Source organism: Mytilus galloprovincialis, chromosome 6, assembly GCF_965363235.1.
Source record: "Mytilus galloprovincialis chromosome 6, xbMytGall1.hap1.1, whole genome shotgun sequence".
Classification (NCBI taxonomy): Eukaryota; Metazoa; Mollusca; class Bivalvia; order Mytilida; family Mytilidae; genus Mytilus; species Mytilus galloprovincialis.
The window spans coordinates 41025291-41153030 of NC_134843.1; the positions used below are offsets into that span (position 1 = coordinate 41025291).

At 32.0% G+C, this 127740-nt stretch overlaps 4 protein-coding genes across 8 annotated transcripts; 2 read left to right on the forward strand and 2 right to left on the reverse strand.

Moving 5' to 3' along the window:
• Nucleotides 1-15586: 15586 nt before the first annotated feature.
• On the reverse strand, nt 15587-23102 carry LOC143079581 (uncharacterized). The gene is made up of 4 exons (XM_076254990.1): nt 22986-23102; nt 22240-22687; nt 20165-20291; nt 15587-16580 (listed from the first exon to the last, which is right to left on the reverse strand). Exons 2-4 carry the CDS (start codon nt 22548-22550, stop codon nt 16041-16043), a joined length of 978 nt encoding a protein of 325 aa, XP_076111105.1. The 5' UTR covers nt 22551-22687; nt 22986-23102; the 3' UTR covers nt 15587-16040.
• An 8411-nt stretch (nt 23103-31513) lies between these two features.
• LOC143079582 (protein AAR2 homolog) lies at nt 31514-38261 on the forward strand. Its single transcript, XM_076254991.1, has 5 exons — nt 31514-31622; nt 33153-33322; nt 34549-34649; nt 35869-35968; nt 37489-38261. The coding sequence occupies exons 2-5, from the start codon at nt 33156-33158 to the stop codon at nt 38240-38242; spliced, it is 1122 nt and encodes a 373-aa protein (XP_076111106.1). The 5' UTR covers nt 31514-31622; nt 33153-33155; the 3' UTR covers nt 38243-38261.
• Nucleotides 38262-44808: 6547 nt separating this feature from the next.
• On the reverse strand, nt 44809-85819 carry LOC143079585 (E3 ubiquitin-protein ligase CBL-B-like). 5 transcript variants are annotated; one of them, XM_076255001.1, is made up of 13 exons: nt 85271-85819; nt 76256-76402; nt 72766-72897; nt 69988-70125; nt 68394-68613; nt 65379-65516; nt 60504-60640; nt 60105-60119; nt 58508-58602; nt 57559-57573; nt 54572-54733; nt 52710-52797; nt 44809-50843 (listed from the first exon to the last, which is right to left on the reverse strand). In XM_076255001.1, exons 1-13 carry the CDS (start codon nt 85792-85794, stop codon nt 50618-50620), a joined length of 2037 nt encoding a protein of 678 aa, XP_076111116.1. In that variant the 5' UTR covers nt 85795-85819; the 3' UTR covers nt 44809-50617. The 5 variants fall into 5 exon arrangements, with proteins under 5 accessions (XP_076111116.1, XP_076111113.1, XP_076111114.1 ...); XM_076254998.1 differs by having other exon boundaries at nt 52710-52818; XM_076254999.1 differs by lacking the exon at nt 60105-60119 and having other exon boundaries at nt 52710-52818.
• Nucleotides 85820-97091: 11272 nt separating this feature from the next.
• On the forward strand, nt 97092-120307 carry LOC143079587 (TBC1 domain family member 23-like). Its single transcript, XM_076255003.1, has 17 exons — nt 97092-97131; nt 99521-99629; nt 100028-100133; nt 100738-100945; nt 101561-101684; nt 102768-102892; nt 103305-103351; nt 103799-103902; nt 104816-104944; nt 105168-105263; nt 106087-106162; nt 106455-106592; nt 111743-111876; nt 115142-115260; nt 116915-116994; nt 118107-118236; nt 118824-120307. Exons 1-17 carry the CDS (start codon nt 97103-97105, stop codon nt 119098-119100), a joined length of 2031 nt encoding a protein of 676 aa, XP_076111118.1. The 5' UTR covers nt 97092-97102; the 3' UTR covers nt 119101-120307.
• Nucleotides 120308-127740: the final 7433 nt, after the last annotated feature.

The window sequence follows — 127740 nt, forward strand, 5'->3', positions numbered from 1 at the left end:
ATCGACTCCAATCTTACTTGAGTGTCAATTGAAACTGTCGATAGAACTATGCTGAACACGCCAGAAAAACATTATTATAAAGGCACTGGCTACGGTTACATGGAAATGTAACAATAATAAAAATATTATTGTTACATTGGAGACTAATTGCCGGAATGCAAAGTTGGGTGAGGAACCGATTAATTACGAATGTAACAATAATTACTGAGGCTACGGTTACATTACGTTATTGTTACATGAAAAACAGCAATGTACGCTAGATTTATTAAACTTAAATCTTCTGTAGTTGTTTTGCTTAATTCTTTCATATGTACTAAACAATACTTGTAATTCGATAAATAATAAATATTATTATTCAACAATCAAATGGTGTATAACCTGAATATATTTACGTATAAATGGTTTTGATGTTCTTAATGATACTACTCAAGATTATGAGTGTCAAAGGCGAAACATATACTAAGTAGTTCAATGGTTTCACTTTTTAAAAGTATTTAACTGCACACCTACTCTTATTACTGTCATTATACTTTAAACCATTTTGTTAGGGTGAAAAACTTTAAAAAATGGGATGCGTTTTAAACCGGCGAAACTTAAACAAAATCAAGACATAAATTTCATACAGCTATACAACTTGACCCAAATTGATACATCAAAAGCAAAGTTTGCTAACTGTAACTTAAATACTAAGAACTTCTGTATGTACACGTAACCTTAGAGGACGTAATTTTGTTCATCAAAAATGTGTCGGACTTTAAAAACCACTTACTTGATTTGTAGAAAGTGTCAGTGTAAATAAAAAATTACAGTAAATAAATTGTATGTAATAAATGTATGTATTGTAAATATAAAATAAATGTCTTCATTTTTATTATTTAGTACATATTACTAGTCCCATCGTACAGCTGTTTTTCATGTATAACAATAGCGCTATGTAACCGTAGCCTCAATAATTATTGTTACATTCGTAATTAAACAGATCCTTACCCAACCATGCATTCCGGCATTTAGTCTCCAATGTAACAATAATATTTTTATTATTGTTACATTTCCATGTAACCGTAGCCAGTGCCTATTATAAATGGCTATTCGTAACATCTATTAGATCGTATTGCTTTTGTCGTAGAGATAGTAATGGTGTGCTGCAGTATGTCCCTCTTCATGTTGACTGAGGCCTTACTTAGCTCATCTTTGTGACTTAAGATATGTTTATGAAAACTGTCGGAGGTATTTTTTAGTTTGTTTTTAAGTTTTGTTGTCTTGCTACAACTATCCCCTGTGTGTAAGGAGAGGTAAATCGCTCACAGATATATCCTTAATATGCCTTGCCCAAACAAGAGGTGTTTGCTGTTGGTCCTTATTGTGTATCCTTAATATTGTTTTGATATAAATCAGTCCAGTGATTTTCTGTTGTTTGCTATGGTATGTAGTGATGGTTTACTTTTACAAAATTGTAATTTGGATGGAGTGTTGTCTGATTGGCAATCATAAGGCCAAATCTCCTTATACTAGTACCTATTAACCACCATTTTGATAAAGATGAGACTTACTGAAATCCAATTTAACCCATTTAGAGCGGTAAAAGTCGTTGAAACACCAATTACCGATATGAATTCACTTCCACAGTTCAGTTGCAAGGATATTTACAAGATGAAACCGCTGAAGTTGGTCTCGTTATCTCTCTTACAAGTTACAGAAACTTCTGGTTTGCAAGCCTTGTAATGTTGTCAAACTGAAGTTTACAACACAACATTTTTCTGTATTCATATGCACACAAGCTAATGGAAAGAACTAGTCTGATCAATCGCAAGCTCTTTTTACATGAAAGCATGAAAACTGCAAACTGTATGAAATAGTTTTAAATTCGCAGGAAAGTCCATGGGACACAGATTATGCCCCCGCTTGCCCATCATATAAAGGGTCACAACTGATGAACTGTATGAAGTGACGATATCCAAAATTGTCCTAGATCAGAGTTTTGTGGTAATAAGTATTGTGTATAAGTATCATAACATTTGGCTGAGGCAAACTAAAGGTAGAGAACAGAAACAAAAATCAGCAATTTTTCTATATGTATCTCTAAACGGTTGAAGTGACCCCACCAAAATTCAAACTTGATCTGTAATTTGTGGTAATAAGCATTGTGTTAATGTTTCATAACAAATGGCTGGACAAACTACAGTTTGAGAATGAAAAAACTTTTGAACATAGATAGACGTTAGTAAAACGTGATGCACCCTCAGCTACAACTGGGGCTTAAATAAAATATACTTCATATTGTAACAGATAAGAGCTATCTTAACTCTGCTTCCTACTTCTGTTGAAGAAACGTGTTTTTTCCAGAATAAAAATTTGTGCTGTTTGCTAATGTAACACTAATGGCTCTATTGAACCTATGTAACTCATGCATCTAGGTCCAGAATAGAATATTAATCATAACAAACTTTCTTTGATATATATTGCTTATTATTTTTTGGTTGACAACTTCTTGTCTTCTACTGTTTTAGCCATAACCACAACATCTGACAATTTCATCTTTGCTGACCTATAAGCTGATCTTGTTTTGCTATCATGTTTTCTTCTAAAGTTCCTATCTATAATAATCACAATAACACTAACCAGGTGCTCCGCAGGGCGCAGCTTTATACGACCGCAGAGGTCGAACCCTGAACAGTTGGGGCAAGTATGGACAAAACATTCAAGCGTGATACTGTTATGATATTGTAATTATTATGTTTATTTATGTTGGCCTAATTTGTGTTGTATGGCCTGATAGTTGTTTACCAAATAATCTTATAATTGTGCAGTTTAGGAAACACTGGAACAATCACAGAATGATTGGAACTTTCTAGAATGATCCTTATAAAAGATGCGTAATTTAAACTTCTACGTTATTCCAGAAACTTCCGTTGTAACTTTCCAGGATTTTCCACAATGTTCCATTATAGAGTGTTCTAGAATTTTCCATGACAACACTATATATACAGACACTAAAGTTAAACTCTCATAATTAAACTTGGACATAGACATTGATAGACATTAGTATTCACAGCATTTGGATTGACACTTTTATTCTACAAACAACATCATACTGGATTGTGACATTAGTAGTGAACGTAATATTCAAATTGGATTCCGAAAGATTTCCGGATACAGATAAAGATAACAGATTGGACTCATATTTTGACAGTTAAGTTAACAGTAATATTTGTGTAATACCTTTTGTAAACATTTGTATAATAAATCTTGTTAATTTTTATAATTGATTTGTGTCTTTTGTTGGCTACAATTTAAAGGCGATTTCTGGCCGTAACAATACAGCTCTGAATTTGGATTGTGATCAAATTTTTGACATTATATGTTTTTTTTTTACACAAAACAAATGTCAAGATTTTACAAATCAATTAAAGATTTCTTCAAACTTTTTAAATCTAAAATTAAATAGTTGACACAGCATAGGTTTCTGACACAGAATGAATGTGGTCTAATGAACTTAAAAGTTTGTTTTTTTTTGCCTTTGAGCAATTCACTATGCTGTTGAATATTAATCCTCTCAAAAAAATGTTTGAAGAAATTTTCTTTTTATTTATGAAATCTGAAATGAGAAAAATTTAAACCCCCCCCCCTTTTTTTCACATCCCCGTTTCCCTTTTTCCAAAACTGATATCAATTCAAATTTCTAATGGAGTTTGCAACAATAACTACTCTTTTAAATACATCATAAGATATTAAAATGTAAAATAAAGTGCTTGTTATCACTGAATGGTAAAGATTGGTTGGTAGTAAAAGTGAATATACATTGTTTATTGTATAAAACAATAAAAAAAACTTCATCAGCAACATTTTATATTGGCAAATTTCCAATGAAGTTATTTACATAAACAAGGGGGGAATCTACGTCATCACGCAGGGTGTCGGCGATTGAAATTGGACCACCATGTTGTCGCTTCAAGGTAAGAATTTGACTTGTTATGCCAGTTATATGAGGGTTATGATTATACAAAATAGTCCACCAAAGACTATATAAAGTAGGAAAATAAATGAGCCATCGCTCAATATTATTGGTTATCTCAATTTTGCAAACACTTCGATACCAGTTTTAAGAATTGGGTCAACATGCAGGATATCGGCAAAATTTTTCATAACAACATCTTGATTATCAAGAACCGCCTACTTTATCAACAAATGAACATGTCCGAATTCTTTATTGTACTCGGGAAAATACTTGTTACTCACAAATATCCGTCATTATGGTCGAAAAACGTCTTATTTTTAAAAAATTGAAAAAGGATGTCGGCAACACATCGAAATTCGAAGGATGTCGGGGACACACTAATATATACTATTTTTAACACATATGTTATTCAACATGTGACTAGATCTAATTTAAAACTAATGGTCATGACAAGCCGTAAATCAAATTTAAACTTGTGCAGGCGGAAACGATCGCGAATACAATCTGATGTTGAACAGCCGACCAGATCGCCCACTAAATCGCCACCCGTAAAAAAGTCAAAACCATGCAAGTCCTCATTTGTCATCAAAATAAAAACGCCTGGCAAAAATGTTAAGTTTACCCAATGCCAATAACTGAAGAAATTTCAACAAAACCGCCAGTAGACTTGCGCAAATGTCACGTTAGAGGACCAACAGGGCCATGCATACGATTGTTTGCAGATCAACTTCAAAACGACATGTTACATGAAATGGAACATGAAATAAAGGATCCCCCAAAAAATGACAAACTGCAAGAATTGATAGCACTTGCTCCTGCAGTTCTTCCGTATTCTAATGTGTGGTTGAACAACGTGTAGTTATATAAGATTGTTTTTTTAATCTGGTGTCTGGGATGACTTTGCATAATTGTCTGGGTGGAATGCCTTTACCAGCATAGTTTCCCATGAGATCTGTTTGTACTGTAGAGACATGAAAGTTCGATCGATTAAAAAGCCAAATTAACTACGGTATCATATGCAAGTAAAAATGTAACGAAACGCACGTCTGGCGTATAAAATTTTAAACCTGATACTTTTTGTTAGCTATTATTAATGTATTTCTCTGTCCTATGTTTTCTCCCATTTTTTTTTAATGTAATCCTGTCAGGTAATATTGTCATTTTAATGTTAAATTTATTATTGCCATTAAAGTGGAAGGTTTGGCATGTCAGGTAATATTGTCATTTTAATGTTAAATTTATTATTGCCATTAAAGTGGAAGGTTTGGCATGTCACAAAACCCGGTTCAATTCACCATTTTTTTCTTCTTAAAATGTCCTGTACCAAGTCAGGAAAATTGCCATTGTTATATAATAGTTCGTTTCTGTGTTTGTTACATTTTAATGTTGTATTTCTGTTGTGTCGTAGTTTTCCTCTTATATATTTGATGCGTTTCCCTAAGTTATAATTTGTAACCCGGATTTGTTTTTATTTCTCTATTTATGAATTTCGAACTGCGGTATACTACTGTTGCCTTTACTAAACACCCAGTAGATGTAGGGCCAGATGAAATGTCAAATATATATATATATATATATATATATATAGTATAAAATAAACTCATCATAGATACCAGGACTAAATTTTATATATACGCCAGACGCGCGTTTCGTCTACAAAAGACTCATCAGTGACGCTCGAATCCAAAAATGTTATAAAAAAGTCAAATAAAGTACGAAGTTGAAGAGCATTGAGATCCAAAATTTCTAAAAGTGTTGCCAAATACAGCTAAGGTAATCTATGCTTGAGGTAGAAAAGCCTAAAGTATTTCAAAAAATTCTAAATTTTGTAAACAGTTAATTTATAAATAAAAAAGACTTGGTCCAATAATTGACCCCTGTGGGACCCCTGGCTTAACTGAAACGAAATCAGACTTTCACCTTCTAAAACTTTTTCTCTCTCGATTATTTACAAAAATTGAATCCTGAAATTGAGTGCATGAAATGGAAGCAAGCAAGGAACACTAATCCTGTTTTTTTTCGTATCTTTATTATGGTTGATATAATCAAAGGACACTTACATTGTTAATATATTAGTGTGTTCCCGACATCCTTCGATATTCGATGTGTTGCCGACATCCTTTTTCAATTTTTTAAAAATAAGACGTTTTTCGACCATAATGACGGATATTTGTGAGTAACAAGTATTTTCCCGAGTACAATTAAGAATTCGGACATGTTCATTTGTTGATAAAGTAGGCGGTTCTTGATAATCAAGATGTTGTTATGAAAAATTTTGCCGATATCCTGCATGTTGACCCAATTCTTAAAACTGGTATCGAAGTGTTTGCAAAATTGAGATAACCAATAATATTGAGCGATGGCTCATTTATTTTCCTACTTTATATAGTCTTTGGTGGACTATTTTGTATAATCATAACCCTCATATAACTGGCATAATAAGTCAAATTCTTACCTTGAAGCGACAAAATGGTGGTCCAATTTCAATCGCCGACACCCTGCGTGATGACGTAGATTCCCCCCCTTGATAAAGTTATTGGCAAATAAAAATAGAAAATGACATCATAGTCATGTCTGGCAAATGTCCAACATACATTATCTAAAAACATTTTAGATAAGATAAGGAAAAAAAGCTTCATCAGCAACATTTTATATTGGCAAATTTCCAATGAAGTTATTTACATAAAGTTATTGGCAAATAAAAATAGAAAATGACATCATAGTCATGTCTGGTAAATTTCCAACATATATTATCAACTACTATTCTATACAAAGAAAGATAACTCCAATTGAAAATTAATTGCTATTGCACAATATTGTGCAATTAGATATTTCTTGCTATTGTGCAATACTGTGCAATTGAAAATTTCTTGCTATTGCACAATACTTGATATGGAATCCTGATTTGGACCAACTTGAAAACTGGGCCCATAATCAAAAATCAAAGTACATATTTAGATAAAGCATATCAAATAAGCCCAAAAATTTAATTTTTGTTAAAATCAAACTTAGTTTAATTTTGGACCCTTTGGACGTTAATGTAAACCAATTTGAAAACGGGACCAAAAATTAAGAATCTACATACACAGTTAGATTTGGCATATCAAAGAACCCCAATTATTCAATTTTTGATGAAATCAAACAAAGTTTAATTTTGGACCCCGATTTGGACCAACTTGAAAACTGGGCCAATAATAAAAAATCTAAGTACATTTTTAGATTCAGCATATCAAAGAACCCCAAGGATTCAATTTTTGTTAAAATCAAACTAAGTTTAATTTTGGACCCTTTGGACCTTAACGTAGACCAATTTGAAAACGGGACCAAAAATTAAGAATCTACATATACAGTTAGATTCGGCATATCAAAGAACCCCAATTATTCAATTTTTGATTAAATCAAACAAAGTTTAAATCTGGACCCTTTGGGCCCTTTATTCCTAAACTGTTGGGACCAAAACTCCCAAAATCAAACCAAACCTTCCTTTTATGGTCATAAACCTTGTGTTTAAATTTCATAGATTTCTATTTACTTATACTAAAGTTATGGTGCGAAAACCAAAAAAAATGCTTATTTGGGTCCCTTTTTGGCCCCTAATTCCTAAACTGTTGGGACCTAAACTCCCAAAATCAATACCAACCTTTCTTTTGTGGTCATAAACATTGTGTTTAAATTTCATTGATTTCTATTTACTTAAACTTAAGTTATTGTGCGAAAACCAAGAATAATGCTTATTTGGGCCCTTTTTTGGCCCCTAATTCCTAAACTGTTGGAACCAAAACTCCCAAAATCAATCCGAACCTTTCTTTTGTGGTCATAAACCTTATGTCAAAATTTCATAGATTTCTATTTACTTAAACTAAAGTTATAGTGCGAAAACCAAGAAAATGCTTATTTGGGCCCTTTTTGGCCCCTAATTCCTAAAATATTGGGACTAAAACTCCCAAAATCAATCCCAACCTTCCTTTTGTGGTCATAAACCTTGTGTTAAAATTTCATAGATTTCTATTCACTTTTACTAAAGTTAGAGTGCGAAAACTAAAAGTATTCGGACGACGACGCCAACGTGATAGCAATATACGACGAAAATTTTTTCAAATTTTGGGTTCGTATAAAAATTGGCAAATAACCTAATAAATTAGGTCATTAGGGTTGAAATTGTTTCACATTTTCATGTCAGGTTTCTTTTTTCTTTCATCAATGAAGACAGCTGACCTTTAATTGCCTATTTCTTAGTCATTGGAACTCTCCTCGATAGTTGTCTGCTTTGCAATCATACCAAATCTCTTATTTTTTTAATTGTATCACACTAGAGTCAATGAGCAGAATTTGTAACGTGCTGAGTCGTTAAGCTGAATTTTTATCATGCTTGTTGATAAGGTAGAAAGACACATTTTTCAGACTGAAAGCCATCAAGGCCTTGAAAATGATCCATGCATAACAGAAAGGCAGAAAACATCAATTTCCATAGTCTCGTTTCATACCCATGACTTCTATCACACAGGCATTTAATACCAGACCATGATGCTATTTCTTTGCTTTTTAAAACAGGAATAAGAGTAAGCTATATTTATAAAAATTTTAATACCAGATCTCTGGAACAACAAGTTTTGACTTGTAATGCTGTGGTATATCAATATCACAGTTATCAAGTTATGCCACAATTCTGAACACCTTTCAATGATTCAACATATGTATGGTTTTAGCTATGAAGTTATGAATACAAATATTACAGAAGAAATAATAAACTTGTTCATATATAACAACACACAGATAAGATTAACTAATACTTCAACAGATTTGTAAGTCATTTAATGACCAAGATACATGTATGTAGGCCTTATGATAGATCACTTTGTCTGATGTCTGTAAATTAAGCATGAAATTCTAAACTTTCAGGAAAGGGATAAAAATAAGCATACGATTATAATGAAAATGTCATGAAAAAATTAATACGATAGTCTTTCTTTTCATATCCAACATAGTTTGGTACAATGTAGGTCAAAATCATAATGATAACAAAAGAATTCCTGAATTACACTTGAGTATTATTAATCATATGGTTCGACATCAAACACAGAAATTCTATCATAAGGCTTACAGTTACATAAACATGCTATTTATCATTTATAACTTTTGTTTATATAATTTTGTAGGAAGTCTTAAAATACTACAACTCAGGTCGATTGTCATTTTAATCACAGTGTGAGATAGTGCAGCGTAGGCAAATTTTCTAATGAGCCTTTTGGTCCCCTGTAGAGAAGAAATTCCAATTTCCTCTCAAGACTTTCATACAATATCATTGAAAAATGATTTCAGGATTTCATTCAATTTCTTAACAAATTATGAGGTACAATTTGAGTTAGCTGCATGAGGTTGATTATAAATGACAAAATTCACCTGAGTTATAATATTGTTAAGTAACACATGCATACATATCCTACATCAATTTTTAAACTATGATTATAAAATGACAGTTAAAAATGATACAGTAGGAACGAGATCATAATTATACATGGAAATGAATGCCATTTTGTGTAGTTATGAATGTTCTGAAGTTAACATGGTCTGAGATCAACTATTCAACTTGGCAGGGATGAAAGATGACAAAAATTGATGAATAATTCCAGATGAAAATATTTTGGCAAAACTTAAATTTGGACAAAAAGCAGTGATGTTAAAACCTATATTAACCTGAACATCAAAAGAAAATTCTATCAGAAACATTGGCTTATGACAGCAAGGTTTATGATGGAGAGCCAATTTTAGAGAACAAATAGAACATTTGTAGGATTAGAAATCTATCAACCTAGTATATATTAGCCCTATAAACTGGTTTAATAAAAATAACTCTGAACCAGGTGCTCCGCAGGGCGCAGCTTTATACGACCGCAGAGGTCGAACCCTGAACAGTTGGGGCAAGTATGGACAAAACATTCAAGCATGATACAGCTCTGAAGTTGGATTGTGATCAAATTTTTGACATTACATGGGTTTTTTTTACACAAAACAAATGCCAAAATTTTACAAATCAATTAAAGATTTCTTCTTCAAACTTTTTAAATCTAAAATTAAATAGTTGACACAGCATAGGTTTCTGACACAGAATGAATGTGGTCTAATGAACTTAAAAGGTTTTTTTTGCCTTTGAGCAATTCACTATGCTGTTGAATATTAATCCTCTCAAAAAAATGTTTGAAGAAATTTTCTTTTTATTTATGAAATCTGAAATGAGAAAAATTTAACCCCCCCCCCTTTTTTTTCACATCCCCGTTTCCCTTTTTCAAAACTGATATCAATTCAAATTTCTAATGGAGATTGCAACAATAACTACTCATTTTAATACATCATAAAATATTAAGATGTAAAAAAACTGCTTGTTATCACTGAATGGTAAAGATTATTTAAATTTATCAGTTGGTAGTAAAAAGTGTATATACATTGTATATTGTATATAACAAAGATTTAAGTTGATTCTGGACAAAGAAAGATAACTCCAATTAAAAAAAATTCTTGCTATTGCACAATATTGTGCAATAGGATATTTCTTGCTTACTATTCTGGACAAAGAAAGATAACTCTAATTAAAAAAAATTTTGCTATTTCACAATATTTTGCAATTAGATATTTCTTGCCATTGCACAATACTGTGCAATTGAAAAGACTTGCTATTGCACAATACTTAATATAATAATTTTAGATCCTGATTTGGACCAACTTGAAAACTGGGCCCATAATCAAAAATATAAGTACATGTTCAGATTCAGCATATCAAAGAGGCCCAAGAATTCAATTTTTGTTAAAATCAAACTTAGTTTAATTTTGGACCCTTTGGACTTTAATGTAGAATTTGAAATTTGAAAACAGGACCAAAAATGAAGAATCTACATACACAGTTAGATTTGGCATATCAAAGAACCCCAAGGATTCAATTTTTGATGAAATCAAACAAAGTTTAATTTTGGACCCTTTGGACCTTAATGTAGACCAATTTGAAAACTGGACCAAAAAACTTCAATAATCAAGAATCTAAGTACATTTTTAGATTCAACATATCAAAGAACCCAACCGATTCATTTTTTGTCAAAATCAAACTAAGTTTAATTTTCAACCCTTTGGACCTTAATGTAGACCAATTTGAAAACGGGACCAAAAGTTGAGAATCTACATATACAGTTAGATTCGGCATATCAAAGAACCCCAATTATTCAATTTTGATGAAATCAAACAAAGTTTAATTTTGGACCCTTTGGGCCCCTTTTTCCTAAACTATTGGGACCAAAACTCCCAAAATCAATACCAACCTTCCTTTTATGGTCATAAGCCTTGTGTTTAAATTTCATAGATTTGTATTTACTTATACTAACGTTATGGTGCGAAAACCAAGAAAAATGCTTATTTGGGTCCCTTTTTGGCCCCTAATTCCTAAACTGTTGGGTCCTAAACTCCCAAAATCAATACCAACCTTCCTTTTGTGGTCATAAACATTGTGTTTAAATTTCATAGATTTCTATTTACTTAAACTAAAGTTATTGTGCGAAAACCAAGAAAAATGCTTATTTGGGCCCTTTATTGGCCCCTTATTCCTAAACTATTGAAACCAAAACTCCCAAAATCAATCCCAATCTTTCTTTTGTGGTCATAAACCTTGTGTCAAAATTTCATAGATTTCTATTAACTTAAACTAAAGTTATGGTGCGAAAACCAAGAAAATGCTTATTTGGGCCCTTTTTGGCCCCTAATTCCTAAAATGTTGGGACCAAAACTTCCAAAATCAATACCAACCTTCCTTTTATGGTCATAAACCTTGTGTTAAAATTTCATAGATTTCTATTCACTTTTACTAAAGTTAGAGTGCGAAAACTAAAAGTAATCGGACGCAGGACGACGACGACGACGACGACGCCAACGTGATAGCAATATACGACGAAAATTTTTTCAAAATTTGCAGTCGTATAAAAAGGTTGAGGACATGTTCCTTTTTGAATCCTACATTTATGACAAGAGACAATTTCTCAATTTTTATGCTTGATTTTAAAGAAGATTCCTGACCAAGAAACTACCTCGAAATTTCTTTGTTTTTTTAAAATGGTGGTTTCCAGTCTTCAATCACCTCATTATAATTAAATCCCCCCCCCCCCCCCCAAAAAAAAATTCTGATTTTTTTTCTTCAAATTTATATTCTGCGCAAATGAGTTTCAAATTAAACATGAAAAATATATTCCACAAGCACTATTTTTTTATAGAGCAAATTAACAAATACAGATGAATTCTAATGGTTTTGTTCGTGCAACAGTAGAAATAGTTTGAATAATGAAATGAGAATTAAATGTTTACATGTACGCTTATCCCAACAAATAACCGATTTATTACAATCTTATCAACAGCATTATAAATGTAATAACTGAAAACCAGTTTCTCTAACAAAAAACATAAAAACAGTAAAATTGACTGGCTGACTTAGGAATTATTTACTTCTATAAAATTTGCATTTAAAACTTCTTAAGTAGCCATTTGCAATTTCACTCATTAAATGAGTAGGTCAAGTCAAGGTAATTTACTGCCATGTTGTATTCAATTGTTCATTTAAAGTCTGCATCATTGCATAACACAGGAATTTGATAAAAATCCAGAAAGCTAACATCTTAAAAAGAAAAATTGCCCTTTCAACTTAAAAGCAACATGTGACCGTAATAATTTTATATTACTGAAATTTTTGAACAAGATAAATACTACTGCAGGACTAGATAATAGTCTTTTAAACATTAATCAAAACCAGCACAATAAAAAAAAAAGATTTTGTAACACGTAAAAATCTTTTATAATTTTGCAGATACCATTATTGAAAACCCTTGTTGCTCAAACCCTTGTTTTTTTTATAAATAATTGATTTTTTTTTAAATGTTTGAACACTTCAATTACCTTGACTTGACCTCGATATATAAAATGTGTCACACAACTGTTACATTCTCTCCAATAATCCACATTAAGTAAGAATGTGTCTACATAGTCCTTTGATCTAGCATTAAAAATGAAGTAGCGCCATCAAGAAATTTACAAAATACTTATAATAAATTCAAATGTAACAAAACTTTGGTAGGCTATCATCTGAATTCAAATTCTGACCAATTTAGAGAAAGAACAAAAATGCACTTTTAAGCTTGCTAAAATACCACAAAGAATTTTCAAATACATGTACCAGTACTCAATTGATTAAAGGGACATCGCCCAGCCCTGCCAAACCATACCAATTGTGTATTACATGTATGTACAATTTTAGTGTTCGAGGGAGTGTTGAAAATCAAAATGTATACAATCATGGTGGCTTAAATTTTAAATTCGTTACATTTGTTAAATACAAGAATTTTTTTGAACTTCAAGTGGAACCACTTCTACCATGTGAGCCCTGTTTTGACCACTGAAAGTCATAAAAATAACAATACACTATTTATCAATTCATTCATGTTTTCTCTGAATTAATGCTTAAAAGCAACCTGAAAAATAAATCTAGTTAAAGCTAAAATATTTATATTGCACCAAGTAAAAGGTTTACCATGCAAACCATCTTCCTGGACGTGTGAATATTTACAATTAATGGACAAATCATGTGATATGTTGCTGACTGAACTTTCAGAGGTCATCTGGGATAATTCATAAAATATACTTTGGAATTCAATACACAAATTAATTTGGCAGCTATTCCAGACTGCACATTTATCACAATTAATAATATATATTAATAATAAAAGAAAAACAAAAAACACAAGTAAAACAATTATCAATAGATGACAGAAGAGACTACAGAATGCTTTGATTGATTGACGGTTGATTAATGTCCAGTGGCAAATATATCATGCTTGTTCAGTACAACATAATGCTTTGAAGTTTAAAATGAATTTAACCAGATTTTTATCTTAAAAAAAAAAAAAAAAAATTTTAATTTCTCCCCAGACAATTGTAATCATATTTTATTTATAGGTAAAACATTAAAATTCCTTTTCAATCATTTTTTTTGGAATATTGTAGTTGTGAAATACTTCAATTTACACAGCATTGAAAGGCTTTAAATAAGGATTAAACAATTCTGATAGGTTATGATTTTTTGTTAATTAGAAAATTGAAAGTCACCCTTAATTTATTCCTGTTTGTATAAAATTTACTGATCAATTAAAAAAAAAAGGATACAGCAACAAAGTTTGAAAAGTTAACATTAAATACTGATTGCAGTTACATTTCAAAAAATCCAATAAAAGCATGACGGCAGAATATGAAATGAAAATGTTGTCCAATAGCACATTAATGTAGTCAATTTTGTGATCCATTGATCTTTTCAAAAGTACATGTAAAATGTTTTAAAAAGTTCTGAGTAAGATAATCTTTTCCACAACAGATTGTACAAGGTGGTTGAAAGCTATTTCAAAATAAACATGACATCTATAGAGTGCCAACAAATGGCAGTTGTTTCTGAAAGTCTGACCAATTAGTAAATTCAATTGATATGCCAAAATACGGCAAGATGGGATCAAATGAAAAGTAGCTTCCAACAACACATACATTTTGGAGGAAGGAACTCCAACAATGCACTTTGGTACCAGTAAATTAAATTGTCCATGTTGTACATAAATCTCCAGCAATTTAAATTGAATTCATTAAAAAAATTACATGTTTAAATTAAAAAACTTTCAAAACTTATACATGTACTTTGTCAAAAATTCTACTGTATCTAATCATTCTGCAAATACAACATGCAGAAGTCATTCCATCAGGGAACAATAAACATTCAAACAACACTTAACTACTTCATTTTGTGTCACTTCTCTTCGATACAGCAGAACTACAATTATATCCATCAATTCCATGTTTAGAAAATTCATACTTTCAAAAAGATTACTTTGAACCTGATTGTACATTTCCGGTTATTTTAGAGTTATAAATTTATTTATAAACTGAAATATTTCACAGAAATATAGATAGTTAACTTTTTAAAAACATTTACAATTGTTTTTATGTCAAGAAATGAAAAATAGAACCACCTTCTTATATATGTCCATTTGTTTAAACGTTAAAATTCTGTTGAGTTTAAAATAAGATCATCAATAAACCGCTTTGAATTTAGTTTTGAAAGTTAAATTCTGAATCTCTGTTAAATTTAATTAGGCATAAGTCATGGAAATTTGTAAATTATATAATAAAACAATAAATTAAATTTTAGATAAAACATAATTTCCGTCATTTTGGTCTACACTCAATTTTTCTGTGCAAGTAAAATTTCTTTATTATATACAAAATAATTCATTCATTAATGTCTACGAACTTAATAAAACATCCAGAACTGATGGATCTATCACAATTTGCACTTTATATGCTGTGGAACTATACAAATGTCGATGAATTCACTCATCATAATATAAAACCACAAGTAAAATCGACAAAAAAAACAAAATTAAAACCAATTTATCCATTAAATCAAAGAAAAAACAAACAGTGATTTCATAAATTAAGAAATAAAATATAATGTTTAATGTACTTCACCATTAGTCCCTGCTACCAGTAAACTAGTACGGTATTTGTCACAAATGTACTATTAACTGTCCGAGCACTTTCTTGTTTACATTTCATACCTATCACATATATATTTAAAAAGTAAATTTTTGCCCTAAAACTTGTCATATGAAGTACATGTACATGTAATATGCAAAAATATGCTGGTAATTAAATACAGTAATTTATTCAGGCTGCATCTTTTAGTCATTTTCAAACAGGTTTTAATCTTTTTCCAATGTAAGTAGCACTAAAATTACATATGGCATAAACAATCATTTTTCCTCCCATTTAAGCATTATTCATTTTAATGTTTAGAGTATTTCCTGGTGCGATTAAAATAAGCTCTCACATATATATGTGTCATTATGATTTCCCCACAATATATTGTGATTTTCCCTATAGCACAGATACAACCAAAGAAACATGTTCATTTCCATTAAGCAAAAAATAAAACAATGAAGAAAAAAATATAAATACTCTGATATAAATAAAAATATCGTCTGGCCAATCAGTAATGAAATGAACACATTTTTATTTATTACTAGTGAACCTTTGGTGCTTGATTGAATTTACTATGAGATGGCCCTGATCCTTTACCCCAAGAAAACTGCTCTGTGCTTTTGCTCTGGAAATTTTTGAACCCTTGATTTGAGCTGCCTTGTTTGGACTTTCCCTGATTGAGATTTGAGGTATGCTTCCCTTTATTTTGATGAGATTTATTTGATTTTTTCTCCTGAGATTTCTCCGGGCTTTGATCAGGTGATTTGCTGCTTCCGTCTGAAGATGAACCGCTGTCTTCCGACAAGCTCGATGAGGGTTGTTCATCAGACTTCTCATTGGCTTTCCCTGCAATGCTGTTCACTTGATTCATAAACTGCTGTCTGACCTCGTTGACGTGCTCGGGAGAATGCCTCACCCCATTGACTTGCTGTTCCGATGGCAATTTACGACGACTATTGCGGTGGCGGTGGTTGTTGTAGTAATTATGCTGTTGGAAACTATTGAAACCATTATAGACTAGATTATGGTTGCTGTTGTATGGACGGGATGCAAGAGATGATCGTGTGGTAACAATATTCACCTACAATGTAGAAAACATGGCTGTCAAATTATTTATTTCAAAGACCAAAAGACACATTTGAAAATATTCAAATCCAACTTGGCGAGCACAGAACTGACTAAGTGATGGTCCTCTCTTTAAATTACATAAATAATTGCAACATTTAGAGAGTGACTAATTTGTTCTAAAAGCAAAAATAAACTCAGCGTTCCACAGGGAATCAAAACACTGAGTTACCCCCAGTCAGTGTTCTCCCCAGGCGGTACCGCGACGCTATATTTTTTCACCGTGATGCTATAATAATTCCTGCGACGCTATAATTATTTTGAAGATGCTATTTTACTTGTCCTCAATTTTGAACTTTCATCTATTATCGATTATGATCATAAAAATTATATCACCTTTAATTGTAATCCCTTTAAGTGGACACTAAAGGCAATTAAGAGATTAAATAGCTAGGTGTTAATTGCCCTCAGAGTGATAACTGTTTGGATGCGAATATCCCAAGCTGACACTTGTGACATGACTAATACCACGTGTCTTCAATCACCAATTTCGACATGGAAAATTGCAATCACAAAACAATTCGAAATCTACGTTTTGTATTACGAAATTTCAAAGATTGAAACGATTTTTATTTTTTTTAAAAAGGTTATTAATTTGTGCATCTCTACAACAAGAGGCTGTCACAACGACAGCAAACTGGATTTATTAATATTTATTTGTGTCCTGGCAATATCACAAGAACCATTACTGATGAATGGTGAAAGTGAAAATTGTCAACATCAAATTTGACCTCCATTTTGTCATCAGTATCAACATATAAAAATTTGAAAAGCTTAGATTGAATGGTTCATGAGTAAATGTAACAACGTGAATGGAAACGCCATTTTACAATCTTTCAAGAACCATAACTCCTGAACGGTAAAAGTCAAAATCATCATTATTGAACTTGACCTCTATTTTGCCATCAGTAACAACATATAAAAATTTCAAAAGCTTTGGTTGAATGGTTCATGAGAAAATGCACGGACACGACTGGAAACACCATTTTTCAATCTTTCAAGAACATATAACTCCTGAACGGTAAAAGTCAAAATCGTCTTTATTGAACTTGACCTCTATTTTGTCATCAGTAACAACATATTAAAATTTGGGAAGCTTTGGTAGAACAGTTCATGCGTAAATGCATGGACACGACTGGAAACTCCATTTTTCAATCTTTCAAGAACCATAACTCCTGAACGGTAAAAGTCAAAATCGTTATTATTAAACTTGACCTCCATTTTGTCATCAGTAACAACATATAAAAATTTCAAAAGCTTTGGTTGAATGGTTCATGAGAAAATGCATGGACACGACTGGAAACACCATTTTTCAATCTTTCAAGAACCATAACTCCTGAACGGTAAAAGTCAAAATCGTCTTTATTGAACTTGACCTCTATTTTGTCATAAGTAACAACATATAAAAATTTCAAAAGCTTTGGTTGAATGGTTCATGAGAAAATGCATGGACACGACTGGAAACACCATTTTTCAATCTTTCAAGAACCATAACTCCTGAACGGTAAAAGTCAAAATCGTCTTTATTGAACTTGACCTCTATTTTGTCATAAGTAACAACATATTAAAATTTGGGAAGCTTTGGTAGAACAGTTCATGCGTAAATGCACGGACAAAATGAAACTCCATTTTTTTAATCTTTCAAGAACCATAACTCCTGAACGGTAAAAGTCAAAATCGTCATTATTAAACATGACCTCCATTTTGTCATCAGTAACAACATATTAAAATTTGGGAAGCTTTAGTAGAACAGTTCATGCGTAAATGCACGGACACGACTGGAAACTTCATTTTTCAATCTTTCAAGAACCATAACTCCTGAACGGTAAAAGTCAAAATCGCCATTATTGAACTTGACCTTTATTTAGTTGTCAGTAACAACATATTAAAATTTTAAAAGCTTTGATTGAACGGTTCATGAGTTAATGCACGGACAACATTTGATTGCCGCCCGCCCGACGTACATCCCCAAATCAATAACCGACATTTTTGTCACAAAAATCCGGTTAAAAATTACTTTCTGTCTCTTCCGGTAAAACGAGAGCGAGAATTTTGGTTTAGAGCTAAACTAAGTTTAATACTTCTTTAAAAAGTTATCATAATTGGCTTAAGTTTATGTTTAATCCATTTAATGCATTAAAAGCGTCTTATTCATGCACAATCTTTTGTCAAACAATGTTTATTCTCGGACTCATTTTCGTAAATTTTTCTACGGCCGCCATTGCACATTTTTGTGTAAACTGCAGATCGGAACCGGACAAGATATGACAAAAATCTGCATTTTCACGATAATGACAACAGATGGCCATGGACAGTAGACAGAAAAAATATACCAAGAGAAAACTACGCATTAACAGACTATTTGTTAGATAACTTTGTTAAAAATACATATCATTTTGATGTAAAGATAAGAAACAACTTGGACTAATTCATTGAGTGCCATGAAACAATGAATTTCATAAACATGATAAAAAAAAGTTTTTAAATTGATTTTTTTTTTTGCTACTTTTGCTACTTTATCTTTACTTGATATAATATAAAAAATAGTTAATTTTGTGTACTAGATATTTAGTTTTGTATATAAACAGGTTGATCTATAATGAACCATTCATTCATTTGACTTATTGTTGGGTAACTGAAACCACATATTTATTTTTATTTGGCACAAGAGGAAAAAATAATTCTGTAACTATAAATGAATAAAGAAAACATAAACTGAAACAACTGTTTTTGTGGTTATAGTTTAATTGTATTCTCAGTTATGAATTGAACAATCTAAACTAAAACATATAAAGGAAATAGAGTATCAATGCGACGCAACAAACGACATTAAAAAAAATACAGTTATTTTTTTTACGCAAAATGTGATGCTATCCAAAATTTCTGGGGAGAACACTGCCAGTGTATCCCAAATTGTGTCTGATTGACAAAATGTCAGACAAAAATCATTCAGCCAGATAGAACTTTTAAAAAATTTTGGTTGAATATATAGTAAAGTTCAAATTTATTTTTCGATCAGACAAAACCTAAAATAGAATGTATACATTTTTAGTGGCCATGGCGCTCATTTTTTGGGGGGAAAACCAGTGATACATGTATGTTAATTTGCACAGTCATGATGGTGCTATTTGAAATTTTTTTTTAGAACATTAACTTTAGCCAATGCCTCAAATGATGGTCAATGTCATTAAGCATGATGATACAACAGACAAAAGACCATTCCTCAATAATTTGTAATTGCTAAGTTCTGGATCCAAAAATTAACCTTGACGAGGAACTCATGATCAGTAGCCAAGACTTCTAAATTTGGGACTTTTATAAAAACAAAAAAATATTGTAGAAGGTTGGACCAATGACACAGGTTTTGTTCAGTTTTAACTACATGTATATAAACTCATCATAGATACCAGGACTAAATTTTGTATATACGCCAGACGCGCGTTTCTTCTACAAAAGACTCATCAGTGACGCTCGAATCCCAAAAAGTTAAAAATGCCAAATAAAGTACAAAGTTAAAGAGCATTGAGGACCAAAATTTACCTGATTGTTATATCTATCCTTCTCTTTCTGTAGATATTCATCTATGTCAACAGTATGCGCTCTGTTTTCAAGATTTCCATCTTTAGATGTTGCAAGAGTACACACTGGTCTGTTTGCCTCGCCAAATCTTTGAAGTAAAAATAATAAATACCTTTTTTTGTTTTGTTTATAGGACAGTACATGTACATGTACATTTCTGATAATGTAATTAATTAGTTATAATGAGGTATAAATTCAGCTATTGATCGAAAATATTTCACTGCTTCATATTTCCATGTAAGGAATGATGGAACAGGCTGCTGTAATAATAATGCTTTTTATATCTATTTCATTAAAGAATAGCAAATATTTTCATTGATTGTCATTTGTAACCATTTCAATGTCAAGCCTTCATTGCTCCCTACTTAGAGTTTAAGTCAAGAATGACCACAAGCTGTGATGTCCGAATTAGGGTTCCCACTTAGTTGTCTTGCTATTTTGATAATTGCATAGATCTTTAAAATCGGTTTGGGTTTTTTTACTGTCAAATTCAGAAGTTATAATGAACAAGTATCCATGATTTGCACCATCAACTAACAGGAGTTTTACACTGAAGAAAAGATTTAAAGAGCAATGCAAATATTTACAAATTTACTTTTTTTTAATGAATTTAGATAACTAATTTCATAGTACATGTAATATACCATGATACTATGAGACATATGCATTCATCTTTTGATCGTGAATGAAAATAGGATGTACAAAAATGAATGTATCAATTTGATTGTAAACTATAAAATGAATAATGAATTACGATATGAAATTTCTTCAAATATTATAAACTTCAATGCAGGTAATATTTAGTAATTTAAGGAATGATTGTAATATTTTTTCTGTCTATGAAGAAATAACATAAAAAATTTGGTTCACACTGAATAATGCGCGTAGCGGGTTATTTAACAGTGTGCACAACATTTTTTGTTATTTCGTATAGACAGACAAAATATTACAGTCATTTCTTATAATTTAATTCTAAATTCCATTTTAAACCGTAGAAAACCATGAAAATATGTTGATGACGTCACGGTCACATGACTAAATTATGTCTATGGGCTCATAACAAAATAATGTCAGCCAATCAGAAGACGTGTTACATCCAAAATTAAATTATTCAATTTTAAACTTGGTAAAGTTATTTAATATTTTTGTTTTATTCTGCATCAAATAAGTTGAAGATTTATGTCTTATTAAATAGGTGGATGCAGTAAGTAAGTCAATACAAGACATGTGTTTCGAATTCTTTGTTACTGAATTAAAAATTTATTTTTCAATCTTATTTTTCAATAGCATTTGCTAAAACGTTAACGTAATCATGGTAATCAAATAGTGCAATCAGTCGTCTTTTTTGATCAAGAGTTCTCCTGTCAGGTGTGTTAGTGATCTTTAACCAGAAATTACTCAGGGTTTGAAAACTGTAATCAGCAGCTCAGAACCATTTGAATTATAATACAAGCCTAGGGGTTAATTGATTATAATTGCTCACAAAAATGGTGGTGGCTAGAGAAACAAAAACAAATTTTGAAAATAACAGGTATCACTTGAAGATGGCAGGATCTTTGGTTGGTGACACCATCATTAAACAGGTCATGGAGATTCCTGATGACTTCGCTGTCAAAGAGTATCACATGTCTCACCACAAGTGAAATAAAACTACTAATGAATGTTTTCATAGCCGCTGATCAGAAAAAAATCTTTTTATAAGGTTTCCACAGCATCTTCTGTGAAAGTTGCATAAAAATTAACCGGGTAAACCCTTACCATGCAGTGAGTCCCGGACCATAATATTAGTCTATCCTAAATTAAAATACTGTTATTTGGCTTAAATGGCTCTCCATACTTTTATTATTCAACATTATGACATTAAATTTAAATTAAAGAGACAAACAAAAGAGAGAGAACAGTAATCATTTTCTGGATGGACCACATACACAGACAGACAAGGGTAATATTAATACATGTACCCTCTTCAGCTAGAAGCAGAGAACATAAACACATTTTCCTTCTATCAATAAAATACAAAACAGGTTTTTTTTTACCTGCAAGAGACATCTGAAGGGTCAACCCATAGTGTCAGTTCACAAAACAACTTGAGATCTTTGTATTCGAGACCAGATTTGTGTACAGCACTCTCCATTACTGGATCATTTGGTTCTTCTGGGTTGATTCTTATACATCTATAAGCTTGTCCTTTAGCTGGAAAATCTTGATACCAGTGGTTCTTAAACTTCTCTACCAGCACTGCTGAAAGACTACTTGAGAAGGATTCCATTTTCTCATTTGGGATGCTACCGCACTGCCGTACTAAACGTGATAAAAACACCACTGCTGCTGCAATTTCGTCCCTCATTTTTAATGTTCTTCACTTTAACACTTAAAAAAATCTTCATCAAGTTGTAACTCCGCTTTTTCCACAACAGAATCTGTCAGATCCTGTCAACACTTTCTAAGCCTCGGTTTCGGTTTGTTATTGTCTTCTTTGTTCGCCTGGAAGTCATTAAAACCTTATTATAAAATTTATCAAAACAACATAGTCTGATGGATTGTTTACAGTTAATGATATGTACAACAAATTGAAAAGATCTAAATCTGTATTAACTGAGGAAGAAATAGGAATTTATCATAAATTATTATTTCCTTATTTTCGATGATTCACGAACAACACCAACGCGAAGTTCACAACATTCCAGAACAATCTTTGAAATATTTTGATAACTAAAAACACTAGTCTGAATATTGGTTTCAACTTAATACTATGGATGGCTGTATAAACATATCAACATACCCAATAAAGTACTCTTGAAAATAATATCTTGTTTACTGTAAATACTTGACCAGATCCACCATTAAAGCGCAATGCCAGAATGCGGTCATCCAATCAACAACTGTTTCCGTCGACGAGTTGCTACGAAATACATAACGTCATTTCGCGGGAAATATAACACGTGTCAATGTTTACAAATAAGGGGACCATAACATAGGATTTTGGGTATAGTCGGTATAGACGTGCGGCTGCTGCTGAGATTAATACAGTCTTGTGGAAATGTCAACCCATAAATATATATAAATTTATATCAAAACCCATTCATATTCAAATAAAAAAAAAGATATATGTCTCTGTGAGTGACCGTGATAGCATGATCTATACATCTTCAATGACCAATAAGCAGTTCATTACTCTACTGATCTAACCGACGTCAATCGATCTAAAGGATAAGACAACATAAATTATATACAGATATCTAACTGGAAGATGAAATTATTGCCGGGCCCATTGACAATTCACTTGCGCGATATGATTTAACGTAGCGGTTGCTTAAAAAAAAGAAGCCATGCATGCATAATTCCAGCGCTGGTCTGTGCTCACGGCCAGTATAGCCTACCTTCATAATTAAAGGAAGAAGCCACTCTGACTTCCAGAATATTTAAAAAAAAAAATATGCTACATCTATTCTAAGCAACTGCATTATAGATAAGTTGAGCTGGTTAAGTCGGATCATGCTATATCACAATATTCCTAATACTACTTGTGTAAAATACGGAGCAGTCTCAACCGACCAGCGCCTACATTCCCACTCATGCCTTCATTATAACATTTTGTTTTATTTCTAAGCTCTATTTATGGGCATTATGCTTTCTGGTCTGTGCTGCGTCCGTTCGTTCGTTCGTTCGTTCATCTGTCCCGCTTCAGGTTAAAGTTTTTGGTCGAGGTAGTATTTGATGAATTTGAAGTCGAATCAACTTGAAACTTAGTACACATGTTCCCTATGATATGATCTTTATAATTTTAATGCCAAATTAGAGTGTTTGCCTCAATTTTACGGTCAATGGCAGATCTGACAGATTTCAATTACGAGGGACACCAATCTAATCAATATATAGATCTCTGACTTATGTTATACTCATATCGTAATTTGTCCTGACTTTTGTATAATTGTGTGGTCGTTTTATTACAAGGGCGGACGCAGTATTTTAAGTTAATTGGCAAAAAGTGACATTTTTGTTTAGGTAAAATTATCGAAATATTCTTTAAGTTAAGCTGAGGACAACCCATACTTTGCAAATTTTACGGGGGAGGTGCACGCCCGCCACCTTCCCTCCCCGCCTGAATCCACACAATTAGTTCATTATCCTTGTTCAGTTTCAAGCCTTGAAATGGTATGCTGAACTGACTTTGGGGAATTCAATCAAAAGATTTACTGAAAAAGGTACAGATATATAGTAGTATCAGCTTAGCGAACTTTTAGTGACCACAAATATTATTTTGGTTATATTGTCTTGCTTAAAATATGATATGGTGTGTCAATTAATGTCACAAAACCATTAAACGCACACGAAGAAAACAAACGCAAAGGAATAACGCTTTTAAATTATTGCTGTTCTTATTCATAAAGTTTACATGGAGAGAGAAAAAAACTCACCTCTCTGCAAGTTCAAGACCTGTCACTGGTTTGAGATGAGTCCGTGAAAACCTTTTCTAGATATCGAATAAGCATCATATATAAACAAGAACGTATGATTGCCAATGAGACAACTCTCTATACAGGAGACCATATGACACAGAAATTAGCAGCTATAGGTCACCGTACGTTTTTTAACAATGGGCAAAGCCCATACCTTGAAATCACAAATGTAAAACAATTCAAACGATAAAACTAATGGCCCAATTAATGTACAAAAATGAAGGAAAAACAAATACGTAAAAAATTACACATGCAGCAACAAACGACAACCATTGAATTACAGGCTCCTGATTTGGGATAGGCACATACACACATTTCCATTTCCATTTGACTATATTGAATTCCTCTTGCAACACTTTATGTTTCTGGGAGATTACAATAATGAATTTGAACTTAACTTTGACACATAATGTGGCGGGGTTAAACATTTTATCGAAATCCCAACCCTCCCTGTACCTGGGGCAGTGGTGTTACAGAACTCCAAAACGCACTATAAATGTTGACATGCATAGCTGCCGAGTATTAAATAATAAATATAGTTAGCAAAAGAAAAATCCTGGGAAAAGGATAACTAATATATTATGTCACAGAAAAATTACTGTAATAACTTGCCCTACAATCTCGATGTAAAGTAATGTTATAATAGGGTTTCGTTTTCTTGCGTTTACCCTCTGAGTCCTTATTTGTGCACAGAAATCAGTAAATTGTGACATTGCTTTTAATTCTGGAACTATATGTATCTAGCACAATTTCAAGTTGCCCCAATACATTTATGGAACTCCATAATTATTTCAGGACATCTGCATATTTCGAATTATAGAATAATAGAGGTTTTGTAATATTTCAGAATATCCTGAAATGGAATGATGGAGGTTCTGAAATATTTCAGGAGGTATAATAATGGATTGTTAAGGTCCTGAAATAAAGCAATTCTAAACAATTATTTGTGTACGTTCTGAAATCGTCTATTTAAACATCGAAAATATCAAACAGTTTTACGAAATTAAAACCAAGCGTTTCACCAAATTTTAACTGTCGAATTACATCCTGGTTTTACTACCGATTTTTATTAAGCGAATCGTTCGTGAAGTATAATTAATATTCTTAATCTTTTATGATATTTCTTATTTGATTGATATTTTAAAAATTGTAAGATAATCTCTTTTGTAATCTCTTTCACATTTGATCAGAGAACAGACAAACAAGTTTTATGGGGGAAACCTGTACATGTATAAAAATATTTTTGAGGTCTGACAAAGGGTTTGAATAATGCTATATAAATTCTTCGTCTTTCCTTAGTAGTTCTAAGAAGTCTTTTTTTCATTCAAGTATCTTGAATTTTTTTTAAATCGTATATACAACTTGCTAATTTTAGAAAAGTGGACCTCTTTTTCTTAGTATACAAATCTTTTCTATCATAAATAATCTTATACGAATTATACGAATTTCATTATTATCCTCATTTATATGATATGTGTAATTAAAATCAATGTAATTTACAATATATCAGTCATTTCAAAATAAAGTACAAATTCGGAATCTGAACTTTTCCAAAAAAAAAAGTTAAAATAAATGCAAATTAATTTAAAAAACCAATAGCATATTGATTTGTTAATATTTTTTCAAAATATGCAATCTTACCAACACCTGAGAAAATTTTATCTTAAAATTGTGTGCCAGCTTGTGTCAGATTTTGTCCATCCTGTTACTTTTTTTAACTGATAGCAAAAGTGATAATAGAAAAGAAAATATCCAATGAAAAGTGTGGCTCACATTTGCATAGCAGTGTTCATTTGAAATCACATTTACATTTATCATTTATGTAGATTACCCAAAAAAAATCTGCATATAGTCAGTATGTTCAGGAAAATCATCACATTTCTTATTTTTCAAACACTCTTAAAAAAATATTGTGGAGACAGTGGCATTGAAAATTTACTATTATGTCCCTTTTCAATTATACTAACTGGAAACTTAGTCAATAGATCAGTTATGTTGATTGTAAAAATTATTTTACACATTTTTTTCGGGTAACAGGAACGAACAAAGGCAGTAACAGGGAGGACAAAGTGGTAACAGTAGAGACAAAACATAATTTGGGTCACGAAAATCAATAACAAAAAACTAGATTTTGAATTTCATAGGGATACGAACGGGAGATATAAGTATCTAAACATTATACACGAACCATTTATACGTGTATCAACCCTGTCCGGGTCAAACAAACAAAACAAAACAAAAACAAATGAAAAATTGGTATTGGTGTTTTTTGTTTTTTTCGCTAAGTATGAAGTAAGATTTGATTGCCGCAAGTCGTAAAAATCAGTACATAAGATGACATGCCTTTCTGTGAACTACCGCTTTTAAGACCAAGTTCAGCATGTTGGTTCTTATTTATTTATCATATTCTCTTCCTGAATATGCCTTTAAGTGTCCACTGGAGGCTAACCAATCACCAGAACAACCACCCATCGTTCCGTCTTAGAGAAGGTTGATAATATAGGCGTAAAAAGCAAAACTAATTTCATATGTTTAAAAACATGAGGACAATTTATAGAACACAACAATACAACTGAACGAGAATTCAAATTATTTTTTTCTTATTGTCAATGATTCTGATATACATGTATCTAGTTTCTGACACATTTTAACACTGAAGGCTTGTCATTCTTGGATTTTTGGATCATCTCCATAAGTTCACGAAGAGGTTCTGATTTTATTTGGATTCGGAATGAAAGCCAATATTATGGAAGTTGTAGCAGCGTCTCTCAATGATTTTGGCAAAGAAAAGCACGGAGGCGTCCAAAAAAAAGGGGGGTATGTCATTATAAAAATTATAAAAATTAATAATACACACAGATTTGCCGCTGGTATTTATATTTGGAATGGCAAATATATCAATGACCTGCAACTTTAAAAAGGCAATAAATCAATGGGTATAGAAATTCTTATATCAATTAATGGGTCGACCCATACGTACATGATGTGCACCTACTGTAGACTAAAATTGGTGTTCTAATATTTGTATCTCCTAATATCATCTCATTTAAGTATGATAGTGGTAGCTGTGAAATATATATGTGACGGAGAAGGGATTTTCACATTGTTATTTTATGAATAGGGCAGGGGAGTTCAAACCACAACCGGAGTTATAATATACCCACATTTATATGTTGTGCACCCCCCTTTTTTTTAATAAAAGACATTCTTTTGTGTCATGAGTGTTGCTGTCGTCTCGCAAGGTCTGTATCTCTATTTGCCTGTAACGAGAAAGTATCATGTCTCTAAGAAACCAGTACAAAAGTTGGCAAAATATGATAATGATAGTTTTACAACCCAAGCAGAACAAAATAACACATCAAGGAACAAAATGAACCAAATTAGGTTCAGCTACTAAAGAAAACATTTAAGTACAAATCGCAAAGGGTAAAGCATTCAAAGAGTATTGAAAAGAAACAATGCGTCTTCTATATGACACGCTTGAATAATAGCTGTACAGTAATATCGGCAACTGAATTCTAAATAATAGTTGCACAATTAATAATTTTGTCCATCCTGTTACCAGTCAAGGTAGCACTTGACTTGTTCTAGAAATACCTCAATACAAATGTACATTTTATGAATTAATATACCGTACGGTAATAAATATGTGTAACAATTTATTTGCGATAATGTAAGAGGCATTTTGAGTTTTCTTACAAAGTATGTCTATCCTGTTACCATTTTTGTCCCTCCTGTTACCACTGTCTTTGTAACAGGAAGGACAGTAACAGGATGGAAAAATTAGTACATAACTTAAATTGGTTTTATAATAGTCGCTCCCTAATAATTGATGTAGTGTTTTTATACTTCCGGCCCATGCCTAAGTTACGGTAACAAGCGTTTCATTAGTCTTATCAACTGGTAACATTAAAGACATTATAAAAAGGTACGCATACATCAATACCTACCGATCTTTTGATTCTGATGACCAAAATCTTTCCACATAAAAAATTTCACCATGTCGTTACGTCCTGTATCCACGCCTACGACGTCACCATAAAAAACCGCCGTTATTTGAGGGAGAAACTAGTTTTATTCCGTAAACAAATAAATAGTAACAGGAAGGACAAATATTGATGAACAGACATTCCAGTGACTATGGAATAAAAGTTGTCATGATTTGAAACATGGAAAGTTATTTATTTTTAATTATGATGTTACTAAATAAAGAAAAATCATTCTGTTTACCTTTAAATGCAGTTTTATGTACAGATAATTTGAATGCAAATGTTATTTATCAAAAATGAACGCATGGAAATTGGCGAATTTTCATACTTCAACGAATATAAAAAAAATATGAAACTTTTTGCACACTAATATTTGCATGTACTATCTTGCACAATATGTAAACTCTTATGTTAAATTGAAAAAATATGTCAAACTTACAAATAAGCAGACAATAGACAATAACCGAAAAATGTACATTTTTTTGAAATGACTGATATAGTGTTTGTGGCCCGTAATCGGAAATCATGGCTGAACTCTTTTAAAATTTATTTTACAACCTTTTAGTTCCTCATAATGTTTATGCATTTTGAATATAATGAATTTAGTTTCGATAGCAATGTCTCTATCCAGGGTTTCCTTTAGAAACAATAAACTTTAAACTTTTTACTTTTTGTACAACTTGATCACTCCCTTAATTTCAAGTTGGTCTGGGGCGATTTGACATGTGGGGCGAGTTGTCTTCTTTCATGTACGTTGCTTTTTATGGGAGGGTCTAAAACGCGGAAGTGGAAAACGCGGAAGTGAAAAATTGGTGTATTATAACTAATATCTCTGGAACCGCTTAAGCTAAATCAATAAATAAAAGTGATTCTGAAAGCTATTATAATAGGCTATAAGATTAAATTAAAAAAAAAAATATTTGAAAATGCTTTTTTACCGAAAAGTTGACCGGAAGTGTTTCTTAGTGTGACTCTGACAACACATTTTTGAACATTGAAACTTATATTCACGAAAAAGCATATAACCCGGTCAAAGTCTGTAAATTGATTCTTAAAGACATTTAAATGACAAATAATATGATATAAAGAAAAAAATAAATATATTACTATAAAAGGGCAAAAAGTTGACCGGAAGTCACCCTGGTATATAAATGATGAAGTCAAATTTTCAACTTTGAACTAAAATTCCAAAAAAAATAAAAATCCCGGTCAAAGTCTGTAAATTGATTCTTAAAGACATTTAAATGACAAATAATATGATATAAAGAAAAAAATCTTCTTCGATTACACTTAGTTCAAGTTTTTTTTTCGATTTAGGAGTTGAAAATTCGGTTGATATCTTAGGCGTTTTATTAGGTTTTATGCTACCATTCGTTGAAGGTGTTGTCATCAATTTTTGCTTCAAGGGAGTATTTATAGAAAATTGTGAATCTGGCGCAGGTTCGAATTCAATTCCATAATCATTTGCTCTTGGGTGACTTCCGGTCAACTTTTTGCCCTTTTATAGTAATATATTTATTTTTGTCTTTATATACTATGATGCGAGCGAAAAAAACTAATTATTAATCAATTAATATAATTCATACTTTAATAATGCAATCAAACATAAATAAATTAAAATAATTAATAATCATTACCTTATATGATATAGTGTATAAGGTTGATTAAAAAATCTTTATATACAATTTAATATTTAGGAATAGATTCAAAAGCATTAAACAGACTGTCAGTTAAGACTTTACTATCTTATTTTAATATTTTCCTCATTAATTTTATTACATATTATTTAGATATTTGATATTTATTTTTTTTTTAATAATTTCTAGCTTTAGTTCAGTCCCATTTCAGTATTTTTACGCAAATTTTAGTTTGAAGTTTTTTACTTATTCTTTTACACACAAGATAGGGTTCTGGGCAACATTTTTTTCTTCTATTTGAGGTATGCATTTATATATTTCTATATCATATTAATTGTCAATGAATTGTCTTTCTGAATAATTTTCAGGATTTTGACCAGTCTTTTTATATTTATGTGAATTTTAGTATCAAAGTGTAAATTTCCCTTCATCATTTGTATATAAGGGTGACTTCCGGTCAACATTTTTACCATTTATAGTAATGTCAATATATTTTTCTTTATATCATATTTATTGTTATTGAATTGTCTTTAAGAATCATGTTCTGGATTTTGACCGGGCTTTTTATATTTTTGTGAATTTTAGTTCAAAGATGAAAATTTCACTTCAATATTGGTATACCAGGGTGACTTCCGGTCAACTTTTTGCCCTTTTATAGTAATATATTTATTTTTTTCTTTATATCATATTATTTGTCATTTAAATGTCTTTAAGAATCAATTTACAGACTTTGACCGGGATTTTTATTTTTTTTGGAATTTTAATTCAAAGTTGAAAATTTGACTTCATCATTTATATACCAGGGTGACTTCCGGTCAACTTTTTGCCCTTTTATAGTAATATATTTATTTTTTTCTTTATATCATATTATTTGTCATTTAAATGTCTTTAAGAATCAATTTACAGACTTTGACCGGGTTATATGCTTTTTCGTGAATATAAGTTTTACTGTTCAAAAATGTGTTGTCAGAGTCACACTAAGAAACACTTCCGGTCAACTTTTCGGTAAAAAAGCATATTCAAATATTTTTTTTTTTAATTTAATCTTATAGCCCATTGTAATAGCTTTCAGAATCACTTTTATTTATTGATTTATCTTAAGCGGTTCCAGAGATATTAATTATAATACACCAATTTTTCACTTCCGCGTTTTCCACTTCCGCGTTTTAGACCCTCCCGCTTTTTATTTTCAAATTCCCTGTAGGTACTTAGTGATATTACAATGATTCTGTGTAGGAATAATCTGACCACAACCTCAACATTGGGAAAACGAATTTTAGCCTTTTAGACGTTCCCTCTAAATTCTAAGCTTTGATGTTGTATTTTTAAAAATGTAAGAAATAGTAAGCAAAGTTCTCATAAGTCGAAGGACAGATAAAAACTATGAAAAGAGAGAAAAAAAAAGACGTATATAAATTAACACTCTCCCAAACATGAATGTATATGAAAACATTTAACTCATAAACCTATTTATTTTCACATCCTTTCTGATTATATTTTTTTGTATTTATGGTTATTCATTTTTCATAGCTTCCGAATCCATAGGGACCGGGTCTCATTCAAATTTGGGGTGGGGGGGGGGGGGGGGGTTCTGATTCCAGGTCCCGATTACTGTTCTGTCAGATTTCTGAATCGCGCTTAAAATATCATGCTATGTAGGTAAGAATCGGATTCTCATTTTTTTGTAATTTTCCATGTCCCCCAAGAACTCATTTCACGTTTTCACTGCACAATAATTTGACTTTCACGTGTCACGTTTACAAAAAACTGGCAATCTGGTGTCACACGGGGGTCTCATTGAGGGGTTCAAATCCCGGATCCCGCTTACTGTTTTTTCAGATTCCCATATCCCGCTTAAACTATATACGTACCCAATTCTCATTTTTTTGTCATTTCCCGCTAGACCTCAATTCCCGTTTTCACGACACAATAATTTGACTTTCACGTGTCACGCTTACAAAAAAATCGGCAATCCCACGTCACGCTTAGACCCCAATGAGACCCACTCACGCTTAGAGTAACTTAGACCCTAATGGGACCCACTCCAAAAGATCATGTAATTATCATGATTATAGACATTATCCTATTTGGGCACCTAGGAATATTGGCAATTGACCACAAAATTATACACATTATGATGAATGTTGGTCTTAATGAGGGCAGGAATGCCCTTTAACCGTCGGGCATATAATTGGTTGAAATCCTATCGTGATTTGTCAAAATATTCTCATCATGCTTCATCAAAATATCCCCATCATGATTCGTAAATGGTCTCAAATATTTAACCGTTACCGTAATTGTAGGAAAGAATTTAATGTGATTGGTCAAAATCAGTAAATTTCTTTTTAATCATTGTAAAAAATGTACTTTTTATCGTCATGCACCAAAATTTAATGATAACATCAGGTAGCAAGATTTTTACCCTTATTCATCATGAAAGTATCCCCAATACGAAGCCCATTATTTGAAAAAAGAAGAAGAAAGATTTTGTAAATATATTAGACTATCAACTTCCTTTACAATTCCCTTTGTATAATTTTCTGGTGTTGGACATCATTTCCTTTAGCATGTTACGTATATAATTATATCACAATTTTATGTACCGGTAATTGTTTGTGATATGATGATGTTGTGCAATGGTGCACAGATAGCTATAAAATGTTTACACTAACTTCAGTTGTTTTTTCATGGCATGAAAACTATGGATATACTCTTTATTTGGAATTATATCCAGAAAAGATCTTCATATTAAGGCTAAGCTATTATGACCTATTGGTCAGATTCAAATTTACACACAAAAGAGGATTAGGGTTATAATTTGGATGAAGGGCTAATTTATCAACTTTTTTTTTTTAAATTACAGATCATGGATCAAGACACAGCTCAAACCTTGTTCAAAGAAGGTGCTATTTTTGTATTTCTTGATGTACCAGTTGGAACAGAATTTGGTATTGATTATAATTCATGGAATGTCGGACCAGAGTTCAGAGGAGTTAAAATGATTCCTGCAGGTCTTCATTTTGTTTATTATAGGTATCTTACTTACATTGATTTAAATTATTGTCACTTATATTGAAAAAAGTACTAGATTAAATACTGTGGATTCATTAATTTTCTTGGGTGCCGATTTTCGTGGTTTGAAGAAAACGTGCATAGTCTCGGATATTTATTTTCGTGGTTTTGGCAAAGTCTGCATTCATTCCTTTAGAAAATATGTAATCTGTTGAATATTTATGGTTCCCCATCACTCAGGAAATCCAAGAAAATTAGTATCCAACGAATATTAATGAAACCACAGTATAATTTGTTCTCAGAGTCTAGACAAAACAATTATCAAAGTCCACACTCCACAGACACATGGTTCCTGTATGTTGAGAATGACAGATCAAAATTACATGTTATGGTCTTATGTATTTTTTTATTCAGCAGTCTCTGTAGATACTAAGTAATTTTCAACACAAGATAAATTCAGGTTAATTTCTTCACTAAAAGAAATCAAGCCTTGACTTCATCATTGCTATGCTAGAGGGTCTTAATGGGGTAATATTTTCTGTATTAAAAATTTTAAGGCATATTTTTCTTTTCTTTGAAAATAATGCTTATTGTGTTAGATTATCAGGAATATTGTTGTTGTTGTTGTTATTGGTTTTGGTAGGCGACTTACTTATGTAGTAATTGCGCCTTAATTTCATATAACATAAGTATTATGTATATATACTTTCAGTCCTTAATTTATTTTTAGTATTACGGTTTGGCGAGTTATTATATCAAACTTTGGCGAACATGGTTGACTGAATTACTCAGAAATATATATATATGTTGAGAGACCAAAAAAAAACAACACATAACAGAAGATACATGTAATAGGGAAATGAAAAAAAAGCAAATGATAGTCCCTAATGAGATGCATTATTTATTGATAGGTATCATAAAATTGTATAGAAATGTTATCTGACTGATTATTCACCTTTGTGTCGTCTGTGATATACTTATATAATATCAGGAATATGATTTTACCAGTAATCTGTAATTATATGATTTTTTCCCTGTTATTCGTTCATTTTTAAAATCCAAGGGTGGTGCAAATATTTCATGGGTGGAAGATCAATAGCCTTAAATAGCATTGTCACTTTTATAATTCTAAATGATATAACTTCACAGAACGACGGCCCTTGAAATATGGCAATAGGGCCAAACATTCAATTTATCATTATACATTACGTTTTTAAGATATTTATTAAGATGTATTTACATTTCAGCGCCTGTAATAAGGAAGGTCAAACAGCACCTAGAACTGGATTTTTCTATAACTTCAGAAAGAAAGAAATTGTTGTTCGCAAATGGAACAGATTGTTAGAAGGTAACCTTATTTTTATCAAGTCAAAGTGTCAGAATTAATACAGTTTAATTAGGTTTAATTTCTAAAGAATATTCAGTGACTCGGCTGGTTTGTCCTGGTACACTTGTTCAATTTAGGCAGGTTCCTGGTTTTATTAGGTTTTGGTTCAGATGGGTTTTCCTGTATTAAAATTAAATGAGGTCTGAAGGAAGTACCATCTATCTAGATATTTTGGAATGTGCCTGATGTTTGTTTTGTTCATTATGGGTAAAATTGCTAAAATTTCTCATTGGGAAAAATTCCCTTAGATAGTAATAGTCTTGGAAATCACTTAAAATAGCGAAATTAACTTTTTTTTTTCTTGAGCAAATCACTCACAATAGCTGATAGGAAATTTGCTCAGTTGTACAGTACCTAATAAATACCTGACAACCAGCAGCAGTGATGACACTATCTGTTTAGATGAGCTACCGGAAGAACTATGGGACAGACATGTGTTTGTACACTCAATATACAACATTTTTAGTTAAGACATTAACAACACAGAGTTGATACACAAACAATTTTAATTTACTTTCATTTTTATGTTGACAATCTATTTATACATTTTCTATTTATACTTTCACTTTCACTTCCTCTTTCATAACAACTATTATACTATGACGTCGTCATAAGACAACCCGATTGTATACTTAAATATGTTCAAATGTATTATTTGTATCCTGATGACGGTGCCCTAGGCACCGAAACATGTCGATCAATAAATTTTATGCAGCAGTCCCTCAAGTGTTGTTGTTATAAGACTTTCTACAATACCTAATAAAGTTTTTTAAGTGTTAAAGTAAAAGTGTTTGTGAGGTCACTCTGATTTAATGTTAAAGTCCTCAACATTTTTTATGATTAAAAACACAGGTGCAAGGATTATTATATAGGTTTAATATCTATACTATTAAACGAGAAGACCTCATTTTGTGTGTCACTTCTCTTCCTTCCACAATAAATTAATCATCATGCCTCTGTGTCCTATAGGTACCATGCATAGTTGTATTTGTCATCCATTCTTATGATTATTCAGATTCAGTTATTTTGGGAGAAAAACAGAAAAAAAGGCGTCCAGATATTGTTTCCGTCATCAGACTGACTTTTAGTCATAGATAGATCATTGGTTGCATTAAAATCTAAAAATGAGAAATCAGTTTGTTGTATCTGTACCAGTAAATCAAAATGCCTTGTGTTACAGATATTGATCCAGATATTGATGTTAGAGGAGACATGCTTCAGAAATTTCATGACAATAAAGAGGAAATGGACAGATACTTAGGAGCTTATCCTTATGAAAAGTAAGGGAAACTTTAAAATCTAACTTTTATGATACTATATATGGATTCATTATTATTAGTGGGATAACAATTCTTGTGGATTTCGTGGGTAGAGGTGAATCACAAAATTAAATGGTTAACAAGGTTCATATTTTTTGTAATAAGGTACATGTATACGTATTATGCAGCCTTTTCCAAACTACACATAAGAACACCATTCTATGAAAGGAAAAGCTACTAATTGTTCCTCATGTTGGCAGTTGCTTGTAAAAATGCATCAAAGAGCTCACACCTGACCTTAAGATCAAGGCTTTAATACAAAGACTTTTTAGCTCACCTGGCCCAAAGGGCCAAGTGAGCTTTTCCCATCACTTTGCGTCTGTCATCTGTTGTCAGTCACCCGTCATCGTAAACTTTTACAAAAATTTTCTCCTCTGAATCTACTGGGCCAAATTAAACCAAACTTGGCCACAATCATCATTGGGGTATCTGGTTTAAAAAATGTGTGGCGTGAACTGGCCATCCAACCAAGATGGCCGCCATGGCTAAAAATAGTACATAGGGTAGACATGTAGATTTTGGCTTATATCTCTGAAACCAAAGCATTTAGAGCAAATCTGAAAGAGGGTAGAATTGTTTATCAGGTCAAGATCTATCTGCCCTGAAATTTTCAGATGAATCGGACAACCCTTTGTTGGGTTGCTGCCCCTGAATTGGTAATTTTAAGGAAATTTTGCTGTTTTTGGTTACTATCTTGAATATTATTATAGATAAAGATAAACTGTAAACAGCAATAATGTTCAGCATAGTAAGATTTACAAAAAAGTCAACATGAACGAAATGGTCAATCGACCCCCTAAGGCGTTATTGTCCTTAATAGTCAATTTTTAACAATTTTCATAAAATTTGTAAATTTTTACTAACATTTTCCACTGAAACTACTGGGGCAAGTTCTTTATAGATAGAGATAATTGTAAGCAGCAAGAATGTTCAGTAAAGTAAGATGTACAAACACATCACCATCACCAAAACACAATTTTTTCATGAATCCATCTGCTTCCTTTGTTTAATATTCACATAGACCAAGGTGAGCGACACAGGCTCTTTAGAGCCTCTAGTTATTTATTGTCATGTTCTGATGTTTCTGTTGAGTGTTCATTAAAACTAGATGCCAAATGTCATTGTATAACAAGTACTAAAGTTTTTACACAATATAAAAATGTGAAGTATGATTTGCTGTAACCTTTTTCCATGTCTTTTTATACAAACATTCTTTTCAGCCTGGTATTATGAACAGAAGAATGCTTTTACATCTTTTTCTTTTGGTAAACAACAAATTGATTAGGAAAGAAGGTTGCTATTTCAGATATAAAAAATTACATATTTTATCAGAAAAGGAGAAAAAGTGCAAGGGTTGGTCAAGAAACTGCAATAAAATCTTTTAGTGCTCCTGATAAAGTTAGGGTTAGTTGGAAGGGAGGAAACATATATATTGACCTTGTGAATCAATAACTGAATAATCTATTATTTCTATTTTTTAGTTACAAAAAATGGGTTTCTCTGTCCAGCTGCATGAGCGAGTCTTTAGTGGAAAAACTTCAACCAGAAAATGGGAAAATCTTAAGTGTTTCAGAATTTATATCAGAAAGTAGTGACACTGCAAGCCGTAAAAAAGCAAATGATAATCAGCCAGATAAGTCATTTACAGAACCAACATCTGCAAGAGAAGCAGAATCACAACTACCACAAATGAAGGTACAGCCAGGAACATTTATCAGGTTTACAGAATTACCCAAGAAGAGGTACCCCGAGGGGAGTACTCCAGCAGAAATTACAAAATGTAGCATGGATTCAACTTACATATTAGAAACTCTTTTAAAAGAAAATTTAAATTCCATTGAAAAAGATTTACTTGGAGAAGTTCAATTTTCGTTTATCTGCTTTTTGATTGGACAAGTCTTTGATGGATTTGACCAATGGAAAAAATTGGTACATTTGCTGTGTAGCAGTGAATTTGCATTAAGTAATCACACACAACTCTTTTTAGATTTTGTTGGTGTACTTTATTTTCAAGTTCATGAAATCCCCGAAGATTTCTTTGTTGATATTGTATCACAGAGTAATTTTCTGACGACAACTTTACAAGAATTCTTTTCTAATGTGGAATGTAGTTCTGCTGATCAGAGCCTGAAGAGAAAATGCAGAAAATTCAAAGAACATTTGACCAGTAAATTTAGATGGGACTTTGATTCTGAGCCAGATGAATATGCACCAGTTGTTGTTGATACAAACTAATAAATCTTATCAGTAAAAATATAGTGTTTGAATGTTTATGGGATACTAGTATACTTAGGAAACACCATAGTAATGATATACATGTAGATAAACAGGAATAAATGACCCATTAGCTTTTATTAATAACCTGTTGAAATCTGTTCATAGACACCGTATGGTGACAAGATTATGGCAGTCGTTATCAAATAGTCTGTTTCTGTGTATGTTGGCATTTGTTTTTGTTGCAGTTCACTTTTTCTGTTGCATACCTGCCAACTGTCACTATTTGCGGGGTATTACCCCCATGGAGGCTCCCAAATTGAAATTTTGAAAGAGCAATTTTGTCCACAATTTAAACAAAACAATTAATTTTACAATGACATGAGGCTTATAAAAGTATTAAGAAGCCAAAAAAACACAACATTGAAATGTATTTGCATGCCCCCTTGAAGGTTTTTTAGGGCTGTGACAGCCATCTTGCACGCAAAACCCCCATGGGCATTTTGAAAAGTTGGCAGGTATGCTGTTGTTCTGTTCTTTTCCTTTTATATTTAATTTTAGTTTGTAACCCAGATTTGTTTTCAATTAGGGCTATTCCAGAAAAAAATGTATGGGGGGGTTGGAAGGTACATTGTATTAATAATACATGGGTGATGGGTATCAGAGCAACTTTTCACACTATAATGCACTGTAATTCTCATTTACAATTGTCTGGGTGGCGGGTGCTGACAAAAACTGCCTTCCAACCCCAACCCCAACAACCCCCCCATACAATTTTTTCTGGAATAGCCCTTAATGGATTAATGACTATTGAACAGTTGTATACTACTGATGTCTCAAACTCTTAGTCTTCACATAGTAATACATCATAAATTTAACTGTAATAATTTTAAAACATTTACCATACATTTAAAACAAACAAAACAAAATTAACTGAGAATTGCACTTTTCTTTGTTTAAAATATTGGTATTTATGAAGTGGAATTTTTCTTTATGTAGAGAATTAGTCGAAACATTTCTTTAATTTCATAATTTGGTTTCAGTTGACAACCCCATGTCCTCTATATCTTGAGAACCGTTTTGATTTCAAAGTTTATACTTGAGACGTCATGTATATAAACCAACACAAAAGGGTGTGTCATAATTTATTTACAATTGAAAGGATTTCTAATATCTGACAAAAACAGTATTAATTTATTGTGAAGCCTGCAACAAAACTTGCAGTTACGGATGAAAGTCAGTAATGAGACACAGGAATTAATATTCGGCAGAGATGTAAACTATATTGCTTTATATTTCAGAAGATAGGCAGACACCTTGTTTCTAAATCTCTGTTTGTCATATGTGCAATGAGCGTGACCTCTTTTTCAAGACTCAGCAACTGCTTGTAAATTGTTTTTAGCTTTTCATACGACCGCAAAAAGTTTTTGGGATCATATAATGGTATGATGTCATCCTCTGCGTCTTCTTCAGAAGACACATTTGGTTTCCAGACAATAACTTTAGTTTAAGTGAATGGATCTCTATGATTTTTTTCAAGAAGGTTCAATACCACTAAAGGAAGGTTGGGGATGATGGTCCCAACCGTTTAGGAATTTAGGGGCCTAATAGGGGCCCAAAACAAGCATTTTTCTAGTTTCAGGATAATAACTTGTGTATTAGTATTTTGATTGCTCTGAAATTGTACAACAATGTTAAATACCACAAGTAGAAGGTTTGGGATTCATTTGGGGGTTATGGTGCCAACAGTTTAGGAAATAAGGACGTTTCTGGACAATAACTGGTGTGTAAGTGTATTGATCATCCAAATTCAGAAAGTATCAAGCTTGAATATTGTGTCAAAATTTGCCCCAACTGTTCAGGTTTCATCCTCTGTGGTCCTATCAGGCTGCGCTCAGCGAAGCATTTTATTTGTCATGTAAATTTATCACTAAATATGATCAGTAACAGGAAAACTATATGTGGTATCTGTGTTCCTTGCAACATCTACATGTCCATAAGACAGGATTCAACTGACCTAAACATTATTTATTGAATTTGGGATAAAGGTTAAAAGTTACATTGTAAGTATATAAAAAAGAAGATGTGGTATGATTGCCAATGAGACAACTATCCACAAAAGACCAAAATGACAGACATTAACAACTATAGGTCACCGTACGGCCTTCAACAATGAGCAAAGCCCATACCGCATAGTCAGCTATAAAAGGCCCGATAGCCAATGTAAAACAATTCAAATGAGAAAACTAACGGCCTTTTTTATGTAAAAAAATGAAGGTCTGTTTCTCAGATACTGTGAGTAATGGTCAACTATATGTAGTGGATGAAATCCCAGTAATGTCAGTCTGGCAGTTTTCATCTCACAGCGACCTCATTTTTAGCTCACCTGGCCCGAAGGGCCAAGTGAGCTTTTCCCATCACTTTGCGTCCGTCGTCGTCCGTCGTCGTTAACTTTTACAAAAATCTTCTCCTCTGAAACTGCTGGGCCAAATTAAACCAAACTTGGCCACAATCATCATTGGGGTATCTAGTTTAAAAAATGTGTGGCGTGACCCGGCCAACCAACCAAGATGGCCGCCATGGCTAAAAATAGAACATAGGGGTGAAATGCAGTTTTTGGCTTATAACTCAAAAACCAAAGCATTTAGAGCAAATCTGACATGGGGTAAAATTGTTTATCGGGTCAAGATCTATCTGCCCTGAAATTTTCAGATAAATCAGACAACCTGTTGTTGGGTTGCTGCCCCAAAATTGGTCATTTTAAGGAAATTTCACCGTTTTTATACGACCGCAAAATTTGAAAAAATTTTCGTCGTATATTGCTATCACGTTGGCGTCGGCGTCGTCGTCCGTCGTCCGAATACTTTTAGTTTTCGCACTCTAACTTTAGTAAAAGTGAATGGAAATCTATGAAATTTTAACACAAGGTTTATGACCACAAAAGGAAGGTTGGTATTGATTTTGGGAGTTTTGGTCCCAACATTTTAGGAATAAGGGGCCAAAAAGGGCCCAAATAAGCATTTTCTTGGTTTTCGCACTATAACTTTAGTTTAAGTGAATAGAAATCTATGAAATTTTGACACAAGGTTTATGACCACAAAAGAACGGTTGGGATTGATTTTGGGAGTTTTGGTTTCAACAGTTTAGGAATTAGGGGCCAAAAAAGGGCCCAAATAAGCATTATTCTTGGTTTTCGCACAATAACTTTAGTTTAAGTAAATAAAAATCAATGAAATTTAAACACAATGTTAATGACTACAAAAGGAAGGTTGGTATTGATTTTGGGAGTTTAGGTCCCAACATTTTAGGAATTAGGGGCCAAAAAGGGCCCAAATAAGCATTTTCTTGGTTTTCGCACTATAACTTTAGTTTAAGTTAATAGAAATCTATGAAATTTTGACACAAGGTTTATGACCACAAAAGAACAGTTGGGATTGATTTTGGGAGTTTTGGTTTCAACAGTTTAGGAATTAGGGGCCAAAAAAAAGGCCCAAATAAGCATTATTCTTGGTTTTCGCACAATAACTTTAGTTTAAGTAAATAGAAATCAACGAAATTTTAACACAATGTTAATGACTACAAAAGGAAGGTTGGTATTGATTTTGGGAGTTTAGGTCCCAACAGTTTAAGAATTAGGGGCCAAAAAGGGACCCAAATAAGCATTTTTCTTGGTTTTCGCACCATAACGTTAGTATAAGTAAATAGAAATCTATGAAATTTAAACACAAGGTTTATGACCATAAAAGGAAGGTTGGTATTGATTTTGGGAGTTTTGGTCCCAACAGAATAAGGGGCCCAAAGGGTCCAAAATTAAACTTTGTTTGATTTCATCAAAATTGAATAATTGGGGTTCTTTGATATGCCGAATCTAACTGTCATGACTGTGTATGTAGATTCTTAACTTTTGGTCCCGTTTTCAAATTGGTCTACATTAAGGTCCAAAGGGTCCAAAATTAAACTTAGTTTGATTTTGACAAAAAATGAATCAGTTAGGTTCTTTGATATGCTGAATCTAAAAATGTACTTAGATTCTTGATTATTGGCCCAGTTTTCAAGTTGGTCCAAATTGGGGTCCAAAATTAAACTTTGTTTGATTTCATCAAAAATTGAATAAATTGGGTTCTTTGATATACCAAATCTAACTGTGTATGTAGATTCTTCATTTTTGGTCCTGTTTTCAAATTGGTCTACACTAAAGTCCAAAGGGTCCAAAATTAAACTTAGTCTGATTTTAACAAAAATTGAAATCTTGGGGTTCTTTGATATGCTGAATCCAAAAATGTACTTAGATTTTTTATTATGGGCCCAGTTTTCAAGTTGGTCCAAATCAGGATCTAAAATTATTATATTAAGTATTGTGCAATAGCAAGTCTTTTCAATTGCACAGTATTGCGCAATGGCAAGAAATATCTAATTGCACAATATTGTGAAATAGCAAATTTTTTTTTAATTAGAGTTATCTTTCTTTGTCCAGAATAGTAAGCAAGAAATATCTAATTGCAAAATATTGTGCAATAGCAAGATTTTTTTTTTAATTGGAGTTATCTTTCTTTGTCCAGAATCAACTTAAATCTTTGTTATATACAATATACAATGTATATTCACTTTTTACTACCAACTGATAAATTAAAATAATCTTTACCATTCAGTGATAACAAGCAGTTTTTTTACATCTTAATATTTTATGATGTATTTAAATGAGTAGTTATTGTTGCAAACTCCATTAGAAATTTTAATTGAGATTAGTTTTGGAATAAGGGAAAGGGGGATGTGATTAAAAAAATTGGGTTCAATTTTTCTCATTTGAAATTTCATAAATAAAAAAGAAATTCTTCAAACATTTTTTTGAGAGGATTAATATTCAACAGCATAGTGAATTGCTCTAAGAGAAAACAAAAATTTTAAGTTCATTAGAACACATTCATTCTGTGTCAGAAACCAATGCTGTGTCAACTATTTAATCACAATCCAAATTTAGAGCTGAATCCAGCTTGAATGTTGTGTCCATACTTGCCCCAACCGTTCAGGGTTCAACCTCTGCGGTCGTATAAAGCTACGCCCTGCGGAGCATCTGGTTGGTTATTATCTCGAATATAATTATAGATAGAGATAAACTGTAAATAGCAATAATGTTCAGCAAAGTAAGATCTACAAAAAAGTCAACATGACCAAAATGGTCAGTTGACCCCTTAAGGAGTTATTGCCCTTTATATTCATTTTTTGTCAATTTTTCGTGAAGTTTTGTTATCTTGTACAAAAATCTTCTCTGAAACTACTGAGACAAATTTAACCAAACTTGTCCACAATCATCATTAGGGTATCTAGTTTAAAAAATGTGTGGCGTGACCCGGCCAACCAACCAAGATGGCTGCCACAGCTAAAAATAGAACATAGGGGTAAAATGCAGTTTTTGGCTTATGACTCAAAAACCAAAGCATTTAGAGCTAATCTGATATGGAATAAAATTGATTATCAGTTCAAGATCTATCTGCCCTGAAATTTCAGATGAATCCGACAACCTGTTGTTGGGTTGCTGCCCCTGAATTGGTAACTTTAAGGAAATTTTGCTGTTTTTGGTTATTATCTTGAATATTATTATAGATAGAGATAAACTGTAAACAGCAATAATGTTGGGCAAAGTAAGATTTACAAATAAGTCAACATGATTGAAATGGTCAGTTAACCCCTTTAGGAGTTATTGCCCTTTATAGTCATTTTTTAACCATTTTTCGTAAATCTTATTTATCTTTTACAAAAATCTTCTCCTCTGAAACTACTGGGCCAAGTTCATTATAAATAGAGATAATTGTAAGCAGTAAGAATGTTCAGTAAAGTAAGATGTACAAACACATCACCATCACAAAAACACAATTTTGTCATGAATCCATCTGCGTCCTTTGTTTAATATTCACATAGACCAAGGTGAGCGACACGGGCTCTTTAGAGCCTCTAGTTATGGTTTATTGGACAAAAAATGTTGGATAATGTTTTTATGTTGTGGTCAGTTTTTCCAAGCAATAGGTCAACTATGTTTTGTGTATGGATTGGAATGATAGGTATAAAAAAGATGTGGTATGATTGCCAATGAGACAACTCTCAACAAGAGACCAATGACACAGAAATTAACAACTATAGGTCACTGTAAGGCCTTCAACAATGAGCAAAGGTTTGCTGTATGTGTAGCTGGTATTATTTGTCCTTGACCTCATTGATTCATTGGAATTGGTGAATGTTATGGTCTGTTTATCAAGTACCATTTGGTGTATGAAATAGTTGTATGGTTATGGTACACATGTCTGTCTGACAGAATTGATCTTACCTTCACCTCCATTATCATTGTTAAGTTTATGAGATACTTTTAGTAAAACATATCTTTTTAAGACTTTCAGCAAAAATCAATGCTCAGTAAAGCCGGCTAGACATTTCAGCGTGTACACTCATTATGATTGTGGATTCCTAAACTCTGACAAAAACAGTAAACTTAACCAATACAACACTTGGTTCATGCTCATACATAAAAATCAGACATTGCTCCTCCAATTGTTCTTCTTCAACCCTTGATTCAGCAAACTAAAACTAAACACATGTAGTATTAATATATTTTATTTTTAAGATATAATGGCATGACCTAGAAATAAGGTCATACTTTTCATGATTTAATATATTAACAAAATGTATCACATGTAGCATAAAGATTAAAGAATGGCTGAAATTATGGACAAAAAAGGTTGACTTTAAGACAAAGTCTGAACTTCAGAAATAAATGACAATATATATAATATGATATTACATCATAAAATAAATTACGATAAATAATCAATGATAAAAAAGCAACATTTGAAAACAATGTTATTTGAGAAAAAGATGTAGAATACTGACAGTTTAATATACATTTGAATGGTAAGGGCTTTTATTGCTGTTGGGAGGGTTTTTTTAAGAAATAAGTTATTTTTTTATATCCTGAAGCAAAATAGCAAAGGCCCTTGGCGTCCTGTAGATATTTGTTGATTAATGTATACATGTTTTAAAAGATTATGTGGGACTGGGAGTTTACAATAAATTATATCTTACGATTAATGTATGTCATTAAGATGGACCAATTGAAACAAAATAGAGAGATGATAACAAAATATAATAGGACAACAAACTTTTCAGTTGAATGCTGTAACAGTCTTTTGTATAAAAAGATGTGGAATTCTTGCAAATAAGACAATTATCCACCATAGTACATAGGATGTGAATGTAAGCAACTACATGTCACTATACAGAATCAATATGCTTATGTTTAATGCTAGCATCTTTTTTTAATAAAGTCTGAAGAAAACGTTTTTTTAAATTTATGTTAATTTTAGTGAGTTATGTCCCTTCAATATGCTCTCTAAAGACTTCACAATATATTGAATCTGAAACAATAAAAGGACTAACAATGATATCTACAATATTAAACATAAAAACTTAAAAAGCACCAAATACAGTAAAGTCTTTAACAATATTTACTATCATTGATGTGTCCTGTCAGTCATGTCGTATGTTAGGCCAAATAATTATGACGTTTGGCAAGGCTATTTTAAATTTTTCTGGGACGCCTTCCTACGACGTCATAACGCTGAAGCAATTTTTTTACGCCTGGACTTTTTTTTAGCAAATTTTGACAAGATATTATCATTGCCGGCTAGAAAATTTTAGGTAGTTACAAACTCCTACCTTTTCTGTGCTTATTGATGCAAAATGTTTCCAGAAATATAAAAAAAAAAAATGATAAAATAAGAAACTATTCCATTTGAGGTGGGCAAATATTCATTTAGTTTTTTAATATGATTCCCAGAACTACTAAAATTTGCACTCAAAGTCCAGACGTAAAAAATGGCTTCAGCGTTATGATGACGTAAGAAGGCGTCCCAGAAAAAAATTAAAATAGCCTTGCCTGACGTCATAATTATTTGGACTAGTTGTATGTCTAATCAATATACTATATCAACATTCAAACTACTTGTTATACCAAATGCTACTTTCTATTACAAACCTTGCCGTCAAGGAGATAATAAAGTCATTTTCAAAATAGTTATTAGAGACGAGTTAGCACTATACATTTGTACTATTAAATCTGAACTACTAACCACCAGTGTCATAGATGTTTTAATAGCAGACAGGCATTGCAATATTGAGGTTAACAAAGTCTTCAATATCGGAGGAAAAAATAGATAATTTCAGTGAGAAAGTATTACTGCTATCTGAATTTTTAAAGAAATGTATATTCTTTTTGCAATATCATGTAATAAAAAAAAAAATAATTGAAACTATTTTGTCAAATTGGTTTTAAGTCTGAAATTTTCAAATACATTGTGTAAAATGAGGAGTTGCCAGGCAAAATTGTTTAATGCATTGCCTACAAAAAGCCAGGCAGGTTGCAAAATATAAAGTAGCAAATATCCTTGACAAATCTCAAAATCTTTGACATACACCATTACAAACACACACACTAATAAGAATTTTATACCCAATCACAGATCTCGGGAAATCTCCACATTAACATTTATGCAGCATATTAAATGCTTAAAAAAAACTCTGTCATATTCAAAGTACAACTTTTATATAATAAAACAAGAAAAATCAGCACTAGTAATTTGTTATAAATTATATTTCACAATTTACAGCATTTACATATTTACAGCATATGAGAAGCATTCAAAATGCAATAAAGAAGTTTATGACTATATGCAAGCATATCTGCTCATCAACTGTGGCAGACAGGCAGAGGACTATTTCTACAGAAAAAAAAAATTAAACAAGTATTCATAACTTCATATACTATGCAACCTCGTGAGCATGATTGCGGTCTTTCAAGAATTTTTAATAGGTTAATTCATAACATGCAAGACAAATAATTGAAATTAGATTATAGTCAACAACTTTTTGATCAAAATAATTTGTATTCTGTGCTTTCGCCCATAATCAAGATGGTGGACCAATATTTTTAATTTAACCAAAATTCAGGTAAAAATTTCTTGAATTTGTTTTAAATCTAAGGTTTTGAATAGGAAAGACAGTTAAGTCCTTCAATAAAATATAGTTTTTCCATATTTTTTCCAACTCTTGTTTTGGCAAAGATTATCTGAGTATTTTTACTAATCATGTGCACAATTACGGTCCAGATACATTAGCATTTCTCTTCAGCCTCTATCAACAATAACACGGTAAAAATACTTATGGCACTAGCTGTCACACTTATAAATAAGTAGATAATAAGCGAGTCCAGAAAGTGTATTCGAACATCGGACGAATATTGTCCTACTAATGTCAACCTTAAATGTTTATCTGGTATATTCTGAAACAAATATATTCATCAAAAGGTCACACTTTGGATTTCATAAGAAAGTACAAATGGAAAATCATAACATAATTATCAATATACAATTACATGTACCATACATTATCATCATATTTAATACTTATTATGAAACTTGAGGTTGAGCAAACAATAATCGACCAATCAAATGCTCCTGATGAATTTAACTTTCGTGCTGTATGTATATTTCAAAACAGGTAGCTGTTCAGTATTTATCATCAAGGTCAATAGACTTTGCATTTTGTATTTAATGAAGGTCGTAAAAGGGGTATCTGCAAGGAAGAAATAAAATTGCCATTTCACGATGAACAAACAATTAAAAATTTCTTGCACGTTGATATTTTTACTGATTTCACAAAACACAGTGAATAGCAAACCCTTTACCACCCTCTTTAATTTAAGCTGTGAAGCTATCAAAGTTTACAATTCTATGATGTTAATATTTGAGATTCAATGTCCATACTCTTTCATTAAACTTAAGATGATAATCCCTTTCAGATCACATGGTCATAAGGGTTCAACCATTAATTATTTCTTGAGAGCATTTTTTTTTACGCCAAGTAGTAGAAAAGATAAAAAAAAAATTATGGTTGTGCCTGATGAAGGTTATAAATATTAAACCTTTATACTGAACATATTTAAATATACTCTTTGTAAAATGAAAAACTTTTAAAAATATATAGCTTAATAAAGTTTTACATTTGAATACCATGGCAAGAATACTACATTCCTGACTGACCATTTAATTGAGCCAGTAGCCTTATAATTCCCTCAACATAATCAATCATGTTTCATTGAAATAAGAATACTGTCATATAGTATTTTATCAATACTGTCTGGCATTTTGTATATGCAACATAAAATAATAATTCAATATAAATAATTAATTATGAATGAATTGATTCCTGTTCACAGTATAAAAATAAGGTGAAAAGGTACTACATGTATTGCCAATGAGGCTACTTTTCATCAGAGTTAAAAAGATGTGGATATACTGGTAAGTAGCCTTCAAACACCAGAAAAAAAAACCATACTATATACTCAGACATAAAAGACTGAAGACTAAACAGCCTATTTCAGTTTCCATCTAGATCATTATAAAAACTAATTTAAGTATTCTTGACAAATATCCAAAAACAAAAATATTTTATTGTCTGTCATGGTTTTCTAGGAGTCAGAAACACACTTATGTTACTTTTCAACACCAAGTTAGGGGAGACAATTTGGATTTTCTTACTGAGACCCTAAGAGCTACAGTATTTTGTTTAAAAGTTTGCCAGCATCAATAGAAGATACACATTCAGTCAACAGAATAAATCTGGTATACATGTATCTGATCAATTGCAACTATTAAATTAACATACAAAAAAAACCAGTTAAACAAATATGCAATGAACAATCATATTCATAGTTATTCATGAAAATTGTTTTATGAGCATTGTCTTTCAAAATGAAACTGTCTGACACATAGATATAATAATTAGGTTATAACAAAATAGGGGGAACTGTGAAATACTGAAAATGAAAGTGAATCGATACAATTTTTTTTTAAATATTGGAATTTTAACAAAATATTACATAACAGGACATAAACCAATAGAATTATGCAATTATAATAATCATGTACTGGTAACTACCACAAAAATCCTTCCCAAATAGGGACACACAGTTCACATGTCATTGACATAGACAAATAAATCTGATTTCTGCCAGCAGATTTTAAGATAACAAGGTAGCGGGAAGTCCAGATAATCATGTCGTCTGCTGTTGGTATGTTACAATTTTGACTTTTTCTTTATCCCACATTGTCTCTTTTTAAATTTAAAATGCCTACCTCTTCTTGATGTTGTAAAAATAAACTTTTTTCATATTGGATGTATGCTCTTAAAAAATGTATTTGTTATTTATATTTACAGGGAAAAATGCGAAAATAAATTATCAAACCAAGATTTAAATCTGCTAGTACCACAGTTATTGGCCCTGAATAAGATTTAAAGGAATAATATAGGAGCAGATACAGAAAGTAGATGTCTGATGGGCTTACATATTTTAAGCCATCACTGGCAAGCTGCTAACCAAATATGAAGTCATTCTGCATTGGAAAAATATACGACTAAAAATATTTGTTGCACAAAAAGACTGACAGACAGATATTTTAGAACAAAGCCCCACTCCTACATTTGGGAGAAAAAAAAAACTATAAAGTTCACATGTACATACTGATTTTCAACTTTTTAACAATTACCTACTAGCAAGTTAAGGAGAATATATTGAATAATTCAATCAGTGAAGATTTCAATTTCTTAAAACTTTCTGAATATTTTTTTTTGATTTTCTATATACACAGCAAGCAAGACAAAAAAAATTATCAAATAAATAATAAATCTATATATGAGGGGCTGATGAAAGAGAAGTTTAATTTATTGCACTGATATTAGGAAGATTGCCTCCCTATGAGACTAAAATCTGTGGTAAAATATGCCCACTTTAAAAAGTTAATAATGACCTGGAAAATGTGCCTAGAATTCAACAAAAAATTGCTAAAGAAACTTTTTATTCATCCTGTGAAAAAAAAGAAAAAATTCTTCATCACATTAAAAATACAATCCCCTTCAGTGATGTATATAGTTAGCACTATTAAGGCATGAGTATCTCAATTAGAAATTTTGCAAAATATTTGAGAAAACATGTTGATTGATTTAAGCGCCACATTTGGGCTATTTTGTGGCAGCTATTTTGTGGCGGCTATTTTGTGGCAGCCAGTTTGTATTGGTGGAGGAAAACCTTTTGAAGAACACTAGTGTATACATCTCAGAGAACACCCCATAAACATTTATAACCAGCTATGAACTGTATCTTTTGTTCATCTATACAGATGTTTATCACATGTAATAAACTGATCAAAATATTTTCAAATAATGAAAAATATAGGTATCTGAACTCTGTTGTTGAAACTATTTGATTGAAAAACAAATATATGGAAAAAACAAAACAAAAAGTCTCTGTGACAAATCATAATTGTATAAACAGTAGAAATTAAATATGGGGTGTTAATTTCTAACAAATGTCTCCAAAATGTCTTCTGCCATTCGTAAATTATTTCTGGCTACTCTTAGTGCATCAACTACTCGTAACCGGTCATAACCTTTCTGTACTAAATGGTCCACTGAGTTTTCATCAACACTATTTTCTTTATTACTATCACAATTTTCTTTTAATCGTTCTCTGCTATCACGATTTCGTACAGGTAAAGGTATATCTGAATTATCTCCCTTTCTGGAAAAACAAAAAAATACATTATTAGCAACTGTTTGACATTAATAAGAAAGTAAACAAACATAAGGAGTTGTGATGATGTTGCCAATGAGATGACTATCCTTAGTTTAAATAAGGCTGATTTTTATAGTTTGTTTTTATGGTGTGTTTTTAGCCTGTAATTCAGTGGTTGTTGTTTGTTACTGTTGATCATATATTTTTTTCTTGTTTATTATGTTTCTACATAAACTAGATAGTTAGTTTTCTCATTTGAATTGTTTTACATTTGTCATTTGGGGCCTTTTATAGCTTGCTGTGTGGTATGAGTTTTGCTCATTGTTGAAGGCATTGTTGTTGGTGTCCAATGGTTGTTAACCTTCTCATGATGGAGTGTTGTCTATTTGGCAATCATACTTCATCTTATTTTTTATATCTCCAAATAACAAGAATGTGTCCATAGTACACATATGCCCCATCAACACTATAATTTTCTATGTTCAGTGGACCGTGAAAATGGGGTTAAATCTCTAATTTGGCATTAAAATTAGAAAGATCATATCATAGGAAACATGTGTAGCAAGTTTTAAGTTGATTTGACTTCAACTTCATCAAAAAATACCTCAACAAAAACAAACTTTAACCTGAAGCGGGACAAACAGACTAAAATAATGCCCAAAAATGCGGCATAAAAAATGAACCATAGACATATTTACACTTGTATGCAAATTTGTCCGCCAATACGTAAAATCACACAGGTTCCCGTAAACTTTGACATCATAATTTAAAATATTTGACGTCACAATTTAAAAGTGATTGTTGCTTGACGTCAAAAGGTGATTCGGAGTCGATCTAAGGTCATTCGGAGGCAAGATACAGCTAAATACCAAAAGTATAAATACGTTTATTCTCTGCAAGGATGGTTGGTTATTTTTTTTTTTGCATTGTATATGGTCAATGTGCTGATATTTTCATCTTGCAATAGTAGCTTGTTGAAGATAAATGTATGGCTGTTTATGGCAAATTAAATGCATTTCACATAGAAAATATGATAATGTGATATTAAATTTTATTATAATTCACGTTTAAATGCCATATTTTGATTGGCTAATATGAGGGTGTTAACTTACTCTATGACATGGCTGTGCGGGTGACAATTTTTTTGAATGTCACCCTCTCGTCCAGACCAATCAAAAATTGATAATTTAAAGGACAATGAATTGAATTTAAATGAAGCTATTAAAGACAATGCTTAGGTTCTACGTTTTAGCTCAGATTCTATTATTTGACTGTCAAAATAAAAAAATAAAACATTTTGCTTCGCTTCTGCTGATTTTTCTAATACCCGCAACGTTGTTATGTAAGTGACATCATAGAAAGTACATTAAATAAAATTCATCTATATAAGATAATAATGATAGGGCATTCAGTTTAATAAATTATATAACACATAAATTTGTAGCTGAGAGGGTGATAGAGCAGATTGGTACCCCTCGAAAAAGCATCGTCAACCTTGGTTTCACCGCAGTTGATAATGTTTTCTAGGGGTAACAAACTGCTCTATCACCCTCTCAGCTATGTGTTATTTATATAAAGCCTTGTTTTGTACAAGACTGACATGTGTAGTCAGATTTTCAATGTGCTAATTCACATGGTAACAGTCTGCTAGAAAGGCATGTCATCCTACCGGTTTATATTATTAAAACTTGGAATCAACCTGTCGTTGGTCTTTCTCCTAAATTTCAAAATTGTTCTAAAATAAAAGATGTAAACTATAAGAATTCTTGTCTGTCAGCCTAAAATTCAGGAAAAAGAAATGGATTACTAAAATTTTTCAAAGTTGCAGGACCACATCAAAGAAAGCAAACAAGACAAAAATACTTGACTTACTTATATGGATCTCCTGGTAGATTTTTCCTGGGTGCAGGTAATGGTGGAAGGTCGTAATCAGTTGGTACCCTGTGTACTGGTGTTTTACCTGTGAGGGAGAAAATAGTCCCTGTAAATAACAAAGAAGGAAGGCATAAGCAAAGCAGATATAAGCAAAAAAGCATTGCATGTAAGCATGTTATTCAAATTAATTGTATGTCAAATAGAAAAGAATAATTTGTGCATTCAGATGCAAGCATCATATAAGGGAAGTAATTTTGGTAAAAGCATATCAAGCAGACAATAAATACTAATTTCATTTAACTTCCATTTCAATATTTTGGATGAACACGAATGCGGCCACTTTCGTTTTACACGGAAACCGTCTAAAATTGAACTAAAATGCTGGAATTGTGAAGATTTCAGTAATCTAGCATGAATTAATGGTGCTAGTCCTCAATATATGTGCATTGTATTGTCAAAAAGAGCCCATACTTATGTAACAGAACCTTTCTACTATCCAATAAATGACTAAAAGTTTACATTTTAACAATTTTGTAAAACTGCTATATTTTGGGGCCAAAAAGGGGTCTTACTGAACCTACTCCTTTTAACAACTTGCCAACATATATCAAAGTCTATATTGTGACATTCTAATTTGAAACCTGCCCTTAACCAGAGAAGCATCCAAACACACTCATTCTACATTTCTCAAGATTTTACTCAATATATTGTAAAGTGAAGAAAGTGTATATCGTGAATGGCATAAGCATAAGCATGATAGAAAAAAAACGGAATTAAGCTGTTTGTGTAGAATTATAGTTCAATACATATCTGATATTTTTTGTTGCTTCTTAAAAGAACTTGCAACTACTTGCAACTGTGTCATTTAGACAAAATAACACAAGAATAACACAGATTGGAAAGTTCCTTTACAATACCAATACAATTACTCCAAATTAACACCAGTATATAACAAATTTACTCATTATTCATATCAATTTAAAGGTACCAATTTTTACAATTTTAGAAATTTTGATTTTATATCATTTTGCAGTTATCAAAAAATGCCTTTGAATAAGGGGGGATTAAAAAAGGTGTTTCCTTTTTTTCTGTGTGTAACAATTTTTTATCAGATATTACTTAAAACATTCATTTTGTAATTATTTGAACAAGAATACTTTTCATGGTGGATGGTGGATTTAAGTATTAAAAGTTTATCAGAGTTCACATATGATTGATAACAACTGATCACTGCATTATTTATAGGAACTTTTTAGAAAAAAAAGCTAACAAATGCATTAAATGTTCACCATTTTAATCTAAAATCAAGCAAAAGTTGAAGTAAAATATGCTGATGTTGCAGGTTAAGGGGGTAGACCTTGGTTCAGGGAGATAACTCTTTAAATCAGTTAAGGGTTCGAAAAGTCAAACTCAATGTATTTTAAGCATTTACCTGAAACAGATTGAAAATAATCTATGTAACCTAGAAGCTTAGAATATATTTTTGAAAATGGTTGACACAAACATACTGATGATTTTAAGAGTTATTTCCCTTAACCTAGGTCTACCTCCTTAAATGCTGTAAAATATTGCATACTATCTTGACAATCTTTATGTCAGTCTTATATTAACAAAGAAAAGCATATCAAAACATGTAAACAACCAGTAGATGCAGCAGTGTTAGAACTTTTAATGCATTTTCTTCTAGTTAGGGAGTTAAAACATCAAACTTTAAAAAGAAGTGCCTTTGATATATACAATAATTTGAACTTTATTCAAAAAAAAAATTCAAAAGGTTAATGAATTTTGTATCAAACTCATAAATGAATTTGTTTTCAAGTTTCTGTTTTAGGCCATTTGATAACTTTGAAACAGCTTACCTCCCTTTGGCACTGAATATTCATCTGGCTGTGATTCGTCCATCATTGTGCTGTCTGTATCAGGCTGAGACAGATATAAACAATTATTTGCTGTGTTTGGATGTGAGGATGATGATGATGAGGATGCTGGGACATCGTAACGTAATTCAGCGTAAGATATTCCTGAAAACAGAATATAAAATTCTTTCATTTTTTCTTCTTGTAAAATTTATCAAAATTGTATTGATTAGTTAAACAAATGATTCTTTCTATGACCTTGCAATTACAAAACCATTTCCATGCTTGATTACTTGCAGGTATAACTTCTTTTTATCATCAAGATACATGTATTCTTTTATGTTAAAAGCACTATCATTCAACAATCACCTTCAAACATTATTATTATGGATGAGCAAGCATTTTGATTTTATACAGAGTTGACCCCAGTTGACTAAGATTCATTTATTTTCTTGGGTACATATTTTCATATATTATAAACTAATTGAATTTTGGTGGTTTGAACAAAGTTTCATATAAGCCTGAAAATTTTAACTTCATTGAACATTAAAATTTGTGGTTTTTCTCTCCCAAAATCCATGAAAATTGGTACCCAACCAATAATAATGAATCGATAGTACTAAAAAAATTTGATAAACATGTATTACCACTTGTCACCATGTGCTTCCCAAAGCTAAAAAAACATATTATGTGTAACTGATCTTCATTTACAACAAGTCTGATTAGAATTTAAGAAAAAGCCTTTTAAAGAATCAAACTGCAGTTGAACATCATAAGCTTCAGATTTGAAAATATTTTATCCAAAAAATAAAATATTCAGACTTTCGAATCAGATATCACATATCTTGTTTTAACTTATCAAAACAAATGAGAGTAACAATTCAATATTTTACCTGTTATTTTTTCTATATAACTGAGGATGACTTATGTTTTTTCAAACATGTCTTAAACAGACAAACCACAGTGAAAATATGACGATAATGTCCCAAAAAAGTTTTAAACAGGAACTCCTGTTGAGTAATTAAGAGTCATGAAGAAAAGCAAGATTCCTGTTTCGTAGTTAAAGAGTAGACAAAATGCAAGACCCTTGTTTTGTAACTAAATGTCATGAAGAAAGACAAGACTCCAGTTTTGCAGCTTAGTCAGAAAGAAAAGCAATAATCCTGTTATGTAGCTAAGAAACAGGAAGAAAAGCAAGAATCCTGTTTTGAAGCTAATAGTCATGAAAAGAAGCAAGACTCCTATTTTGCAGCAAGTACAAAAACATCTACAAATAAATTATATATTTTCTGACATTACTTTATTTAAAGTATATCGATTCAATCCTGCAATTTAACGTTTATGTTTTGTACTTCCCAGTTATGTTGATGCCATTGTATGTATGTATGTATGTACGAAGATCCCTCTGTGAACGGAGCACCCCTCGATTGCTGCGAGGGTACAGTGGAATCCATGTACACTCCCTATCAGGATTAATGGAGATGTGTCACTAACTTATATACAAGCCACCACCAGGACAATCCCCAACCCAACACAGAGGGAGTGTTAGAAGACACAGGGAAGTCTGTTATTATGGTGGAGGAAACCGAAGAACTCGGAGAAAACCACCGGGCTTCTCGGCGGGAACAGACAAACCGAAGACCGGCGAAGAGATATCTATAGATTGATCTCCAGGTCAAAGTCGGGGACCACTTTGACCTACCGAGGCCCCAAAGTACCCATTCTAGTTTATTCTATGGTCTAGGTACCAGAGATGTGTGTGGGAGGGTGAAAATCACCCTACTAATAGTACTGAAATTCATCCGCCCCGAGCCAGGATCGAACCCGGGACTTTCAGCACTGTAGCCATCGGTCTTAACCACTAGGCCACGAACCCACATTATTTTGGAAAGTAATTGATAATGCTTTTTGGACCTAATTCATTTACAATCCAAGTGCAATACTGCAGGACAAAATTTGTCCAGTTAACAAACAAGATTGCTCCACGTTGTATTACCAATGTCATTTCAACTGATCGGGCGGAGCTTACGTTTTAATTTGCATAAGGACAGTCTATTTGAAGATGTGTGTGATTAGGATGATTACCGTTATAATTATTTCTGATTTCTAATCACCTATCAGTACCATCAAAGGAATTTACAAAAGAATAACTGGACACTTCATTGATGAGTTTATCCTAAAACACCTATCTATAGATTGAATGGTTTATTATGAGCGAAACAGTTAAACTCCGCCCAGTCAAGTGAAATAAATTGAGTAATAATTATAAGCAAAATCCCCACTCTGTCATCATTGTTGAGTTGCTGAATAAATACAGTCATTCTTTTCTTCAGTATTGGAGAAATGTTTGACAAAATATTTTAAGTTCATTCAACATGTTTTTGAATATTCAAAGTACTGGCAAACAGGAAATAGATGTGTTACAGATTTGAACAAGAATGTGTCCATAGTACAAGGATGCCCCATTTGCACTATTGTTTTCTATGTTCAGTGAAACCTGAACTTTGGGTCAAAACTCTAATTTGACATTAACATTTGAAAGATCATATCATAGAGAATATGCGTACTAAGTTTCATGTTGATTGAACTTCAACTTCATCAAAAACTACATTGACCAAAAACTTTAACCTGAAGAGGACGGACAAACCCATCACTGTTGACCAAATATGTAGTAAATCTGTTCTGTAGTTTCTGAGAAAAGTGTGATGAAAATATTTTTTGGACTAACAGACAGAAGAACTGAAGGGCAAGGTGAATTCAATATAACCCATACATTTAGAGTGGGGGCATAACATCCTTAAATATCATTTTGTTCCCCTTTATTTGTACAGTAATTTGATGTAATTGCACAATAATATTAATATCAAACCGAAACATTAGCTAGAAAGAAGTATTTAGCCTTCAAAAAAGATATTTTTCAAATGAAAAACAGTTAGCTGTGAAACCAAGTCCAAATCGGTAACAGTTCAGAAAAAGAGCCAGTACATTACCTGTTGGCCTTGGCCCTGCAAAATTCAGTGGTTTTCAAATTAGTTTTGTGAAACAAAATGAAACTGCGAATGATGTGAAGGTCAAGAATTTACATTGGCATTTTCTCAAATTTCTTATTTTTCATTCAAACTCAAAAATTGTTGTCTAACTTTCTTGCAACTTGTCATTCTAATATGAATTTAACTAGATCTGTTTAAATATTTAAGTCAACATCCCTAATGTACCTCAAGGTGAGATGTATAAAACATCTGTGCAGTTTGACCATACACTTTATTTGAAGGACAGATGACCATAGAATAAAGGTGCAATTTAATATTTGCAAAAAAAAATAATTTCAGAGCACATTTCTTGTGAATTTTTTTTTTTATTTATTAAACTTAAGAGGAAGGGAGGATTTTAGGGTTTGCAAAATGGCAGAAAATAGAATCTTCCATTTCCCTAAAAAGATGTAATATTCCCCGTTGTGCTACTTTTTTAAAATGGTGAATTTTTCTTTTTCTGAGAATCCTTTTGTTTGTCAACACTCAGACCTAAATTAACAAAGGACTTTTATTAACTTTTAGGAATTTTGGTCCTCAATGCTCTTCAACTTCGTACTTTATTTAACCTTTTTAACTTTTTTGGATTCGAGTGTCACTGATGAGTCTTTTGTAGACAAAACGCGCGTCTGGCGTATTTATTAAATTTAGTCCTGGTATCTATGATGAGTTTATTTACAGATAAATCTGATGGTTATATATCTAACAATATAACCATCAGATCACTATTTGGGTCGGACATAGTAAGAACCCTTTGAAGACAATTTCTCATGATTGAAGGTCAAAAGGTCCCATTTTGGCACCTCTGAATCACCGTATTCAGCCATGTATAGTATGCAGTTGTGTTTAATATGCAACCCTTTTCATCCCTCCAGAATCAATTACGGTATTAACTGTCTAAATAACTTACCTGACCCGTCAGGATCTGTACATACTGTTTTATTGGTAGGTTGAGGTATAATATTTTTATCTTCAGAAGGTGGTGTAGGAGGCAGCTGTCTCCGACTAAAAAAAAGAAAATTCATCTAATGAAATTTTCATTTCAATGAAAATAGACATCTTTTCTTGTAACATTTTAATCATATTTATAAAATCTATATTAAAATATAATTATAGAATAACTTATAGAAGAATTCAAATGGAGAAAAATATTCACCAAGTGACCGATCAACGCGTAGCCCAGGAGTTAATTATCAGTGTTGTTTGGTCACAAATTGAATACTTTTAACATATTTGAATTTTTTTATTAGTTTTTTTTTTATTACATTGACATAAAGTTTTTATTGTGAAATTGATGTAGAAAATGCAAGGAACTGTATATTTTTTTACACATTCAGAACTTATTTGATCCAACATTGCCAATGTCTTGACAAAGATATCTGATGAGTGAAATAATCACATTTATTTCACATGTGAAATTATTGGTTTTTCTTTCCCTGCGAAATCAATGTAATTCATTGCAACCAATGTAATAAACCCATATTTTCTCAATATTATAAACATGATAAACCTCACAGAATTTTCTAAATCTACAGCAGTTTTCAAATATCTTCGCCCTCACCTTAGTTTCTATGAACATGGAAATACTTAAACCAACAAAATCAAATTATCAAATCATCTTGTAATGAATAACTAGCAAACAGCTTCTAAAAGCAAGAAATATGACATTAACATTTTAAGAACTTTAAGAATAATACAGAGATATGTCTGAACATTATGAACTAATCACTAACTTGAACGGACAGCTCACCTAGGTATGTGTGCACGAGTTACACCACAGGTGCCACATGTGGAGCAGAATCTGCTTACCCTTTTGGATCATATAAGATCATCCCATTGTTGATGGGGTTCATTTTGCTCAGTCTTTAGTTTTCTATGTTGTTTTTTGTGTACTGCTGTTTATGTTTGTGTTTTGATCTTTTTATGCCCCACCTACGATAGTAGAGGGGCATTATGTTTTCTGGTCTGTGCCTCCGTTCGTCCGTCTATGCATCCGTTCACTTCAGGTTAAAGTTTTTGGTCAAGGTAGTTTTTGAAGAAATTGAAGTCTAATCAACTTGAAACTTAGTACACCTGTTCCCTATGATATGATCTTTCTAATTTTAATTCCAAATTAAAGTTTTGACCCTAATTTCACGGTCCACTGAACATAGAAAATGATAGTGTGAGTGGGGCATCCGTGTACTTGGGACACATTCTTGTTTTCTTTTTTGCCATGGCGTTGTCAGTTCATTTTTCAACTGATGTGTTTGATTATATCCTTTTGGTATCTTTTGTACCTCTCTCCAACATAGTAAAAAGAATACCATTCTTGAATTCTATCGTAGGTGGGGCATAATAAATCATTTGTACACCTTTTTTGTACCTTAATAAAGAGTGAATTGCAGGACAAAAATAATATGCAAAAGAAAAAATTCCTAGAATGAAGAATTCAGCCTACAAAAAAACTTGAGATGAGAAAGCAAGTCCAGACTGCTAACAGTTCAGAAAAAGAGACAGTACATTACCTGAGTGGCTCAGGCCTGGAATATAATATATTCAGTAGTTTTACTTTTGTTTCAAGGTATGAACAGTGAAATAACCCAGCCTTTTTATTTTTATTTTGACACATTGAATTATGCAAAACCATTTTCAAAATCAATTAATTTGCATTAATCATTGTCTATTTCCATTCTCAATTCTCATTAATCATGGTCTATTTCCATTCTCAATTCTCATTAATTATTGACTGCTTCCATTCTCAATTCTCATTAATTATCATCCCTTTCCATTCTCAATTATCATTCTCCTCCATTCTTAAATCTCATTAATATTGTCTGCTGCCTATTCTCATTAATCATTACTATTTCATTTGTGACCTCTAGCCACTATTTTGAACCCATGCACAATTATATCACCAACATTACCATGGTGGTCTGGGTGATGATGTTGGTGAAGTTGCAGGTGATGGAACTGGTGATGAACGTCTGGGTGGCACTGGTGGTGGGGGTGGGGGTAAGTCTCTCTTCCCTACTCCAGGAGAATCAAAAGGTGATGATCTCATCTGAAATGTAAGAAGAAATGATAAATAAAATGTGTTATGTGTAGAATATAATTTAAGGCCAAGATATCATTTCCTGCATTCAGATAAATTTGGCTCAGGTTCAATTCAAACGCAATGTGTTTTTCCAATGGAGAGTTTGTTTATGTGTTCTGTTCCATGGGTAAAAAGGTATACATTTGTTCTTTAAAACGACAAAACACCTGTTATTGGCCCATTACAAACTAAACTACCCGTTCTAATGTAACACCATGAAATTCTAAAGTTTGAATTCAACATTATAAATTTCAGTAAGTTGTAATATTGTAAAATTGTAGTTTTCAAATACTTTAAACAGTAAAATGTCTGCAGAACCTGTATTTTTTATATTTTCATATCTGAACAGAAATGATAGAGGAAAGACAATTAAATTATGCTTGTAAATTATCTACATTAAATTGACTTTGGTTGATAAAAATTATTTTTAAAATTATGAGGTGATCTTCAAACTTCAAATATGAGCTTTCTCAACAAAAAATAAAAAATGCATGCACAAGTATAATATATCTGATGAAGATATGATCATCCTGCATTTAATATGACACAATTATCAAAGTGTCTAGTGTTTTACAAATTGTTATTTCCTGTCACCTGAAGCATGTGAAAATCTGTCAGAGTTGGTTAACAGTTTAAAAAAGATTTTGTTGATATTCTGAAATAAAAATGTTAATCCTGCATTTCAAAATGCTCAGTAATTATGTGGTAGAAAATCAAATTTGGACTTAATAGTATTAATAGTATTATTTACATTATCACTATAGTACATTATTTACAATATACATATATATTTCTGTAATACTAAAGAAATGATATGTATGTGAAATAATCTTATTTTGTTTTTCAAAGATTAAATTATTTTTCTTTATGTAAAAATAAGATGTTTTTAATAATAAACTGCTACCGTTTTGTAATGCCTTTTTGTTTATTTATCATGGTCTTTTTAAATTAAAACTGCTGGACTGAATTTGTATTGCAAGTTAAACTTAAATGTTATGCTGTATTCTTCAACACAACCTTTTGTCAGCTTTATTATATGTTCTGACATTACTGTTTGCACATCTAAAATAACACTAGTAGCTGTTTATTGTCAATGACCTAAATTTGTCTTTTTCATTTTTAGCCATGGCGTTGTCAGTTTGTTTTAGATTTATGAGTTTGACTGTCCCTTTGGTATCTTTCGTCCCTCTTTTAAGCCTTGCTTGATGAAAAAACATATTTTTGTAGATAGATTTTGTTTATTGATGTATATTTCCACCAAATATCTAAAGATATATACCAATGCAATGGAATGCAATTTCAGATGGGTCTTCCTAATTTGGGTGGAGAACCCGGTATGGTTTATGTTTCACAGAACCCTCCCCCTCCCTCAACAATAGAATGAGGAAAAGAAACAAATCTAATCTCAAAACATTTCATCGTTTCCTTACTTGTATAAATGTCATTGATTAAAATAAAAGTTTTTCTGCATTTGAAAGTTTAATCTGTGTTTAGTCTGTGTTAAACTGTGCTTTAATATAGCAAAAAAATGTCTAGCAAATCTATAAAAGAAATTATGCAAAACTGAACTAATAGTTTCTTTATACTCATGACCTTATACAAGTCATGTACATACATACTTGTATAAAGTAAAAAATACTTCTCGCAGAACATAGCTAAGTAGATGTCCCAGTCATGCTTGTTACCATATACATTTTAAGGAAATCTTTGAACTATACAAATGCTAGGTTTATATTAAATAACTTTGGGCCATTTGAATTTTTTGCAATATGAAAAGAATGCTTGTTTCTATAAATATGTTTTATGGGTTTTCTATATGAATAATTATTTTTTGCCTTGTTATGGAAAATGATATAAAGGAAAATTATATCATTTGTTGAAATTCTACGAAAAATGCTTCCTAAACATGGTACAAATGCCCCTATAAATATTAGTTCCAATTCATTACAAAAGAAATTTACCAGGCATATATCTATAATCTAGCAAAGCTCTCTCTGTAAGTCCTGAATAATACCGTTTTTTTAAAAGTTATCAATAAAAGCAGTTTCTGAAGAAATTGAAATTTTGAATGAGTTACTAGACAGAACAAGACTTGGATAGAATGAAAATATTAATAAAATACAAAAACATTCAAAAGAAAATTTGACTGAGTGAAGGAAATGTTTCATAGAAAAAAGGTCAGAAAGGTCAAAAGTTCAGAAGAATAGACATTTTTCATGCAGCTGATTATGTTAAAAAAAAATGCACAAAATAGTCTTAAAAGATAATCAACTACCACCATTCATAAGTTCTGCTTTCTTAAATATTTTGGCCAATGATGTATTTATATAGGAATTATGAAATTAACTTGAACTTTTTTTAACAGTTAAAACTTATCCTCAGTTCATTGAAGTTATTTTAAGAAGTTGAAAATTATTTTTAGTAGTACATGTATAGGTAAGCAATTTAAGATTATTAATTATACACTACTGTATCATGTGGATTTTGCCATTTCCAATACTGTGGATTTGCCTATTTTCGTTTATACCAATTTTCGTGGATTTATCTATTTTCGTTTATACCAATTTTCAAGGATTTATCTATTTTCGTTTATACCAATTTTCGTGGATTTATCTATTTTTGTTTATACCAATTTTCGGGGATTTATCTATTTTCGTTTTACCAATAATCGTGGATTTATCTATTTTCGTTTATACCAATTTTCGTGGATTTATCTATTTTCGTTTATACCAATTTTCGTGGATTTATCTATTTTCGTTTATACCAATTTTCATGGATTTATCTATTTTCATTTATACCAATTTTCGTGGATTTATCTATTTTCGATTATACCAATTTTTAGGGATTCATCTACTGTAAATTCAGAAATTATTGCATACATTTATTATTGCGATTTTGTCATTTTAGACTTAAATGCGATTTTAATTTTTACTATTTTGAGAAAAATCCTGTTAAATTCATATAAATTATTTCACAATGCGAGTTTAAATTATTGCGTTTACAACTCAGTCGCATTTTTCGTAATAATAAAAACCTATTATTTCTGAATTTACAGTATTTTCGTTTATACCAATTTTTGTGGAATTAGAATTTTTTATCCCTGGATATTTGATATCATGGTATATATAACAAACAAGCCTCTAGAACATTTGGACTTTGTTGACCATTGAAATTCATGGTTTATCTATACCCATAAAATCCATTAAAATTGATGGTATCACACAAATTATAACGTATCCACAGTAGGTCAATGTAGGATAAGATTCCAGAGTGGTCCAAATTTTTTAAATAGTCCCACATTTAAACATCCCATTTTTTTATTTAAAAAAACTACACATGAAATAACTTTTGAAAAACAATTGAAGCTTTTATTTCTTTTTTTCTTAAAAAATCCGATGTAAAATTTAAATGTGCATAAGAGGTCCACTGTCTGTAGTAAGCAGGCGGAAATGGCAAAACCCACTTGAGATGTAGTGTAATACGTGATTATAAATCTGGATTATTCTGGATTATTCTGGATTATTCTAGATTATTCTTGATTATTCTGTACATGCATTATGAGCATCAGTGCAATACAAACCCCAAGTGTAGGGTTAAACCCTCCACTAGCATTTGTAGGGCTTAAACCAGAGGCCTGTGGACTATTAGTCCCTGAACCAGCACCAGACAATACTGGACTACTTGCGACAGGGGCCTGTGCACTACTCGTTGCTAGGTGGTCCTGCAAACAAACACCTAGTTTATTGACTTTCTAATGAACGACCTTTTCTAACATAAATATTTATTCAAGAACTTAAGGATACACATAATGTTATAAGGAAAGATCTGTATGAATTTATATTCACTAGTAAATAAACTTATCATAGAAACCAGGATATAAAATTGGATGCACATTTAACCTTCAAAAGACTCATCAGTGACGTTGGAGTCAAAAAATGTTGAAAAGGTCAAATAATGTTCTTAGTTGAAGAGCATTGATCATGATGACCTGCATTTCACAAACTTGAAATAATTTGTTTGCAAGATTAAGTTGTTGATAAAAATTGGGGAAGTGGAACTGACTGTATGATATGTATAACACTAAAAAAGCTGAATATAAAATAATCAAATAAGAAATATAGAAGATATATATATGTCATCTGCTTAAGGTACATCAAAGCACAGGGATAAAAATCCGAGAGATATATTCATTTTCTTATCAAAGAACCACTTAGAAAGCCTCATACGCTTCAAGAATGCACTTTATTAAGAGCCAAACTGAGGTCTACCGTACATATTTTATGGGAGGGTTATGGACTGATTAGGTGAACTCCCCTTTATATGCAGATGGAATACAAAATGTGAGAATTTCTACAACAAAACAATCAACACAATTTTACAAACAAAATTATGATAAAAGCTACAAAGTACAACACAAAATGTTACATATGCAAACCAAAGTTCAGTGCCATGCTTATAATTTTTTTTAACTCACACTATTAAGACATACAATTATATTTATCAGTGATCTCCAACTAATTTAATAAAAGGCGCCCACGCTAGTAAAAAAAAGTTTTGTTACTAAACAAATAGCAGGTGTAGTCATAGTCTCAGCAATAATATTAGCGTCATCACTGCAAACTGCTACCTGTAATTTTCATTCTTGTTATTACTCAATGCTATTTTTACACTCAATTTAATGCATTTACAATATATGTAATCTTACATCATCATCATCGTCGTCATGGGTGACTATCATCATGTGTGACCGCTTCTGTGGATGTGGATTAAATGGATCAACGATCACCTGCTCTGTACCTTTGATTTCGCACCTGCAGAAGGGACATCCCTGACCATCAGAGTCCTGAAATAACAAGCATAGTAATTAATGTAATGTTAACAAAGCATAGTAATTAATGTAATGTTCACAAAGAATAGTAATTAATGTAATGTTAACAAAGCATAGTAATTAATGTAATGTTAACAAAGCATTGTAATTAATGTATTGTTAACAAAGCATAGTTATTAATGTATTGTTAACAAAGCATAGTAATTAATGTAATGTTAACAAAGCATAGTAATTAATGTAATGTTAACAAAGCATAGTTATTAATGTATTGTTAACAAAGCATAGTAATTAATGTAATGTTAACAAAGCATAGTTATTAATGTATTGTTAACAAAGCATAGTTATTAATGTATTGTTAACAAAGGATAGTAATTAATGCAATGTTAACAAAGCATAGTAATTTATGTAATGTTAACAAAGCATAGTTATTAATGTATTGTTAACAAAGCATAGTAATTAATGTATTGTTAACACAGCATAGTTATTAATGTATTGTATTGCATAGTCTTGAAATAACAACAAATCATATTAATCAATGTATGGTATATATTGCAGTCTTATAAATGACAACAAATTATATTCTATTTGAAGAGTCTCAAAATAACAAATGAATGATATTTGTATTGCAGATTCTCGAAATAGAAACAAATTATTTTTGTATTGCAGATTCTTGAAATAACAATAAATCATATTAGTTGCTGTAATGAAACATAATTTTCTTTACCATGTTTACGATGTAAACATTATAATTTTGAAACATGGTCTATTGAAAATTGTTTGCTAATTTTGTTGTTGATTGGCAAAAGAAAAGAATGCAAACAAAATTCCCATGAATAATAACGTATCCACAATAAATTTTAGTAAAAAATAACAGTGAGAAAACAAAGGGAGATAGGTACAGATGTTAAGTTGTATTCCAATTCCAAGCAAACTGCAGGAAATGATTATATCTTAATTACAGAAAACAGTCAGTCTGTCTATACATAATAAGGAAACAAATCAAACAAGAGAAATTCACACGTGAAATTACAAGAAATTTTATGAAATGATCAAATTTGAAAATTGCCTATTGTTGAAGACTGTGTAGCGTGTTGATTTGTTAAACCCCTACGAAATGAGTTTCTTGAAATTTTAATGTTATCGAAATTATAGAACCCTGGAATGCATATATACTCAACTAAGTATTGCATGCACGTTTTCTATATTTAATAAACAACTATAACATATTATTGACAGGTATAACAAGAGGTCTGGTAGTGTAGGTTACTGCATATGAGAAAATATAGACGAATTAGAGTCTGGGAAGTCAAAAATTCAATATCCTTACATTTTTATTTTAATTTAGATGATATAAAGGATTTTTTTCGAAAAAAATCTTCCCATTCTCCTCTTTTAGAATAAGACTTAGCCATTAAAGTAAATAAAACATGTTCTTTTATTTTTTTAATTTGGAGTTTCATATGACTTGAATGTCTTTTATTTTTTTAATTTGGAGTTTCATATGACTTGAATGTCTTTTATTTTTTTAATTTGGAGTTTCATATGACTTGAATGTCTTTTATTTTTTTAATTTGGAGTTTCATATGACTTGAATGTCTTTCAGTTTTTTCGTCATTTGGTTGCTGTCTCATCTAGGTGTATTTTTCCTTTCCTATCCTGTTTAAAATCTCATGAAATTTTTATAGTGCTTCTCCACATTGAAATCTATTCAATTGTTTTAAACTCAAACTTTAAAAAAAAACAAGGGAATGTATAAAACCGATTTGAAGTCATACATATCATGCAAATTTATATGTAACTTAATGGCAACATTGTTAACCGGAATCAAATTGGTAAAGAGTTTCAGAACTATCTACCCAATTTATGTTCAGAATTTTGCAACAGTAGACTAAAACCACTGTCTGTAAACCATCTGACGTTCATCAAGTTATATCCTTCAACATTACAGTTTGATTCAAAGAACCTTTCGACAGAGCTAACCTCCCTCTTATTCCTAAACGTAACAGTTTATTTTATAGAACTTTTCAATGGAGCTTCCCTCCCCTGAAATTCTTAATCCTTAAAGACAAAGAGAACCCGAAGACAAATACACAGAAACCAATGTAAATGTAGGCCATACGCTAAATATAGCTGACCTTCTATTTAAAGTATACGAGAAACAGATATGTCACGAAAAACACACAATACACCATAAATGATTGTCATCATATACAATTTTGTACATAATACAAAACAATTGTTTACATAATACAAAGTGGACTTGTTTTACCCTACAATTTAAATGCTGGGTTTCCTGAGTGTCAATAAAAATTAAAGGTCACATTTTACTTCCTCGTTTATCTTATCAAGGTTTACAAATGTATTACATAAGTGGATATCAAAAGGCTTTTAAATACATAATGAAAATTAAATAACTTTATTTATGCATGCTTTGTGTGTGTATATTTCATTAGAATGAGATGAAAACCTTATAGTCATTCCATGTACCAAACACACTTGACCTACTAGTACAATGTATCTAAGAAACAGACCCAATCACAAAACACTTAAGGCGATCACTTATCCATGAAGTAGCATTGTAAACTAAGAAAAAACTAATCAGGACCATTTTTTTCAGTATTCATTTTGGTATCTTAACTAGTTTTTTAAGCAGTCCCTAAACCATGAAAATGAGGTCAAGGACAAAGGACATAAGACAGACATCACCTTTTAACACAAGGCATCTATTCCTTTTATGAATCATCAAGGTTTTCTACTTTTTGAAATATAAAACTTTGACACTTCCACCGACAGATTAGCATCCCTTTGTTTCACTTTCAGTAACTTAAGTCGCAGGTGAAACAAAATTATCTGATACAATCACCTCTATTCTTAATAACTTCTGTGACCTACCTGCCATTGTGTTAAGCACGGCGTACATAATAAATGACCACATGGTTCAATCTTAATGTCTTTGTCATTTTCTGCACAAATTTTACACAACTGAAACGTTGATCCCATTTCACAGTAAAGTTCGTACTGCTCCTGGGTAACTTTTATATGATCCTCCTGTGAGTCCTGAACTAAATAACTTAAGTCGGGGTTTATGCTTCTGCCATCTGGATATTTAAAACTAAAACAAAGCAAATTATGAAATTACATTAATGATATAATTGGGACTGTGTCTAATATAAAGAATGGAATTAACAGTATTTGGTATAAAAGACATATATATTTCCTACTTTTTTCTTCTTCCAAATTTAGTATAGATTGATGTGTATTGTAGCAGTCTGGCATACATTATAAGTTATATGGTTCGCTACTGACCCCATACGGATCCATAGAGGGTTAGTAAAATCCATAGGGGGTGAGGCCTGAGGCCGAGTCCCCTATGAATTTTATTCACCCTCTATGGATCCGTAGGGGGTCAGTAGTTAACCGTATAACGAATTTATCGGACGCTGGACTTTTTCTGCGGCGTTTTGTTGAAAAATAAACAATGAAACACAACAACATTAATAGATGACGTCGCCATTAATGCGTCATGAACCCCATATGAAACTTACTAACCCCATACGGTCTCATAGGGGGTCACCACGTGACGGCATTTAACCAATCACAATGTGATAATTCATCTGTGGTCCGATAAATAAATTTAAATACTTTCAATATGGCAGACAGTCACTTCTTTATGATTTAGAGTACCTTTTTCAAATAAATGACAGACACATTTTAGTATGTTCCATTTTATCACCCTGTGATTTTTTATGTTCGTCTTTGTTGTTTATGATTGATATTTTCTGTGTCACTGTGATGTGTTGATTGGTAAAAATAAGAATGTTATTATTTAACAACAAAAAATGTCTAAAAAGTCGACAAAATTCATCTATGTTTTAAACTTCATTGTGATAAATTTTCAAAACCGTTACACTAGCTGTTTTCTTTATTTGACTATAACCTAGGAAGTTTGGTACAAAGACATAAATAATACATTACTACGTTTATGTATTCCAATACATGATCTGAATTTTTTCCATGATTTTAACATGCATACAATTGTTTTGTTATAAATTAGGCTGATTCTCAATACTTGTTTCATATTTTTGATGTTAGGGCCGACTATAGAGTACAGTATGGGTTTTTCTTAATTTTGAAGGCCGTACGGCTGCATATTATTGCTTTCATTAAGTTTATTTGAACATTGGTGAATATCGTAAATAAAGAAATTTCTGCAATGTTTTTATTATTGTGAAAAATGAGACAGGGTTATAATTGCAATAACTCATAATTTTGAAATTATATGAATTAAACAGAACTTCTAAATATCACAAATAAATGAAAATCACAATTTAGCCTGAAATGACAAAATCGCAATAATAAATGCACGCAATAATTTCTGAATTTTGGCAATCATATCACATCTCCTTATAAATAGTTTTAAATGTATTTAAAATGCTATTTCATAGTTTGACAACAATTCATGACTGGTCCATATTATTTAACTTACAATCCCTCTCTCTGGCCATCCAGTAATGCCTGACAAAGAGATTTATTCTGTGGTATCGTCTGTAGGATCTGACCTTCTGCTGTTACATATCCTATAGCCCACTGTCCTAATCTGGTACAGCTTAATCTGAACACATAACTGTTAAAATACAAAACAGGCAAAGTTATAATTAGATGTAGTCAGAACATAACTATTAAAATACAAACAGGCAAAGTTATAATTAAATGTTGTTATTTGTATGTAAAAAATATACTTGTACTGATTATAATGGATCATTCGTGTATATTTCAACCAGAGGAAAAAGATTTTTTTACCAGTATTCGGCAAAACCTTTCAGAATTTTAGGTTCTCAAAGTCTTCAACTTCATACTTTATTTGGTCTTTTTAACTATTTTGATTTGAGCTTCACTGATGTCTTTTGAAGACCAAAAATATGTCAGATGTACACATTTGTAATCCTGGTTTCTGTGATGAGTTTATGTTAATGTTTTCTTTTTGTCTTCGCCTACAAAATTATTATTATTTTTTTTAAACATCATCATTAGGTCTCTAGTGGGTACTGGTAGTTGTCTCATTAGTAATCATACCACATCTTTTATTTTATCCAACTATGAAAGGCTGTGAATTAATAGAAACTGACAAAACTGTAAACTACCCTCCTCCCCCTCAAAAAAAATAAAATAATCGACAGATTTAGCAAAAACAGCAGAGGGGCATGAGGGTTAGTAAGTAATATATAGATGTAAAAGTTGATATTGTCAAATACATTGTTGACAACCAACCAAGGTTTCAGGTTCAAATATAAGTCACAGGAAACCGGGATGATTTTTGGCAAGATATAAAATGAACTGAAGATTTTAAATTCATATCTGATTACACTCACTACACCGAAGTGTTTAGCTCTTACAGTTCTTGTCAAATTAACCTATTTTTTTCTTAAATTTGAGGAAGCAAAATAATGAAACTAACTATGTTTGTAGTAACAATTGAGAAAATCCATCACAAGAATATATAATTTCAACTTATAATAAATAGGGGAATTTTAAGAGACACTACAAACAGGTGTTGCTTCCGGATATATAAAGAACAAAGTTGAGTCAGACTTTGCAATTTCACACACATATACCGGTATATAAACATCATTTTGACAACCTTAACCAAACCATGGAAACTGCATTTGTAACATATACAAATACAACTGATTATGATAAGGTGATCTGACTTGTATTTAGTTTGTACTGAAACTTTACCTACCAAAAGGATCTCTTTTAATGAATAGAATGGGTTTTTTTTTTAAATTCTACTGAAACATATTGCAATTTTATAAGCAAATCACATATGATTATTTAGTAATAGTATATGTAGCAAGATGTCATGAAAATAGGAAAGGAATATCAAGGAGACCAGCAAAAAACCCTTGATTGCTTTATGTCATGTATGTTGGATTTCAATTTGCCAAAGCTTGGCTGACAAAAGTATATTATTGCTTGCTTACAAAACAGTTGCAAATATTTCACCCACTCATAATGTGAATTCATTAAGCAACTGCTTCAAATATTTTAATATACATTCATTTTGAAATATGACTTCTTTTAATAATATGTATCCCAGTTTTACTATCAAAAATGCCCAACCAATTGGAGACAGCATTTATGTTTAATCAAAAACCTATGCAAACATTGCAATGTACATATTTTCTAAATTTATTGAAATATACATTGTCTTAATCACATGACAAAGATTCTCAGGTTTAGTATAAAACATTGGGAATTACAGCATTTACATCTGTATTACACCCACTCCATGGAAACAATAAATATTTAATTAAACAGCATTGAGTACCATCCTTCAATACGTAATAAATATGTACCAGGGTAAATGAATATTTAAAGCCTCCTCAATGGTGTAAATAAACAAATTCTCTATACAATAAACTTCCTTCCTTATTCCCAGTATATTACATAATCTGGCTATTATAAACTATACTTATGTAATGCATTGATATTAGGTTTCAACATTTAAAATTTTATATTCACAAAAAAAAATCAACTGCTTTTAGATAATACTTTTTTTCAACATAGGAACAAAAAGACTACTATTCAAGTTGTTAAACATTATGCACTGAATGTTTGCTTTATCTTATTCTAAAAACACATAATATTGTTGTGAAATGTATTTTTTTTGCATCAAGAACAGTATATCCCATATCATTTCTAATGGAGCCATCAAACTTGTTACATACCCTTTTTTCAGAGGACAAGTATTTGTATGAATCTTCTTGTTAAACTTCTATAGTTCTAAATAGTTAAGAATTTTCCAAAATGTAGGCCAGTTTCAACTTTTTCCAATTTGAAAATGGTTTCCAATTCTTTTAAACTTTTGAATGTCAAGATTTTTAATCCTGTCATACATGTATGTATTAGTCTGGTTAGAAAAAAGAAGAGGAAAGATTTGATACTATCAAGATAGGTGTACTATTAACAGTCTTGAAAATAAATTGTTTGGGAAACAAAAACTGAAATTGCTTTTAAAATACATGTATTAAAAAGAGTTTAATTCATTTACTAATGTACTCTCTAAAACTCTGATGGTTCCTACCCCAGTCTGGAGATTTACGAGTACTGGCATGTTAATAGCTCTGATTGATTGATTGTTAGTTGCTTATTAAGGTCCATTGGCAAATATTCCATGCAAGTTCAGGACGACAATGGATATCTCAGTATTTTAGTGATTGTAAAGTCTAAACAAACCATGTCTTACTCTTAGTGATCTAATTACCTTCCAGGTTTTCCAACATATTTCTGAAGTCTAGCCTTGACTTCATCATACGTTAGGAAAGCCACATAACCAGGATGCGTCACCGCCAAAACATTCCAGTTCCGTAGTAAATTGATCCATGGCTGGAATAATCTGCATAAAAAATTCAACTTTTAAAATATTATCTCATTACTATTTTTTTAGCTAAGGCCAAATAAAAATATATGTGTGGTTCCAGTAACCCTACCGTCCCTACTTTTTCGGCTTAAAAACAGCCTACCCGAAAGATTTTATTGTCATTTTTCATTAAGCACTGTTAAAGTCAGAATGTTGCTTCCATAGACTCAATGTAAAAAAAAAACATAAAATAAAAAAAAAATTCCTACCTACCTACCCTAACTTTTTTTCAGATGTAACTGGAACCATAGATACTTTTTTATTTGGCCTAACAATATGTTACTGAGTCATCTAGTTTCCTGCTTGATAGGTTCACTGGGACAGGACTCTAGATTGATAGCAAGGTTACTTTTGCCTTATAAATAATCATTTTTAAGAATATTCAGTTTTCTTTACTTTACTACATTATAAATATTATAGAAAAATAATTACATGCATTTGTAATTTTAATATTGTATTTAGTTGTAAACAGAAGGCTTAGTGTTACATTCCCAAAACCCATCTATCTCTGGTATTTAGATACAGAAAAAATTGTAACCAGCTTTTGTAAAATTTAAAGAAAAATTGAGAAGTTCCCAAGTCTGTAAAATTGTAAAACAATACCTAAAAAATTTCATAAGAACAGATGGACCTAGGTAGAAAAACTACAGTATAGTAGTTGAACTTGATTACACAAAATATGTACCTGCTCCCCCAATTTTCAAGTCTTTAAAATTAAATTTATCAGGTCTTGGATTGAACACATAAGACCTCCAACAATAGAGGCAGACACTCATCAAAGAGACAACTGAGACTGTTGTATATCTTATTAGCAGTGAAGCATTATTTGCAAATGTAATGACAAAATGCATGTCTCACTGTCATGTCTTCCAAAAAAATCTATTACCCATTGGACAACAAGGAACTTCACAATGCTCGTAGTATGAAAATATTTCCATACAAATTTCCCAAATTTTCTACTAGTACTAAATATTGAAATAATAATGAATAGGATTTATTTTAAATCCTTTTCTATCGAAATTTGACAGTATAAATCAAAGGATTGTAAATTCAGTATTGAATGAAAATTATTCCATAATACAAAATAAACAAACTAGGTGTATACACATTCAGATTACAATCACAAAATTTCATTTGAATAAAACTTTTTGAGTAGATAAAAAAAAGGTGTCTACAGACTTGGAAAGCCAATACTACTATTAATTAAATGTCACAGATTAAATCTTCCTGTTAGTCTCTTATCATTTCCATCTGATAAGTACATGTATCAAAAAAAATACTAATTCATATTTTTTTTCACTTGATTTTTTTTAACTACTTCCTTCCATCACTTCAATCCATGAAAGTGTCGAGTATAAAATTCAATTAACAGTACCAATTTTCCTGAGAATTTCGAAAAAATAATGTCTTCAGAGATGCTTGAGGCCAAAATATTTGAAATTGTCCCTCATTAGCCGTAAACAAACTTTAAACAGCTAATAACAAGATGCTCCACAGGGCACAGCTTTATACGACCACAGAGGTCAAACCCTGAACAGTTGGGGCAAGTATGGACACAACATTCAAGCTTGATACAGCTCTGAATTTGGATTGTGATTTAATAGTTGACACAGCAAAGGTTTCTGACACAGAACTAGTGTGGTCTAATGAATTTTAAAATTTTGCTTTTGAGCAATACACTATGGCTGTTGAATATAAATCCCCTAAAAAAAAAATATTTGAAGAAAAAATTCTTTTTAATTTCTGAAATCTGAAATGAGAAAAAAATTGGAATTGGATTACCTCCCTTACACTGCTTTTAAATTGTCAGAATTGTCCTTTAACCAGAAAAACCCTTGCCCCCCCCCCCCCCCCCTCATTTTTGCCCTTAATTGCTTAATGATTTGATCCATTACCCCCATAACCATCCCTTTGTAGTATGGAAACTTGTGGTATAATTTTTGAGAGATTTATACACTTAAACACAAGTCATTGACTGAAAACTACAAAAATGCGTATTTGGGCCCCTTTTTTGGCTCCTCACTTGTTGAAACCCCCTTGAAGCCAGAACCCCAAAACTCAATTCCAGCCTTTCCTTTGTAGTTATAAACCTTGTAGTATACTTTCAGAGAGATCCATAAACTTAAACACAAGTTATTGTCTGTAAACTAGGAAAATGCTTCTTTTTGGACCTTTTTTGGCCGCTTATTCCTAAATGATCAGGGATATTGACCCTAAACTGACACCAAGCCTTCCCTTCATTATATGGAACCTTGTGGTACATAACATGTCAGAGAGATCCATACAGTTAAACATAAGTTATTGTCCTGAAACTTCAAAAATGCTTGTTTTTGGCCCTTAATTCCTAGACTGTTTGCTCCATAACCCTTAAAATAAATCCCCAGCTTCTACTTAATAGTTTTAACATTGTGGAACAATTTCAGAGTAATTGAAATACTTATTATACACAACTTATTTTCCTGAAACTTGATAAATGTATGTTTTGGGCCGCTTTGGACCCCTAATTCATAAACCTTTGAGACCATAACCCCCAAAATCAATCCCAACCTTCCTTCAATGGTTATAAATTTTATTGATTTCTATTTACTTATACTAAAGTTATTATCTGGAAATCATTCGTCTTCTCAAGACCCTGACGACAATGATGCAGCGCCGCTGGCAACAACGTGATATAAAAACCAAAAGGTCTACAAATAAAACCCACCCTGTACAAAAAATCAGAGCTTTTCATGAGGAATGTACTTTCCTCTATTTAAAATGATTTCAAAATTTTACAACACCAAAAAAGTCAAAATTTAAATAAAACGATAATGATATTTTCATGTCTGCTACAAACCACCTACTCTTGGGCAGGTGAAACTACATGTAATGGGGACTAATAGTTAACAAGCAGAGGTATTAACCCACAGTGGTAGTAATCACATAAACTGTACCAATGAAGCTTCAAAATCTTGATTAGGCCAAAATTAAAAAAATGTTTGTTTTCCCTCCCCCCACCTGGGTCAAAAATAAGCCCCCGGGTCAAAAAATTATTTTCCACAAAAAAATCGTTCCATTTTTGGAAAGTGCTTGAAAGCAGAAGGATTGATATTCTAAATAAATACACTCAAATTGAGCACAAACAACTGATAAGTGGCCTGGACTGGACAAGTCAAACCATTCATGTGACCATGCTATGACAATCACATCCAGTTAAAAAAAAAAAAAAAAAAAAAAGAACCTGCCTTCTGGTCTGTTTACAAAGGGTAGACCCGGGGGAGGGGAAACAGACATTCTTTTAAATGTGGCCTTACATACAAGTATGGCAGCATTATCTTTAAAAAAAAAAACTTACCTTGAGAACACATCAAATTCAAATATAGATATAAAGTCATTACAGGTCAAATCTATTGTGGATTTAAGAGCCATAGCCTCTAATGGAGAACTGATAGGGTGGCACTCATGAAGTGTCTGTCTAAATATCTTCCAGGAAACAATCGTCCTGAAAAAGAAATAAGAGAACAAATTCTAAATCAAATTTTCACTTTAAAAAAATAAAATATGAAAAGTTTCATCCTGATTCAGATTCAAGATTCAAACTAAAAATTTTTTTTATTCTCAGACAGTAAAAGTGTACAACAGGTTAATATAAATTAAATTAAATTCTGATTCTGTGTCCAATCTTTCTTACTTCTGTACATGTTTTGTTAATTTCTACATCAGCCAATGAAATTTCAACTTTCAAATTTTTGAAGCTACAATGTATGTATTAATTTGACAAAACCAAAGGATCCCGAAAGGACATTAAAACAGAACATACATGTAGAATAAAGTGTTTTCAAACCCTTATAAGCATTAAAACACTTGATACAGGATCCGTATTTTAATCAGTTTGAAAATGTTCTTCTGTATCATTATAGAAAGTCATATTATCGAACAGATTCATCTAAAACTGCTAAAAGCAGAGACAACCTAGAATTTTTTTTATCAGAAACACCTTCTTTTTGTTAATTTACCACCAAAAAAATACAAGTTGATCATTATATCTTCAAAATTATTTAAACAACAACTATTTCATTTCAATCTAAAGGAAGTATTTATGTTTACGGTATATTTGCTTTTTCAAACTCTACCCTAAAACTCAGTTTAAGGAAACAGTAAAATGAGATGAATATAAATGGTTTTATAATCTGCACTTGAATAAAACATTACAATACATGTCATGCATGTTCATAGTAATAAACATAAATTTCCTTTGGCAAAGTTATGTTTTTTTGCCAGTAGCCTTGTAAATAACAATCATATAGTCTAATTTTGCTATGTGCCAAACATGTATTTGATTTTGACATAAGATCATTTTTGAAATTCCTAAAGATTTGACATGATAAACAATGATTCAGAAGTTAGGATCTCAAATTGTCTACATGTACATTGAATTTGGTATACTGTACATGTGGTTTCATTTATTTTCGTGGATACCAAATTCCAGGGAATAAGGAAAACTTATAGGTTCATGTTCATAAGAGACAGCCCCTTGGATGTTATCAAAATCTAAAATTGTCTAAGGGAGGGGGAAACACCAGAAATAAGCATGATACACAGGTTATCATGTTTTCTTCATTCAGATCATGAGATATTGTAAAATATCAGACTCATAACACAGTGAAACTTTTTGGTCGTGGGTGATATTTTACATTCTAATATGACATGCTTCTTTCGCTTTGTAAACAACACCATGTGAAAATTCTCGATATATCTATACTTAGCGCAGACTCAGAAATATACATAATAATGGATGTAACAATATACCTCCCACGTAAATCCACATGTATTTGAACTTATTTGCAAACGCATTGCCGATTTAATGGTATTAGAAATTGTAATAAAACAAAAGACAAAAGAACTTTTATTCTTATTCGGATGCATTATAAAAAGAATTAATATACTGAAACTAGTTGCGTTTGTTTCCTAAATATAATAACACAGCTAAATTTTGTGCAATGTCAATTTCATCATGTAACACTTTCTCCACAAACAGGGGTTCATTAAGGGATGCAAATAAGCTTGATATTTATGTTACGATTTTAAAAGCTATCAATCATATACCAATTAAAGTTGCAGTATAAAAATAATCATTTTTTTGTAACAAATTGAAATTTGTATAATATTGTATTAAAATGGAATTCAGAAGTAGGTTTTGTTTTATTTCTATTCCATTGCATTATTCCCATATATCTGACTGATTTCAGTGAGTCAACATGGGAGCTCCTTCGTTACGAAATGTCAATTTTGGTTTTGACGATAGCTTACATGAAAACATGTAAATTAAAATTCGTAAATATTGGGTTTGAGAATTTAACATATTTTTCTATCAGTTATTAACGAAATAATCAATGCAAACTAAATATTTCTGAGAATATTTGAGCTTTATCTTACAAGGAGTTAAAAAGAACAGCTAAACACATGGCATATATATCCACCCTCGCTTCAGTATTTGAATGAACTTATTTGTCCTATTAGAATAGAAATAATTCATGGAAGCCATAGATTTGTTGTAAATTTACACATGGCTTTGGCCGTGCTATTCGTTAATTTTATACCTCGCTAATGCTCAGGATAAAATTCGATAATCACGGCCCAGGCCATGTGTAAATTTCCAACAAATCTATGGCTTCCATGAATTATTTCTTAAATCTCAATGTGTAGAAAACGGGATAATCTATGATTTACAACTGCATATTCTCTTGAGCACCTGAGGTCATCCTTATTCTAATGTTAAATATCTTTTACTGAGTAATGTTTTTGTTTGTCTATTCATTGTTTTTTTCTTTTTCACCATTGTTTTGGGTGTTTAAATTGGACTTCTTATTTTAGACTCCCACTTTGAATATTCTCTTCCTTTCTTATGATCATGATGACTGCAAATTCAGAACATAATTAGACTTATACAAATGTTATAAAGAGTAGATTTTTAGCTCATTAGTACATGTACGTACAAGTTTCAGAATCATCATATTTTAGGGTTGAAATTTTATAAACATTTCATTGGACTACAAACAGAGTGAGCTCCCGAAATATTCCAGGATATCCTGAATTGGAGTTATATTTTAAGTGCTGTATAAATACATTTTTGTGTATTAAATTATTGATGTCCGGAATTCAAGTTAAGGACCTCCTTTAATATAACATTTATTTGACATTTAAACTTATGAGAAAATACAATGATGATAAGTATGGTATAGTGCAAAACATTTAGATGTCTATTGTTTTTACTGGAGCCCCAATAATACTAAGATAACAGCAGTAACTGGATTTTCAGGGCCATGCTTGTTTTCTTTCTTTATCATATTATCTGCTGTAACTTAACCACAGCCTCCCTGAATATGTAGGATTAAATAGTGTCCCCCATGAAATGATGTCCCATGGACAAAATTTCACACAAATGACCTGTGAAATTTTGTCTGGGACAGAATTTTATTATAAAATATTGTCCACTTCTGTGTAAAAGTGTCCCTTGAAAAGAGATTCTATTTTTCTTTGTTGGATATTTTTTCATCTATGTGAAATCATATCCAAATTGCATAACAGTCTTGTCTAATACCCTGTTTCAGTTTGTCCTTAATTTTAACGTTTTCTCCTGTGTTTTTTGTCAACATGTAGGCGCGGATCCAAGGGGGGGGGGGGGGGGGGGGGGGGTCCGGGAGTGGGAACCCCCTTTTTTTGGACAATCAATGCATTTAAATGGGGACATTTAGTTGGAACCCCCCACCCTTTGTCCTGGGTTAGGACCCCTCCTTTTTTTTTTAAATGGCTGGATCCACCCCTGACATGTATATAAAACATTTCATTGTTTTTAATTTCAAATTGCTTGGCCTTCCTTCTAAATGATCTTCTTTCATAATTATTAAACTCTGGAGGTAATTGACCATCACACAAAAAGTCAAATAGCTGTTTATATTCATCTTCATTTAAATTTCAATTATGATTTAACTAATTCATTGATTAAAACATTTCAATGATTGCTAAATTATTTCCCTTCTTTAAAGATTTATTTAATAGATGATCTGTGAAATATAGCTCAAGAAGACACAATTTCATGGGACACTTTTTGGCTTACAAATACACATACAAATCTACATCCTAACACATACAATGTATATATAAATATATGGACCACCCCCCCCCCCCCCCCCCCGAAAAAAAAACAAACTTTCATTCATCCACAAAAATTTGATAAATCAAAAGAACAACTATCCTATAAGACCTTGATTTAGAAATTGGATCATTCAGTTTAACTTGCAAAATTTAAATCTTGCATTTAAATGGCGTAAAAGACACATATATAGTTTCATACATGTACATGTAGTTATAACATATATATATATATATTGACAGAAACAGGATATCAGACTTGCAAAAATTAGGTCAAGTATCTACAAAAAATAATTGTTCGTTTCCTGTTGCAAATTTGTTTTATATATTATCAATCTTTCATACAGCAGATCAATGTCTGGTAATTTGCACAGCTTCCGTAACTTCTAATGTTTTAATTAAAACATAATGTTTTAGTAGGTATATCATGGTCGTTATATTCTTAACAACTTTCTTTTATATTCATCAAACATTCTTATGTATTATAATTAAATTATTTTTGTTTTCATGACATAATTTCGGTTTGTAGTTTAGTGTCCAGAGAAGCCACTGTATACAATTTTATGCATGATTGAGTGCCATGAATTTTATATTTATTTACTTTACAATAAACATTCATTTTCTTACACCCAACCGGATCTTATTCAACAAAACACAGTTCCTTTGTTACAGTCTGAATATATATATATATGGTGTAACATCAACGAGTTGGAAAATGAATCTGTCATTTCAATTAAATTCATAAATATACAAAAAATTCGTAAGGGTTCCGCGGAACCCAGTGTCTCGCCTACTTTTGCTGTTAATCGCAGACTCAACAAAAATGAGGAAAAACATCAATAAAAATTTCCCTCTCGATACTGTCTTTTGATTGAAAGAAGCTTCGCAGTTTGGTAAAAATCCAGGATAGTTTATGAATCTAATAAATGTTTTATAAACTTTAACTGCAGACTGTATGTAATGTTAACTGGAAGAAAAACTAAGTCCATTTATAAGTAAAATACAGAAAAGTGGAATTTTTTTTACAAAATTTACTTCTGAATAATATCTTATGATCAGAAACTTTTGTCCAAGTTTGGTAGAAATCCAGGATAGTTTAAGAACATTATAAAAATTTAAAAAACTTAAACCACAAAGTGAATGTTTTGTTTCTGGCAAAAAAACTAAGTCCATTTATAAGTAAAATACGGAAAAGTAGAAATTTATTTTTACAAAATTTTCTTCTTGATACTATCTTATGATCATAAACAAGCTTCTGTCCAAGTTTGGTACAAATCATGGATAGTTTATGAAAGTTATAAAAATTTTAAAAACTTTAACCACAGAGTGAATGTTATGTTTCCTCGCAGAAAAACTAAGTCCATTTATAAGTAAAATACGGAAAAAATGGAATTTTATTTTTTCAAAATTTACTTCTGGATACTTTCTTATGATCATAAACAAGCTTCTGTCAAAGTTTGGTAGAAATCCAGTATAGTTTAAGAAAGTTATTAAAATTTCAAAAACTTTAACCACAGAGTGAATATTTGTGGACGCCGCCGACGACGACGACGCCGACGACGACGGAATGTAGGATCGCTTAGTCTCGCTTTTTCGACTAAAGTCGAAGGCTCGACAAAAATGTACCAAAGCTCAACAAAGGCAAAATTTCAACATGTTCATGTATATCAATGAGTCATTGATTACCACTGAAAAATATTTTAATGGACGAAGGCCACCAATGGGTCTTCAATGCAGCCAGAAACTCCCACCCCCCAAGGCATCATTCAGCTGACCCCTAAACAAATATGTATTCATTTTTGTATTGACATATATGTACATGTATAATCATAATGGGCATAGGCCTTCATTACATCATTTCAGTAGGCCAGAATTCAAACTTTGTACCATATTAATTATAAATGGTCTATGGTCCCATAACAAATTTTATAAACATGTGTTTATATACATGTATTGTAGGAAAAGTTCCTAATCACTCAGCTTAGTAATGGCTTACTACAGTCCTGTGTGCAAGTTTGAAACAATTTTCTTCTGCAAACAAAAATGGTAAAAATTGACTGAAAAATTCGTGGATGGATAGCAAATTTGGCACAAGACAGTAATTTTTCTGTTGTCTTCTGAACATAGAAAAGAGTCTTGGACAGCCAAATGTGGATTTCAAATTTTAACTCTATGAAATTAAATTTCCTACAACAGTTTTACAACTAGTACTGTATACATGTATGTATGAACAATGAATAGTAAATTAACAAAAATACCAAACTTTTAGGAAAATTCTACATAAAAAGTCTGTAATTAAATGGCAAAATCAAAAGCTCAGATGAATGGATAACAACTTTCATATTCCTGACTTGGTAAAAGCATTTTCTTAAAAAGAAAATGGTGCACAGTCCTGCTGATATTTGTGTATTGTATAATACAATCTTTAAGACAAATTTGAAGAATCATGAATTGGGTCTTGAAAATTCAAAACTTCGATTTCTATGACTGTGAGGGGAACAATTAAGTTGTATAAAACAGATGAGGTGGTCAGAGTCTGTGCCTTCAACCACTAGCCTTCTGCATGAGTGGTCAAAAATTTAGACTAGGGAAAATAAGTGAAAAAATTTTATAGCCTCTAGTTCAAATGTTGAAATTTGTGATAATGGCTAGTACATGTATTTGAAGCTAAAATAGTTTTTTTTTTTTGGCACAAACTCTCAGGTCGGCCTGTTCTGTAAATTTACTGACATAGGTTGACCAGTATTTTTCAGACTACATTGTTTGTCCCAGTGTTAACTGTTCTGTAGACAAAATTCCCCTTCCTTTTTATGAATGGATAATATTACACCTGTTAACCCGGGGCCCATCAGTGTGAAGGATGTTATTAAACAATTGACTTTAACTGTGACAAAATACCATAGCATTTAGATAATCAAAATGCACAGGATATGCACTCAGGGCATTATCTATAACATGTAGGATTTTAGAAAGAGAAAAGTGACTTCTCCTTCCATGAAAGAATAGGCAGTTCTAAGTGGTCAATTTCAAAATTCTTGGAGAAGTGAGATTTCATAACCGTTTCGGTTACATCCTTGTATTTTTTTTCAGATATCTATATTCATGATATTGTTCAAAATGTATATATAAATATTGTAATAAAAACGTTTAGACAATATACATTTTGTAGTTGACTCAAAATAAAATTTGTTGCTAGGGACATAAGAAAAAGCCGAGTAATATTGTGATGTACTAAATTCATGTGCATCTGCCTCAGTTTATTTTTATAAGTCAAAAAAAAATTACTCTCACTTTACCTAATGAATTTCACATGATTGGGCAATTTAATTTATTTCATTAAATTTTATATATATATATAAATTATTTATTTTACTGACCTTGGGAATGACTGCTAAGCCTTATTTAAAAGTCAGAGTAGGATTATGAATTAAGATATATGTCATCAATGCTGAGCTGTTTACCCATGTTGTGTACCAGTAGTGATCAGTAGCCAGCAACCTTTCTGTTAACATGGTTAATACTTTTGAGGTACCTTGGATTCATTTATTTTCGTGGGAACGGATTTTTGTGGATGAAGGATACCTTGAGTGTTCGGCATTGGTTTTGAAGAAGTCTTCATACAAGCCTTTAGAAAATTTGTTATTCATTGAGAATTAATTTCGTGGTTCAAGGTCACCTATATCCTCGAAATCCATGAAATCCACAAAAATTGGTATCCAACAAATAACAATAAATCCACAGTATGTGGATGACATTTTCATAGGCGGATCCAGGGGGCCCCCCTTTTGTAGGAAAACTTTGGTTGATTATATACATGTAGGCAATTATTGAAGCATGACTGGAGCGGGGTCCCCCCTTAAGTCAGTCAGCGGGCCCCTCCTTAGGAAAAGTTCTGGATCTGCCACTGATTTTAAACCCTTTTCTTTATATAGATATGGATAATGTCCTCTCACTACATAATTCAAAATAAGGTGACAATGTTAATGCACCTGAGATCACCCCTAGTTTTGGTGGGGCTCAGACTGTTGCTTAGTCTTTAGTTGTCTGTGATGTGTCATGTGTACTTGTGTTTGTCTATTGGTCTTTGCTTTTTAGGCCATGGCGTTGTCAGTTTATTTTTCGGTTTATAGTTTGAATGTCCATCTGGCAAATGTCTGGTATCTTTTGCCAATCTTCTTGAAGTTTAATGCATCTATTCCAATCAAATACGACAGATACAGATAAATCTGCCTCATACATGTACATGATGTACATAACTTGCAAATTGACTTGCATCAAGAAATTAAAAAAAAATTATATAACGAGAGTCTGTACATGTTGAGAACTAAATTTTTCAACAAAAGAGATGATATCAGCTTTCAATTGTGAACTTTCCATTTCTATGTTCATGATGTACAAATCATCAATTGTAGCAATATTCTTTATCCACAAGCACCTGCATACAAAATGTAAATGTGTTATCAATGTTGTACATGTACATGTATATCTCCCAGCTGATACAGTAACAATATTCCAGAGCTTGCATTCCTTTGGTAAATGGTTGCTGCTAACAAGGAAAGTTTTAAAACAAGGGTTTCAAGAAGTGAAATTGAAGTCATTTGTTAGAAATTTTAAGGACACCATCAAGAGATTGTTGACTGTTTCGGTATACAATGTATATCTGTTCAAATTAATGTGACCACTGAATTGTACATGTATATATACTGTTTAGTTTTAACATATTTATTTATAGTGGATTGGGAAACAAGTTTTGCAACTTATATTAATCCATTTCCACTTTGCGGGTGCGAGTGCTGCCTACTCTTTTTCGAAATCTACAAGGGTGTCTTTAATATGCAAGATATATGGCTCTCTCTAAAAACGGGTCAGCCATTTATCGTCCCCTATCGACAGACTATCATCGTTTTCTCAAGACCATACTCGCAGATGGTGTCAAGGGAGAGCCAAAAATTGAGTTCCTGAAATATTCACCCCAAACGGGAAAATAGTATTTCTACAGTATATACTGTAATACTATATGTTCCAATTGTTTGAAAACCATGATCTTGTCCTCTTTTCCTTGAATGTGACATCACTAAATTAGACTGTGCTCTCCATACAATGGTCATTGCATATAACATGCCTATTATCAAAAACAATTATACATGTCTTCATGTACTAAATGTAAATTGTATACATGTACATTACATAGTACATAAATATTATTGCAAATACTTACTTATTTCCGAAAGAATCCTTCCACCAATCAGCAGCATCAGCTTTAGTTATTCTAAATGTGTCACCAGCATATGTGCCATTGGGATAGATGGCCTTTAATTCTGCAAGCATGTGCGAAAACACAAGTGACAGTTTTGTCAAATTTCTTCTATAATGTGAATTTTCATCAAACATTTTCTCCTTTCCTTCCTTAAAAAGCTTGATTGTATTTTTGCATTTGTTCATTAAATTTTCAATAAATATTCTAAAATATTCATTCTCGTTTAATGTGTTTATTTTATCGTCATATCGGTTTGCCACTAATCGCAAGTGTTGATAAGTGTCAGGTAAGATATCCAAAATGAATGGAGGACTGTTTCTTAGGTTCATTCTCGGGTGTTGGCACGATTTCACAACCTTGTCCATTAATTTCCATGATTTTTCTATTGTCTTTTTGTCGACTACAAGCTTTTGTTGAGGGAAAACAACTTGTAACATGCCCAATACACCACCAAACTCTTTCTTCGGTCTATCCCTGTTCGCCATTTTGTTTTCCTTCCTGGTTATTACCTTATTCCTGAGTGAACAACCTCGGGGATTTCCCTTTTCCGTTCTACAATGATTATGGTGAATTAAGTTGATGCCGCGAAATATATGAAATAATCGAGTTGCCCTTAATAATTAAAAAATCTTTCTCATTATACCAATTTACTCCAGATTCAATGAATAAGTTCCTGACCATATGAGTATTTGGTCCATACGCGTATAAACAATAAAAGATTAACGTCGATCAGTTAATAGATCTTTAAAATACCTTCACTGTTAATTGCACCGTTGCCTCGTGCGAATGGATTTTTCTATGTCTGTTTGATTTCAATTTTAAGGTTAAAAAATAAGTTGATTTTCGATTTTACCTGTGTAAGACTGATTTTTTGTGGATCGAATCAATCAATCAAGTGATAATCATTTACGGTTACCTTTGTTTCACTTTCAATGTTCTTCTTCTTCCAATACAGTGCACGCTTCTAATTGAGTATATATTATATTATCGCACTATTGCCCATGCTGGGTGTGACAACAAAGGTGCAAGAAAATATTTACAGGTGCAAGTTAAAAACAGTCTGATGGTGCAATTAAGGGATACTGCAGCTCAATACCCCCTGCTTGAAAGCATCTAGTGAGGTACTGTCAACCAAAGGTTGTGGAAGGCTGTTCCATATCCGTATGCTATCTGGAAAGAAGGATGCCTTTATGTTGAAGTTCTGGCATACGGTACGAGATATCGTGTTGTGTGTCCTCTAGCTACGGATGATGTAGTGTGTAACTCTAGCGTTGGTATTGCTACGAGGCCATTTACTATCCTGTACATCATTACTGCTTTGCAATTGGCCCTCCTCTCGGCTAGTGGTTGCCACTGTAGAGTTTTTAGCATTGATGTTACACTGCTGGTTTGTTGGTAGTTGTTCAATACAAACCGGGCTGATTTTCCTTGCACACTTTCTAATTTCTGTATGTTAAGGTGGTGAATGGGTCCCAGACTGAGCATGCATACTCAAGCAATGGTCTTACTAGCGTTGTGTATCATACAGCTTTTGTTTTTTGGGGACAGTGCTGAAGATTTCTTTGGATGAAGGCCTGGTTGAATTAGCCTTTTTAGCTATACTCTCTATGTGGGTGTTCCAATTAATAGTTTTGTGGATTGTGACGCCTAGATATTTTGCTGAGTCAACCAGTTCTAAATTGTGCCCATGAATGTTGTAGCTTGTTAGATGTGGCTTGTGCTTGTTGGTAACGCGTAGCAGTTGGCATTTGGTGGAATGGAATTCCATTTGCCAATCAGATTCCCATCTGAGCAAGATGTTCATATCTTCTTGTAGTAACTGCGAGTCTGTATCATTTTGGATCCTTCTGTACTATACGCAGTCATCAGCAAATAGACGAACTGTTGATGACTGAACATAGTCTGGTAGGTCGTTGATGAACAGAAGTAACATGAGTGGTCCAAGTACACTCCCCTGTGGTACTCCTGATTGTACTGGTGCAGTGTGAGATGTTTTACAATCCACAACGACTCTCTGATTTCTGGAGCTGAGGAAGTAGTCCCTGATCCATTGGAGTGTTGGCCCGCTTATACCATAGTACTCTGCTTTGTACAAAAGTCTCTCGTGAGGGACTTAATCGAATGCCTTGGAAAAATCAAACAAGATAACACAGTGTGGGAACGGAACTGTACGGTTTTCTAATAATTTGGTAATTTGGGAGACTGTCAAGCGGGGCTCCGACATTTGCAAAATAACAAGTTGCTTGATGGAAACTTTGATGAACTCTTATGTTACTATATAACGTTTCTGCTTCAAGTTTTGGTAGCTAAAACATTCTTTATGTAAATATGAACCAATAAAATAATAAGAAAGATATATATATGCATCCAAACGTTTTCCTTAGAATGGTGGAGCTACGTGTAAAACGATCAAAATTGTCACACAACACCGATAAAAAATGTCAAATAAACATCGAAAAATCAATGTTTGCCACCTGAATTTTCACTTGTACCTTTTCTGATATAATAGTCTTACCTGTCTGAAAGTATCAAAGCCATCGTCCCAAGAGAAATCCAAATATATTCATTTTCTCCATGTCGGATATTTTTATTGACTGTACAATCGCTTGCAAGTTTACTGTACAATCACTCGGAGCCTTCCTGTACAATCACTTGGAGCTTTCCTGTAGAATTGCTTGGTCAAATTTATTAAATACATTGCATTTGCATTGCTTTGGTTGTTTCTTGCTGTCCTATTATATTCATCTATGGGTTTTGAAATGAAAATAAGCACAAAACCAGTCATTTTGATAATTAAGATTCTATCAAGGAACCCTTTTAAGGTGACTATATGAGAGACAAAAACAAAATGTGTACAATAGATATAAAAAAAGAAGATGTGGTATGATTGTCAGAGAGACAACTCTCCACAAGAGACCAAAAAATGACACAGAAATTACCAACTATAGGTCACCGTACGGTCGTCAACAATGAGCAAAGCCCATACCGCATAGACGGCTATAAAAGGCCCCGAAATAACAATGTAAAACGAGAAAACTAACGGCTTATTTATGTACAAAAAATGAACGAAAAACAAATATGTAACACACAAACAAACAACCACTGAATAAGTATACAAGACAAAAAGAAAAGGACAGTACAAAATATGTCAAGAATCTAAAAATAAAAATGAAAATAATTCTCGTACAAAATAAATATTCATATATACCGAAAAGGTGACTAGATGCTCTGGAAGGGTAATTAGCGTATTTTGAATTTAACTTTATATATTATTTACCAGCCATTTTAAAAAAATAATAATAAATACATATTTAAACAATAAAACAACGAATTTTTCATCACAGGATCGGGATATTGTAACTTGATTGTAATTCGAATGTGGAATGGTGGTAGCTAACCACGAATCCAAGAAAAGACACGTATAGGTCAATAAACATGATATCAAAATAAGAAGATGTGGTATAATTTCAAATAAGATGTCTGTTTATTACAAGCTATAGATACTGGTAGAAAAAGCTCCAATATAAAAATAAGGAGATGTGATATGATTGTCAAAGTTCAAAAAATAAATGGATTTAAGCAATTATAGTCGGCTATAAATGGTCCCGACATGAAAAATAAGAATCAATACATTTCGAAAACTGACGGCCTAATTCATAATGAAACAATTTACGAAAAATATATATGACAGACATGAGCCAATGACAACCACTGAACTACGGGCTCTTGACTTGAAACAGGTACATAAAGAATTTGGCAGGGCTAAAACTGTCTGTGTGCGCTCATTTCTCCCCAAAACTAGCACAGCACAATACCAAACTATAAAAAATCAATTGAATGATCGGATGATCATCTAATATTATCATTGACGATATCAGACCAGGTGCGAAACCAGCCTTTCTGCAAAAGGGGGATCCAAACCACGGAACACCCTGAAACGTCCACAAAATAAAAAAAAAATCGATAAAAAATGGGGTTTCAACCACCAAAACTCCCTCTCCCCGCATACCGGATCCGCTAATGCAGGCTGCATCCATTAAGATAAAAGCTTCAAACATCAGTAACACTTTTGAGTGTGTAATTTAGGTTTAAAAAAATTGATAACAATACCAAATAACTAACTGTTATTAAATCGTAACAGAAAAAGGAGAGAAAAATTATGCCAGACATATGTTGCATTGGATTGCAGTAGTTTTGATAAATATTTATATGACAAAAGTATCATTGAAAACATAAACTGATCATGAATGTGACAGAAGAGATAATAGTAAGCATTATCTACTTAAGAGTTATAATTAGTCATATGCCACTAGAAACTATTACAGCAAAATGCAATGAGTGTGTAGGTAAAGGTAATACCCTTGACTAGCTTGCTTGCTAGCTGGACCGTGAAGTCAGAACAAGGAAAAGTAGATTACCCTACTTTCGGAGTAGTCTAGTTGGCCAAACGATGAAAAGAAAAGCTCCAAGCGATTGTACAGGAAGGCTCCGAGTGATTGTACAGTAAACTTGCAAGCGATTGTACAGTCAATAAAAATATCCGACATGGAGAAAATGAATATTTGGATGTCCCCTGGGACAATGGCTTTGATACTTTCAGACAGGTAAGACTATATATCAGAAAAGATACAAGTGAAAATTCAGGTAGCAAACATTGATTTTTCGATGTTTATTTGACATTTTTTATCGGTGTTGTGTGACAATTTTGATCGTTTTACACGGAGCTCCACCATTCAAAGGAAAACGTTTGGATGCATATATCTTTCTCATCATTTTATTGGTTCGTATTTACATAAAGAATGTTTTAGCTACCAAAACTTGAAGCAGAAACGTTATATAGTAACATAAGAGTTCATCAAAGTTTCCATCAAGCAACTTGTTATTTTGCAAATGTCGGAGCCCCACTTGACAGTCTCCCGAATGACCAAATTATTAGAAAACCGTACAGTTCCGTTCCCACACTGTGGATAAGAGGTCAATTTGTTCACCCAGATCTATGTTTTAGCCAGGTCCTGTATTGTAACTAAGGATAAGTTGTGACTCGCAGGATCGGTTCTTTCTGAATCCAAGTTGAGTGTCGTTTAGGATATCAAGATGTTTTGCAATACTACTGCATATTATGTGCTCTAGGATCTTGCATGTGACAACAGTCAATGAAACTGGACGGTAGTTACTGGCACGTGATTTATCTCCTTTCTTGAAAATTGGAACAACAAAGGCTTCTTTCCATTCAGGTGGTATGGTGCCTTGATTTATTAATGCTTGGAAGAAGGTGGTAAATGTTTCTGCTAGGTATGGTGCAAGCTCTTTGATAAGTCTTGTTGGGATCTCATCTGGACCAGCTGCTTTGTGGTCAAATTGTGGATGTTCAAGTTGCTTAGCAGTTTTTGTACGCCATTTTCAGTTACATGTATTTTGTTCATTGTTGGATCTAGACTCTTTCCTTTATTTGGTATGGTTTTTGATATCCTCACTGGTGTTGAATACAGATGAAAATTGATCATTCAGAATGTTTGCCTTCTTTTCACTTTCTGAGTAAGTGAGTCCATCTGTATTTTTGAGAGGTGAAACTCCAACAGATTCGCATTTCTTACTTTTAATAAATCCCCAGAATCTTTTAGGGTTTGGTCTTTCTTGCTTTTTCAAAGCTCCTCTTTTTCTATCTTGTGAGTTTTTTAATCTTCTGGTTGATCCAGGGTTGATTGAATCTTGAGGATGACATTTTTGATGGTACTGTTTGTTCAAGTATGGTAAGTAAGCTGGTTTTAATAAATTCCCACATTACAGTTATAGGGCTGTCCAGGTTAAATTTCTTCTTAAAGTCTGCATTTAATTTCATAGCCTTTTCAACTTGTTCCTTGGCATCCGCCTTTTTCCAAATAAATATTTTTCTCTTTACAGGTTTGTTGATTTTAGCTGTTATATCAGTGTCGATGTATACAATGTCATGGTCACCAATGCCTGGTAATGGCTCGCAGCGATATACCAATGAAGGCCGAATTGTCAGAAATAGGTCTAACATTTGTTGTTTTCTTGTTGGAAAAGTGACTATATGTTAACATTCTTTTCTTTTAATAGTCCATCTCTCGCTATTAAGGTGTCAAATTGAAGTTTACATGAATACAGATTCAATGAGGTCGAATTATTCACTTGCAAATGAATAATTCATCATCGATGTTTCTTAGTTTATTTTGACTAAATTGAACCATACTGGCTGCTAATAACGAATTATCATTTCACTATTTCACTTTCATTAATGAATGAACAAAACAAAAAACATGATTTTATTTTTTTTATGTATCTCGCAGCTAGTACCCCTTTAACTTGGCAAGAAATCAACTGCTCAAGTCAAATGCAGCTATGTCATTGAACCCTATTTAATATATTTTTTTATTTTTGTATTTCATTTAATTTTAGCAGCCAAATTAAAATTTCTTAAATATTTCATATAATTTTTAGTTCACTGATTTATTTAGTTTATCCTATTTCGATTTAACGAGTTTACATACTGTCTGTTACAGTAGTTTAAAAGTGTTGTCCCTCTATTCTTATGTTGAAAATAATTTGTATAAATAAGAATATGAACACAAAATAAGTTAGTAACTTGTACCGATTTAGGTGGATAGAACGAGCTATGTGTTCTTGTGAGACTCAGAGAATTTCGAATATAAACAAAAATACCTATATGATCTTACTTACTCATCAGAGGCGGATTTAGGGGGGGGGGCGGCAGGTGGCCCGGGCCCCCCCCCCTTTTTGGGAAAAAAAATTGGTTACTCATATAGGGAATCACTGATGCGTGACTGGAGCGGGCCCCCCTTAGGTCAGTCAGTGGGCCCCTCTTATGAAAATGTCTGGATCCGCCACTGCTCATATGGTCCGTCCCGACGAGTATCATCCATATGATATTGTCATGACCATACGCGTATGGTTTTAGTACTCATATGCCATGGCACGGAACATTAAAAAAAATGGCCAACATAGATACGAGTATCTTGTCTTAGGGAGGGATAAAACACAAAATTCTCTGAAACTGACATTATCAAGATGCTTGATTTCTTGATTGACTTGCAACATAATGGAGGACGTGTTTTTCAACAAAACGTGGACATTTATGGAATGTTGAGAAAGAAACCCTATACTAACCTGACAATATGCCGGCATGTGCTGCCTGATTGGAGACAAACGGCATGCCAAGTGTGTAGCAAGGTTCTGCAGCATTTTCTCTTATAATTGCATGTGCATGTGTTAAAGCAGAAGCAATAAAAGAGGGACGAGAGATACCAGAGGCACAGTCAAACTCATAGATCGAAAATAAACTGACAACGACATGGCTAAAAATTAAAAGACAAACAGACAAAAAATGTACAGAAGACAAAACATAGAAAACTAAAGACTAAGCAACACGAACCCCACCAAAAACTTGGGGTGATGTCAAGTGCTCCGGAAGGGTAAGCAGATCCTGCTCCACATCCGTCGTGTTGTTATTACAAATCCGGTAAATAGTCTTATTCGGTAGGTCACATTCGTTAAAAGGGAAGAGTATTGTAGTTACGACAAAAGGAACATAACCGATACCATCTGTGAAACGGTTATTCAATAACGGTCAACCAACTCGTGATGGCGTCCGTACAATTTACGAAGGGATGATTTCAACTTCACCATTTGGAACTCTTGATTTAAAAGCTTCCTTGTGAGCAGCTATCCTCTATCAAGGAAATCATGATAGGAAATACAAGCCCGGGAATATCGTATCAATTGGGAGATATATACTCCGTATACAGGCGCTGCTGGAATGTTGCTACATAGAAATTGAAAGTTAACAATTGGGAAGCTGAAATAATCTCTTTTGTCATAAAGTTTTCAGCCGACCCTCATTGCCAATTTTTAGATGTAAGTCGAGATATGAGGCAGACTTAACTTTCATGTTTTTATATAAATAAGGCCGTTAGTTTCTCGTTTGAATTGTTTTACATTGTCTTATCGGGGCCTTTTATAGCTGACTATGCGGTATGGGCTTTGCTCATTGTTGAAGGTCGTACGGTGACCTATAGTTGTTAATGTCTGTGTCATTTTGGTCTCTTGTGGACAGTTGTCTCATTGGCAATCATACCACATCTTTTTTTTATATTTACTGTATCTGTAGTATCCTTTATATCTAGTTCGATGGAATAGATTCGTTCAACATAGTCACTAAATTTTGTATTATTTAGTGACTGAGAGAACATCATCTATATATTTATGAACGTAAAGTTAAAGGATATTGCAAACTTCTTATCTTTCTTTCTAAGAAGTTCCTGTATGAAGTCAGCCTAATAATAATAAAGAAACAAGTCGGCAAGACGAGGGGAACAATTGGTTCCTATTGGAATTCCGACAGTCTGTTGAAAAACACGTCCTCCAAACGTAACAAATATGTTGTCAATCAAGAAATCAAGCATCTTGATAATGTCAGTTTCAGAGAATACTATTGCAAGACGAGAGAGTTTAGAATGTATGTACTCTAAAAGATCTTTGGAATTTATTAGTATCCACATCTAGTTCACGCCACCTCTAGAATAGGCAGTTTCACAATAGCTTTGGAGCCCGGCTTTAATTGATTGCTGATAAAATAGATGTTAATAATTTAGAAAGATGTTTCATTGAGCACTTGGAAGAACCATATACCGTTGTTTGTAAGGACACTTATGTAGGTGTCCAATACAGTGATGGAAGATCCAGTTCTTAATCTTTGGTTGAAATTCCAAATGAACATAGAACAGACCTATGATTATCCAGGATTTCCTCTTTGGTAAGTGTCGTGAGGGTATATAAACTCATCATAGATAGATACCAGGATAGAAATTTTTTTTTACGCATCAGTGACGCTCGAATAAAAACAGTTAAAAAGGCAACAAAAGTACGAAAAGTAACACCTGGGAAAACGGAAAGTTTGATAATATTAATTAATAATTCTTTAATATATAATGCCATGCTGCTAATCTCCTTATTAAGTATGCTATCATCAGCAAGTTCTATATTGATAACAGTGGCGGATCCAGAACTTTTTGTAAAAAGGGGGGGGGCTCCAGTACCGCTTCAGTGATTCCCTATATAATCAATGTCTTGGGGGATGTAGTTGTCTCGTTTGAGAATCATATACCACATCTCTTTATTTAATACTTCACAACAAAAATAGATAAAAAGGTAAATAAATTACAACAACGACAACAACGTCTTGGAAACAATAGATATAAGACATTAGAAATTTATTTCAAGTTTTTTTCAAAAGTTTCCAAATCTGAGAAACATAAATTAAGAAAATCTCTTTATCTGTAGATTCATGATAATGACAAATGAAGAAAAAAAGAGACAAAAGTTTGGATAAATAAATAGAGTTATTCTTCTTGAGCATTTATATGCTCTTTATGGTCCCTTTGATTAGAAATAAAGATATTTGAGTTTGAATGTGAATTGAATTCGATATATTTTAATTACTTAAACAATTGCAGGGGTAATTGTCATGCAGGCAAGATACATATATAGGATATAATTACAGTATGTAGTGTAATAAGGTCGATTTTATGAAAAATATTTGTAAACTATTGTAATTGGAATTAACATAACCAGAAATATAGTTTTTATATGATTTTGAAGTAGTTCTCCTTATGACCAGTGTACAGCAGTGCAATACCACAGTGCACAGTTCAATGGGCGGTCTCTCAGGACAGGGACTTTCTATATAGTATAGTATAGAAAGTCCATGCTCCAGCTACACTGAAATGTCCCAAATATTATAATATATATAAGATTATACCAACCTGCAGATTAAAACAGAATTCCATATATATAATACTTTATAGACTTTAAAATTAAGAATTCCAAATTTGATTAAAGCAAAAAGCTACTTTCGTTTATATTTCAAAATCTATTTAATAATTTGTTTCGTATTCTAGGACAATTAAATAAAACACGAAAAATTTTGTAAAGCTGTTCATAAGGACGCTTAGCCTAAATAACTCTATAGAAAACGTTCTTTCACTTGAAAAACAGAAACGTAGCATTAGAATGAAAAGGCAAACCATCTGTTGAAAGTGTCTAGATTGATTAATATCAATACCTGTCATATCCTTGCTTCATTTAACTTCGAACTGATTGAGGTTCGGCAGTCATCGTCTGTGAGACTTGAGACAGTATTCAAAAAGTCTTATATAGTGCTATATTGGCAATGCCCTATCTTCTTTTTTCAAGTCTTAACTTGAATATGATCTAGGGCTATTTATATGTTATTAAAAAAATGTTGAACCGCTTGCTTAAGGTGTCTGTACATGTACTAATATAGAATACATAGAGTAAAATTGAGAATGGAAACGGGGGATGTGTCAAATAGTTAACCGATCGAGTTAGCAGTACGGTAGTGCTATGATCCAGGGTATGTTGCCAGTGGCTATACGCCAATCAAACAGCACTCCAAATACAAAAGAGGGCGGATTTTTTAGTAATACATACCTTTTGCTATAATGCAGTGGAGGATCCTGGGTGGGGGACGATCAATGCATTTGAATGGGGATTTATAGTTGGACCACCGCCTCATTTATCCGGGCTTTAAATTGCTGGATCCGCCCCTTCTATTGCATTTACTGTGGTTTTAATTGGGATTGTTGTGTTCTTCACGCTACTGCTCTAAACATGTTCTAAAGGGATTGTTCCAAGTCCAAAACCTCGTTAGTGTTTTGTCTTTAGTTATACAATATATGGAAACTATGTAGAAAAGATAAATCTTTTAAATAAAACAATTAAACTTTTGGCAAGTTTTCCACAGGACGCTTAGTTTAAAACTCATCAAGTTGAGAAAACATTCAAACAAAAACAGGAATGAACTCAGGCAAAGCGAAAAGGGTGAGTGGAGGGGGATAAACTACTGTTGAAAGTGATTCGCCGAAAAAATTGCGATTTTAGCCTTTGCTGCAAGAAAGTAAGTCAGTGTCATCGTTCCTTTCCGTTTTCAAAAAGAATGACAGGGACTAAAATAGAGGTGTGTCCCTGTTCCCACTTTTGATAGTGTGTGTGTGGGGGGGGGGGGGGGGAGGGGCGAAATTACACACAGACATATGATTTTTTTTTAATTTGGACCGATGTGCTCGAAAACTTACTCAGTGGCAGATCCAGAAATTTGCATAAGGGGCCCACTGACTTTCTAAGAGGTTCAGTGATTCACTTTATAATCAATATCCCCCCCCCCCCCCACAAAACTCCGGGGGGGGGGGGGGGGCAGGCCTGTCTACCTTAATCCGCTACCTTATATCCGCCTCTGTTACTTTCCGATAATGAACGAAAAATGATATGCAAATTTCCCAGTTTGAAACATTTAAAAAAAGGGGGGGGGTATATTTTTGTCTAAAAAAATATTCTGATCTAAAATTTGATGAAAAAAAATATTGTGGTGAAGCATATGCATGACCAAAAAAATATTCTGAATCCATATTTTGCCCATACCTTATAGAAATTGAAAAAAAAATCATTTGGATGATAGCGTTGAAAAACTAAAAAAAAAAGTTCATTTTGCGCAAAAAATTATTCTCACTCTGACAACTAAAACAATCAGTTTCAGCACAGCTGATTAGGGGCATGGCATCCCGATTTCAGTGAACTCCCAACTAGCATTCTCCATCCGCATTATCACAAATATCTGTGTTTTTTACAACATCGTTAATTCATTTTCTACCGTATGCATCAAGATGATGATTAATTGCAAAAACTTCCGGAGATGTGTCCGTTAATGTTTAAAAATTAGTGAGTCCTTACACGTCAACTATGGCGGAAGTGTCAGAAGACACAAGTTGGTAAATAACAAACTGTAATTTATTAGTAAATTGGTTCATAAACAATTATGTGCCATATCACGAATCACAAAAAAGAGTCATGTTTCCCATTCATATCCCTAGCTTGTAAAAACCCTAGAAATTGAAGGCATATGCAGTACAGAACTGGCTGTTAAAAATACATTGAACAGTTGAAGTGCTACTGTCTAGATTATAAATAATCATGAGGTCTTTTTAGGGTAATTTTCTACTTTGATTTTAATAATTGTCTCGCAAGATGGAATGGACGCAAAAAAAATTATAAAAAAGAGTATCAACATGACATAGACATAACTGTCTGGAATATCAAATTTCTTGAGTTAGGTACTAGCAGGTCAATACACCTTATTGCTATTCCTGGCATACCTGCCAACTTTCACGATTTAGGCGTGTACTACACGATTTTGACCCTTTGTCACGATTGCACGATCGTGTTCCTGAAAAACCCTCTAAAACACGATTTGGTGAATTTACACGAAAAATATTGTTGTTCCCGATTTTGAACTGTGTCCAATGGAGGAAAATCATGTTCAGCCAATCAAATTGTGCGTTTCTCATGATCAAATTAATCAGCCAATCAAAAACGTTTTCTCTCAAGATTGTTTTAACATGCTAGATATTGAACTTGTGTTGTATTCCTCTGTTTGTTGGTCAGAATTGTAAAAACGTGAACATGGCAAATGATTTTTCAACTGCAAGGAGGTTCTTACACTGAATAAGAATAAAAGCATGGCTGATTGACAAACTTCAATGATGCAGTACTACCATGAATATAATAAATAGTAGTTTATTCACTAATTTATTGACATTACATGTACACTTACTGTAACATAATTTTATTTATGTATTCAATCATTTAAAGGATAATGTACTCTTCATTATTTTTCACATGGAACCCCCCCCCCCCCCACATCAACATGAGGAATCCCTTAAATGAGGGACAACCCTTAGTCAAGGGGTCACTCTTGTAAAAATTAAATAGGAAAATGTAGATTTGTTAACTTAAAAATGGGAAATTCTGACATTATATTTGGAACAGCTTTTCTAAATGAAGAGTCCTATTATTTTGAATAATAAAGAAGATATATAAGGCCAAGAACATATCAAAATTCTTGGACATGTGTTGACCATATAATACCAGATAGACGATGATAGATCATAAGATGTACAGTTCTTTGGGAAAAGTTTCTTCAAATAATATGAATGCTCATTTGTACTTAAAAAGTGGTTTTTAATGTCCTAACATTGAGGGGGGATCCCTATGTGTTGTTCCCAACCTGATAAAAGTCCTTCTTTGTGTATAATTTTAAATTGGAAAAGTCAACAACTATTTAGTATCCTTACACATGAAAATAATTCCTGGTCTTACAGCTACATGTTCATATTTTCTGCTGATATAATAACTAGAATCATGCAAATAAACTTAAAAAAAAGGGATGTAAGCTCATCTTACAAATCATGCAAAAATGACACTTTTTCGCGCAAAATAGTCGTCGCAAAGAATTTTAAACTTTGAAATTGTTGTCGCGCGCTAAAACCCCCATGGGCATTTTCAAAAGTTGGCAGGTATGTCCTGGCTATCCCCAGAATCTGTCCCACTTGAACTATTGACTCATACAGCAATCACTTTTCCATTGTGGCGTCAGATATTTTGTATTATGACGTCAAAATTTTACGGGAACCTGTGTGATGTCCAGTATTAATGGCGGACAAATATCGATAAGATGTATTTATATTTATTTTGAAGAAAAAAAATTACTAGTATCTTCTATTTGACAATTTGACATCTACATGTATTAAAAGAAAATCCTTCATAGAAAGTAGAAACCATTGACACAAATTTCAGGGATCTCACAATTGACTATGATTGTCAGTTTAAAATTAAGTGCCCTATGTACATGCTAATTTTTCTCTCACAGCACTCAAGCTTCATCCACTATTAAAAAAAAACACCATGATAATGCCTAAAGTTTTGAAAGTGGTGTGATAAAACAATTATCAAACAATTAATCAATTCCAAATAAACTTGAGAAAAATATTATGAATTTATTCATTTATACAGTAAATATTAAATTTTAATTTTATATCTATGTAAACATATTATCCTTGAAAAATACTTTCTAGAACACATGAACAAATGTTTATTTTCTTTGCTCAATATCATGAAATAATGAGAATTATTGTATATCTAAAACAGAACCACACACATTTCAATGCATGTTTCTATATCTCTTTATTTTGAATAATATTTTTTTACAATATATCTTTATAGCGCTTAGTTTATTTTCTTGTCTCTTCATGACGCTTTTACAAATGTAGTCACTAATTAATGAGACTCTAAATTATAACAAAGTGTTTGACTGCCTTTTAGGATAATAGATTTAGAGACAGCTTTGGTAGATGAGTGTGACTACGGAACATTGAGAAATATTTGTAAAAATAGACCAGTACCAGCACATCTCCGAGCAGAAGTTTGGCAGGTAAATTTCAACGCAAGATTTTGAACATGCTACTATGAGTTGGTGTAAAATATTATGTTGCACATGTTTATTTAAATGCAACATCTCTTAATAAAAAAGGACTTCCTGAAAAAAAGCAGCACACAACTGATGATTTTTTGTACCTTTGTCATTTTATAGAAGAAAATATTTTAGCTGTGATACTTGTGGTATACACAAAAAAAGTTGGATTGGAGTATTTACGGATATATAAAATGGACCGAATTTTGTTTTTCTTGAAGGCAAACAAAATGATTTAAATCGGTTATATTTTCATGTGCAGATAATTTGAATTCTTTTGGAAAAGAAAATCATAAATGAAAGTTTTGTATCAAGTTTCTAACCTTTTTTTAAATTAAATTAATTTATTTATTTTATAGATATGTTTAGGTGTACATGGTAAAGGAGATTCCCTGGCAACATTTGATGGATTGTTTGATTTGAAAGAACAGGAACAGATACGACAGGATTGTAAATCACTTATAGGTATGAAGCTTATAGAAGTTTTGTAGGGGACAAAACTCTTGACTGAAATAAGTAAAAATTGTTATGAAAGTCAAAATATGTGGTGAGAAATAATGAAAGAGAGGTACTATAAAATATAATCAACCTTTGTTACATGTTTTTGTACAAACAAAACTGTTAAGATAAAACTCAGTTGAAGCTGTAATAAAATTGAGAACATGAGCGTCAAAGAGACAACAATAGACCAAAGTGCAGACAATGTAATGTTTGCTTATGTAAAAACGATATCTAACCTCATTATATTTTGTGATATAATCAGGAAGTTAAGGCATTGCAGCTTCTAAATGATTATTTCCATATATTTCAAAATCCATGAGCATTTTTTACACAAATATTAAATACACACTATATAAAAAAAATAGATGCAGTATGATTGGCAATGAGATAACTCTCCATAAGAGGCCAAATGACACAGAAACTATAGGTCACCACATTGCCTTCAACAATGACCATAGTCAGTTATAAAAGGCCCTGAAATGACAAATGTAAAACAATTCAAACAAGAAGTCTAAAGGCCTAATTTATCTACAAAATAATGAAATAAAAACACTATTTATTTTTACAGATAAATTTGGAAATGAAGATGAAGAAGATAAACTTACTCTTGTGAGTGACCTTGAAACAATTATAACCTTCTACAGCAAGTCCCGTAATGAAACCTACAAATCAGAATGTGATTGGCTAGGAGTAATTCAGCCTTTACTGGCATTGAAATTAAGCAGAGCAGAAATTTACAATTGTTTTTATGCCATTTTGAACAAATTTATTTCAAGGTAAGTGGTTTTGTAAACATGTCCAAAATGCATCTCATGAAAAGCAATGACTTAATTTTTTGTTTGTTCCAACTCTGTAGACATTTCTGTTCCAACTAGTCTTAAACTTTCAAGGCAAAAGAACACGACAAAAGATAAAAACAATTGCACATTTGAATTCACAAAAATACTAAAATTCAGGTATAACCCTGTAAGCTTATTTATTCCTTTAATATTTCTGATTACAGGACCAACAAGTACAAAATATATGTCATTTCTTACCAAGGAAACTTTATTAGGGGTAATGGGATACATAGAAGATCAAATGAATTTCTGGGACAAATGTGTGATGGATGTAAGGAAAAAAATCTTTTACCCCATCACAAATTTTATTGATTGATAGACCTAAGCTTGAGGATTGATTTTGTTTGATTCTCACAAAATTTTCTTATCGAATATTTTTTGGAACATTAATTTTATTTGAACAAAAGTTGAAACGGTTATTATTTTTAAATTTTAATGTGACCATATTCTAACATTTAAAATAAATTTTATTTATTACATTTAATACTTTATTTAAAGTTTAATATTTAAAACAGTTTAAATTATCTAATGTTTAATTTATTTTTATTTCAGAGATTGTGAAAAGAATGGAAAACCATTCCATTTATTTAGATTACTTCTACAGTATCATGACCCAGAACTGTCCTCATTTCTGGACACAAAAAGAATTACTCCTGATACTTATGCTCTACCCTGGGTAAGAAATTGTGAATATATCCAAACATTCAATTAACGAATATTACATTGGTTTGCAATGAATTACATTGATTTCCCAGTGAAATAAACATGGTTATTTCACTCCTGACACCATTACCAAGTAATAAAAAGAATAGCTTATCAAAGAATTCAAATAGAGAAAAATATTCAACTCATGACTGTACAACACTGATAATTAACTCATGTGCTACATGCATTCTTGAATTAATATGATGTTCGGTCACTCATTGAATATGTTTTTCTATTTGAATTCTTTGATAAGTTATTCTATAAATATTATTCCACTGTATGGTTAATTTGATAGCTTAATCAATATTTCATTGGTTGAGAATATACCATGTGACCTTGAATAAAACTTTATATTCCCCTCTTAACCTCAGGACTACCTAGTGTGATGTTGTGCACAGTTTATGTAATATTTTAATACTTTTAAATACATGTAGTGATACAGTGTTATTGTCATATTAAACTGATTTCATATGTAAAATCAAAAAAGAAAAAAATGCATTGAATAAATAATTAACTTTGATGTATTGTTTACGCCCTTCATAGTAATTAAAGGAAAAAGATAAGAAAATTTTATGTTCAGAGTGTTAAAAGTTATAAATTTGGGTGCTTTTTATTTTACACCCTTTTAGGGGACGTATTATGGTATACTGTTGTCTGTCCGTGCGCCCATCTGTTCGTTTGTCCATCTGTTCGTTTGTTCATCTGTCCTGCTTCAGATTAAAGTGTTTTGGTCAATGTAGTTTTTGATGAAGTTGAAGTCCAATCAACTTGAAACTCAGTACATAATTATGTTCCCTATGATATGATCTTTCTAATTTTAATGCCAAATTAAGAGTTTTTACCCCAATTTCACTGTCCACTGAACATAGAAAATGTTAGTGCGTGTTGAGCATCCATGTACTATGGACACATTCTTTTTTTCTTCATTTTTTGAATGGATGGTTGATTCATTGAAGACAAGTTTAAAACAGAAAAAAAAGGATCCAGTCCAGATAATTTTGCTTGCATTTACAATAAATCCAGAAAAAATTAAATGTACATGTTTATTTTTCAGTTAAGAAGTTTATTTGCTTCCACCTGTACTTTACCTGTGATACAGAACATGTGGGATGTATATTTCCAACATGGAGATCCATTCCTGGCTTTCTTTATGGCACTGGTCATTATTGTCAATGCAAGGTTAGTATTGTAACACATTTCAGTTGGCCTGTTTTTCAAATATTTGTGCAAGGAAAGGAAGGATGTTTTTCGAGACATTGAAATTGGGCCTTTATTTTGGTGAGAAATTGTGATTTACATGTATCAGTTCACAGGAATCCATAGATAATTTTAAGAAAAAGATGATTTAAAGCAGAAATCTTATACCATACAAAATAAAGAAAACCATACGTTCTTATTTTATGGATGATTACTGTAAATTCCAAAATCAATGCAACAAAAGACACATGGATAACCATTTAAATAGATAAAACTAGCATATGATATTTTTATTCTATTTCAATATGTACAGAAATCGCATTACTGATTGTTGATTTTCAAGACCTAAAACATCAAATGCTCAGGATTAATATTACTTTTTTTTCTTTTTCAGAGACCAGCTTTTAGCTGGAGAACTTGATACTAAGCAAGCTATTATAGGTATTTATTGTGTAAAATTTGAAAAAATCATTTTACTACACATTTTAATAAATTCAGGATAATATACTATGTGTATCAAAGTTGCTTAAAAATAATTTCAGTTAAATAATGAAAATTTAAACAAGAAACCCAGTATCATGATACAGAAAAATTCAGTAAAAGATAAGGCTAAATTTCAGAATTAGATATTCTTCCCTGATAACCAAATGATAATAGATTATTTTTAGGTGTTAGCTTTCTTTAATGTTAAGAATTGGTTAAGTGGTCAGTCTGCAATGTTTTAATGAAAAAATATATTTAATGACTTGTAATGGATTATTAAAAAAATATATTTTCCATTTTGATTGGTCCATTTCAAAATGATATATTTTTGCTCTATTTTTTTTTTCTCCAAAAAGAAAAACTATTACAGCAAAATGGAAATATGTTATCTTCCTTTGTTTGTAGAAGTGTTAACATCCTTTCCCTCTGGACTAGAAGCAGAAGACATTGAAGATTTCTGTTCGTTGTCACAGTACTATGCATCTAGAACACCTCAGTCTTTCAGAAGAGTAAGATTAATTAAAACATTAAAAGGAAATTGGGAATTGCCAGAAATATTTGACAGGACAACAAACTAAACAAATCACAAACATCTAACTTCTTAAAATATAAATGTGCAAATAGGGACAGAAAAACACCCTAGCACATGGTCTAGAAAGTCTGAATTGAAACATGCACAAAATGTGTTTAAACCAGTTTTTGGTGCACACAAATTGTCCTCTTTGCATTACTAGACAATATGTCATAAATGAAAATACACAATACAAACCTTCACATTCCAGCTACCATTTTCTTGACAAGGAAATAAAAAAAATGGCATATAATTTGGAAACTGGAATACTGGATTAAAATGTCATTATTTATATAAATATTAAGTTTTACAGGATTTTCTTATTGCTTCTTAACAACAGCATGTGAAATCTGATAATAACATTTGAAAAGTGTCAGAAAGTCATACATTTACTGATACATTTTGTAATTTGTATTTAATATCAAAACATTTTTCCTGATAGCTGTTAGGTGTTTTTTGTCTACAATTTGTAAAGAAAACCAAATTAAACAAATATATAAAAGACTTTTAAAGCAATTGAACTGAAAAGAAGAACTGCATATAAATGGAACAGAGAACATTCAACCCCCTATCAAAAAGTTAACAATCAACATTTTCATTTAAACTTATATACATATTTAAATTTTTATATAGTACTGTTGTTTGGACAGATGATCTCCTACATGTGCAATAGCAAAACATAAAATGGTAATATAAATAAGTTATATAATGTACATATATTTACATGTTAGCTTAGTCATGTCAAACTGAAACTGAAAATGGGAAAAAAAGAATTGTCACTAACAGAAAGATACCAAGCTAGTAAACAAACAGTCTTTTCCTTTACTGTGACAATGTATTGTTTTATTTAGGATTACCAGGGTCCATTATTTGGTGCTAGTCTAGTCCCTGTTAAAGAAGAATTTGAAGTTAGTGTTACTCAGGCCCTCTGTTTACCTGTGTCAGTAGCAGAATTGTTACAAGCTTGTCAACCAGGAGCGGTAAGTGTTTTTATTCAAATTTCTAACATCTTTTATTACTACAGCCTAAAAACAGTTTATGTCTAGGACAAAACTTATAAAAAGTATAAAAAAAGTCCCCTATTACTAAAAACATTTAAAAATGCAATGAAGTAAATATTTTATTGTTCAAAGTTTTCTTGTCAACTGTGTGTAAACACTTTAAGACAGTTTAGAGATGTAAATCTGTATATTACTTTTTCAGGGTGATGGAGTAAAATATTTTGTAGTGGATTGTCGGCCAGCAGAACAGTACAATAATGGCCATTTACCTACAGCATTCCACCTAGATGCTAATTTAGTATGCATAAACTTAAACAAAATATATTTGTTGATTAACATGATATATCATGCTTTATATTTAATAACATTGGAGGAAATATAGAATTCTTTTGTATTGGATTAAATTACTGAGGATCCATTTATTTTCATGGGTACCAATTTTTCATAGATAAGAAAAAAAAATATGTATTTTCATGGATATTTGATTCATTTGATTTACACAAGTCTGTATACAAGCCTAGTGTTTCCTCTTTACCATCAAAACCAATTAAATAAATAACCCATGAATGAATGAGTCCACAGTACAATACATTAGGTGATTAATCATGCTTTATCTTGTAGAACATTAGTTTTAAAGAATTCAATTGCATTCTATTGCATTATTCATAAAAAAAATACCAACTTGATGGTTATCTTTAAGCATGCTTGTCATATTGGAGCCTTTAATAAACATTATGGGTTTTGCTAGTTGATAAAGGCTGTAGGGTGACCTATTGATGCTTACATCCACATCATAGGGACTCAGGTGTATAGTTGTCTCATTTGCAATTATATCCTATTTCCTTATTTTTCTTTGCTTGAATGTGAACAAATTATACCAATGTTTGTCTATATGAAATGTGTTTGCATTGTTCTACTTCAAATATGTTCAAGGTCTAAAGTATGGGAAGCCAGACCAATGTATAATTTAGATTGAACCTAAACAGAACAGCTAAAATCTAACCTGTCAAGTTATACTAGTATTTGCTTCCTTGGATAATAGATCCCCAAAATGATCATTGTTTTAATGCATTTTGCTGCCATGTATAAACAAGGTTAAGAATGATTGTTTTATCTTCCAGATGTTACAGAATCCAATGGAGTTTAATACTGCTGTTCAGGCATTGTTAGCTGCCCAACAACAAAGCATTAATGCTGGTAGGTATGGGGAAATAATATATTGAGGAAAAAAACCTACTGTGTATATTAATTTTCCTGTTTCAGCTTCTTTTAAGTCGAAAAAATACCTTGATTTTTCTTTCTTCACAGGTAGTGCTTTAAATGAATCCAATAGAAATATACTTTCAAAGGATAGGAATTGTCAGGATTATCAGTAGAAAAAGTAATCAACTTGTTATAATGTATAAACCACAATAACTTATCTGGATAAATTGACGAATATGCTGTTTAACGTCTAACTATTTATGTTATTGTTTAATTTTATTTACAGGATCCATATCAGGAGGTGAACACTTATGTTTTATTGGTAGTGGTCGTGAAGAGGAGGATCAATATGTATACATGGTTATAGCCAACTTTTTACAAAAACATTACCAGTTCATCAGCTTTGCCAAGGGAGGTTACTCAGGTATGACATTTTGCAAAGATGTTACTAAAAAAAAATATGGAAGTTGATTAATCCACAATGAAATGATGCCAAAAGTAGCTTAATATTTTAGACCATTCAAAGAAAGCTTAAAGTCATGAAATGCAAGATTGAACTGATTCTAGTTTAGGACAAATAATAATTGCTTAAACTGATAAAAACTGTTTTGTTTAGAAATCGACTTATATTTATTTAGGTAAAACTACATTCTACCAGAAATATAATTTTACCCTTAGAGCAAGATTTATAATATATATATATTATAAACATATTCTCTAAGCTTAAGGCTGTCACACTGTCATGCAGATTCTTCCACACTTTTCAAAGCTTAGTCTTTTTTGTCACTTAAAAATGTCTATTGCTAGATCAATATAAATCTCCTTTTTACTCATTCAAGTATAGTAGCAGTATAGCAGAACGGTTTAAGTTTCCTATATACACCATATACACTATATACGCATGCGTCACGTATTGAAGTTCTTTGTGTATCTGTGCTCGAAAATATTGAAATATTTACTACTTTGGATATAATTTGGATATTTATTTATTGTGAGAATGATTCCTATGGTGTTTATCTACTAAATGTCGCAGAATCTGGAGAACAAAGGTGAAAAAAGACCAAGATTATCAGACGGCGAAACTCCAAAACCAGAAGGTAAACTATACAAAATGTCTTCTGACGATGATGATATAAAAACTCAGTTCAAAACTATTATAGAATCTATGAATGATATAAAGAAAGGTCAATCGTCTATGCAAAAGATGTTTGAAAGTAAACTTGATAAAATGAAAACAGAACTTATGTCTAGTATAGATGATAAAGTCAAAGTTTTGAAATCTGATATTGATTTACAATGGGGACAACAACAAACTAAGATTGAACAGTTGTCAAACAGTGTCGAAAGTGTTATGAATAGATTAACGGTAGTAGAAGGAGTTGTTGCCGAAGGCAGCATGAGTGGTGCAACGAACGTGAACCAAACAAATCAGTCATACCAAAACAATCAAGTTAATCCGCTGAACAATGATGAAGTTACGGTTATTGCGTCTGGTGTTCCGTTTGAAGAAGGTGAAGATATTTTGATTAAGGCCAAGCAAATTGTTGCCGAAATTAACACTGAAATTTCCGAAAATGATATTGTGGCAGCATTTAGATTGAAAAGTCGAAGACAAGACCGACCTGGATTTGTTAAAATTATTGCTACGAATGTTGATACAAAAAGACGTATTTTAAGAGAAAAACATATACTTCGCAACTCGACAAATTTCAAAAACATCTACTTACGCAGCAGCAAATCTCATGTTGAACGTATGTTTGAAATTAATACAAGAACTCTGTTGAAGGAATTACCGCATGGTTCATCGTACAGATTGACTGCTAACGGAAGGATAATAAAGAAAACAACGGAACCAGCTAATGAGAATGAACAAACTGATGGTAACAAATAGGATTTAAACCGGTCTGTTGAACATTCCTTAAAGTTTTGTCAAATCAATGTTGGTGGTTGGACTGTAAATAACAATAATTTGAGAAGAGCCTTAATCTGTAATATAAATGCGGATATTGTTAGTGTTTGCGAAACTCATCTGTCTGGAACAAATGATCTAGATTTAACAGAAGATGGATACAAATGGTATGGATCTAATAGAACTTTTATTCACAGAAATGCCCCGAAAGCTTCCGGGGGTGTAGGATTTCTTGTAAAGCATTCTATCTTGAAAAGTTTTGATGTACGTATTATAGATAAAAGTGTTGATGGTGTCTTAGGGTTATTATTTAGAAACAAAGAAACAGATTTCACTTGTGTTGCATTTTCATGTTATCTTCCGCCGGAGAATTCACCTTGGGGGCGCGACGCCCAAACGTTCTATTCACATGTTCTTTCCCAAATTTACTTGAATTATGATGTTGATGCTATATTTCTATTAGGAGACTTTAACTCGAGATTAGGAAATCTGAAAGACGTAGCTTCCGAATTTGATACTGTTTCTACGAGAGAAACTATTGACAAGACTCATAATCAACATGGACAGTCTTTTTCTGAATTTCTAAATGATAGTAAATTTTGTGTTCTAAATGGCCGATCCGGAGAACAGTCGAACAAATTCACATCAATATCATTAAAAGGAAAAGCAGTTGTTGACTACGTATGTGTTCCGCATGATATAGTTGAAAATTGTAAAAATTTCGAAATCATCACATGCAATGAAATAATTGAATCCGAAAGAATCCAGCATCTTATTGGAACAAGAAGTAGAATTCCAGACCATGCGTTTTTAATGTTTGATTATGTCGAAAACTTTATAATTAAATCTGAAAATGTGAAACATAACGTTTTGTCGACAAAGAAAAGATTCAGATTTAAAGAAATACCGTCAAACTTTATGTGCTCCGACATCACGAAAGAGGCTATACATATGGTTATTCGTCAAATTGAACTATGCAGAGAACAGCAAGGAGACATTGATACGGTCTACGAAGAATTATGCAAACTTGTTACAAAAGAAATGGAAGAAACAATACCATATCATGAGGCGTCTAGAAAAACAAGAAAACACTTTAAACACGAAAAACCATTCTGGAATCAAGAATTGAGTGATTTATGGGTTACTATGCACAGTTGTGAAAAACAATTTAGGAAATCTAAAACCAGTAGAGGGAAACGTGAGACACGGAACAAATTTGTTATGGCGCAAAAGAAATTCGATAAGCGATTACGATTTCATGAACGGAAATACAAACAGGACTTAACTTTACAAATAGAAACTCTGAATACAGAAGATCCGAAAAAATTTTGGGCAGAATTACAAAAACTTGGTCCTAAGAAGAAGAATGCTATCCCGATGGAATGTGTTAATGACGATGGTTCTACGTCATTCGATGAGAAAACAGTGATTAACAAATGGGAATCCGATTTTAAAAATTTGTACATGAACAACAATGACGATTACGATGATGAATTTTATGAAAACGCATTACGACATAAACGACTTCTAGAAGATAATATGCTTGACCCGTTGTATATACCAAATGATATACTGAATCAGAACATTCATATAGACGAAATACAAAAAGTTGTTCTACATTTGAAAGAGAGAAAAGCTCCTGGAATAGATGGAATTTATAATGAAGTGCTTAAAAATGAACCAATTATTAAACTATTGCAGGTGTTATTTCAGTTCTGTTTCGACACAGGAAAAGTTCCGTCGCTATGGAGGAAAGCACTAATTCGGCCAATTCCGAAAGGTTCTGCTATTGACACGAGAATCCCACTGAATTACAGAGGCATTAGTTTACTCTCGGTAATTGCGAAATGTTACAGTTCTACTTTAAATAACCGAGTGCAAAAATTTTTAGAAGACAACGGATTAATTGTTGATGAACAAAACGGTTTCAGAAGAGATAGGTCATGTGAGGATCATGTGTTTTCTTTGAATTGCCTTATTCAGGATAGGAAATCAACATTTGCTACCTTTGTGGACCTGCAAAAAGCATTTGATTATGTAGATAGGGATTTATTACAATACAAACTGCAATTAAACGGTATTGACGGAAACATGTATAATGCTATTTCTAGCTTATACATTTACACAGAATCATGTGTCTGCGTAAATGATCATCGTACAAATTGGTTCCAGTGTTCAAACGGGGTCCGCCAAGGGGATAATTTATCGCCTACATTGTTCGCTTTATTTGTCAACGATTTAGCTACTGAAATTAAAGATCTTGAAACTGGAATACCGTGTGATAATGAGAAAATCAGTCTTCTATTATACGCTGACGACATTGTTATTCTAACAGAGACCGAAAATGATATGCAACGTTGCTTAGATGTGTTATACAGTTGGTGCCAACGATGGAGACTTAGTGTGAATTGTTCAAAATCAAATGTCATGCATTTTAGAAAACAGCGTGTCCCACGAAGTAACTTTAATTTCAAGATTGGACCAAACAGTTTACAATATGTAAGTCACTACAAATATCTTGGGATTATTTTCAATGATAAAATGGATTTTAGTATTGCCACCGAAACATTAGGTAAAGCTGGAGGACGGGCACTAGGAGGGATGATATCAAAGATTCACAATTTTAAGGACGTTGCATTTAAAACATTTGAAACCCTTTTCGAGTCGTGTGTTGTACCAGTCATTGATTATTGTGCAGGTGTTTGGGGATATAAAACATACCACTCCATTGAAGCTGTACAAAACCGTGCTATTAGATATTTTTTGGGATTACACAGATTTGCACCAGTAGTTTCTCTAAACAGTGAACTAGGATGGTTACAGCCAACTTTAAGACGGTGGATTTCTATGGTTAGAAGATGGAATCGGCTTGTTAAAATGGACAATGATAGACTAACGAAAAAGCTTTTTCTTTGGAACTATCACAAATCGGGCCAGTGGAGCTCTCAGATGAAGGAAATTTTTCACAAAGTGGACATGGACAGTTGCTATGAATATGTAAATTTATGCAACATTGAACTTTTTAAAACAAAGATTATGGAATACTGTGAAAACGATTGGACTGGTAAAATCACTTCTCTCCCCAAATTAAGGACTTACATTACTATTAAACAGAAGTACGAGACTGAACTTTACGTCAAAATGAACATTAAGAAACAAGAACGATCAGTTATGGCACAATTTCGCTGTGGTATTCTACCCTTACGCATTGAAACTGGACGATTTAGAAATGAGGCTCCTGATGAACGATTTTGCACTTTCTGTGATGACGGATCAGTTGAAGATGAAAAACATTTCTTGTTGTACTGTAAAGCTTACCATACTTTAAGACAATTATTATTTGAATCAGTGAACCTTGATAGACATTTTATTGATAATAGAACATTTGCTAATTTAATGACACTTCATCAAAGACAAACTGCTAAATATTTAAATTTATTTTTCTGTAAAAGAAAGGAACTTCTTTATAAGTAACAATCACATTGCGTATTACAAATTTGAACATTAGGTTTAAAGTGACTTATAGGTCCAACGGGCCGGGTGTAAATTTATTTAATTACTGTATTCTTATTATGTAATATTATATATACTACACATGTCACTATAATAAATGATATACTTACTATACTTACTTACATTCATTTATTTTTGACATTTTTTTTCAGCTGTTCATCAGTTAATGAAAGACAGATTGAGTGATGGATTAACAAACCATAATTCTAAACTTTGTATTATATGCAATCCTGAGGCAGCTTCTAGTGATTTAGAAAGTGGAGAAGATTTCCATCCATCTTCTAAGGTATTTTTAGCTCACCTGGCCCGAAGGGCCAAGTGAGCTTTTCTCATCACTTGGCGTCCGTCGTCGTCGTCCGTCGTCGTCCGTCGTCGTCGTTAACTTTTACAAAAATCTTCTCCTCTGAAACTACTGGGCCAAATCAAACCAAACTTGGCCACAATCATCATTGGGGTATCTAGTTTAAAAAATGTGTGGCGTGACCCGGTCAACCAACCAAGATGGCCGCCACGGCTAAAAATAGAACATAGGGGTAAAATGCAGTTTTTGGCTTATAACTCAAAAACCAAAGCATTTAGAGCAAATCTGACATGGGGTAAAAATGTTTATCAGGTCAAGATCTATCTGCCCTGAAATTTTCAGATGAATCGGTCAATCGATTGTTGGGTTGCTGCCCCTGAATTGGTAATTTTGAGGAAATTTTGCTGTTTTTGGTTATTATCTTGAATATTATTATAGATAGAGATAAATTGTAAACAGCAATAATGTTCAGCAAAGTAAGATCTACAAATAAGTCAACATGACCAAAATGGTCAGTTGACCCGTTTAGGAGTTATTGCCCTTTATAGTCAATTTTTAACCATTTTTCGTTAATTAAAGTAATCTTTTACAAAAATCTTCTCCTCTGAAACTACTGGGCCAAATTAATCCAAACTTGGCCACAATCATCTTTGGGGTATCTAGTTTAAAAAATGTGTGGCGTGACCTGGTCAACCAACCAAGATGGCCACCACGGCTAAAAATAGAACAAAGGGGTAAAATGCAGTTTTTGGCTTATAACTCAAAAACCAAAGCATTTTGAGGAAATCTGACATGGGATAAAAATGTTTATCAGGTCAAGATCTATCTGCCCTGAAATTTTCAGATGAATCGGTCAATCGGTTGTTGGGTTGCTGCCCCTGAATTGGTAATTTTGAGGAAATTTTGCTGTTTTTGGTTATTATCTTGAATATTATTATAGATAGAGATAAACTGTAAACAGCAATAATGTTCAACAAAGTAAGATCTACAAATAAGTCAACATGACCAAAATGGTCAGTTGACCCCTTTAGGAGTAATTGCCCTTTATAGTCAATTTTTAACCATTTTTCGTAAATTATAGTAATCTTTTACAAAAATCTTCTCCTCTGAAACTACTGGGCCAAATTAATCCAAACTTGGCCACAATCATCTTTGGGGTATCTAGTTTAAAAAATGTGTGGCGTGACCTGGTCAACCAACCAAGATGGCCGCCACCGCTAAAAATAGAACATAGGGGTAAAATGCAGTTTTTGGCTTATAACTCAAAAACCAAAGCATTTTGAGGAAATCTGACATGGGATAAAAATGTTTATCAGGTCAAGATCTATCTGCCCTGAAATTTTCAGATGAATCGGTCAATCGGTTGTTGGGTTGCTGCCCCTGAATTGGTAATTTTGAGGAAATTTTGCTGTTTTTGGTTATTATCTTGAATATTATTATAGATAGAGATAAACTGTAAACAGCAATAATGTTCAGCAAAGTAAGATCTACAAATAAGTCAACATGACCAAAATGGTCAGTTGACCCCTTTAGGAGTTATTGCCCTTTATAGTCAATCTTTAACCATTTTTCATAAATCTAAGTAATCTTTTACAAAATCTCCACTGAAACTACTAGGCCACAATCATCTTTGGGGTATCTAGTTTGAAAAATGTGTCCGATGACCTGGCCATTCAACCAAGATGGCCGCCATGGCTAAAAATAGAACATAGGGGTAAAATGCAGTTTTTGGCTTATAACTATGAAACCAAAGCATCTAGAGCAAATCTGACAAGAAGTTAAATTGTTAATCAAGTCAATATCTATCTGCCCTGAATTTTTCAGATGAATTGGACAACTGGTTGTTGGGTTGCTGCCCTCCAATTGGTAATTTTTAAAGAAATTTTGCCGTTTTTGGTTATCTTGAATACTATTATAGATAGCGATAAACTGTAAACAGCAATAATGTTCAGCAAAGTAAGATCTACAAATAAGTCAACATGACCTAAATGGTCAATTGACCCCTTAAGGAGTTATTGCCCTTTATAGTCAATTTTTAACAATTTTCATTAATTTGGTAAATTTATGTAAATTTTTACCAAATATAGTTCTCTGTTACTAATGGGCAAAGTTCATTATAGATATAATTGTAAGAAGCAAAATCGTTCAGTAAAGTAAGAACTTCAAACACATCACCATCACCAAAATACAATTTTGTCATGAATCCATTTGTGTCCTTTGTTTAATATGCACATAGACCAAGGTGAGCGACACAGGCTCTTTAGAGCCTCTAGTTTTTGGGGGGGAATGCTATGCCAGTCTTATTACACATGTTTTGAAAATTGTAGGATTATCAAATAAGGAGATGTAGGGTTTACATCAATGTGAAACACATCCCAAAAATAAAGAATAACAAAATAATAACATTACACAATAACTTATACATTTCAACAATGGACAAACATATTAGGTCTAGGGACACTAATATCATCCTTTGATTTTTGTTGTCTACAAATATAGTTCCTAATGTGGACAGCTTATAACTTGAAAATTTCTTTGCATATACCTTTCAGATTTCTTCCTTTATATGTTATGCATAAAGAGTGACATAATCAGGGTAAAACACAAACAATGAATCAATCAATTTAGTATATCAATACATGCTAGCACATTATACACAAGTGTACAGACACACTGGGATCTTACCAAATGTTCTACTTTCAAAATTGTGCTTTTACCTGTACATTTATTGTCACAGTGATTTAAGATACAGTAAGAACTAAAGAAATGATTGTTCAATGACATCATTTGTGCTAGATATACACCCAATTAAATGCTGTAACTGATTAAAAAAATTACTACAGAAGATTGTACAATATTCCATGGAGAGTAATCAGTACTGAGGATGGAGCACTGTTTCCATACTTTGACATACTATAAGTGATATGGTTCGCTACTGACCCCTACAGATCCATAGCGGGTTAGTAAAATCTATAGGGGGTCAGTAGTTAACCGTATACCAAATTTATCGCACGCTGGACCTTTTCTGCTGCATTTGTCAAAAAATAAACAATGAAACACAACAACATTAACAGATGACGTCCCCATTAATGCGTCGTGAACCCCTATGAAATTTACTAACCCCCTACGGTCTCATAGGGGGTCACCATGTGACAGTGTTAAACCAATCACAACGTGATAATTTACCTGCAGTGCGATAAAGTGTGTTGGTAAACTATATGTGTATGTATATGTTAATTTTATATTCCAGAATAAGGATGATTCAGGGTCATTATTTGGTAAATTGTCTGGAGCTGTCAAGAGTAAATCTGCTGAAATGAAACAAAAATTGACTGATTATATAAAAAATGAAAACCAACAAGTTGAAAGGTATATTTGTATACTATAGGTTTATTTATTCTCATATGTGCCAATTTCCTTAGATTGATTGAAAATTGACTTTCAGAAATACTTGATTTTGTGTATGAGGTACTGTCTGTTGAAAATTTGTAATTTGCTGAATACTTTTATCCATGTTTAAACTTTAACCTTTAGTTTGAAGAAAATTTTCCTCCAACAAATAATAATAAATCAGCATTACTCTATAGACGTTATTTTAATGTTTTCATGAAAAACAGGTCTGTAATTTTTAATAAGAGTAAGAATAAAAACTTCAAAAATATCTTTTAATTAAAGTTTGATAAGGATTATTTCATTTGAATATAAATCCTGTTCAAGGAAGGTAGATGATTTATGGTGGACAAAAGTTGTAGAAGTGATGAATATCTTTTATTTTGACATTTGTGGGTGGTTTCCTATTTGTGAATGAGTTGTTGACTTAACATACATGTAGTTTTGTAGATTTCAGGAAATTGACACACCTGTACTTTGAAATAATACAATATGAAGGAAAAAAGCTCTTATATATGATATTCACCCCTTTTACCAATTATATGTTTTGGGTAAAAAAGTGTGTATTATACAGTCCGAAAAAGTGTGTATTATAAGATTGAGAATGGAAATGGGGAATGTGTCAAAGAGACAACAACCTGACCATAGAGAAGACAACAGCAGAAGGTCACCAACAGGTCTTCAATGCAGCAAGAAATTCCCGCACTCGGAGGCGTCCTTCAGCTGGCCCTAAACAAATATATATACTAGTTCAGTGATAATGAACGCCATACTAAACTCCAAATTGTACACAAGAAACTAAAATTAAAAATAATACAAGACTAACAAAGGCCAGAGGCTCCTGACTTGGGACAGGCGCAAAAATGCGGCGGTGTTAAACATGTTTATGAGATCTCAACCCTCCCCCTATACCTCTAGCCATGCAGAAAAGTAAACGCATAACAATACGCACATTAAAATTCAGTTCAAGAGAAGTCCGAGTCTGATGTCAGAAGATGTAACCAAAGAAAATAAACAAAATGACAATATACATAAATAACATCAGAATACTAGCAGTTAACTGACATGCCAGCTCCAGACTTCAATTAAACTGATTGAAAGATTATGTCTTCATCATATGAATATCAGGCACAATCCTTCCCGTGAGGGGTTTAGTATCATACCATCATAACATAACATAACACGTGTCAGGCCAACAACTGGTTTTTAAATAAATGTGTTTAGTTCCGATGCAAAGACCCTATAAGTGAATCAATATTAACGCCAAAATATGCAATCTTTAATGACCTGACAACAGTATTGTAACTATATCCCTTCTTAAAATAAGTCTATTTAAAGGTTTTGTTAGCTTCTGAGGTGAATACTGACATTTTTGTGCTTTATAAAAAATATTTCCATAAAATATCGGATGTGAAATACCTGAACGTATAAGAAGTCTGCATGTTGAGCTATATTTACGAATGATGTCCTTATACCGATGATACACATTTCTGAAAAAAATGTCTTCTGAGCCTACAGTTCTTCTACCAATTATATGTCTCAGATTAAAAGAATGTATGATACACATCCTAATATGGTATTTATTTAAAGGACCAACAAATTTGAAAATTTGACACACAATTGTATTTTACAGACATGTGAGTAATACCGATCGAGTGGGTAAAAGATACAGAAACATGGATAATGTTTTCTCTATAGGTGATGATGAAGATGGTCAGTATACAGCATTTTAATATTTCATTAACAATAAGTGATTAAATTGTTTTGCTGATTTTACAGAGCTATCTCCCTGTAGTGTAAGGTACCACCTTAATATGAAAGAGACATAAAATGCTTCTCAATGATTAAAATTAGTGTTTGTCAAACTACTATATCCAACCATTTTTTTCTGAGAAAGTGTTGGGTTCAAGTTTAAAAAAAAAAAATTTTTTTTTTGAAGGTTCAAAATAAATATTTTGTCAAAATTTTAAGAAAATTAAACTAGTCAAATTAATTTTAGTCAAGGTGTTTGGTATCACATTAAATAGTAATGACTTGCTTGAATAAAAGCAGTTTTATACATGATATATAGTCAGTTTTACAAAAATCATTGAATAAACAGTGCAGTTTTGCTAACTAATTGATATAGCCTATTTCTCTTTAACATTGAATAGTAATGAATTACTTGAATACAAATGTATAACAGTTTTATACATGACAAATATTTAATTTTACATAAATCATTGAATACTCAATGCAGGTCTGCAAACTAAATATTAAGACCTTCTTATGATTGTTACAAATGTGATCATTGATGCCTCTTTGTGACTATAAATTTCATGTGTCTAAGCGCTTTTCCTGATATACCCTTGTCAGGAATGCTCAAAGCCGAATATTTGAATGTATAGGAAAAAAAACAGTTAAAGGGTTATATGACAAAATAGACCTAAATTGATTTCATTAGCAGCTAGTTTGTGGTTCATTGCAGTTAATAAGGCTCTTTTTAATCTAAATTTTATAATATAAGCTGATTTAGTAACGAAAAGAAAGTATTTAATACAAGATCAGAAAGATCTGAATTAAACATGGAAAATCCTAGCTAAAGCAGCCATGAAATTCTTTGATTTTTATTCACTTGATATTTGATTTTGACTTTGTTGGCTTGAAAATATATTAAAATACAAGTAACGTTTCAGGTTCAGACAGATCTTTAGATAATTGATGTATATGGGAAATATCAGAAAAAAACAACCATAAATCTTTCCATTTTTTTTCATGCTGAATTTTGATTTTGTAGGCTTTAAAATGTAATAATAATAAACCAGTTATTATTTTTGTTTAAGCAGATGAGTTACCAAATTCTTCTGATGAAGATTCTAAAGAGAAAGTCAGCTTGGATACGTGGTTAAAGAAACCAGATATAATATACTCTTGTAAATGTAATGCTGTCGGATCAAATGGATTTATGTTCCCAAGGTATGGCTTTTATTTACAATAACATTAGCCGATTAACAAATACACATTTCGACAGTAAATATCTCTTCAGTGATTGCTTGAGTTGAAACAATAGGAGGACACAGTATGCAATCAGACTTGGAAAGAACACAACTAAACTGTATTTTGACCTATTGATTTTTTTTACTGAAATTAGAACCATTGAGATCAAATAGCTGGACTAGAGCAACCATAAAAGTTTCCCAGGCAGTATTTATCAATGTTTGAGCTATCCAATGTGATGGTTGGAATAGATTTTACCTGGAGAATAACAATATACACATAGTTTTTAAAATAGATAGACAATGAAATATGAAAAAAAATGCTCTGCAGGACATAGCAGACATTGTTGAAACTTACACCTACTTATTGTCTGACAATGAATGAAAAATATATTTGAAACAATATTCCGTAGTATGTAAGAAATGATTAAGAACATAACAGTTGCAAATAAAGTATATAATCAATATTGCTTTCATTATATAGACAAGAACAAAGTATTATTTTTTAATGACAGTGACATTATTTAATGAAAGACATTATATTTGTATTATTTGTTTTTTTTTCAGTTATATTCTAGTAACAGACAATCATATGTATATTTTACGTGAAATTCCAATTAGAAAAGGCATGGCACATATCCAGTCTCGAAGAGCATTAGGAAGTATTGTGAAAATAACATCTAAAAAACGTCATCCAGAGTTGATAACATTTAAATATGGTTCGTTAGAGGACGAATCCGTCGAAGTAACTGATATGGACAGATTCTTAATTCCAAATGCTGGAGAAGCTACAAAAAAGATCAAACAACAAATAGTTAAAGTTTTAGATGCTTTAGACAGATAGTTCATGTGATTAATTGTTCGTGAGGAAACCTATACAGCCGATTTCATTGAGTGTGTAGGCAAAGATAATATCTTTGGTTAGCTTGCTTGCTAGCTGAAACGTGAAGTCATTATTAGGTTAGGTATACTACCCTCCTTTCAAAGAAGCCTAGTCCAAAAGACAGATAGATTGGTTATCTGACGGACTAGTCTACTCTTAAAGGAGGGAAGTTTACCTGACCTATTAATGACTTTACAATTCAGCTAACAAGCAAGCTAACCAAAGATATTACCTTTGCCTACACACTCAATAAAATTGTCTGTAATTATATAAATGCTGAATACTAAGAGAGATTATTACAGTGATTGATTTTTGATTGAGGATTGCAGTTGATTGAAAGTGTGAGCTTTGCCATGACACAAGCAGCTTGTTGCATATTTTAAGATGAATTGAAATTATTAAGCAATAAAAATTAAAGACTAAGGCTAATTTGGTCAGGTTAAATCTTGGTATGGCTTTCTTGTTGGTTATTGGATTTTGTTTAGTCTATAAAACTTGATTTTAATTTTTGCGATATTGAGAAAAATCCTGTTTAATTCATCTGAAAAATTACAAAATGCAAGTTTAGATTATTGCAATTATAACCCTGTTCCTTTTTTTCCCAATAATAAAAACAATAATTTCTGAATTTACAGTAAAAAAAATATGTATCAAATGAAACCAGTTTCACAGAATGCAACCTGGCTAAATAAGTCTTTGATTATTTTGATTGCATAAGTGTTGATGTGTTCAATAGATTGAATTTAAATTAGCAATAGTAAGGGCTTTTTAATATTTGGTTAGCACCAGTTGTGCAATATTCATTCAATTGTCCCAAAAAGAAACAAATACCATAGAAAACTGTGTAGTGTATACATTTTTTCTCTCCAGAACTATATTGCCACATTGACTGTTTCTTTTTACAGTATAACAGACACCAAGTTAAGAGAAATGCTATTTTCTCTGTGTTTGCAGACTTGTTGTCATATTGGTTCACAAAGTAAAAGGCACCCTATTTTCTTCTTTGTTTTCCAAATCAATTGACTATGATCATATGATAAAATCATTTATTTATATTTTGTGAAAATTGAAATAAGTTTGTATCATACAAATTTTGCAGAAACTCACAGTCATGCATGACTTGTAACTTTACAGAATACATTTATCATGTTTATTACCAAAAACAAAATAAAACTTTTTGCAAAAATCAGTTGCCCACAAGACATAGATATGGACAATACTCAGCTGCCTATTATTATGAAGACACAAAATTTGATAAAATGTAAATTAATTTTATTTCCATTATTATTGCATTATGGAAATTGGTGTTTAAATAAACCCTTACATCATATATTCAGAGAGTGATATACGAGAATGACTGTTATAAATGTTTATGAGTTGAAGATGTGTGCAAAGCTTATGTATATTAGTTTGTGCAATTTGTGAAAATTTATTTATATTTATTGATTTCATTTAAAATGGTTATTTCATTGTCAATTCTGAACAAAATTAAGATTTTGCTGCAGGTATTACAAGAATTGTTAAGTACTAAGTACTTATACAATATCAATGTTTAATATAATGAGACCTTTTTTAAAATGTTATAGCTGTTTATCAAAACATATATACTCAAAATATCATGTATTTTATACAAAACAATGGGTAAGCATGAAGAAACTTGTTGTTCAAGTACAGAATGTGTGGTGTGATTTATAATAACACATTGTAGCAGACAGAGTTATTAGTTAATTTTTAGCTCCCTTTGGTAAAACTCTAAATCTTAGGCAGAATTGTTCCTGCTACAACATATTTAATATGTACTATAAAAGAATTTTGTTAGCAGCTACAATTCAACTATTATACCATCACATCCTTATGATTTATGATAGGTAAATAAATAAGATATTTTGATTTATTGAGTTAAATTTAATGTATGCAGAATATTTTGAATACTGAAGAATCCAACTCAATATATGAAAATCAGTTGCAGTCAGTATTGCAGATTTGGTTAGAAATTATTTTGAAAATTTTGGTAAAATCAATTAAATATTTATTATTATATAATTTAATTTTGGATGTAACGCATCTTCTGATTGGCTGACGTTATTTTGTTATGAGCCCATAGACATAATTTAGTCATGTGACCGTGTCGTCATCAACATTTTTCTTGGTTTTCTACAGTTTAAAATGGAATTTAGAATTAAATTATAAGAAATGACTGTAATATTTTTTTTGTCTATTCGAAATAACATAAAAAATGTTGTGCACACTGTTAAATAACCTGCTATGCGCGTTATTCAGTGTGCACCACATTTTTAATGTTATTTCTTCATAGACAGAAAAAGATTACAGTCATTCCTTAAATGAAATAAATTATGTAGGGAACATTTAATATTTTAATATTATAAATTTGGCTTCTGTGTGAAAGATAGTATAATGAACGCAAATAATAAGTACTAATTATGATTTTGTTTTTGCTTTTAAAGTCGGATGATTTCTCTCTGCATGTTTTGTGTTTCATTATTTATACATGAATCATTATTAGCAAGAACCGAAAAATACATTTCATGATTTAATTACACTGACAATCGGCAATCCTCGGGTGACTCCGCTTCTCTCCTTAGATGAGGTACGGAATCGGCCGAGTTGTGACGATTGTTACACTGAATCTTTCTTTACATCACATATTTTTTCCAGAAAATAATTATAAATTTTATTGGTTGTAAATTGAGTAATTTTTATTTATGCATATGATCATTATTTATTATCCATGTGTATATTGGTTGAGCTGCTATGTAGGCTTTGTTATGAAATTTGTTTTTTATGTTGGCAAATACTGTATTAATACTTTGAAAGCAATATTGAAATGTTACAAGATCGTTAATTAAATAAGCCACTGATTATGGTGAGCCCTTTTAAAGGTATTTCATTTGCTTTCAAAATTTGCTGCATGTTTGGTACAAGATTTATCTGAATATGAGCCCCTGGGGCTTTGCATTTTCTGATAAAGAAATGAAAGAAAAAAAACTGAAAACTTCTGGAATCAGTACTGGATGATAGTGTTTTAATAACCAGGACTGAAGCCCAAAAACATTGCCTGCATTCAATTATTAGGACTGTAGCCAAAAAATATATCACACAAACAAAAGAACTTATATAGATAATGAAATTTTCAGCCTAGAAAATTTGTTATTTCATTTTGGTTCAATTAAAAATTTTAAATTGTTAAAGTATATTTTAACCATCATGCTGAATAGAGGAGGGGATTGAGGGAAGGCATCTATTTTGACAGGAGCTTATACATTGTATCAGCATAAATCTAGAGATCATATACATAAGCTTTTCACCTTTAAGAATAGGTATTATATACCCATTAAATAAATTGCATTACATGTTATATCTTATCTATAGTAAAATACTCCTTTAAAAAAGGCCATTCAAAGATAAAATTATCACCCACCTTAGTCGAATCAAATCTTTCATCAACTTATGGTCAGATCTTATGTTTTCGTATGTCATATGAATTCATACTATGCAGTTTTTTTCAATGGAAATTGTGATGTCATAATGCATTCTTAAAAGTAGGGAAACCTATGAAATGAGGATATTAAGATGTCTTGCATATAATTTTCTTTTTGTATTCTTACTTTTATGTAGACAATTAGTTCCTTTTAATAAATTGTACTAAATCTTTTCAAACTACATTTCATTTTCAGTGAAGGAAAAGCTAACATTAAAATATTAAATTACTTCTTTGTATAAATTAAACGTTTAGATTTCAATATAAAATTTAAAAGTCAAATTATGGTAATAGTTTATTGTTGGTGATTGAAAAAAAGTATTTTATACTGACTTTGAAGAATTCTTTTTGATAGCCAATGGGAACTCTTAAATTTTGTGTGTCATACAATGGCAGAAACAATTTTTGTGTGTAAATACTTAGCATGCTTAGTATTCAAATGAAAATTTCATGATTAAAAAATAAAAATAAAGTTGAATTGAGAAAGATTGAAATTTTGCTCATGCTAAAAACAAGAACGAGAACTTCTACAAATTTTAAAGATTTATCTTTGAATGGCCTTGTGTTACACCGTTGATATGTCATCTGTCATTTTATGCATAGCTTGATAGTTCACAGAAAATTGCAAGTACAGTTGTACTTTACTTATGTTGCTTATTGGTGGTTTTTAACGATCTTGACAGGTTGATGAGCCCTCACGCAGTCGGTATCATACAATTGAATATGATCAAAAGCTGTAATCCGAAACCATATTTTCCTATCACAATCTTTGTTTTAGAAATTATGTGTTAAAATATCTTCTTTGGTAAGACCTGCTCTTAATATATTAACTACAAGACATTTGTAAACAAAATTAATATATTAACTACAAGACATTTGTAAACAAAATTCAAACATGTTTTATTACTTATATCTGACAACGACATGTCTTGCGAACATCTTATTTGAAAGATTTTGTGATCTCTGAATATAAAGGGCCAAAATGGGGCCTAACAATAACTTCTTATTTACCAATATTTACGATATTAAACAGGGTCAATATTTAGGACAGATGATGACCATATAGCATGTGTCTTTTATGTGATATTTCTTTATTTATGTTGTTATGATTTTGTTGTAGTTTATGAATTTGTAAAAAATAATGGATTTTATTTGTATTGATAATTTATTGTAATCTATTATAAAGAAATAATTAAAGCAAAACAAGAAAAAAGGTGTTTTATTATCAATTTACAGTTATAGAACAAATTTATAAACAATTGCTGGCTATTGGTCATATAGCTCTCTAACTGTTTCAGTTCCTATACGTCTTTGGCTTTCAATTATTCAGCTTTGAGCATTCCTCATAAATGTAAATCCAGAAAATAATGTTTTCATTTTTGGAAAGTTTGCTATAGCAATAAACTTTCTTAAGGCATCGGCCTCTAACCGGAAAAGAGAAAGACTATCTTACTTTAGGAAGTGTGTCCTACTTCTAGATAATGTAGTACTGGTGTTTGAAAACTAATAATAGAAAGATGCTTTTGAAATTTTGAGCTCTTCTATTTTAATAGCATACAGCTTGAATTAAAATGTACGGAATTTTCATTGATAAATCAAATTATTCAACTTTATTTGAAAATGACAAATAAACACTACTTCGCGGATCTGCGCTATGCGGAAAGTAAAATCAATACACCTTATCGCTAATCCCGGCTGACCCGGCCGCTTGAACTTTTGACGCATACAACAATCACTTTTCCACTGTGGCGTCAGCTATTTTGTATTGTGATGTCAAAATTTTACGGGAACCTGTGTGATATCCAGTAATGGTGGACAAATAGCGATAAGGTGTATACACAATACACAAACGAGACAGCAGTTTCTACATTATGATTTTATCGGCATTCTCCAGACATGCGTCAGATCAAGGACATTTTAGTTATACGTCCTTGGTAAGATCCATATATGTGTGCCTCAAAACGGGAGTACTATAATCAGGGTTTCAAAGGTTTACTACCTTCCTCTGGTTGAAGAGAAAATTAATACTGTGTTTAAAATTTTTCATGACTGAACATTTTTCGTCACTTACTACAATTTTTACAAATGTTTATTCAATAGGTAAAAGCCTGAGAGTATCGGAAGTATCATGGACTTTGGTATCTCATCTCATCTCGGCCCACAACAAACTCAGACTATAATAACCTCTGCCTTTTACATATTCGGCATTAAAATTGGACTATAACAAAATTCGTAATTATACTAATAAAAGACTCCTAAACAAAGTTTTTGCTCAGTTCTTATTATTTTTCTTCTTGGGGTCTATTTAGTTGTATTTTGAGGGACCAACAGAAGGGAGGAATTTACTATAGAACATTATGGGATTTTTTTTTTTTAATTTTCAATAACTAATAAGTTTTATAACTTGAAAACAGTAAGTGACAGACACACATGGTTTTCAGTAATGATCACAGGACCATTAAACAAATCAAATTAATTAGATTTAGGTTGAGTCCATGGTGTCACCCCACCCAACCCCTCATGTTTGAGAACTTAAAAACAGTCAGATCCCCACCCCTAAACCATATATATTCTTATACCTTACAATAAAACAAATCAAATGAAATAAAAGGTGAGTCACCTGGGGTCACTCTCACCCCCTGGTTGTTTGAGAACTTATTAACAGTTGCGATCCCCACCCATATACCATATATATTATTGTATGGGACAATGAAATAAATCAAATGAAATATAGAGGAACTCCAGAGGGGTCAGTCACCCCACCCCTTTCTTTTTGAAAACTTGTAAACGGTTGAAATCTCCATCCCCTCAACCATATATATTTTTGTATGTGGCAACTAAACAAATCAAATGAAATAAAGTGGGTGTCCCTTTGGGTCAGCCCCACCCTCTCATGCCTGAGAACTTGGAAACGGTCGAGATCCCCACCCCTAAACCATATATATTTTTGTATGGGGCAACTAAACAAAACAAATAAAATAAAGTGGGAGTCCCTTTGGGTCAGCCCCACCCCCTCATGTCTGAGAACTTGGAAACCGTCAAGATCCCCACCCCTAAAACATATATATTTTTGTATCGGGCAACAAAACAAATTCAAGGAAACAAAGTGGGAGTCCCTTTGGGTCAGCCCCACCCCCTGTTGTTTGAAAACTTGGAAATGGTCAAGATCCCCACCCCTTAACCATATATATTCTTGTACTGGACAATAAAACAAATCAAATGCGAAAGAAGGCGAGTCCCCAGGGGTCATGGGGATAGAGATAAGTGTAAGCAGCAAGAATTTTCAGTAAAGTAAGATCTACAAACACATCACCATCCCCAAAACACAATTTTCTCATGAATCTACCTGTGTCCTTTGTTTAATATGTACATAGACCAAGGTGAGCAACACAGGCTCTTTAAAGCCTCTTGTTTTTATTAACACACTATTTACTGCATACATATTCCTTTGTATTTTTCTGACACATCTAACATCAGTTCAACACAGCTCTTATTTTCATAATCTAATTGTTTTACTTTTCATGTATAAGTAAGTTTAAATCTTATATAATTAAATTACTTTCAAAATATTGGATATATGTTTACTACTACAGGTATCTATAAGAACCCTCCCGCAATGCGGGAGTAAAAACAAACCTCAGGAGGTAGTTATCCATACAAAGTTTCACAATCTACTTGTATGGTTGTAAGGTGTATTGTTTAGTGGCAAGAATTTCATGTATATTTAGGGCAATAAAAATTTCAACAACACAATACTCAATAGGTTTTACTAAATGATCAAGCTTTCAAAATGTTAACGTTTTCGATTTCCAATGTCTATTTCAGTAAATTAAAGTTTGTAATATTAAGACTTAAGCTTGAAGTATCATATAATCTGTATAAACTATATGGATACCAATGTCAGAACATTTTGTGTTTATGTGTCATATCATAATAAACCATGCCAATCAGTCTTGGTATCCATGACAAATCATCAGCATTAGCGTTGGCTTTCTTATGTTGTACTGTTATACCACTGTCCCAGGTTAGGGGGAGGGTTGGGATCCCGCTAACATGTTTAACCCCGCCACATTATTAATGTATGTGCCTGTCCCAAGTCAGGAGCCTGTAATTCAGTGGTGGTCGTCTGTTTATGTGTTACATATTTGTTTTTCGTTCATCTTTTTTACATAAATAAGGCCGTTAGTTTTCTCGTTTGATTTGTTTTACATTGTCTTATCGGGGTCTTTTATAGCTGACTATGCGGTATGGGCTTTACTCATTGTTGAAGGCCGTACGGTGACCTATAGTTGTTAATGTCTTTGTCATTTTGGTCTTTTGTGGATAGTTGTCTCATTGGCAATCTTACCACATCTTCTTTTATTATATTTACCTGGTTTGTAGAAAATGTAATGATTGTGTGCAAAAAGCGCTGCAATCTAAATATGCCCAGGAGCATCTTATTTGTTCAGTTCTGTGACGACTGGCATAAGCTTTCACTGTTTTCTTGTTCTATCAAAGCACCAAGTCCTTGCATGGTTACTCAAAAAGGGGCTTATAATGAGGAAAACCAATTACTGGTGGTTTCTGAAATTGCGACATACTTACTTACTTACTGCCCGGTATGCCATCGGCATGTAGGGCAGCGACAAAGGTTCTCCATTTCTGTCTGTCTTTGGCCATCTGTTCTACTGTTCTAATGTATTGTCGTAATGCGCATCTTGTGCAGAAAAAAATTGGTACCGTTATTGTTATTACTACCACTGGTTCGATGCCTCTGCTGGTGGACTGTTAGTCCCCGAGGGTATCACCAGCCCAGTAGCCAGTACTCCGGTACTGGCATGAAAATACGGATTTTTTTGTTTTATTAAAATTTGCTGTTACAAAATATTAGAAATTATTATAAATTGAAAAATGTATCTCCCTCATGCAAAGCTCTTGGTTCCTTTCATGGAATTGGCTATACTTTTTAGAACTTTTGGATTATAGCTCTTCATCTTTTATATGAGCTTTGGATATCAAATATTTTGGCCATGAGTATCACTGAAGAGACATGTATTGTCGAAATGCGTATCTGGTGCAGAAAAATTGGTACCGTTATTGTTATTACTACCACTGGGTCG

Coding starts and splice junctions, on each gene's coding strand:
- LOC143079582 (XM_076254991.1), top strand. CDS start 33,156: ATGGATCAAGACACAGCTCAAACCTTGTTCAAAGAAGGTGCTATTTTT. Junction 34,650..35,868: donor ATGGAACAGATTGTTAGAAG/GTAACCTTATTT, acceptor CTTGTGTTACAG/ATATTGATCCAGATATTGAT. Junction 35,969..37,488: donor GGAGCTTATCCTTATGAAAA/GTAAGGGAAACT, acceptor TCTATTTTTTAG/TTACAAAAAATGGGTTTCTC.
- LOC143079581 (XM_076254990.1), bottom strand. CDS start 22,550: ATGAGGGACGAAATTGCAGCAGCAGTGGTGTTTTTATCACGTTTAGTA. Junction 20,292..22,239: donor CCTTCAGATGTCTCTTGCAG/GTAAAAAAAAAC, acceptor TTTACTTCAAAG/ATTTGGCGAGGCAAACAGAC. Junction 16,581..20,164: donor AGGATAGATATAACAATCAG/GTAAATTTTGGT, acceptor TCTACATTGTAG/GTGAATATTGTTACCACACG.
- LOC143079587 (XM_076255003.1), top strand. CDS start 97,103: ATGGCGGAAGTGTCAGAAGACACAAGTTG. Junction 103,352..103,798: donor TACTAAGCAAGCTATTATAG/GTATTTATTGTG, acceptor CTTTGTTTGTAG/AAGTGTTAACATCCTTTCCC. Junction 106,593..111,742: donor TGCCAAGGGAGGTTACTCAG/GTATGACATTTT, acceptor ATTTTTTTTCAG/CTGTTCATCAGTTAATGAAA.
- LOC143079585 (XM_076254998.1), bottom strand. CDS start 85,794: ATGGCGAACAGGGATAGACCGAAGAAAGAGTTTGGTGGTGTATTGGGC. Junction 68,614..69,987: donor GATGGCCAGAGAGAGGGATT/GTAAGTTAAATA, acceptor GCTTTGTTTTAG/TTTTAAATATCCAGATGGCA. Junction 60,641..65,378: donor ATGACGACGATGATGATGAT/GTAAGATTACAT, acceptor CTTACATTTCAG/ATGAGATCATCACCTTTTGA.